Below are 144179 nucleotides of genomic sequence, written 5' to 3'. Positions count from 1 at the left end.
GGGCAAATTTAAAAAGTCCATCTGCCAGAACATGCTGCCTTTTGATTTTACATTAAAGTTCGTACACCTCTGCGCAGATGACAGCTGTGGCTGGAGGCTTGTTTTGTTGTCCAGTCCTCCCATTCTTGTTTAAATTTGACCTGTAAATGAACTCTTTGCAAATTGTTCACAGAGACCTCAAGTTCAGAGAGGACCATTCACTTTGACTAATGGATAAATGGAAGGGTGGTAGTATGAAACGAAGCCACAGGTTCAAACCCCACTTACTACCATTGTGTCCCTGAGCAAGACACTTAACCCTGAGTTGCTCCATGATGTCTGTCCCTGTAACTACTGATTGTAAGTTGCGTCTGATCAACGCTGTAAAAGTAAACTGATTTGAAAATGGTGGTCAAAGGTCAAGGTCTCTGTTGTCAGGGGGAACAGTGAGGTACTAGTAATTCTAGTAATGGGGCAGTGGTGGCCTAGCGGTTAAGGAAGCGGCCCCGTAATCAGAAGGTTGCCGGTTCGAATCCCGATCCGCCAAGGTACCACTGAGGTGCCACTGAGCAAAGCACCGTCCCCACACACTGCTCCCCGGGCGCCGGTCATGGCTGCCCACTGCTCACTCAGGGTGATGGGTTAAATGCAGAGGACAAATTTCACTGTGTGCACCGTGTGCTGTGCTGCAGTGTATCACATGTGAAAATCACTTCACTTAATTCTAATTTTACTTCATCTTAATTTAATTTGTTTATTTATAAAACACCATATAATACTTCATCAGTTATGCTGAACAGGCAATATATTTCTCAAATAATAAAGAAAAACTTAAATATGTGAAAGTATTTTACAGAAAACTGTGTACAATTTGTAAAATAATAAAAAATAAGACTAAAAATAAGTGGGACCCTGCAGGGATTTAATAAAAAAATGAATCTGCACCAAATTATTGTACAGTCCTCATGCAGTCTTTCCACCCCAGACAATGAAAAAGTTAAAAGAAATCAGTATTCAAGTCCATGGTGAGTGTAAAGTTATGTTCTCATCCATGTCATTCCTGTTACCTGTGATGTCACATAAACAAAGCTGCTTATTTTATCCATTTTGTAAATCAGCTACCAGCTTTTTCAGGCTAATATATTTACAGGTTTATATTTGAGCTGCATGTAGAAACACACTCAAACACATGGGGATTACGAAACTCCTCACATATTCACCTGGCCTCAATTCAGAAACGCTACCTCAAATTACTTTATGAGAATTTTTTTAAGGTGTCTATTGAACAGATGCCCCATGATGCTTTGCTGCACTTGAACTTTAAATATGACCCAATTTTCCTCCTGTTTTTCACTTTAACTAGATGATCCTGTCTGGTTTGATGTTTATGTTTTCAAAGGATATGAATCATCTGAACAAGCAATAAAATCAGGCAGAGTACACTGGCACCTCCCAGCTAATTTTCTGATTACAATAGTCTGCAAAAGACATTGCAAACAACATTTCTGCCTCATGTCCGCGCCTCATCATATCGTATTGTCACATAATAAGGTTTTATAAAAGCTTATTGAATAAAACAATTGAAAAACGTGATGCTCATTGGACATTGCACCATACCTGGACTCCTTTAGAATGTAGGTCCTATTAGAAATGCACGCCAGAGGATTTTTCCTTTACAAATTGGTTTGGGACGCAACAATCTGCTGACTTCATCTATCACCGGGTTACGGAGATTGAATATGGATGCTCTGTATGATCTCATTTATCCCCCTGCCTTATGGATGGATGTATGTTCTGAGGAAATGAGCTTTTGTGGAGTAAATGAGAGAAAGAGTGGGAAGAGAGAGAAATATGAGCGAGGGAGGCAGCGGCAAATGTGACAATTTGTTCGGAGAGAAATGATATTCTGTCTTGGTTTATCTCCAAGATTTCCATTGCCATTCCACACCTCTGCTCAGCCCCTCTCCTAGAATTACCCTGCAGGGACTGCTACTAAAATACTGGCCTTCAGAGCTGCTTTGCTGCTAATGGGATATACTCTTCATCTTTAACATCAAGCTCTGCAGCTATGCAGAACATGGTGATACACGACTCATTGTCTTTTGATGGCTACAGTCCCCTCACCTTCAATAAGTCTACAGGTCCTCATTGCTCCATAAAGTTATTTTCTATAACAGGACACATGTGCACAACTACTCACTGGACAGAGGATTTGTACTCACAATACAGGACAGGATACAGCAACAATTGGCCATGCAATGACTCGGAAGCAGACTAGGTACAAGAGGACTACATTTAAATCAGGTGCTCACAGTTAGGGCAATTAGAGAGACAAGGATGCGAATGCGAAACTTCGGTCTGGAACGCCAGACAAGGGCACCCATCCGGAGCCAGCATTGACAGTTTTTAAAACCTGTTTTACTTTAACACTATTGGTGCTTAAGGTGTGATAGGTTAAATGCAGATGACACATTTCATAGTGTGCACCATGTGCTGTGATATGCTGTGTATCACAATGACAAAAAAATGTACAACGACACTTTCTCTCTTCACTTTCATAGCACACTGGACCAAAAAAATTTCACAATGAGGTCAATCTTATACCAATCTTAAACTTTAGCAGCTGTTCAGTGCAACATTTACTTTAGCACATCATGCCATGTTGTAAATCTCTATAATACTTCTGTCTAATACTCCAAAAACAAAATGCAGATCTTGCATGCACAATTTTTAAGGTAGTCATTTAAAAATAGAAAAAGAAACAAACAAGCATTTCTTAATGTGAGAAATGTAAGAGCAAAAGGTAAAAATGAATACCATACTCCCCTCTACTGTTCCACTGCACACATTATGCACCGTTATCCATGTCTGACTTCTTGCTAACCCACACCAGCTTCTTCCGTGTCCTTGTCTCCACATGCTATTTTTAAACTGTCCAGCTACATGACCTTGAACTTTGAAAGAACTGGATTCTGGGTTTTTTTCCTCGCCTCAAAGCCCTGAGATACTGCTGGCTTCACAATGATTATTGAGAAGAGTCATGGTCTCACTGTGTATGGCCAGAGAATCTGAATCAAGTAATGCACAATGAATATGCTTTGTTCCTTACAATTACGGTTATGATATGCACGTGTATGTGTGTGTGTGTGTGTGTGTGTGTGTGTGTGTATGAGAAATAAAGAAAGGCGGAAGGACAGCTGTTAGAAACACACCAAAAAATGCAAATGCATTGGCCTTTAAAAACATCCATCAAACTGATGCCCCCAACATTGTGATGGCTTTATTCCACTGTAGGCCAGTACATCACTCTGACACCTCCGAGATCAGATCCAGGACACGCGGAGCAGGAAAGGCAGCTGTCAGCCGTGAGCAGGTGATCCTTTTGTTTTAATCTCTGCCGGAGTGGAGAGCGACGGTCCCCTCAATGTCGTCTGCAGACATGACAAAGTACTGCAGAGAGACATGATGTGTTGTGTGTAATGAGGAATTGTGGGTCAGGCTGTCTCATCGCCCGCTCTGTTACTGATGGCAAGCCACAGTTTGCTGTCAGCATCCGGCAACAACACACACACACAAATACACTTACACACAATCCCTAGCCTCACTATATGCAGTATGCAGTACATCAGTGTGACTCAGAGCCAGAGTGACAGCAGGGAAATGGCGACAGGGGCATGATGTCATTAATATTTTCAATATTCATTATGCCAATTTGTCACTCCACTGTACAATGAATAAAGGGCAAATAATTGTAATGATAATAGCATGCTGAAGTATAAATGAAGCAGTCGTTAGTCTTCACATTTAATGAGCACACGCAAATGCAGACCAGCAATCTGCTGCTACACATCTGTTTTAATTGTGGTCTTTCAGTAGGTAAATGTCAACGCCGTTTGCCAGCGCGGTCAGATCTGTTTACTGTGTTGATTATGCAGAATATGCAGCAGAAGACAAAAAGAAAACTGACTTTTGTCGGTATGCATTTTGTTTTGTCTCAAGGACAACTTGCCACGACTGATAAATGGACAGTGGCGCCAGACACGAGTAAATATAAATGACACAGTTTTATTTTCTCTTGTCCACAAAGTGGTCACACATAACACAGAGTAAGGACCGTGAAACATCATACCAGTCGTACGGTCAACAACACATCCCACATCCATCAACAGTAAAAACAAAAAAATGATGTAGGGCCTGTCCAGGAGTGAGAAATTACACATGTACATGAAAATGGACTGTCATAGGGACATAAATATGACATGAATATGTAAATTTTATATTGTGACTGCAGAGTGTACGGATTATGCTGCTGGGTAGTTTCTGCTCTCAGTTATCTCAGTTTATCGTGGCCAGTCTGAGGCAAACCTGTCTAATATTCACACGGTCTAATCAGCACCTTGCTATGCCACACTGTGAGGTGGGATGGATTATCTTGGCAAAGGAGAAGTGCTCACTAACACAAATTTAGACAGACTTGTGAACAATGTTTGAGACTAACGGGTCTTTTGTCTATGTAGAAAAGGTTTCAGATCTTTGAGTTCAGCTCATGACAAATGGGAGCAAGTGTTGCATTTATGTTTTTGTTCAGTGTATGTCTGAAAACACAGAAATACACTCACAATGAATGTTGAGAACCTGAATGTTGTAAAATGTTTGCCAGAAATAGTACAGAACGACCTCTACTGCAGCAGCAATCCCTGTCTAATGTACATTCACAGTCAGACATTATTTTTGGTGTACAATGTCATATAAGCACTTGTCCAGTGTGTGAGGCTATGCATCTGCTCCTATTATTGACATGATGATTAGAGAACCATCAAAAGTTTGTTTTTACTGCTGCTATGGCAGAGCAAGGAAAGAGTCCAAACCTTTCTGTCAGGATTGCCTGCAGCTGGGCTCCACACCGGAACTCAATCCTGACGCCCCATAAATGCCGGAAGTTTCCGCCCGTTAGGGGTCGCTGGCATTTTCGTGAACTCGCTGCACGAACTTGACCTAGTTTTGTGTCATGTGTTTTGAGTTCTGGCAATCGCCACACGCCTACGGGTTAGTTTTAGTTTGTCTGTATTTAAGTTAAATCGTTTTCGGCCACCGCGCCCGTCTTTATTTGTGTTTATTGTTTATTTAATAATAAAACCCCCTTCCCAGTATGTCAGACCTCTGCGCTTCCTTCCCTCGTAAGTCCGTAGTCGTGACAGAATGCCAGCGACCCCCCCAAAAGCGCAGAGGTGGAAAGCAGAGGAGAAGAAACGCCGCGAAGGACGCAGCCCGGCGCGGCGAACGCGGACGGCAGGGGAGAGACGCGCCGCCCGTTCTGGTGGAGCGTTTTCTCCCCGAGAAGCCGTGGTACGCGGCGCCGCGTGATGACGTCACCCCCGGGAAACTCCGCGAAACCCGGAAGCGACAACGTCGGCGGGTGAGTGGGCGGAGCGAGGACGTTGGCGTCGGCAGCAGCGAGGAAGTGATGTGGGCAGCGAGCGCAGAAGATGCGACCCCCACGATCTTCGCCATGTCGAGCCAAGAACTCTGCGCTCTGCTGGCCAGGCTCCCCGTGGACTGGGACGACACGGACGACGACGAGAGCACGGGAGACGAGAGTTGGGCTCCGCCCATCGCGCCAGTCTGCGATCGTCGCAAGGTCCGTGGGGACCCACGTCACTTCCAGGGGGGTGAGAAGCGGCAACAACAACGGCGGCGTTCCTCCAGCGAGGAGGTGGGCAGCCTCCAGCCCGAATGGCCAGCGTACTGCCCATGGGAGCTTATCGCGCCATGGGTCCAGGATGTCCGCAGGGTGGACGACCCTTGGAGTCACCGGTGGGAGGACACGGATGACGAAAGCGATGATGACGTGGATTTTCGGTGGGCGGTCGGTGCCGGGATGGCTCCGCCCAGCGTGCGCGTCCGAGATCATCGCGGCGTCCGTGATGACCCATGTGACTTCCGGGGGTACGAGGTTGACACGGACGACGACCAGGATGACGCCGTTTGGGCAGTCGGTGCCGGGATGGCTCCGCCCATCGCGCCCATCCAGGATCGTCACGAGGTCCGTGGAGACCCACGTCCCTCCCAGCAGTGTGAGGAAAGCTGGTGGAAGAGGGCGACGGGAGGTCGCCAGCCAGCAACTGCGCTGCCGGGACTGCCTCGCAGGGAATCCTCCATTCCTGCTCCAGTCGCCGACCCGCCTTCCCTCTGCCCGGACTTTCCCCAGCGAAATGGCAGCGCAGCACCAGCGTCTACACCTGCTGGAGAAGACGTCCACCCCCCTCCACACCACACACCTACCACCATCTCCAGCGACGTGCCCAGCCCCGTGTGGGACAGCCCAATTGTCCCGGGACCCTTCAGTGGGGCAGCAGACACAGACGAGATCACTACCATCCTCAAGTGTCTGACTGGATCAGCATGGGGCTGGAGCACAACCCTCTGGCAGCAGGGAGAGACAGACAGGAGTTTTCGGGACTTCCAACAGAGACTGAGGGCGGAGTTTGATCGGCCTGAGCCAGGGATCGAACTCTGCCCCCCCACCACATCCAGTGCCAGTCAGGATCCGGGGCAAGAAGACCCAGCACTGGTGGGCGACGAGAAGGTCGCTCCTCCCGAGATCCTGGCTGTGCCCCCTGAGGAGGTCCCGGAGAGCCCAGAGAGGGAGCCAGACGACCCTCTCTTCTGTCTGTCTCTGTCTGTGTGTGTCTGTGTGGCATATGTGTCCGTATGTCGCCCCCACTTCCCCTCTTTGTGTCCACCAGATGGCGACCCAGCCGCGGAGCCGAACCCCAGGGAGGAGGTTCCTGACCCGAATGTGCTGGTCCAAGGCGAGGTGGACAAGCCCCAAGGTACCCCTAAGTCCAGCCGGGGGGGGTGCTCCCCCAAAGAATTTTTTGGGGGGGTGCAGTTCGGGTTGGGGACTCCTCCTGAGGGGAGGGGAGGTGGGGAAGCGATGGAGCTGGGTCCTCCGGTAGCCAGTGAGGAGGGCGGGCCAGGCATGGGCCTGCGTCTGCCTCCAGAGGGGTGGAGCGCCATAGAGCCCCCGGGTAGGCATGAGGACCCAGCTGGGACAGGCAGGAAGAGGGCCTGCTTGTCCCAACGGACGCAGAAGGGGCTAGCCGGATGGTCTGGCAATGCCCCCCCCTTGGCACCAGGGCCGTGCAGCGAGAGGGGCTGCATAGTCCCAGAAGGCACCAGCCTGGGGTGCCTGGAACGGTCGCCGGAGGCTCTGGGACAATCTCCCTGCGCGGTGCAGGGGGTGACACAAGACGTGTCAGAGGGGACATGTGGAGACAGGGCTCACACGTACCCAGATGGATCGGCCCTGATTATTGTGTGCAGGTACGGGAGTCCGGGGCCGCCATGCGGGACCACGCCGGGGAGCCAGGCCGAGGGTCCGGGGCCGCCATGCGGGACCACGCCGGGGAGCCAGGCCGAGGGTCCGGGGCCGCCATGCGGGACCACGCCGGGGAGCCAGGCCGAGGGTCCGGGGCCGCCATGCGGGACCACGCCGGGGAGCCAGGCCGAGGGTCCGGGGCCGCCAAGCGGGACCACGCCGGGGAGCCAGGCCGAGGGTCCGGGGCCGCCAAGCGGGACCACGCCGGGGAGCCAGGCCGAGGGTCCGGGGCCGCCAAGCGGGACCACGCCGGGGAGCCAGCCCGAGGGTCCGGGGCCGCCACGCCTGACCACGCCGGGGAGCCAGCCCGAGGCACCGGGGCCGCCACGCCTGACCACGCCGGGGAGCCAGCCCGAGGGACCGGGGCCGCCACGCCTGACCACGCCGGGGAGCCAGCCCGAGGGACCGGGTCCTCCAAGGGGAGGATACAGCAGGGCAGGAGCCCTGTGGTTGCCGCCGTCCGCCCCGCCGCCTCCACTGATGGTACTGTTGGGGCTCCGAGGACGTAGCCCTTGGAGGGGGGGCTCTGTCAGGATTGCCTGCAGCTGGGCTCCACACCGGAACTCAATCCTGACGCCCCATAAATGCCGGAAGTTTCCGCCCGTTCGGGGTCGCTGGCATTTTCGTGAACTCGCTGCACGAACTTGACCTAGTTTTGTGTCATGTGTTTTGAGTTCTGGCAATCTCCACACGCCTACGGGTTAGTTTTAGTTTGTCTGTATTTAAGTTAAATCGTTTTCGGCCACCGCGCCCGTCTTTATTTGTGTTTATTGTTTATTTAATAATAAAAACCCCTTCCCAGTATGTCAGACCTCTGCGCTTCCTTCCCTCGTAAGTCCGTAGTCGTGACACTTTCCCATATAAAGCCAACAGCATTCAATGACCATTGTTTTCATGAACTCTTTGCTCATTCCAGCTTTTTACATGCAAAACAATACAAATTATTTAAGTGCAAACATGTTATTATCAAGCATTTCTCTTGTAAAATATGTAAAATAAATATTTATAAAAGTATAGAGATTAAAAAGTTAGAGGTGTACTAGCCATTGGTGTACATCATTGCAAACAGAAACACATTTTACAAGACTAGCATGTTTTTGTTGTTGTCTGTATTGGTGGATAAACTCAAAATTAAATATGGAATATTGCAACCTTTAAATAAAATGTAATTGGGGGTTAGTGAAGCATGAAGGTAATCTGTTTGCCATCTCCCTTTAAGAGTGCTGTGAGGGAGAACAGAAATGGCAATGCCGTGGTTGCCTTTGGGTTTCTAATAGAATAGATTCAGCAACTCTCATATCTGCTGATAAGATAATTGATAAACCATTCATCTCTGTCTTGTTTTCTGTGTTTCAGTATAATATGTTTCTCTCGTTATGCCATGCATCTTCCGTATTTATCCTAATTAATCCATTGTGTTGACATGAACAGTATGAAACAATGCTGATTTTTGGGGCGAGCAGCATTATTTCGGGTGAATTCCAAATGTTCCAATTACTCCTGTTTCCTGTTTGAAGTGATTAGGTTTGTCAAAATTTTGCAACAATTGAATACCACACATACAAGGAATTCAGCCCCACAAAACAGATGACAACCTTTAAAAAAATGAGGACTCTTATTTTATATATTGCAAGCAATGGATGACAGAGGAGATGTGAGGAGATGTTGGTTCCTCTGCTACTGCTGTTCATTTTTCAGTGTGCTGCGGAAAAAGCGTTCCTGGTGTGTAATGTTGTGTGTGGATTAATGAGGCGCAAGTGTTATACTCAGATGGCTTTAATAATGGACAAACTTAAATCAAGGCGTCAGGGCCAAAAAAGTAAAAGCACAACTGTTGTCACAATGCAAAACAGAGGTAGGTCCTGGCACAGATTAGTTCCTCCAGTGACCAGAGTACAACACAGAAACTAGGACTAAGACTGCGGCAAAGACAAAATTAGTCCCCTCACTCACTTTTTATAACTGCTTAGTCCTGCTCTGGATCAGGGCAGGGACTCAAATACCTGATGTCATTTTAAAGTTGCCTAATTCATGCCTTTAACATTCATGCCTTTGGATGGTGGGAGGAAACTGGAGAACCCAGAGGAAACACACAAGCACTCCACACACACAAGTCGGGACTAAAACTGACAACCTTGGATGTGTGCAGTCATGCCTCTTTTTTAAAGCCTCAGATGAATCCTGTAGGTGGCCAGTTGCTGGGATCCTGGTGTCAGTCGCTCTCCAGCTGAAAAGTGGTCAAAACTGCTCATCATCAGCCTGAGTGTGTCTAATCAGGACTGTCCACATCACTGATTTTCCTGCTGAATTTCACAGCGCAATGCAATCAGCTGGTTAATCAAATTCAACATTAGCGCCATGGCAATGGAAACAGGAAAAACTTTGTGTTTTGTCACTATAAGACCACAAGTATATCTATATTGTTAAAAATAAAATAAATAACATAAGTTTGAATGGACAGTTGAACTCCCAGTCCTTTATAATAGTGATGGTAAAAGCGCATTATGCCATGAGAACCCAAATTATTGGGAATAATTACTTGTTTGTGAGGGTCATCATAAAAAAGGTTTAAAATTGATATGTTCCAGAGTGATGGACATATCAGGCTACGAAGGGAAGAACAGGCTAGAAGGCAATGTTTTGCACCCATTCTGCATTTTCCCTTCTTTTCAAGCCCAGGGAGGCAGTGTTAGTATCTGGGTGTCATGATCATGGGCTGAGTGAGGAATGAAGCGCAGGCAAAGGACATAGTGGTACAAGAAAAAGGGCATTTATCCAAAAACAGGGGAAACAAAGGAAAATTGAAAATAACCCAAAGGCATGTGGTGATTGCCACGAAACCGAAAACCACGTAAAGGCAAGGACAGGTCAACGTCGCCACATCCTACAGTGGCGTCTCTTCTGTATATAACAGGGCCTAATCGTTCCCACTCAACGAGCTTCGGATGAGAACGATTAGGCCCTATTAACTCAGCCATGTGCACGGCAGATGTGTGAGCCCAGACCCTGGGCATCACACTGGGATTGCTTCAGTTCTTCCTTCGGACCAGGTCTAGGTTCAGCAAAACATTTAGAGGCAACATAATAAAGTCACCCGAGTACCTGAATATACAGAATGACCATACAAATTTAATTAATTACCATTATATTACCATTTATGTCTATGCTTTATACATGTTGCAAGCCATTTGTTGAACAGCTTCTATCTGTTCTTCATGTACTTGAATAGATGCAGCAAGTTGCAGTGAACAATGTGTTTATTAATTACCTGACATGGCCATTGTTCACGATTGCATAAAAACCCATAAAAAATGCTCCAAGCATTTTCACCAAGCAGACATTGGTTATAGATAGATCCTAAAATCTTCCAGCAACTTCACTGTACTCTGGCCCATGAACACATCCTTTATTCTGCCCTTGAAGAATGACACATCACACTCGCTTTACCACCCTACCCCCTTCTACCACACGCAAGTGTGCAGTGTGCCTCCCCCTCACCCTCACTGAAGCAGTCAGGCTTGCTCAGCCGGTGGCTTTTAGTCACGCACTGTCTGTCAGGTGTCTTGGTTCCTCTGAGAGGCGTTGCAGCCCAGCCCCTCCGACTGTCAGCACCGTCCACCAGAGGAATGTGTCATCAGAACAGAGCAGGCAGCGCCTCACACAGCCAATGTGCTACGCTTGTACTGTTTTGGGGATTGAACCACACGAGTGGGAGGCTATGAGCAGCAAAATGGAAAGATTTGTGGTTTAGACACCTTCAGGGATTCAGCAGAGCGTGGTCACGAGTGGTCACTGTGCAAAACTTAAATAACTTTCACAGTGCCATCTAATCAAGTTTATAGGTCACCTGCCCATCAATGAGCTCAATCATGTGCACCACTTTCACAGTCCAGATTATTTTCGATCTAATGAGTACAGACTCCAAATGCATTCATGACAGTCTCACAACAGAAGCTGCTAGGATGGATGACAAAAACAATGACAATGTTCAATAATCGGTCAATGTAAGTTAAAAGCCCATGATGAAATCTCTTTCTTGACCAACAAATATAATGAATGCTTGAAAAACCCTGTCATGTTACACCATTGCTCTATCAAATATATATTCCTAATATTAAAATGTGTGGGAAAATGTGGATATAACACACATTTTTCCACCTTCTATGTTGATTCCATTGCAGTTTACTTGCCCCAAAACAGCATAAACAGCTGTATTTTCACACTGCAACCCATTGAATTTTATATTATGTATGCTTAAGTTCTTGATTTAAAAAGGACTGATATAGAATTTTGAATATATTTATCATCATTATTTTATTGATATTTTCCTCAGATTTGTGATTTGTTGTTTTTAATTTTGGGTGGTGGAGTGGTTACCTCTTGGATTGGAATCTTGGTCCTGGCTTCGTGTGTATGGAGTTTGCCTGCTCTGTCCATGTCGCTGTGGGTTCCCACCATGCAAAGGCATGCATGCTAAGTGAATTGGCCACAGGAAACAGTATGTGCGCCCTTTGGTGGGCTGTGCCTTGTCCAGGGTGGCTATCTGCCCTGCGCCCAATTTTCCATGATGGGCTTTGGCACCATTGATCCTACTGTGCATTAAGAGATAATTGAAAGTGAGTGAGGGTTGTAAGGAGCATTTTTTTTCACTGTTTTAGGCTCTACGTCACAGTCATGAATGCTTCAGGTTGGGTTACACTTTTCATCCTTCAATTTCCAAACAACGATCAGGTTTGTGATTAAGCCTAAATCCTCATATGACTCATACCACTTCATATGTCTAAATATATTTTTATATATATAATTTTTATATATTCTGTTTTTATATATATAATATAATACATATTTTTTACTTTTCTGCAATGCTAAAAAACCTGAAGCATGTTTGACTTATTTGGTAGGGAATGTGTGGAAGGCCTAACCATGTATAAGAGATGTAGCCACACTTTTATTCCTGCTCCAATTCATTATTATTAAGCTAACACCATCCATTGCCCTGAATGACAGAACATCCAGTCAGCGTTTAATTAAGAATTTGCCAACCACATATTTAGCAGCACTCCAGCCTGACATTTTGCATGCATCATGTGCATTAAAGCATTAAGCTTCTGAGTTTGACAGAAATGGTGAACAAATATTTACCTGAAGGCTGACATACAGGTTTCAGTACTGCAGGTGAGGCAGTGGAGGACCTATACAGAAACTACATTAAAAGTAAATTTATCATACAGCTCCTCTGGGGCTAAGGTGCCAGAAGGCTATTGGAAACAGTGATTTGTAAGTTAATGGGGTCTAAATGTTTAATTAAATGTTCATCGAACATTTCAAAGGAACACGGCCACAATATTAACTTACACTCATAGGAAATTTGTTAGATTCACTCATAGGAATACCGGCATCGTGTTTTTCAAACAATGAAAAGAGTGACCAAAAATTTTAACTTTACACAACACAAGTTAACTTTACACAACACAACATAAAAAGTGGAACCTTATAATGCCTTAAAACAGTTCAGCCAAAATATATCTATATAGTATATTGGGATGCCTGCCTTTACACACATATGAACTTTAGGGAATTGCTTTTCATGACACTGCACACAGCTCTAACATCATAGCTATAAACAAAAAGTCTGCAGAAGGAAAGTCTGAATTGGATTAAATTTAACTACATTTAAAGCCCCAATTTTCAGTCCACTTAACACACAAGCATCAAAGGGATGTTGATTGCTTATCAGACTGCATGAAAGTGCATCATGTTTGCTTCTTTCCTTGTGTAAGACCTGTAAATGAGGGATAAAACTAGAGGAGCCTGTAGCAGCACAGAGATGCTGAATCCAGGTTGACGGGACAGAAGCGTAACGGCAGATTCCAAAAACATGTGCAGCACATTTGCAGCACACTGATCATGATTTAAAAGCAAATCTGTTCTGGAATAAAGTCTTGTCACATTTAGAAGACCTCCCTTGTTCCAAATATTTAAGATAGGCTGCAAAAATAAGCAAATGGCAAATTTGTGCTAATCACTGTGTTAACATTGTATTGTGTATAAAACAAATTATAATTATTATATACTTGTCATTTAGTCATTAATGTTTTTACTAATAAAAAAGGTTAAAAAAAGGTCATTTGCCCATCCTAAAGTGCTTTATTTATTATGTTTTTAGGACAATCAAGGGTTTAATTTTTCTGCACGTTATGTGGCCTTATCATCTAGTCTCAAAATGATAGAAAATTATTATCACAACAGGGAGTCTAAATTTACTTTAATCCAAAATAGATGTCTCATTTAATTCTACATTTGAAAGCATCACGTTTTATCCGTGCATGCCATTGATTTCCCTTTATTTACCTCACCGGTGGTGATTCATGGTCCAACTGCACATAATAGGTTTGCTGGAATGAGTCAGAACTCATCCTAGCAATGCAAACTGCTGGTGTGATGCCACTGGGAGGGTGGTATCACCGTGACTCACTTACCCAACCTTTAAACATTTCACCTGAAAAACATCTTCTCGCTGTTTGACCCTTGATCCCGGGAGATGACGGCAGTGACTCATGCATCAGGCTCAGTTAGACACCCCATGCACCGGATATGTTTGCATACAGAACTCTGGAAGCCGTCGTGTTGGACTTTGAAAAATGCTGTGTGTGTTTGCCAGGCATTGAATTGCCTGGCACATGTCATGAACGTCTAGAACAGTGGTTCCCAACCTTTTTTCCCTGATGCCCCCCTGCCTTTGTCCAAGATAAGCCAGGAGACATTTATATTTACATTTTACATTTACAGCATTTATCAGACGCCCTTATCCAGCGTGACTTACAATCAGTAGTTACAGGGACAGTCCCCCCCTGGAGCAACTTAGGGTTAAGTGTCTTGCTCAGGGACACAATGGTAGTAAGTGGGATTTGAACCTGGGTCTTCTGGTTCATAGGCGAGTGTGTTAGGCTACCAGGAGACCCCCCCAACCCCCCTAAAACCAACTACTTCCTGCATACACACCAAAAGAATAAAGCGATTAATTACAAAAAATAAACAGCAGTTGCATGTTATGGTTGTTATTCTCCATGTTTTAATCTGTGAAGGTTCTCAGTCATCCAGGTCATGGTGATCTTAAAAGAGGTTATTTCATTGGCAACTGGACTTGTTATAACACGTATAATAACAAGTCCAGTTGCCAGTTAAATAACCTCTTTTGAGTTCTCCTTGTTTTACACTGCAGGGGATATAGAGTCTATATCAGAGCTGTAGGTAGAGCCGATCGGGCCCGAGTCTGACAGAATTTGGCCTGACCCAACTCAGCTATTATGCAGTGTGGTGCATTTAAATAAATGACAGTCACACAGTAAGTGCTTTTACTGGGCCATTTCCACACAGCCATGATCCCGTGAACTCTTGCAATGTTCAGCTTTTTAAAAGCCTGGCTACGAGTGATAGACAAAGCGGAAAAAGAAAATGTGTGGGTTTAAAATATAATCACCCGACACTTGTCTCCATTTCAAGTCCTCAGCATCTCTCTCAAGTTAATTAAAACGCATCACCTGACGACGGTGGCTGAGAATTGCAAATCATATTAACATTTCATTAAAAAACTTACATTTTGTAAAACTACTTTACATCATCTGAAACACTTTTACCAATTACAAAACAAATTTACAAGCAGCAAATCGTACGGAGAGGATAGGTACTATAGACCAGAGGGGTTTTTTTTTGCCCACCGCTTATTAACCACGCGAGCTGGACACGACCAGACCCCACCCTGACTAAACTGAACTGAGTAAGAAACTGACCTGAACTAGGCCAAGATTTGCAGCTCTAGTCTAAATGGGCATTCAGGAGAATGCAGAGTTTGGGTGAGTTATTGGGATTTTATACAGTTCATGTTTACTAATATTATTTTGGTAACATCATGGCAGACACAATTCTGCGTGGGTTCCCAGGTCGGGAACCACTGGTCTAGAACTGTGTTGGAGATTAGCACATGGTGAGTTTGTGCTACCCTCCCATTATTCCACAAAAACATGAAATATGTTTGGCATATATTCTTTTTTTTATTACTAGTTACCTCATTTTCAATGCTGCCATCACATTACAGCCAATGCTAGTAAATATAATATACTTTAGCATAATGTTCTATCTATCAGCTTTTATCAGTTTGTCAGGACACACATAAGACAATTAAATAAATAGCTGTAACTTTTGTGCAATAAGTCTGCTCCCTTTGTTATCTGTTGAACAGATGAATGCACAGACGAGATGGATGTTTTCCAGGAGCAGTCTCAGGGGGAGGACTGTCATATCTGACTGGCTATAAGTATTCGACTCTCACTACTTTTTAAGAGCTTTCGCAAAGACGCTGAGCATCTCAAAATTGAACAGTGCAGTGCCTGTGGGAAATGAGAATGTCATTTATCTTCCGCCACTTCTACTGCTTCATGTGTGTGATAGTATTTAGCAGTAAGGTAGCAGGTATTGATTGCAGTGTGCCATTTAGTGTAGAGTTTAGCATGGGTGGCATTTGCTATGTTAGCACATTTGGACAGTAATGTATTGCTTGGCTGTAATCACTTTCGCGTTGGGATTGTTGGGGAATTTAGAATTTGGGGCTCATATCAGTTGCTTTATCAATACAAAATGCACAGGTTAAACAATAGATAGAGTTGTACATTGTCAAAAAATGCTTATTACATAACTTTACTAATGTATCTAGTGGCTCACGTTAAATGGTATTAAAGAAACTGCAAGAAGCGGTCTGGATGAATACAAAGAAAAATCTAATTCAAATTAGAAATATTATTATGAATGGTAGCATAAGCAACATTGAAGCACTGTTATTTTACATGATTAACCCGCCATTGTTTTAAGCACTCTTTTTGGTGGCAAAATTAATTTGGACATGTCGGCAGGCAGCCAGCAAGCAAAGATTATTCCTGAAGCAATAAAGCCGATCTGTTCAATGCAAACTAGATTACAAGACCCGGAAAAATACCGCACCATAGTTTATCACTGCAAACATTGTACAGATCACAGCAATTGATTTTAATTCCATGTCGCTTGGAGAGGCTCAAGTAGAGCAAGGCAGACATCGATATCAGCAAGGGGAAGTAATTAAAATGGGTAATCCCTGATGAGATGGTGTAATGATGCTGGTCCACCACCTGTGTCGAGGCCTGACTTGAGTGCTCTATATTTAGATTTAGATTTCTTCACACCACTGTGCTGCCGCCTTTGTTCTGCAGCAAGTATGGAACAAGTTATGTGTTACCTTCCTGTGATGTCTTGATGATTAAGCATAACACAAAAGTGTCATTAAGTGCATAGTTTTATTAATTTTAAGGCAAGTAATAGCGTCCTGCTCCTGCGCCACATACCTGTGGCCATTCCTTCCTTTTTACAAAACCTGCTTATCCAGGTCAGGGTTATTGGAGCCTTTCTCAGCAAGGCTCAAATAAGAATTTCTGGACAGGGGTATGGCCATACCAGGGTAAATTTAGCATGGCCAATTGACCTAAAATACATGCATTTGGACTGCTGGGTGCTCCAATCTCCTCAGCAGTAGTGAGCAGCAATGCCACCATGTTTCTCTCAAAATTGTCTGGTGATGATAAGAACCTAATGTGTGCCAAATGAATGACATTAAACATTGTATTGATTTTGTTGTCTTTTGTACTAGGTTTTCACATTCACAAATTACCAAAATATAATGTTTTATAATTATTTATCATAATTGTTCAGAGTGCATTTTAACCAACTGATGCTGTTTACTGTAAGCACCAATATTTCAAGGTCTCATACATGTCATATATAAAAGACGCACCATCATTTTCACGAGTGGACATTTTATCAGAATTCATATGGTGAAGTTTTGTGAAGATGTTCTGTGCAGTGTCACAGTAGTTCAGCATTAATTCTAAATGAGAAATATTTCAGGAGATGACTAAAAAAGATGGCTTAAGGCAATTCAGACTAGATCTCATTACATTTTTATTTATTTGACTCAATCTCAGGTACAGAAATGACCAGAACTTTAAACTGCTTTCTATTACTTATTATCTGTTGTGATATGAAAACCAAACAGTAGTTGAATTTGAAGCATTTGACTTACTCTGTAAACAGTGGGTACAACAAGTATTCAGATCCCCTTAAAATTTTCACTGTGTTACATTGTAGCCATTTGCTAAAATTATGTTTTCCTCATTAATGTACACACAGCACCCCATATTGACAGAAAAACAGAATTGTTGAATTTTTTTTCAGATTTATTAACAAACAAAAACAGAAATATCACACGTATTCAGACCCTTTGCTCAATAGTTACTACAAGTGCCCTGTATCTAATAAAGGCATGAGTATTTTGGGGAATGTTTTTCACACCTGGAATTGTGGATCCTCTGCCATTCCTGCTTGCAGATCCTCTCCAGTTCTGACAGGTTGGATGGTAAATGTTGGTGGACAGCCATTTTTAGGTCTCTCCAGAAATGCTTTAAATGGTTTAAGTCAGGACTTTGGCTGGACCATTCCAGAAAAGTCACAGAGTTGTTGTGAAGCCATTATTTTAGTTCTGTGCTTAGGGTCATTGTCTTGTTGGAAAGTGAAAGTGAAAGTCATTGTGATAAACAGCACAGCACACACGAAATGTGTCCTCTGCTTTTAACCCATCACCCTTGGTGAGCAGTGGGCAACCATGACAGGCGCCCGGGTAGCAGTGTGTGGGGACAGCGCTTTGCTCAGTGGCACCTCAGTGGCACCTTGGCAGATCTGAATTTGAACCGGCAACATTCTGATTTCTGGGGCAGCCACCACTGCCCCAGAAGGTGAGTACTCTGGAGAAGGTTTTAGTCCGGATATCCCTGTGCTTGGCCGCATTCATCTTTACCTCAATTGCTACATAACACAGACCGCATCTCTTGAGCTCAGCCTCAGTGACCTTTTGGTTCTTCTTTACGTCTCTCACCAAGGCTCCTCTCCCCCGATAGCTCAGTTTGGCCAGACGGGCAGCTCTAAGAAGGGTTCTGGTCATCTCAAATATGCTCTTAGGAACCTTAAGTGCAGTAGAATTTTTGTAACCTTGGCCAGATCTGTGCATTGCCACTCTCTGAGCTCTTCAGGCAGCTACTTTAACCTCATAATTTTCATTTGCTCTGACGTGCATTGTGAGCAGTAAGGTCTTATATAGACAGGTGTGTAGCTTTCCTAATCAAGTGCAATCAGTGTAATATATATAAAAAGAGTGAAAAATTTAAGGGGGTCTTTCCATACCCACTGTATATTCTGTACACTTCAGCTCAGAACATTTGCTACAGTGTAACTGCACTACTTAAATAGGCATTGTTAACAAAAGTATTGTGTAACATTGTGTAAATCTTCTGTATCCAACATTGCCACTTACAGAATTGAAACAATTGAACTGAATAAAAATCAGGCTTATTTTTTATTAATGCAAACATACATTTTAGATTAGTTTTTCATTTCATGTGTGTTATTGCAAAGTTTATAACTTTAATGTCTACACTCTATATGTAATGTATGATGCATAATTGGCAAACACATGCTCTGCTGAACACATTGCCGCAATGTCACCTTAATAAAGCAGTCATTTCTCACCCTCTTGGCACTGGTGAATTATGACTTAATAACTTCTTTGTACCTATAATATATAACGGCATACATTATCAAACTCTCATAAGGAAACTGGACTTACCTTGAGCACAGATGGCTGACAAATCTTTCATTATCTCTCCTGACAAAAATAAAAAATGAATAGAAGCCCAACACAATTACAGAGAAACCAATTAGTGCCACGCTGTCAACATTATGGAACGGAGGGCTGTAATTATGGTGATGAAATCTGTGATGACTTTGATAGGAGCAGCCTGAATGTAACACCACAGTCCCTCCTGACTCTTACACATACATAGTGTGTGTTGCTGCTAAGCAACATGCCAAGTTGCTACTACTGAAACAAACAAAATGGATGTATGAAGATGTATTTTCGTAATAAGACTCTTTCAGGATACTGGCCAACTGCTTATCCAGAAACTCACAGGACCATCTGTTTTAGACACATTTACACTTTCAGACAGAAGTTCAGATTTGTCCACCACTCAGTAAGATCAAAGAGAAAAATACTTTTCCACACTTTTTTAACATGCTTTTGTTCAATTTTTGCCAATGGTTAAATTTGCCTCTTGCTAAACATGGTTAAGATAGCTTAACGGATGTTTTTATGCCTGTAGTGACCACCTAAGAACAGCTAAACCAGTAAGGGAAGCCACTACATGCTAATTTTAAATATTGCCTAAGATACTACAAAAGTAAAAATGTTTTCTAATATTCAGATTTTCAACAGTAATTGTCTAACTGTGATCATAATAAATTGACACAGGGACTAATTCATGCTTTACTACATGCTTTATTCTAAGATGCAAGTGGAAAGAGGAATTGTTTCTAGGAAGATCTTTTGGATTGTCTAAAGAATTTTTGATACTCCTCGAGAGCGCTTTCTCTCTCAACTCATAAATGATTCTGACATCCCGCATCCTCCAGTCACTGATCCATCCACCCAGACCCTTAACTGGGCTTTGGATGTGTCCCGGTCATCTGCCCAGATTACCCTGCCTTTCCAGTACATACGTGCCACCTTTTCCGGTTGTGTCTCTGTGTCAGTCTGCTGGCCTTTGTACTTTTTGCTACACCTGTCAGAATTTGGCTTTTTTATGAACTTTGGGTACTGTATTTGAGTACTGCTCTGTAATAAATGTATGAGTATGAGGACAGTGTGTTGTTCATGTTAGGACACTCACCAATACTGTAGACATACAGTATATGGGTGTTTAAAGCTGGGCCTTTAGCACCATCACGAAACAGACACAGATCCAATTGCAGATAAAAGATTTATTTAATTTAAACAAAACCAGAGGGAGGCAAACAGGGGAATTTCTGAAACAGACAACCACTAGCCTATATAGACAGCGAACACGATGTCTAACATGACAAGATGAGAGTACAACAAAGACAAGCCATTAAGCTCTTTAAAAAAACCTGAGGTAGAGTTGTCTCATTGTCAAGAACAGACAATGAGTTGTGAAACAGGAAGCCAGACATACGACAATTAACATATTTGCACAATAATTTTACCCTCTGTACAATATACGATCAATAATTCCAAAAATCCCATAATTTATGATCATTTAATATAGATCTTTTATAAGGAGATATGAAGCACTGATAACATACAATCTACATATCCCATAATGCAGTGCTTCAGTTGCCTTGCGGAAAACATGTTATGAAAGTTGTCACGTACCTGTCTAGGGGTTAGGAGACGCGACAACAAACGAGGGGAATGGGTACAGTGGGAAGACACAGATACCAAGCCCAAGTGAAATATTGTGCTTTTATTTACAGTGAGCAGTGAACAACCACCCAACAAACCAAACCAAAGTGCTATATACAACAACACAATTCACAGGACAACACACCATGAAAGGAGAGACAAAACAACTACACAACAAAGCCACAACTAACCACACTAATCACTAACACACAACAACTCTTATCCAACTCTAACACAATCCAAACTCCAACTCCAAAACTCTCCTCTCGCTTCCTCCTACTCCAGCTCCACAACAATGAGCCTTGAATGGTGGCTGGAATGGTCCTTATGTCCTGTGCGTTGATTGGCTGCCAGTTGACGAGGGAATTGGTGGGTGGAGCTGTAATCCAAATCTCCTCCCCCCAGCAGCCAGCCTAAAAGAGAACACGCACAAAACAAAGCACCCACCCCAAGCCATTCTACGGCCTAAAGGACATAACAAAGTAACAATGATGAGTGGTTAAAGCAAGTTGCAGTTATGGAAGATGCATGCACAACATTGCAATCAGACTTACAGAAATAAATGAGAGAAAGACCAGTTTTTAGGTAGCAGCACTGTTCTGCTTAGAGGTGGTTTTTACACTATAATATGCACAGTCTTAGATATGTGTTATTGAAGCAGATTGTTTGAGCAACGTTTTAAAGCAAATTGTGTGCCAATTAAAGTTGTTTAACTCATGTTTAACTCTGGCAATGAAATTTGTTTAACTCATGGCTAGTGCAACAAAATAAATAATGAATTTTGAAGGCATTATGAAGGCTTATCAGTGGTCACCTAAAGTGGTCTAAATAAATAAATTCTGATATCAAGAAATTGTTCCACAATTTGATATATTTCTATTTATTTATAACCAATTGTTGTTTTTATAATCGATATTCATTTAGTGCATGGCAATTACATTACTGACTGCCTGGTGCTGTGTCTTTTAGACAAATAATGGCTTTTTTTAGTGACTTGATTTAAATATCCTTAACAGTAACAGTAATATCCTCACTTGCTGCAGGTTTTATTGCAGTTTCAACAGTTGATGATAATGAATAATGAAAAATAAAAAAGGATTAAATCTGCCTTCTTTGTAAGATAGGTAAATAGACCTATGGTACTGTTTTAAAATGCCAGTCATAATCAAAAAATGTATGACAAAGAAATGTTCTTCTTGTTGCAGTCAAGACACAATTTGCTGTTCATTTATTATACATTTGTCTGACTGATGTCAAGAGAAAAATCGCTGAGCTGGCGTGTGATAGAAAGCAGAAATGTTATATTTTGAAGATAACAAGTGTGATTAAATGACATAGCCTGCAGCTAAAAATTCTTTCATTTCTCCCTTCACAGACCATTTCCATGGCCCATGCTCCATGGCCCATGCACCATTTCCTAATTGTATTCAGACCCCAAATTAAATTGCTTCCGGATAGAATAACAAAATAAGGTCTTTTTATGATACCACGATAGATAAACATGAACACTTTCATAACTATATATATATATATATATATATATGTGTGTGTGTGTGTGTGTGTGTGTGTGTGTGTGTGTGTGTGTGTGTGTGTGTATATATATATATGTGTGTGTGTGTGTGTATACGTATATATATATATATATATATGTATACGTGTGTGTGTGTGTGTGTGTGTGTGTATATATATATATATATACACACACACACAATTAACTTGAATACTCAATGTTTTGTTTTGATACTGAAATGCCCTGAATTGTTTGTCTGTCTTTATCATTATTTTAGACACAGAAGATGGTTTTCTCACACATTCTCTCTAGTTGCCTCATGGTTTTGTTAGACCATTGACAGCCGAAGGGCCCTTTCTGTCACCATCATCAGAGAAGATGGAGCGTCACTCTGTCATCAAAGCCTCCCATGGCATCAGAGATATCACACTCTAGTCTGACAACTGAATCTGTGAAAAAAAGACTGTCTGCTGGGATTTAATGTTGATTCACTGGCCAGCCAGATCTCCTGAGACCATTTACATTAAATTCATTAAGGAGGTTCTGTTTATTCGCTCTTCGTCATCATCCATTTACTATTGAAAAATTACTGCATATATTATGGTAATGAAAAAAACATGTGAATAAATTACATTTATGTCTTCAATAGTCAGTGGCAAAATATCCTTTTACATATACAATCACAGCCTCCCGTCTGTGGCTGTCCAACCAAAGCATGAGTGCTCCGTGTAACATCCTTCAACAGGTCCACCAAATCTTGCATCCAAAAATGAGATTACGAAGGAAAATTCTGTTGTATGTGGGGACATTTAAATTCATGGGACTATGTAAGACGTAGCACACAGAGCGTGTCTTCAGGATGTACAGAGATAGGACAGCTGTGTCTTTGATTAGAGAAACTAACTACCCACTCATTATTTTAAAGTGTGTATTATTTCCTGAAATGCTGTTAATGATTTACAGCCCTCTGTTTGATGGATTTTTTATTTGCCAGGTAGCCAGATCTTACACATTGCACCTTCAAGACCTGTTAATTTCATAGCTCATGATGAAGAAATTACAATAAAGCATACACTTCATCATAATAATCCATAATTTCCTGAATAATCATTATGCTTACAAAAGTGTCTTTTATCCTTCAGTTACACTGCTCACGCTGGGAGATCATTTTGCACAGCAAAAGTGGAGGATTAAAACATAGCTTGCCACACTCATTTGCCCCCATTTCTCAGCATGAAAGCCCAAATCAGTGTTTGTTGTCCTGCGGTCTTATGGTGGTGCATAACATCTATTTATCTAAAAATGTATCGCCGCAGTGTTGCTACTTTGGATTTTGGGGTTTGATGGGGAGCTTGCATCTCATTTATTCAGATGACGATGATCATACTGTGAGTGTCTGCCTGTTGACAAGACATGAGTGAAAGACACTAACTGAAGCCTGAAACTCAGAATCAGCTGTATACAGCCTTTAATATTCTGGGAGGAAGTCGTTTTCAATTTTACTTCACATTGGTCGGAGCCTTATGACGAACAAAAATGACAGAGAATCATTCAAAGCAGAATCATTGTAAGGATTAATATTCCAAGATGTAGTGCATCTTGTACATCAGTCCACCCTTTAATGGCAGGCCAGATTTATTTGCCTCATTTTGCTATGAGCCAGTAGGTTGAAAAGACCCGAACCAGAACCAATTTAGCACCAATTCACCAAACCCAGAGAAAACTCTGGTTCTTAAACCAGGTATCCATGCGATGGAATATTTCACATTTAATTTCCTGGGTTTATATTCACTTTTGCATCTTCATGAATTCATCATTTTTACAAAGAAAGGTTTGTTATAATTACTTACAGTCATGTTTATTGAGTGCTGCAGTGCTGTGCTCTTGGGACAGACAGGGGAAAATTAGTTTTCCAATGCTTCTATTGCTGATTGAACAAAGCCCTCTGAATGGAACGGAGAAAGGTTAATAATCATTGTTCTTCGTTGCTATAAAGCGAATTTTGCAAATCTAGCTTGACAGTAGCCAGCTGTCCTGGGTGGATCATGTTGTGTGGATCCCATGGGATGTGTGCATTTGTGCAAAGGTTAATGTCTTGGTTTTTGTGTAAATTGTTTAATTAGCTCACCAATCATTTTCACCTCAGGAAGAGTGAATCAACAATTAAAGCCATCAGAATCCTCTGTGTTCTACACTCTGTAACTACGTCACAGACAAGTTTCCATTGCAACCCAGTCATTCAGGATAAGCAGGATACAAAATTAAGTATAAGCACATATATATTTATGTGTGTATGTATCAATATTTTTTTTTGTTTAAGATTAGGTTTGTCAGATGTGACCCTTGGAAAGCCACCAGTATTGTAGCTATTGTGGGACATTATACAGTATGTGATAAGTTGTCTTTTCTGAGGACAATGCAGCTTTGTGCTACTTACCATATACGAATGATCAGGTACTCGAGGATGAAGACTATCACAGGGATATGAGGTATTTTAAGGGCGAGACAGTCATGCATTCAGCCCAAACAAGAACAAATTCATTTTTCCTGATATTGGACCATCTCTCTGAAAAGCCTAATGGGAAAGCATAAAGGATGGCATGCTGATGAGCCAATCCACTTTATTAGCCTGGAGCCAATAGCCTTTATTATCCTGTTCATCTCGCCCAGCCCTTCTGCCACTCAGTTATCCAGTGCATTCACAATGTTCTATTATAAATAAACCCAGAAAGATAGAAAAAAAGGCTTAATGTAATTCAATTTCATGTGTTGTAGCAAGAACTGAAAGTTTCATTTCCCACTACAAGTTGTAATATTTTGTGTGTTTATTTGCAGACAATAATCATGTTAATTTACTGTGTCATAAAGACTTAACAGTAGCACCAAGAATAGCAGTGCTGAATTCTCTGAGCAGAGAGGGATTGTTCTCCAGGAGACGATTGTCCTCGACTTTGCCCCAGTGCACAATGATCCGATTCATCCCCCTGCCCCATTATACCAGGCAAACAATCCTACTTCAGTCTGCCAGCAATGGACAGTCTGCTTCCCCTTTGGCTCTATGGGCGATTCATGGCTAATTGACCTCAATGGCCACGTGTTTGTTAGAACAGTTTGGGGAAAAGGTGGAGATAAAGCTGCACCACATGGGGAGATCAGTCTTTTCGAGGAGCCCTGCTGTCATTTGTCAGGGCAAGGGTGGGCGGATGGGTGGGTTCTCAATGCGTTTGTGCACCGACGGGTTTGGTCTCTGGGGTAACAGAGTGGAGAGAAGTGCCATTGCCCAATACTCTACCGTCACAGCGGGATGCCCTTGACAACCTTCCTTGATGCTTGGATATAAGAGAGGATGCTAAATTAGCTGTCTGTCTGCTCTACCATGATCCCTGTGAGGGAGGCTCTGTAGAAACTCAAATGTCCCTCATTTTCTCCACTTCTCTGCTTTTGCATGGCATTATCACCCTAACAACGACACGACTCAGTCCCATTACACAACTGCTAAGCACGTTTTTAGCTAGCTGAGAAAAATTCACAGACAACATGCACTAAAGCAATGCTCAGATGTCCACGGCATAATATGATCGTGATATAAAGCATAAACACTCAGTGGAATCTGTTTCAGTGGGTGAAGAGGAGGCTCTAAAAATCAGCATGGTGCCACTTACACACAGCTAATGTCTGACCCTGCAATAATGCGTGTTATGCTGGAGCATTAGCGCTTTGTGCATTTATGAAACTAGTGTAATTTGTGGTGAGGTGACATTTAAGTTGACCTTGTTAGTTTGCATATTGTTCATCTAATGATATGTGCAAAACCCATTTAAAAGGAAACTGATAGGTTTCTCAATAATGGGTCTTTTTCAGACAGCCACTGGCAACAAACTCATAGTCATTACTTTTATTGACTGCAGTCTATTCAAGGTTGTTATGTTTAGGGCATAAATTGCTCTTTTGGGTCCGAAATGGGTTAGAGACAGTTGATTTGGTTCATCCATTTTCTTCTATAATGAGTCGATATTGCAGGAAACCATTACCAATTAAACACATAATCCCCCACCCAGAAGCACACATGGCTAGAGTGGGTTTTTAAATGGCTCTACACTAATCAAGAGTTAATGCTTGCAGAGGCCCGTAGATATGATATAAAAGCACTGATTCCCGGCCTGCGGGGTACTTTCATACAGTTCTCTGAGGATTATTATCTCATCAGCCTCACCGCGGAAGGAATTTTAAATAAAACAAGTTTAAAGTTTGATTTGATTGGATCTGGACTGGTGTTGCCGTCGCTACCCACACACTTAAAGGTTAAGCAGCAATGTAATCTTTTTTTTTTTTTTTTTTGCATAAACAAAGATTTGGCTGTTCATCCTAAATTTCACATTGTGCTCATCCATGGTGAGATCTGGCGACAGAAGCATACAGTTTACATAATTCATACTCACCTTCACTGTGGGAGACACCACCACCATTAAGTTTCAGAATGTCCTCAGATTTATTTTTTTTTCACTTCCGTCTGTCATATTTATGATGTTTAATCCTCAGAATCATAAAAATTGCAAATACTTCTCTTTTTTCAAGCTCTTTTCTTTCCTCTATCCTTTACCATGCAATCCACCATGGATGGTAAATCCTGCCTGGGGAGTTTCCTGGTTCGGCGTGATCACATGACATGGCTGACCTCCATGGACGGTCCTACTTGGCCCTCTGCTGACCCCATCTGATAGTCACCTGCTGGCACTCTAACACACTACATCATTATACAGAAGTGGACTGCAATTACCTTCATATCCCATAATTGTCTGTAATCTAGGAGTACAGGTTCCTCTTGGTGAGTCTAGGTTCCTCTTAATGTTTTCTTCCTGTTTGATGGAATTTTTTCTTTTGCCTCTGGCTTGGAAGTAAAGTGATTGTCACTTGTGATACACAGCAGCACAGCACGCGGCGCGAAGTGAAATTTGTCCTCTGCATTTAACCCATGACAGGCGCCCGGGGAGCAGTGTTGGGACAGAGCTTTGCTCAGTGGCACCTCAGTGGCACCTTGTCGGATTGGGGATTCGAACCGGGGCCATTTCCTTAACCGCTACCACTGCCCCTTGCTCACCTGGGGCTTTGAGCACTGTTCTGTTTTTTAGCCGCTTTGTGACAATGTACATTGTAAAAAGCACCATTTAATTAAGGATTGATTGATTGTGTGATTGATGTGTGTATATATACTGCATTTGTGCATTGTGGTTTCTTTTGCCTGTGCTCTGTTTTGTTGCTCTGTTCTTCCATGCATTTCTCCATTTGCTCATTTGTCATCATTACTCTTGAAATCTGCCTTCTTTTTTTCCCCCTCCTATTCGCTCCGTCACTCTCATCCCTCCTATTCATTTTCCTATCCTGTCAAGATTTGTTCCTTCTTTCTTTTCTCTTCCTTCTCCTTCTCTTGCCCTTTTCGAGGGTCTTCGTTCTTATGCACAGCTGCTAATTTTATTTTGGCTGTACATTTAAACGTTCATTGTTTTTATATTCATCTTTTTTTAAATTTATCATTCATCAAGATTTCCTGCACTCTCCAGACTGTTCAGACTCAGAGCTTTAATTTTAACTGTTAAAATTATTCATATTTGTGCTGAGACATTTTTATGCCGCAGTCAAATCTTGCACTGGTATTGCACTGAAATGCTAAGATACAGTAATCAGAATCATCGACAATTTACTGTGAACACTTGACTATGACACAGGAAAGCTTATAAGTGTTGTTGGTTAACACAACCAAATATCAACGCAAGACATTGCAAGGCAGCTAGTATAATTTACTAATCCAACATCGAGAAGATCGTCTTAGAATCTGTTTTTGCAGACATGTGTGCCCTTTATTCCGGCCCACTCTCTTTCCTAGTCACCCTCTCTTTTTCAGGAAACAGCTGGTGAGGCTGAGGGAAGTCTCAGTCAGCACTAGGACGTTCTAGTGATGTGTGCTCTTCTCACTGTTCTTCCCCCTCTCTATTAAGCCTGAACAGAGAGGCAGCATTAGCTCATGAAGTTTGATGACAACAACAGCCTGATGAGCCTGTCAGTCTGATCCAAGATTGTGACAATTCTGCAGTCTGGCTGTGGTTCTGTGGTGTAGAAAGGAGATCCTGAAGCCGAATGATCTAAAGAACTCTTTGGCAATGCAGCTATGCAGCCTTGTGTAGGTCTCACATAGGAATTCTTCAATGCAGTGACGCATCAACTGGGACAAATCCTGGAGCGTTTGTAAAGAAAATACATAATAAAACCCTAATAAGAGGACGAAATGCATGAATATTAGGCATGGGATGGATGGACTTTTCATCTATTGACAAGTGTGACAATTGAAATATCACCATAAACACATTTTACTAATGCTAATGTTACTGTTTGTTTATAATATTTTGCATTCTCAATTGTACAATATTCATGGTACATTTTAGTTTAGATTTATCCTACTTATTTGTTATTGTTTGTAGTTTATGTTCACCAAGCATTCGGATTACTTATTCGGATGATGTCTTGTACAGTGATAATAAAAGCATATTTTTGTATATTGCCCTCTTGTGGTGTTGTAAAGCTTTAGTTCAAGGCAATTGTCTCTTCTCAAAGCTCATCCTGGAATGGCGACTATCTAATTTTATCAAAACATAACTCGGCCTTTCAGCTTCTCAGAACATGAAATGTTATGCATAAAGAGCATATACATTTTTCCCACTTATTAGACGGTTATACAAAGTGACTTACAATCAGTAGTTACAGGGACAGTCCCACTGGAGACACTCAGGGTTAAATGGCTTTTTCAGGGACACAATGGTAATAAGTGGGGTTTGAACCTATGACTTTGTGGTCTTCTGGTTTCGTAGGCCAGTGTCTAACCTACTAGGCTATTATCACCCTGCGAGTCTATGCCTATGTACGATTTTACTAGTTTCAACCCACTGCCTGCTAAAACTGCCGATGAGTTAAGAACCCATAAGCACTTTTCAGAAATGCTTTGTCTCTTCTTTGTGATTCGATGAGCCTAGACCAATACATTATGTAGGATTTGTAGAATTTATTAGAGCAAATGCAAAATGTCTAGACAGAAAAATGAATAAATCTCAAGCGACCCCATGATTGTTGCTTAATACTAATTTTAAGGCGCTTGTCACTACATCTTAAGTGTTAAACATAATGGAGCCTTATGGAGTGTGGCATGCATCACTGTGTCCACCTTGGATAATGTTGCTACCCTTGTGAATTTTTATGTGTGCATTGCATTTACTGTGATATCATTCACAGGATCTAATGTACCAGAGAGCTGCTGTAGATGGAAAGGTTGACAGTGTGCCTCCCACGCCATGACAATTAATGTTCAGGAACATTAATGTTCCTTATACCCAACTGCGGCACCTGTGTTGTTACTACGCTGCTGTATCATCTGATAACAGGGGTGATGCTGTACTGTTGCATGATTTGTGAAAAGGGATGGAATTACATAAACCTCCTCAGTAGCCAGAGTCAGGGCTCTTCTGTGGCATGAACTGCATAAAACATGCATAAACATATAAACACACACACACACACACACACACACACACACACACACACAGAGCACTGCCGCAGCCACGGCATGATTCTCTAAATGAATGTGTCTGGTTGATTATTTGGCATGACAGGCTGTTGTCACCTCTGTCTGACTTTTATCAGCTTCTGTAGATTAAACAGCAGTCACTCGGCTGACAGCGTTTCGGCTCCTCTCTGGCCAGGATGCGATTTGTTTCCTTATGTACTCTCTGCCTATTGCCAGTCCTCCAGCAGCAGTCCAGTTATCCCTGCAAACTGTTTTTCCTACCGAAAAATGAGAGGGGGGAATGACGTTTTGTCCTTCCGTCACACACAAAAAGACTTTATTGTGTATGCATAGAAAATGGCCGGTGGCTGCGATAGGCCACCAAGGGAGATGGAGACAGGCAGATCTGATTAAGCTGTCAGGGAACCAGCAGGCAAAGCCCATCTTTGCGCCTTTTAACGAATGCTGTAAATGTCTTCCGGTGTAGCATAATTTTACGCAAGGTTAGATGATGAAACGTTGTGTAACATAAATCATACAATTTAAATTTTTATGTCTGATTTCTTGTATGATTCATACTCTTTCTGTATATAGCTTCATTTATTAATACATTTACTTTACATTTACATAATTAAAAAATTAAAACCAGCATTTTTACTAAGATAGATCACCTTCTAACTAGAAAATTAAGCGTTAACGTTAACTGCAAACTCTAACACACTGACTTTGGTTTATTTATTGATGACTGGACCGGTAATATTCATTGTGTTTATATATTTATTTTTATGTTTATTTACGTTTATAAAACATAACCTGGGACAAAAACTGTGTTCTGTGAAGTGTTGTAGAGTTGGAACAGTGCTGTGGCATTTTCTTAAATATTTGTTTCTCTACTGACAGAGAGATTGCGCCCTGGTAAGATCCCAATCTTATGCTGTTCACTTGTCGGTACCTTATTCACACGTTTGGGTTTCAAGTTCCTCACATTGCCTTCAAAGGTCCAATCGCCAGGGATAGGCACCCTAGCCGGTGTAACCAGTGTCAGTGGCGGCTTGTTGTGTGTCCCTGTCTGCAGATCCGTCCTCCAACAGGCAAGTTGAGGATGCCCGTGCTTCTGTGCTTCTCTGTGTGTGTTACTCAAGTGAGCTGTTCTGTGAGTCTGTCTGCATCATGCAGGTTCCTTGGCTTTACGTGGGCTCGTGCACCAGACAAGGCACTAAGCTTGAGGAGGCGGAAGAGGCCAGCAGCCCTGACTCTCATCACCTTACAGAGGCACATAGTTCAGCGCAAGGCGTGGTGGCTTATTTCTTCAATACCTGTAAACACGCAATACGACCTCTGGTGTCCATCGTTCCCTTCCATCCTTGACCTCCATGACTATATTTTCTCAAAAAAACATTTTTTTGCATATACTAGATCTGTTCAGCGTGTGTGTGTGTGTGTGCCATTTCAGTGTGACTAAATTTGTGCATTTATGCTGCTTTTTAACCAAAGCCATGGCTGGCTATTTTGAATAATGGGGTAATCTGAGTACTTGGCCAATGCCAACTTCTTAATTCAAGTTGGTGTCGGCAGCAATTTACTTTGCTACAGCAAATTGTAATGATGATGACCGTAGAGTCTTAAGCAGAGTTGGTACTTAAAGTTACTGTCAGGCTGATTTGTTGGTCCCCCTTTCACCTTGCTAGTAAAGAGATTGCCTCTGCACCAAATTCACCGTCAGTGAAAACAACCCTGATGTTGCAAAAGTGGAAGTGCTATTTCAGACCCATCGTTCCATGATACATATCTTTCTGTGGACATAATGGCCATCTGGAACGTACTGAGATTGTATGCGCGTGGACATTATGGAGCATGTCCATAATGTAGCTGTGCCATTTATGCAGTCGTACCTGAAACGCACGTTCACACACACACACACACACACACACACACACACACACACACACACACACACACACACACACACACACACACACACACAGGATCAGCGATGTGGCATTGGGATGCCAGTCACTGATGGAAATATGAATGCCTGAGAAGGAGAATACCTGAAGTCGATTACTTCTGCTGCAGCCGGGGAGGTGCTGATGCGTACGTTTGTCAGCGGTTCGGTCCGGTATGGCTGATAAGCAAACAGCAGCAGTCCCATCTGATTAGAGCCCACCTGCCTCCAGACAGGAATCCTACAGGCAGCCCATCTGCTTGCAGCGCCATGCACAGGTGTGCCACCTGAGTGGGGCATTATGCCCGCCGGCGCCAAAGAGCCGTGCCATCCAGAGCCCACCTGATTTATGCTTTGCCTAATGGAAACCAGCACTGTCTCCAGGAAGCATTTACACTCTGATGCCACCTCCAGCTCATTTCCAATCGAGACGCGAGGAGGGGAGGCGCACCCCATGTGCGCGACTCCGGGCTTGGTGTAATGAAGACAGAGACGGGTGTCTGGGAGTCAGGACAATCCATGCATGAATTTATTACAGGAGATCAAGGAGAGTTTGGTTTGTTGTGTTTCAGCATATTTGAAGTCTTTCTTAGACTTTGCACTGATTTAGAATGCACACCAATATTTTCTCTCTGTGGGGTACAGCCAGTTTGGAGCAGGACACACAGACATAGAAGCCCTAGCTTGCTCTGGTCAACGCTTCTTGTCTCCAAACATCAACAAAAAATCTGTCAGGTTGTAGTAGACCCGTGGGTTAGACACTCGACTTTGAACAAGAAGACCACAGAGTCACAGCTTCAACCCCCACTTTCTACCATTGTTTCCCTGAGCAAAACATTTAACCCTGAGTGCCTCCAGGGGGGGACTGTCCCTGTAACTACTGATTGTAATTCACTCTGGATAAGGGCGTCTGGTAAATGCTGTGAATGTAAATGTAGTCAAAAACAGCTAACCAGAAAATCTATTTAAAAACTGAAGGTAAAATGTTAACTGTAAACTCACTGATTTATTTATTGATGACTGGATCAGTAATCTTGATTGTGTTTATATATTCACCATAATGCATACCCTGGGACAGAAACTGTGTTCTGTGTGTTGTAGAGTTGTAGAGTTGGAACAGTGCTGTAGCATTTTCTTAAATATGTTGTTTTTGTTTATTGACAGAAAGATGGCGCTCCGTTTTCACTCTGCTGTGAAGCAAGGATAATTAGCAAAGCTACAAGTGATGTAAGATTTTGGTAAATGTTCTCTTAGAACATCTTTGCAAATGTTAGATCTGTTCAGTGTGTGTCAGTATCTATGCTACTTTTTTAACTAAAGCTCTGCCACACAGAATTGGAGGGTTGGCACCACATTTCTTTGCTTATATTAACCACTCGACTTGAATGTGCATTAAACATGAGACTGTGACCCAAAGGACAGACCATCACTGTGTTGATCTTCTGAAATTTAATTGGGGTCAGTATGGGCTAGTCATTTCAAGTGGTGTGATGTCTGATCATATCACTGTGGGATATGTTGTGGATTTTGACAGGAGTTGAATGAGCTTCACATATGTCTCTCGAGCCAATGTCAAGGGGCAACCGCCTTGATGAAAATGCATCTTTTTCGATCTCTGTAATGGCTTTGATCCCACAATCTTAAGTAATCCACAGATGTACCCATATGTCCTGAGTAAGATAATGCACAATGAAAAGCACTGCATTTACACCAGGTTTGCTCAAGGGCACTTCAGATTTCTCAAGCTTGCTGACAATTTACTCTTTCAGTTTTTTGTCATGCGCATTTAGTGAACTTGGTGGCAAGAACATTCTCATTATACTCCTGACTACCTCAAGAGCCAATAAGGTGTCTTGCCTGAGACAACGAAGTCATTCTTCTACAAGATTCTAACCTACTGTAGGTCATGTTTGAGGTACAGCATGAGTCCTTGCATTCAATAGTAAACTCGCCTGTCAAATCTTTCCCAAATTTTGGGGTAAATTGTTGAGAATCAGATGTTAGGCTTATTGATTTCATGAGTTGTCCAATTCATTCTGTCTAACAGACCATATATGGCCATGTATGCCATGGCAAACACTTGCAGGTAAGGAAGCGGACTCATAATCTTAAGGTTGTGGGTTTGAATCCAGAACCTGCAAGGTGCCACAGAGCAAAGTACCGTCCCCACACACTGGTCCCCGGGTGCCTTACGTGGCTGCCCACTGCTCACCAAGGTTGATGGGTAAAAGCAGTGAACACATTTTGTTGTGCGCACTGTGCTGCAGTGTTTCACAATGAGTATCCTATCACCTTATTTAACAAATTGAATTATGCACCATCAACAGTCTCTTCATGGGTTTCAGACTCTAGCCTTAGAGTGACATGTCATGTATAGCTGTCTGCTTTCCACAAACAAATAGAGATCAGTGAAGACAAGTGGGAAGCTAAAGTTCTCACTAGCGCTTTTATTGTCAAATCTAAAGGTGATAAAAAGCATGATCCTCATAGGAGGTCAGCTTCTAGCTTCATTTTAAAAAGCTGTCAGATGCTTTTAACCGGCGGAGACAGTAATCGAGCTCTCAGACTGAACCTACTGAAATATAAATCAAGAACTGACAGACAGGGAGTGTGTGTTCTGACAGCGGTACAAAGTATGACGCTGTGGTAAGTGTGGTGATACACACAAACTTTTAAGTGTAAGAGGAGGTTGTGTTCAAAGACCTGTTTAGTGAGCATCATGTGCACAGCAGCAGCATCTCCATCTCCAACCTCCGAACCTTTCTTTCATTTAGACAAGCCTGTTCAGGTGTCAGTCCTCTTTCACTCACAATCACTGACATTGACAGAAATTACAGGATGGTGAAGAGTCAGTGGGTCAGTGGGCTGAAGCAAATTGCACAGTTTTTTACCACCTCCTTGCATGTATGCAGTGATGCAGTGGGCTCAAAACGTGGAGTAGGTGGAGTTTAATGAAGCATTATACACTACAAACACTACAAAAACCATTGTGTCCCTGAGTAAGACACTTAACTTTGAGTCTCCAGGGGGACTGTCCCTCTAACTACTGATTGTATGTCGCCCCTGGTAAGAATATCTGATAAATGCCATAAATGTAAATGTAAATGTAGTTACTACTTTCAAATAGTAATAGTTATAGCATTTTAAAAGTAACTAGTTACCAGGAAAAGTCATTTCCTCCTTTCCTCCTTCAATTTTTTATTTCCTCACCTAGATTTGAGCTGCTATGAGATTCCATGATTTTGGCCACAAGCTTTTGATGAAGCGTGAGACGACGCGAGGAGCTTAATCACAGTCAAATTGCTTGTTAACCCCCTGTTTCGTGACGTTGTCCGTATACGTCCTGCTTCCTCGCCATGCCCAGCCAGTAATGCTAATGGTGTTGTAATGATGAAAACAGTAGTTGGTTAGATTACCCATGTTTTTTTCAGTAACCGGTAACACTGTTATTGTAACTCTGTTATTCTCATCACTGGTGAATAGACAATAACATTAGGAGCAAATATTTCTGGACGGTTGCAATGCACTGTACTCAAGAAAAGTAATAGGCTGAGGGTCATTTGTAACAAGGCGCCACATTAGGGATGTCACATTCTGTTATCTCCATCTACTTAACTGTTGTTTTCTTCTTTTCTCTGTGTCAGGTTGGGCCTGAGGCTCAGAGACGAGCCAGCTACGCCCGAGCTTCTTGCTACGTCCTGGAACATGTTGCTATTACCGCTACATCCCTCAGGAATTAATTGCTGTCACTAAAGAGGACGGTCCTCTTTTTTTTAAAGTCCTCTGTCTAATTATTTTATTTATTTATCTATTTATATTTCTGATTGTCATTGTGATACACAGCACATCACACACAATGAAATGTGTCCTCTGCTTTTAACCATCACCCTTGGTGAGCAGTGGGCAGCCATGACAGGCGCCCGGGGAGCAGTGTGTCGGGGCGGTGCTTTGCTCAGTGGCACCTTTGCGTATCGAGATTTGAACTGGCAGCCTTCTGATTACGGGGCCACTTCCTAAACCGCTAGGCCACCACTGCCTTGATGACCATTTGATGACATAGTTGCCTTTTGCCTGGGGCAGTGGTGGCCTAGCGGGTAAGGAAGCGGACCCATAATTGGAAGGTTCGAATCCCGAGACGCCAAGGTGCCTTTGAGGTGCCACTGGGCAAAGTAGCGTCCCCACACCCTGCTCCCCGGGCATCTTTCATGGCTGCCTACTGCTCACTAAGTGTGACTGGTTGATTGCAGAGGACAAGTTTCTTTGTGTGCACCATGTGCTGTGCTTCACAATGACAATCACTTCACTTTTAACATTAAATACAAAGGTATAAATACAATTTTAAAACACAATATATAATTTTAAAAACACAATGTACAAATAAGCGCACATGGTGGAGAGTGCAAAAACCATGTAGTGCAACAGAGGTAAGTTTAAAAGTGAGAAAGTGACAAGTGAGGTAGTAGGCAGACCTAAGCTGCACAGAGTGACTGGTGCAAGGTCAGTTTGTGTGTGTGTGTGTTAGGGTTCAGAAAGTTTGTGGAGCAGAAGAAGAGGGGAGTGAGGGGAGTGGTGTTTCCTTGGTGTTTCCAAGATGGCGGCGCGTGCACACGCAGCGGCTTCTCTCTCTCCCAACCTAACAATCAGGATTATAGTTGTACAGGTTAATCTAGGTTTATCAAGAGGTGTCCAAACTGTCCCTGGTACAGAGCTGAACCCTGCCCTAGTGGTTAGTGCTAAACCCAAAAGTTGGGGGCTTGGGTCCTGGTGTGGACTTCTGCCAACATAAGGCATGATTGTCATTGTGAAATACCGCACAGCACATGGTTCAAACAATGAAATGTGTCCTCTGCTTTTAACATATCACCCTTAGTGAGCAGTGGGCAGCCATGAAAGGTGCCCAGGGAGCAGATACTTATGGCTCAGTTTCCTTACCCACTGGACCAACCACTGCTCCAACAAAATTGCCCATAGATGTGGGTGTGTCAGTGAATGGTGCGAGATCCCTGCGGTAGGCTAGTGCCCTACCCAGGGTAGGTTCATTAAAAGATAATAACCCATGTAAAAAGCTCTCTGATTGGTGGTCACGGACGCAGTTTGCCTCCATTGCCTCCATTGCCTACTTCAAGAAGATTTATTTTCCATGCAAAGATTTTTATGTGTTAGCCTGATGTCACTGTGTTCAGTTACTCCCTTTAGAATGTTGTTATGAATTATAGTGTAGCAAACAAGAGAGGGGTTATTAAGGGGTGGTACGCAGCCCACCATGTGCTCGCCAGAGGTAGCCTGAAGAGATGAGATCCTCAGACCACTTGCTGGTCTGAGAGACCATATGCTGGCGCGGTTGGCCCTGGGTTCCTCCTAATGCAAGACGATGCTAGACTTCACGTGGCTGGAGTGGGTCAGCATGAAGGCATTGATGCTACAGGCTGACCGGACCGTTCCCCAGACCTGAATCCAATTGAGCACATCTGTCTCACTCCATCAACCAACACCATGCTGCACCACAGACTGTCCGGGTGTTGGTGGATGCTTTTGCCTTTTTTCTTTATTCCAGGTCTGGGAGAAGATCCCTCAGGACACCATCCGCCACCCCACCAGGAGCATGTTCTGGCATTGTAGGGAGGTCATACAGCCACATGGAGGCCACACACACTACTGAGCAAATCATTTTGATTTGTTGCAAAGACGTTACATCAAAGGATCAGCCTGTAGTGTGTTTTTTTACTTTAATTTTGAGAGTGAGTCTAAATCCAGACCTCCATGGGTTAATAAAATTGATTTCCATTGATAATTTTTTTTGTGGTTTTGTTGTCAGCACATTCAACTTTGTAAAGTGTTTAATTCATTCAGATCTAGGATGTCTTATTTTTGTGTTCCCTTTATTTTTTAGCAGTGTATTTCAAGCCACCTACACAGTCACACATTCATTACTGAGTGGGCCTGGTGTTATTAACTGGTGTTCTGAACATCAGACCTTTCATCTGGAGGTGCGGGGTCTGAGACATGGAATTGAAATAGACTCCAAACACAAGGGCCACCTCGACTGAGAAAGGGCAACCAGTGTTAGGTTCTGCCACGCCAGCCCGGCACTGGTGATCCATGACCCCACAGGCAGAGTAGCAGGATGTCAGGGCCGGGGCTGAACTGACCTACCCTGCTCTACTCTAAAAAAACACTTTCTTATGATTATTTATCTGCCCCAAGGACACAGTGTAGGCAAGCCTTTACATCTTCTGAGGTGCTGAGGAGCAACGGCCAAAAACATAAATGTTTTCTCATGAATGTAAACCTTGTGTTTTCATATTCAGTGTGTTTTCCCTTGCATGAAGTGCTGTTGCTATGACACTAGCTCTAACAGCAATATTTGAAAATGAGTGAACATGTAAATGTAATGTGATCCATTTCCTATATGTATTGTTTATTTTACATAAATATTACTGTTTATATGAAAACCCGTTAAACATTCATAAATAAAGGTTTTTGTTTGAAATAACAAAACACAGAATCTCTACATTCCTTCATTTTTGTTTGGTCTACTTCCATACTGAGTGTTTCTTGAGCTTTGCCACTCTGAATGAGAAAAGGGCTGGGCACATCCATTGCCGGAAAACCCATGTGATGGTCTGGAAAAAATGTTTTTTTGAGTTACCTATAGCTGAAAATTGGTTTCACAATTACAAACCTTTTGCAAGGCAAAATAGGAAGTTAACATGAAAAAACACTGTGCATCTACATACAGGCAAATAAATGCACTAAAAGAGGATTATTTTAGTCATATGCCATGTAAGATATGGTAGATCATGTTATCACTAATCTATATTGCTGGTTTTATGTGTAAAGCAATAGAATAACGAAGGATTGTTCACCAACCTGCCTGTCCGAAATACATTCTGCTCACCATTTTATCAGTCTGGGTTTGTGTATGTTTGTATGCCTGCATGCATCATTGTGCATTGAAACCATGAGTCTAGGTCTTGTGACAGACTATGGCAGTTAAAGACATCATGTGTTGATTATTGGCTGAGCGAATAATGGAGACATTCAGGGGACCTTTGCACTGCACACTTTATTCCATGTGAACTCTATTCACCAGCCACAGACACAGCCTCTGGTTAAGGATGTTTTGATCAAGAACCACAGGCAATGTCTAGTGTACTTCTTCAGGTTACAGCAATTTAGTACCAGCTTATCATCATGTAGGTTTGGAAAATGAAACTGCCCTGAAACAGGGCACCTCACAAAATATCTAATGGAATGAAGGCAGCTGCATCATGTAAAATCTTTGCAAATCTGGCTAAACCATTTTGTGAACAAAAGTGAAAAATCTGACGGACGACAATGGAAAATTATGGAAATTCTGTATTATTAAAACTTTTTCTAACTTTGTGAAAACTTATTTTATTCAAACCAACTTATTTATTCAAACCAATGTTTTTATGAATGATTGTTTAACTATTGATTCCATTGATCTTTCTTTTCTTTACTTGTACAGAAATGTGCACCACAGACAGCATGCTGTGGACATCCTCCCGGCAGTCACTCTTACCAAAACATGTCTTACTCTGTATCTATAGACTGTGGGAGGAAAGCGGAAACCCCTCAGGAAAGGAGGCGTTCCATGAAGACAGCATGATGACTCCACCCAGAGATGAGTGAAAACAACCACGAAAACTGTTTTTATTCCATGTCCTCAATCAAAAAATTAAGATATGTCATTTTACAAAGTTTTAGAATTGTTCTAAACTTTAGTTTCTAGGTTATAAAAGTTAGCTAAATTACACATGCCACATCTCACAGACATTGATGCTTGGGGTTAAAACTAAATTCTGGCTGTCACATAACTGATTATGATTTGTTATAATTAACACTTCTATATTCAGATGTATTGTTTTTTTTAAAGTTCCTTCCTGAATTAACGTCTCATTACAGTGGCTTGTAGGAATGTAATTGTCACTGATTAGCATATGCACTGTTTCTATTTTCTGTCGAGAGAAAGGAGTACTTTGCAGGAGCATGATGATGATGCCACAGCTGGGTTTGGAATCTGTTCTGGAAAATTTTCTGCTTATTGCCTCATTATGTCATTGTGAGCAAAATTAGAGCCTTAAAACTTCTTTCCACTGGTCTGCATATATGCATTCAGCATCAGTACTGCAATATGCCACATTTTCATTTTGATTCCTTAATAATTTATACAGTTATTTGAATAAGTTATGTTTTCTTGAGAATGTGGAGTTGTAAAGTTGACATAGCCCAGGTATCCTTTCTTGAGAATGTGGAAATTAATCATGACACCAAAATAAAGTTTCTCATCCATTGTTTTATTTTCCATTAAATAAAAAAACCCTTTGCCCTGCAGTAGCCTGGTGCCCCGTCCTGCACCCAGTGTCATGGGATGCACTCTGATAAATGCACTTTTTATTTACGATTATCCTATAAAAAGAAAGCATTACCAGCATTATTGTCCTAAAATAATGAAAAATGCTAACAGTGGTATACATTTCTTGTTCCGGCCATTACACATTCAGCCATTAAAAGTAAAACACATTTACCCAGCCACTTAACTGTGTGGGTCTTTTGTTCATGGTCTTCCTGCACCTTCTTCCCACTCCTTTCCCAGATCTGGATAGTCATTTATTTAGCATGCTGAGCACCAGGGCCCTGCTAACACATTTGTTCTTCAAGGTCAGTTTTTTAAATATTTACACTTTGCATTCTGGCTGGGTTCAGTCATTTTTTTTAAATTATGCCATCAGTATAGACTTGGTTTTACTACACTTTGCACTCAATAGCAGATACAGGAAATGCAATCAAAATAATGTCCTCTCTCCTAAACAATCAACAGTTTTGCCATCATGCATAATGGGAATTTAAGGAAAAAACACGAACTGTTGTAGTAATAGATTGTGTAAAAAATTCATTATTAACAGAACTCGCTCTCTGATATGCAGTATCAGATATTTGGGTGCTATAGCACCATGAATAAAATTAGTTTTTGTACTAATAGTTTTTGTACTAATTTGTATATACTAAAGATCAGAAATAAGACTGTTCCTACATGCATGGACTAACCCTAACCCTAACCCATAGACCACTGCAAACCAATGACATGTTTCAAAAGCTGCAGTTCCAGAGATGTTAAGACCCAGCCATTTAGAATCCTTCTGGCCATTGTCAGAGTCTCTAAAGTTGCATTCTGTTTTTTCTGCGTCCAACATATCAACTTCAGCAACAAAATATTCACTTTCTGCCTAAAATGTCCCACCCTCCACAAAGTGTCACTGTAACAAGATGATCACCATTATACACTGGTGCTGAGTAAATAATGTTACTTTACATATTACCAAAAGTTTGTCTAAATGTTTGTTTAATTCACCATCCTCAACTGCTCATTTGTGTTAATTGCAGCTGCCCTCACACCATTCACTTACACACTCAAACTTTCCTTTAATATAGAGTCGTCATGGATTGTAAAAGCTAATAAAAAAAAAACGTAGCTAATTTGTGACATGAAGTGAAGTCATACACTGCAGCACAGCACATGGTACAAAATGAAACATGTGCTCTGCATTTAACCCATAACCCTTAGTAAGCACTGGGCAGCCATGAAAGGTCCCCAGGGACCAGAGTGTGGAGATTACACTTGGCACCTCAGTGACACATTGGCAGAGTTTAACCTGCAACCTTCTGATGACGAGTCCACTTTCTTACCTGCTAGGCCACCACTGTCCCTGGCCCCATTATTAACCATGACTTTTTAAACCAGTGGTTGCCAAAGATAAATAAATAAACTAATGTAAACGTATTATTCTATCAAAATAAACGAATATCGGTCTAGAAGCAGGATTTGGTTCCGGACCCGAATCTCATTCCTATCCATAATCCCAGTGACTTTTCTTTCATCTGCATGATAATGTCTATATTATGAATAGGTTACAGTGTTAACAATCAGACCCTCGCACGGTCCACAAAGAAGAAAACTCTCAAACAAGGTCCGGGCCCGTGTGACGCGCTCTGATTGGACGAACGCGCTGCCAATGCAAATGAGCGGGGCGTGTCCAGGCGGGCGCGCGCCCGCCGAAGTGTGTTTTTCACGCAGTCGCGCCTGTTCCGTGGCGCTGCGTGCATCAGCGTAGTAAACGGCGGCGCGCCCCGGCGCCGCGACTGGTGGCCGCGGACGTCTTTAGAGAAGATTAAAACTCTCTCTCCCCCCCCCCGCCACACACACACGCACACACACACACACACACACACACACCTCTCCGCGCCGCAATTCGGAGTTCGCGTCATCCCGGGATCCGACGACGGCCGGAGGACGACACGACAGCGAGGTACGCGCACGGCACGAAGTTTTCTGCTTCTTTTGTTGAAGCGCTGCCTCGCCGGGAAGATACGCTTCAGACGCGAGAACAGTGCTGCGTTGTTAAGTGACTTCATCTGTTCTACGAAAAATAGAAAGCAAAAAAAAAAAAAAAAACCCGCAGAGGCGAGAGGCCGTGCGTTTTAATTTTTTTTAATTTTTTAAAATCGGAATAACCGGACCGTGCAGGAATGAGCACACCGCACGCGTTGCGTCTTCCCTGCGACAAAACAACCCGCCTTGCTGTTCAGATGTGGTGCGAGGGGGGCATTTAAGTTGCGTTTTCTGCGCTGGCTGCAGTTTCGCGTGGAATTATGAGGCGATACGGCAGGCGGTGCTGGGAGCGACACGCGTCCCTTGTTGTCTGGCCGCGCTGGCTGCTCGGATTGAATCAGTTTGTCTGGTGGAAAAAAAAAAATACATTGTGACCGTGACACCGTACAGGCGAGACGATTCCCCCCCGATTTTGGTTGACGTCTCTCGATCTTAGCCAGCTTCTGCATGAAAGTTGAAATCGATCATCTAGTTTAGTTAATAATATAATAGTAACGATATAATAATAGTAACGATAATAACAATCACCCCTCTTGCTAATTTCTTGCTTTTTTTCCCACGCCCCTTGTGACAGAAAATAACCAGTTTTGTTTTGCAGTCTTTTTTTTTTTTTTTTAATCACATGACAATCAAGCGCATCCCATCTGCCCTCGCTGCCTTCTCGGGGCATGTGAAATTGATTAAGATGATTTCTTTACCCATCAGTGTTAATAATAGCCCCATATTAGGGTTTTATTGCCTTGTAAACAGCACTTGATTGAACTCCAGCCATGCCTTGACTGTCTGCTTTGTGGAACTGACACTGAGCGCTGTAGTGAAATACAGCGTAGTGCAGTGAAATAAAAGATGTGAAAGGGACCTCCCCATCGTCCTGTAAAATGAAGAGACGTTGCTATAAACGTATTTGATAGCGTTCTTGGAGACAATCAGTTTGATTGGAGGCTTTCCCTGCCTATTGGATACCATGTCAGAGCCAGTTCAAGTTGTTTGGAAGTTCCTAATGTTCTGCTTTTGAACGTGACTATGACCTTGTTTTATAGCTTTTTTTATTATTTATTCATTCATCCCGCCACTGTCTGTGTCTGTGAACTCTTTTGTGTTAATGGTCTCTTGTGCAAAGTGCTATCAAACGGTTCATTTCTGTGCTGCAGGGCTCCAGGTTCAATCTAGCCCGACATACCTGCTTCCTCCCCGGAACGGGTAATGGCGCGTTTAGCCGGGCCTGTAATTTTATTTCCAATTTCCCGTGCTGTAGTTTTGTCATCAGTGGTGTGGTGGTGGTGCAGGGTTGCAGATGACTGTGTCTTTCCTAATGGTTCTCAGGGTAATGAGAGCTGAAATAGCCTCGAGTGGCACATATACCCCATCATTCAGCGAGAGGAGACCCTGTGCTACTACTTCTGTTTTTCTTCTGTTGCATTGGTTTGGTGCCTCTGATTATTTTCGATGGTTTTTCGAGTTGTATACAGTTGGGTGCAGCCATGATGCATTCGCCATCATCCATTGCAGCATCTTTTGCAGAGTGCTTTGTGTGCCAGGGCCGACGTCTCTGATTGGAATTCGTTTGTGCAGTCACACATGGCTCTCCCCGCTTATTTCATTATGTCCGTGGCTGCAACCCGTGACTGTGCAGCCAGTCCAGATCCAGCACCTGGAAAGGGAGGTTAATAAGGAGGAGCATGCTGGTGTCTCCTCCTGCCTGGATGCCCATATCCAGCAAAGGTCCCGTACCCTGGGGAGTGAATTATTACCTGTCAGAGCCACAGCATCCCCATCATCCATAAAGCTCCTCTGACACGTCACAGCCCCTTCAGGGCAGGTGTTGTGACCAGCAGCCCGGGGCCCTCCCTCTGTGGGTGATAAATACATATTAACATGCTCAACGTGGAACTTTTATAAAAGCTTGTCTGTCGGTTCTCAGGTGTTAGGGTGCTATTTCTGCCATTTTCAGAACATTATGGAGAACATTGTTGTTTTTAATATATTGTGGTTTAATATATTTTCTATTAAAAGTGATGCTTTGTTCTTGTTGAAAATTTGAGCATTGTTTGTCTCTAAAATGTGTCACATTACAATACAGTAATGAAACGTAACCAATTAAAAAAATCGATGAAAGTGAACCGTAATTTCAGCCCCAGAACACACTTGGATCTCTTGGATTTTTTTCGTTGGTATTGTTCCATCAAAGGATTTAGATTAGATTAGATTCAACTTTATTGTCATTACACATATACAAGTACAGGGCAACGAAATGCAGTTTAGGTCTAACCAGAAGTGCAATAAGCAGCAAGTGCAGGATAAAGGTCAAATAAGTTATGTGTATACATAAGGTGATATGTTACGTATTCACGTAAGGTGTTACGTAAGGTGATATTTACGTATTCACTACAGTGTTTTTAGAAATTCCTCAACAGTCTGCAAGCAGCCTTAGCAATTCAGTCATGCTGAACACTGTCGTGCTGATGATCTCTGTAGACTGTAGGCTTCTTTTCTCTCACACGGCATATTAGTGCCTATCAAAAGTGTGCACCAGGTGAACATTTCTGAAGTAAAAGTGATTAGTTGTCACCCAGTGCACACATTAAAATGTGGTCTGTGCATTTAACCCGTCCACCGAGGCGCCCGGGGAGCAGCGTGTGGGGACGGTGCTTTGCTCAGTGGCACCTTGGCGGATCGGGATTCGAACCGGCAACCGATCCGACTACGGGTCTGTTTCCTTACCCGCTGGGCCAACCACTGCCGCCTCTCACACTATTCTCTCCATGCTTGGAAGAATTACATGGGTGACCCTAGGCTCTTGACGGTCAAATAAAGCATGTTGGCAGAAACTGAGAAAGACAGAGAAAACTGAACTGTGGAAGAACAAAGGGCCCCAGCCTTCGTTTTCATTTTGCCCCTTGTCAGACTGGCTGTCTTCCAGTGGCTCCGTGTGCTGTTTAGCTGAAACTTTAACCCCTTGTCAAACATCAGCTGTGGCTGTTTGACCAAACCACTGCCGCCACAGATGTGGAACAATTGCTAACATGCTGTTTTGGGCTGGAAAGTGGACATGGACTCTCTCCAGCTGCTACTAATGATGAGTAGCATTTCAGCATGATGGGTCCGATATCCTTTTTTGCCCTTTTGACCCAGCAGCAGCGAGCCAATTTCCTCAGTTATTGTTAAGTGGAGATATGGTACAGTAGCCTGCATTAATATAGCCGCTTCAAGACATATGGCATATGTTGCTTCCCATTAAGTGAAGTGGTTGTCATTGAGACCAAACCATTAGGGGTGCAACAGTATATCGCGCTTACGGGACGCGCTTACGGGACGCGGAATTTAGGTTTTGCTATTCATTTTGAAAATGGTCCAGAAAATTGTCCAGTGATTGGACATTAACTCACAGGGAGGGTTGTCACCCATTGGCACTGACAATTTAACAGTTGCCTGTTTAACAATAGCGGCAAAACCCCGTCCTGCGAGTTAATGTCCAATCACTGTTGAGCCTCCACCCACTTAGCCCCTCTCACACTGTGATAACTGGAGCTGAGCTTGAAGTGAAACCTGCACACCAATAAAAAGAAGGAAACAAACAGGCATGGTCAGTGCTAGCGGAGGAGCTGCGGGACAAAAGTTCGAAGAAGCACATTTGAGCGACTCCAAAAGGTAACCTGCGGTGGTGGAGATGGCTGTCTTTAGGATTGTCAGATTTTGTCGGTCATACGCCTTCCGAGAGGCCGAACGCCCCCTGGATCTGTGTGTCACGTGTGCCATAAATTAAACCTTACTATGCCCTATATGTTCAGACAGTAAGAAACAATACAGTGTTCTTTACTGTTAATATTCTGTTTAAAAGTGAAAGAAAAATACAAGCGGAGCTCATTACAAGCCGTGCATCCCTGTGTGGCATATAACTCAACTAGAGTAAATCACACAAGTGCAGACTGATAGCTCAGCCCCACCACATAACACAGTGTCATGATGGCTGGACATGGCGAGGAAGGGGGACGCATACGCACGCTGTCAGGTGATTTAATACAATAACACATCACCAAACAACGTCCCGACGGCGAACAGACACAAACAGGGCAGCTTTATACAGGCAGACAGAAGAAAACAATCAGGAAACGTAATAACACAGGACCTACATGAAACTCCGCAACCGGAGTAGCCCCTTGTGAACTGGATCCCAGTGCATTTCACAAACAACAGCAAAATGATAACTGTTTATTGAAAATGCTTTTGAACAGACCTATTGTGGCACATAAAACAAAAGAAAAAGGCAGAAAATGACATGTATAGAAAACCGTGGCCCAAAAACCAAGGTACAGACTGGGAACATGGGAAATCTGTATCGTTGTACCCCTACTTCCCATATAGTTTGGTTGTGGGCTTCTGCTTCTTATTATTATATATGAAGTGATATCTTGAAAATGAAGTGCCTGTATTGAAAACAGCTTGTGCCAATAAGCATGTTATATTGTTATTGGTTATTTGTTTTTATTAAAAGGCCAAATCAGCTTTTACTAATTGATTAATATTCAGTCAATATGTATTTTAAAGGACATCAATCAAGCTATTTTCATGCCAAATAACACATACTTAGATATCTGATTGCAGTAGATAGAGACAAACATCAAGGGGAAAGGTCACAAGGAAATTATTTAATTTACTAACCATTTCATTCTGGTTCATTGCTGAAACTTTAATATTTTTTCAAATTTATTTCAAATCCCTCAACTTATCACACGCACAAGCCCAGCAGAGTTCCAACCCAAATGTTTACACACACGTGTAAACACACACACACACAGACGCCCACACACATATACATAAAGCTTTATTAGTGTGACAGGAAGATTGGACTTTCTCTCCCAAGGGCGGGCCTTGCAGAGACTGTTAAGGGAGGCGAGTGGAGGGAAATAAATCGCATTTGCATGAAACCACCAGCTTTGTGAAGAAAAGCTGGTCATGGTGGAATGTCGTTATTTTGTTTTTTTTTTTACTTTTTATTTTTCCCCCTTGGCTCTCACCACAGTGGATTACGGAGTGATGACTTAGTGCATTTCATACCAATTCAGCCGTCACCTGCATCACCAGCTCCGAGCTGCGGTGTACAAGAAGGCTTTTGTAACCCTCGCATTGGTATTCCAGCATTAGGGGCTGAACCTGCCGTCTGTAGGCAAGTGTTTCCAAAGGCGCCACAACTGCCACGTTCACCGCCGTCCATTTAGGAATGCAAAATGGTGCCCAAAGGATCCCCTGCCCCAGCCCCCCGCTTAAATTGCTGTTGGCCATACTTTCGCGTTATTGATCTCTCGCAGTCCGGGTGGGTTTAAAGGTTCCATGGTCTGTGCTCCAAATGATCTCTTAATCACTTTATAATGGAACGAGTCTTCCTTCCACATTGATTAGCCGTTTGCGCTGAAGTTGTCCCAAAACGTCAACTTTCTAATCTCGTTCAAACTCTCTGGGCTCTTTCCAGATTATTATTTGTGAGCAGACATGGAAGTGGAGGACTTATCTTCAGCCCTTTTTGAGATAAAGCATTTTCTCAGTAAACCATTTATCTGGATTTTTTTAGACCGGTGCTTGCATCAACATGGTTTATTTATCGGTTTTATTTTTGGGAATATTTATGGAGGTTTTTTCATAAGTGATAAGTTGCATCATGATCTGGAGATCTTGTCTCTGCCGTAGCTCCGAGTCTTTTCTACGTCAGAATACACTGCACTGTTCTTCTTGGAAATTGCACTTGTAAGTGTACAAAGTGATCCATTGAGCATAGCAGTACTTACTAAGACAAAGAGGAAGAAGAGCACATGTAGACCTCGTGGCCTCAAAATACTTAATCAGATGATTATTTGCGATATATATCATGCACACATTTGCCATGGGCGTGTGCCTGCAGTTTTTAATGCTAAGAATAACGATTAAAGTGCCTTAGTACATTTTTAAATGAATGGTTTTGGCCTTAAAATGTGAAATGAAGCAGGAAATTAAAAAGTGAAGATAAGATTCCCCGCCTCCCCCTCTTTTCGCTTAAATCTGCTGCTTCATAGACTTATGCTTCTTCATAACCAGTTAAAATTCCAACGCTGCATACTCCACACATGGGCGATGGTCTAAATAAATAAATAAGTACATGGCCTTACACCGGATTTAGATTTTTGTTAAATGATATCAAACGCACATCAAGCGCCGCGGCAATTCGTCACGATTCTACTGGTAAATCCATGGCACTTTCAGCTCGCCGTAAATAGCAGTTTTGTTTGACCTTGATTCGGAAAATCTTGGCAGGGCTTGGCGCGTGCATGTATGCGATCTGTGGAGGAAAATGACTCATCTCCAAACCTTGGGCACGACTCAAACCTGACAAAAGGCTCCACATCTGATTCTGCAGGAGAGTGCGTGGGGGAACGGCCCGCGGGGGCGGGGTTTAGGGTCGGCCCCAGGAACGGACCCATCGCTCCGCTGCTGCGATTTCTTCAAACTCCAAACACGCTTACCAGAACTGGGGCTATATTTAGACTCGTCTGCGAGTGAGAGTGGGGCAGGGGGTTAGACGGGGCTTGGGGGGCTGGTATCTGCCCTTGGCGCCCGTCCAGAGAGAACCCCCCCCCCCCACACACACACACACCACCACACCCCAGCCTTCACACGTCTCACGTTAACCATGTGATGACTGATTGGTGTTTTGTGCTGTCAAACTTGTGTGTGGGAGTGAGAGTGTGTGCTGTCATTTGCACAGTCAGAAACAAACATCAGGCCAAGGCACACACACTCACACACACACACACACACACACACCAACACACACGGCGTCTTTGGTTTAGTGCATCCGAGGCGGCTTCATTTGATCCTCCTTTATTGCTTTCCCACATTATCTCTCCAGCTCAACAATCTTTCCCCTCCGGAGCAATCATCGCCGACTGACTGTATGAAAAACAAGTCCAGGTAAACAAATCTCAGAAGCACAGAGGCCGATATTACTTTTAATGCCTCCTCCCGGCCGCAGGGGCTCAGAACTCCCCGGTGGACGTAATCCAGGTAGACACGAATGACCCTGGGGCGAAAATGGCCGTGGGGGTCACACTCCGGATGTTGTACCTGGTTCGTGCTCGACCAGCACGCTCCCTTTCATTTTCTTCTTTGCTCCTTTCTTTTGTTTAGCTTAATTCGAGCTGCGGATGAGTCTCACAGAGCATCTTCTTTAGTAATAAAGACTGATCAGCCTGAACTATGGAATGGGAGGAGATGACAGGAAGAAAAAAGGGTGGGTGGTAGTAGCCTAGTGGGTAACACACTCGCCTATGAACCAGAAGACCCGGGTTCGAATCCCACTAACTACCATTGTGTCCCTGAGCAAGACACTTAACCCTGAAACTGTCCCTGTAACTACTGAGTGTAAGTCGCTCTGGATAAGGGCGTCTGATAAATGCTGTAAATGCCCAGCAAAAAAATAATTTAATTCTGAATGCAGGGTCAGGGAACTCACTATGTAGGAGCGCCCTGTTCCTCCATTTGGAAAATTAAATAAAACGAAAGACTTTGTTGCAAAGATGCACCTTTTGGTTGAAAAAAAAAACTGTTCATTCAGATGACCTTTTCATTGTGATCTCTTTAATTAACCATCGCTCTTAATGTCTTGTGTCCATTTTGTGCCATTCTGGTGGGACGTATAGCAGGATTCTGTTAACTAGGCTTCTGTCTATTATGCATTCAGTTTTTATCCAGATTAGCATTATAATATCCTTTACAGGAAGGGGATCTGCTAATCAGATTCTCTCTGTGTAACGGCTGGTTATTATAGCGGTGAATGCGCCGTCAGTTGAACTAACTGCCTGATTTCATCCATAAATCTCTGATATTGCAGATCGGCCGACAGTGGCAGAGGGAACGAACCCGTCAAATTGTGTCTCTTTCCCTGGCGCTGGTGATATTGTAATGTCTTAACAGGGTAATTTCCTGTGCAATTATTCCATGTTAATAGCATCCCTCCGGACAGGCAGCCATGATGCCATTGGGTGACGCCACCTTGCAAAACGAGGTTTTAAATGAGAGAAGATGTGAGGTTTACAAGCATAAAACTTGTTTGAAGAGTCATGAAATGACAATGACTGGAAAAGGAGTGACATTTTTAGACCGATGTAGCACAAGGCCCAGGCAGCCATCCTATAAAACCAGGCAAGAGTCAAACTGTTCGACAGAGAACAGACTGATGCCACAAAGACACATTTTTGTCCTCCTCTCTGCAGACTCCATCAAGGTCACAGGGTTCAAAAGTTAAGCAGAAAGAGCGTATGTGACCTGAATTGAGAATAAATTGGTTCTCGCTGCAGGTTTCGGGGAGTGTCTGAAGTGGGATAATTAGTTTTTTGAAGGTACACAGAGGAAAAGAGATGGGAGTGGATGCCTGAGAGATGCAGAAAATGAAGAACGTCTCTGCCTAGACATGTCTTGTCTAGGCATTGCCTGACCTTACCTTATGTGTTTTTAACAGAAAATGGGAGCTAATTACGTGTTCTGGGCGTTTCTATGCATGTATGGGGAGCAGCAGAGAGAAAACTCCATTCAGAACTCCATCTGCTGTCTGGCTTGGACACCATAGAGCAGAAGTATTATAGCCATTTACAAACAAGAGCAATGTGGCATTTTGCTTTGAAATGGATTTCATTTTTGTGTGCCCTTGTGTGCCCTTGTGCCCTTAACTTACACAGTGGAATTCAGTGATCCAGTAAATAGGGTCTTATTTTGCAGTCTAATACAGCTTTACACATTTTTCAATTTCAAATGGTGTCATCAGCATAATAAAAATACACAGATTGTTTATAAATGACAGATTATATTAGTTTTAGTTATGATGGAGGTTGGAAAGTGTGGACAGGTGTCTTTTATACAAATATTGAGTTGCCATTAATACAGGTAACACGTGAAGGGTAGAAGAGCTCCTTAAAGAAGTAACAGCTCTGTGAGAGCTTGATGTACGTGCTAAATTCTTATTTTCTGCACCATTATACAAATAAACTCTTTAAAAATAATATATGATTTTCCTGGCCTTTTTTTTTACATTCTGTCTCTTACAGTTGAAGTGTACCTATGATGAAAAGTTCAGACCCCGCTCATCTTTTTAAGTGGGTCAACTTGCCCACTTGGTGGCTTCCAAATACTTTTTGCCCCACTGTATAGGCCTATTATAGGCCTGAGTGAGAGAAGAACAAAATGAACAAGCAGAAAGTCATATCACGTTAATTGTATTCCTCACCCCCCCAGTCCCTGCTCACTTATCTGTTGGATCCCATAGCATGAGTGAAAGTGACTAGATGTGTAAGATAGTATGTATGAGAGATGCCCATGACTTGATGACTGTTTAGCTCAATAATCAGGATAATTCCAAAACCTGACTGGATGCAACTTCTGGGTCTTAAAAAGAGGACATGTCCGGGGAAAATAGACACCCTTAATATGACTTGTCTTTTTTGTGCTGGCCATTATTTACCGGTGTAAAGGTGACTGTGTTGTCGTGCATGGGAAATACTGCCACCAGCAGGAGTTGTAATACAGTTGTGAGTTTACATGAGTATTTGGGTAATTTAGGCGAAAAATATACAATAGGATGGGAAATATGCAGCTTTGTGGAAACATTTGGTAAATTGCTGATTTTGCTGTATTTGATGATGCAGTGATTTGATGTTATGTAATATCTGAATGTCTGACACTGTACAGTCGTGGCCAAATTTTTTGAGAACTACACAAATACTGGTTTTCACAAAGTTTGCTGCTTCCGTTTTTTATTATGGCAATTACATATACTTCTGAATATTATAAGTGATCAAATGAATTGCAAAGTCCCTCTTTGCCATGAAAATGAACTTAATCCCAAAGAAAAAATTTCCACCATATTTCAGCCCTGCCACATAATGACCTGCTGAGATCATTTCAGTGATCCTCTCATTAACAGGTTTAAGTGTTGACAAGCACAAGGCTGGAAGTCAATCTGTCATGGGCGATTCTAAACAAAATTCTGTAATATTTGAACCTTTACTTTTACTTGTCCTAGTATTTAAGATGGGTACTCAGATAATGTGGAACATCATTCCATGTATTTAATGAAACTGAATGTTTTGCAGACATTTGAAACATGGTTACCTCTCATGGTATAAAATTTTTACAAATTCAAGGCAAATTATAATCATAACCCAGCCATTCAAAGTTTAGTTTATATATGTTATATTGAATAGAATTGAATATTCATACAATGCACCACATTTGAACTTTTAGTACTGGCTATTATATGTTAAAAATAACAGCACTTGTGTAGCTTTTAGACCCGTGACATTGTTGTCCTGTGCATCACACCATCTTGGTCATTTTAGTTGCATAAATTGGTATTGCATAAAGTGTTGCACAGTTTTGACACTTGTTATACATTGAAATATTTGGTGCAAGAGTTTTGTCTGAATGCTTCACAGAATTGTATTGTGGAAGTTCATTTTAACAAGTGAGACTATTTTTCTGTTTCCTATGCATCACATGCCAAGTTTTCAAACTGCTTGTTTGCCTTTTGTCATAACTTTATATTGAACTACACAGTAGTAAGGCTAGTTCTTGTGTTACCAGTACTAACTTGTGATGTCCCATACATCACATTGAGAATCGTCCTCATGCTGATTGAGTTAGAATAGCAGACTGGATGCTTTAAAAGGAGGGTGATGCTTGAAATCATTGTTCTTCCTCTGTGTACCATGGTTACTTGCAAGAACAATATTGCATTGCATAAAAAGGGCTTGTCAGGCAAGGATATTGCTGCTAATAAGATTGCACCTAAATCCACCTTAATCATCAAGAACTTTAAGGAGAGAGGTTCAAATGTTGTGAAGAAGGCTTCGGGTTCTCAAGAAAGTCAAGCAAGTGCCAGAACTGTCTCGTAAAGATGATTTAGCTGCAGGATCAAATGGCAGTGGCAGTTGTGAGTGCATCTTCATGTACAGTGAAGCGAAGACTTTTGGAGGATGGCCTGGTGTCAAGAAGGGCAACAAAGAAGCCACTTCTCTCAAAGAAAAACATCAAGGACAACTGATATTCTGCAAATGGTACAGGGATTGGACTGCTGAGGACTGGGGTAAAGTCATTTTCTCTGATGAAGCCCCTTTCCATTTGTTTGGGGCATCTGGGAAAATGATTGTTTCGAGGAGAAAAGTTGAGCGCTACCATCAGTCCTGTCTCATGCCAACAGTAAAGCATCCTGAGACCATTCATGTGTGTGGCTGCTTCTCATCCAAGGGAGAGGGCTCATTCACAATTTTGAATAAGAACACAGCCATTAATAAGTGATTGTGAAGTGATTGTCACTTGTGATACACAGCAGCACAGCACACGGTGCACACAGTGAAATTTGTCCTCTGCATTTAACCCATCACCCTGAGTGAGCAGTGGGCAGCCATGGCAGGTGCCCGGGGAGCAGTGTATGGGGACGGTGCTTTGCTCAGTGGCACCTCAGTGGCACCTTGGTGGCTGCTTCCTTAACCGCCCCTATAGGCCACCACTTCCCCTATAGGCCACCACTGCCCCTATAAAAATGGGACCAAAACATCCTCCGACAGCAACTTCTCCCAACCATCCAAGAACAGTTTGGTGAAGAACAATGCCTCTTCCGGCATGATGGAGCACCATGCCACAAAGGCAAAGTTGAAATTTTGGGTCCATGGCCAGTAAACTCCCGGGACCTTAATCCAATATAGAACTTGTGGTGGACAAACAAAAACCTACAAATTCTGACAAAGTCCAAGCACTAATTATGAAGGAATGAGTTGCCATCAGTCAGGATTGGCCAAAAGGTGCTAGGGCGCATTGCAGAGGTCTTGAAAAAAACGGCCAATGCTGCAAATATTGACTCTTTGCATAAACTTGATGTAATTGTCAATAAAAGTCTTGAAACTTATAAAATGCTTGTAATTATACTTCAATACACCACAAACGAAAACATCTAAAAACAATGAAGCAGCAAACTTTGTGAAAACCAGTATTATGTGTAATTCTCAAAAGTTTTGGCCATGACTGTACTAACAAGGTCAGTGCCCACATCGAACAGATTAACAATTAATATCTACTGTATACTATCAGATTTTTGTGTTATCATGAATCATCTTCTTGAAGTTATTAAAGACCAGGGGGGCCGAGGTCCGTCGCAGCATTGCAGGACAGTGGGCGCTGAGTGGGCGGATGGGCTTGGTTATCTAGTACCCTTAAAGCTCCCCTCTGATCCTGTTCCCCTGAGCTTGAGCCTGGATGATGAGTGGTCCTTCAGCCTCGGGATCTGTGATTAATCAAAGAGCAGGAGCCCCAGCCTCGTACCAGGAATCTCCTCCTCCCCTTCCTCTGGTCATCCTTGGACATGTCGCAGGCCCATCACCAGAGTTTCCTTACGTTCACTAGATCATATTTCCCTCCTGGCTAGAATAACTATTCCGAACTTTATGTTCGCTTGGCTCTGAAATAATGCACTTAAAGTACAGCGGCCACTCTTAACTGGATGCTGTTTGCTCGAGCGGGCAGGCGCGGTCATAAATAAAGCATGTGCCGGGTTTTGCAGTGTGGTTTGCCGGCGAACATGTTGTTAAGAAGTGGAGGTGAGCTTTAGTCATGATGTAATGCAGTCGTCTCACTGGTGGGGGAATCGCCGCTCTCTTTAATGCTTCCTTCCTTCCTGGGGCAGTGGTGGCCTAGCGGTTAAGGAAGCGGCCCCGTAATCAGAAGGTTGCCGGTTCGAATCCCGATCCGCCAAGGTGCCACTGAGGTGCCACCGAGCAAAGCACCGTCCCCGGGCGCCTGTCATGGCTGCCCACTGCTCACTCAGGGTGATGGGTTAAATGCAGAGGACAAATTTCACTGTGTGTGCTGTGCTGCTGTGTATCACATGTGACAATCATCTCACTTTAATTAAAACAATTTTAATCCTTTGTCTAATCGGAGCAGATTAAGCCAGAGCTCTTAACACAAAGTTGCGTCTGTTTTTTTTTCCTAGGGCTTCCAGCTGTTTTCACTTGTTCCCCCTTTATAATGTGTTCCCTGTCCTCGGACGGAGGCTTTGCTAAAATGCTTTGCAAATTTGTAACGTGATCCTTCTTTACTTTCTTTTAAGAGCAACAAGATAAACTTTGAAAGACTTGCCTCGATTGTGGAACCCCGCCTATGCATGTGCGATTTGTTAGCCCGGCTTTAAATGACGTGAATCCTTTGCCGGCCCCTCCAGGCGTTCCTCCGATCCAGGCAAAATAACGGAAGAAAAACGGCCCTTTTCAGGTCTGCCAATCAAATGACTGCTAGATGCCAAACAGGTGGTTTATTGATCTGTTGTCCTCATTAAGTGCCCCGGGAAATGGCTCTCTTCAGTGGAGATATGAACCATTTGGTAATAATTGAAACCCTCTGATATTTTGGCACCATTAAGATAATATCACAGCAAGTGGAATTTGGCTTCCTCTGAGCACACATAACTGTTTAATTGGACGCCATTTTATTTTTCTACAGAGGGCGCGGGAATTCACAACTGGACCCTCAAACTTTGCCTAAAACTGCAGGCATGTGGTATTATTGACTGAAACAAAGGTACAGAACCAAATTGGGCTAAAACCCAATAAAAGCCTGGCTGGCCGCCCGTGGCTATCACAGCGGCTTAGCAGAGAGCGTTATTGATACTCCAGGGCTTTTTTTTTTGTGTGTGTTATTTTCTCTTTGCGCTGGACGCTATTTTTAGTGTCGAGCTTGTAATTTAAGGAGCGTGAGTGAGGATGGAGGAATTCTCCAGCACTGAGCGCTGAGCTCGGTCGCCCCACGGACCTGGGCCTCCTTAACCTCACCTGAACCGGTGGCGAGCATGTGGTGGCCAGCTGGTCGCTGGGCCAGTCCAAGGTCTGCCTCCGAAGGCCCCTTAGACAAATGTTAACTCCGCTCCCGCCGACTGTGGCCGCGGCAGCGGCCTTCTGCTCGGCCGCGTGCTCGCCGATGGCAGGCTGTGTTCCCGGCGCTCCCTCAGGATGAACTCGTCCGATATTGCATTGGCTGGGACACTTCATCCGAGCCAGCAGAGCACTGGAAATCAATTACCATCCTGTTAGTACTGGATTTTTCATCAGCATAAGTGTTACTGCATATTATTCTTTGTCTCATTGCTTATGGATACGGCGTTCGTATGTGTAGGTGGTTTTAGAAGTTTTATTATAAAAATCTTGTGATATAACCACACATATTGATTGGATGCAAACTTTTTTTAAAAGTCTATATATTTGCATGCTATTCCTTATTCCAATTCCATGAATCCATGATCATAATCAGGAATAATCTTATGTTGCCATAATCAGACTGCTTGTACTGAAAGTTGCTGGTTTCCTAGTGATATTTTTAGCGACCAGTTCTGGTGTCCAGGCTCACCTAGTACCAGCAACCTCGCTTGTACCCCATCTTGAAAGGCAGTTATGAAGAAGCTTTAATATGATTTGAGCTCACCATAGGCTGTGCTTATCAGCCTCATGCCGTCAGTTGGCGTGGAGAGGCCTGATTTGGATTGAACAGATTGAAAGAACAGCTTGTCTTCTGAGATGCTCAGAGATTTGGGCGGCTCTGTGCTGGGATTTGTAAAGATTTTGTTTGAAATTGCTTTGTTATGTGTGATAACTGCACAGTTCGTGTGTTACCTTTGGGCTGCATTTTTTTTCCCAAGCTACATCAGTGTTCTGTTGTATTGGAAATGTTACATTTTTAAAGGCATCTTACCTTCACAAGAAAACATTTCGTTGACTGGGGCGGCCCATCCACATTTCAAAATTGCCTACCTGCACTGTAGTCAGAATGATTCATGTTTGTACAGAGTAGATCCCCTGGAGATCAAGCAGTTTTCAAGTTCGCAAAGGAAAGTATTCAAAAGCCAATGCCCTAATGCCTGTGCACCCTAAATCCAGTTAATTTATACTTTCATTAGTACAGCAATCAAATAGTTGCACAGGTAAGTATAGATAACGACCTGGATATGATGACCAGGAATGTTTGAGAACCAAATTTAGACCATATAGCATTTCTCTGGACATAATTGGCTGCCATTGTAGGGTTGAGTATGAGCCCTTGAGTGCCATTTTAATGAGCCTGTCCTGTTTGGTGATGCAGACTGCAGGTGTGGTACCCCAGAGGCAGGGGTTCAAGAGACATTTGTAACCATGTAATTGCTCAAAAGATTCAAACCGATGACCGTTTATGTTAATTTTACGAGATTGCTTTGTAATGCCTTGTCCACTGATTATGTTAGGATTAAAAATGTTTAACACTCATCAGTGTTTCCTATTATTTACAGGAATGCATTGATCCTGTTGAATGAAGCCACCTACTCTGTCTGTATCTTACATCTGCCTGCCGGCTGACTAGCCTTCCACAGCCACAAGGGACAAAGCTCTGGTGAGGACTTTGTGATGGCTTCACTTTTTCCAATTTCTCTTCATGTATGAATAATTTTGTCCTGATTTTCTATTTGCATTCTTGACATTTTAATCACTTAATATCCTTATGATCATCACTATATACAAGCCCAGTGCATGATTCAGGAACTACACTTAATTCAGGCAGCTACACAGACCCACTGACAGTCCTGTATGCTTCAACAGATGAACTTCTCCTTATTTGTTCTACGCTGTTTTCTTTGAAAGGTGTTCATGGTCACGGACATTAGATTGTCCACGCTTCATGTTCATAGGGACACCTTGACGAATCCCCTGGGTCTCATCTTACCAAGTGTTTAGTAGATTCCGGTCCGTTTTGACAGCCCTTGGCGACCGGCACAGCCAGAATGTGGGACTCAAAAAGGACAAGACTAAGGTGCAACTGTCAGAGTGCATCTCTGGGGGTCGAAACAGATGGTTGGCCAGATGCAGTTTTTCTTGTGACTTTGGAGACATCACGGATCGGTTCAACGTCAGTGTCCTCAAACACATTTCCATCTGAAAAAAATAAAATGCTCTTCTCCTCCTCCTCTCCGTTTTAGGCTCAGCATGTGATGGACTGAGTGACATTATTACATTTACCCCAGTAAGTGACTTATCACCAGGCTAATTGCGATGAATATGCAAGCCGGGGACAATTCTTGAGCCTCATGTGCAAATAGCGACAAAGGGAATGAGTGTCATTGGCCTGGCGCTCTACAATGCTGTAATCTGATTGTGAACCATGGTGGCGAAACAAAGAGGGAAGAGATGGGTGTCAGGCATATAATTGGGGTGAGCAGATCCCTGGGGTAGATACAGTGAAGCATTATTAAGTCTGTTGAACTGGGATGTGCTAGGCCACCTCGCTTTTCCGACATTCACACCCGCCTCAGCCTCCTTCTCTGCCAGTGCTTTGTTGAAACAGCGAGAGTGCCATGTTGGAGAGGAGAGGAAAAACATTTGCACAGCGTCAGTGTCTCATGAGGGCCTCGTCTGAAAGTGAGAGAACCGTGTCATTAAAACCATCCGGTGTTACTGTACAATTCTTTGCCATTTTTTATGCGTATTTGTCAAGACGTTTCTGGGTTGCAGTGTTTGTCTTTGGATTATTATTCTTACCTGTGGCTGACAAATGACTGATGCAAAGGTGAATTTACGCTTAAAAGTGTAATTTGCAGTATAATTCTGCAGAAAAACTGCTGTGCATCGTTCCTTCTGTACCATCTAGCTGTGCCTGTGTTACAGTATTAAGCTGTTGAATAATCCATTTCACTATGCCATTTCACTTGATGGTGTGATGGGTAGTTTGCCCCATCACAAAGTGAAAAAGGGTTGCCATAACTCAGAGGTAATAAAATAGCCAGAATGGCATGTGGCCTCACTGTTAAAATGCAGGGAGTTCAAGTTATATGGCAAGATACATTGTTATTATGATGTTCTGTTTATCGGGTAAATCAAATAATTTTTCAGTTAAGGACATGGACGTGCATTGAGAACAACATCACTGTTCCACCTAATTACAACAGTAAATCACTTTCAATCACTCTGGACTCTTTGCACAAAATCACTTTGCACAAAATCTTTACGCTTTTTTCACTTTGCACAATCTCTGCTCTTTTTACATTTTTTTTATCTTATACATTGTCTTTCACTCATTTGCTCACCTTCACCCTACCTGTTACACATATTTTATGTTAAAGACGTAAAAGTGTAATATTTGGTTATGTTTGCAATATTTGCATATTGGTCTTCATTGTATACTTGCAACATTTGCAATACTGTGGTCTGTAGCAGTCGCAAAAAGCATTTCACTGCATATCATACCATGTATGACTATGTATGTGGCAAATAAAATTTGAATTTGAATTTGAATATGTGGGCAGTGGTGGCCTAAGAACTTGGATCTGTAATCTGAAGGTTGCCGGCTCAAATCCCGAACCGCCAAGGTGCCACAGAGGACACATTTTCTTGTGTGTGCTGTGCTGTGTTTCACAATGTCAATTACTTTACTTTCACTTTTTTTCACTTTCAAAAATGTAGACTTAAGAGTTTTTCATCAGGCTAACTTAACTTTTCTTGTCACATTTGTTTTAATACACAGCAAAAAAAAAAGATAAAATTCTGATCGGAGGCTAGTCTGTATCACTAAAAATAATTTTATAAATGTGATTTTTGTTTTTCACAGGAACAGGCAGTAAGTGTATTTCAGCCACACTCACTTTTATTGTGTTGTAAAGTTGCCAGGTCATCATTTTTCATCTGAATTAATGTCAGCAGGCTGCATTACCTTCCTTCACTCCTCTGTTTGCCCGAAGCTGTGCACAGGCGCTGGTCCGAGTTCCCCCCACTGGCCAGACTCATCTGTGCATCAGGACAATTTAGCAATCAAAAAAGGGGGATTATAAAACCCTCCGAGAAGAATAGGTCATTATTGCATTGTGCGGTTCACTGTACCCTGACAATGAGTGTTAATTTAGGAGCAATAATAAATATCATGGTCATAATTATGCCCTGATGCCATTAACCTTCATGGATGGTTGTTTTTCAACTGGCAGGCAAAGATGTACTAAAGACACGGCTCTCTGAGGCCTTTACTTTTTTTTCTCGTGTTCCTGTGAGCTGCACAACAAAAGAAACTCGCGACAGGAGGAGGTCACAGGCAGAATTAGAAGCCTCCCTTGGTCCTCCTCCACAAATTGGTTTCTGAGGAAGGAGGAGAGAGAGGCTGACTCCGTGTGTTCTTTGCTGCCTGAGTCGTCTGCTAATCCCCAGCCCTGGCCAGGGGGGGAAATGTATGTGTGCGCGACGCAAAAAACCCAAGACCTCCTGCCTTTTACTGATTCCTGCGAGGCTTGCTAATCCTGAGAATGGTCATGGTAGTGAGACGGGGAGGCGGGGAAAGAAAGCCTCCCTCTTAGCGGGGGAACTTCAAAGTGACAGGAAGGAGGCTAAAATAGAGGGGAGCTAAGGTCCTTTGCAATTGCAAAGTCGGTGGGTCACCCCAATCTTTTACCTGCAGATGTCCATGGAGATGTGGAAAGGTTTGTGGCCTGCAGGAGCAGGGCCATCGACTTTTTACTGCATTTGGCAGATGGTGAGAGGAGACTCGCTGTCTGGCAGTGGATTAGATTAGACCCCTTGTTTGCATTCTAAACCCCACCTCAGAGCGAGCATGTGGAGGCATTTTTGCTTAAATGCGGCACTGACAACACAAAAATGCACAATATGTGAAGGTCTGGGATCAGGGAATCGCCCTAGAAGGTCTTGTCTTGAGGCCTTAATTTTTTTACATTTACATTTACATTTACAGCATTTATCAGACGCCCTTATCCAGAGCGACTTACAATCAGTATTACAGGGACAGTCTCCCTGGAGCAATTTAGGGTTAAGTGTCTTGCTCAGGGACACAATGGTAGTAAGTGGGATTCGAACCCGGGTCTTCTGGTTCATAGGCGAGTGTGTTACCCACTAGGCTACTACCACTCCTATTTTTTTGCTACAAGCCCTCTGTTATTCTGTGGAAATTTCCATTATTTGAGACATGTGTCCATAGCAATAACTGATCCCTGTACTAGTGAACAATTCTGAAGGTTAATCTGTTAGTACAGTATAAGAGACTCTAATGGAGAAGTTACAGGATGAAATGTGAGCCAATTATCACTTCCTACTCAGCGATTAAGGAAATGCAGTGAGACACTGGAGTTGTCCTGTGAATACAATCTGTAAACCCATACTTTGTGTCCACCAATGTCGAGTAGGCAGCTTCTCTTGCGGTCAACATTTAAGCAAATACTGGATTTCACCATAACATACTCTCCTGAGTCTGAGATGAGAAATGGTTTGTGGGATAAACTGGCCATTTAAACTACAATCTTGGCAAGAAAGACTACAGTAGACTGCATTACATGCTATAGGGGGTGTGGAAGCTAGAGGAAGATCATACAAAAATAAATATTTCCCAACTCGACAGACATTTTGAAATACTAGTAAAATAAGTTACAAATACTTGGTATGCTATTCCTCAGCCAACAAGAAATAAAAAAATAAAAAAAAAAACAAACAAAAAAAAAAAACGTACACACACACACACACACATATATATATATATATATATATATATATATATATATATACACACACACACACACAATTTTTTTTCTTGTTGGCTGAAAACAGTTCTTCCAGCCAAGTTCTGTATTGAACTTGGAGGGCGGCTAATGCAAACCCTTGATTACAGCTGAGGAATGATTACAATAAAGGAGCGTTTTTACCCCTGATGTGATGAAACCGGGGCTTTCATTTGTTTAAGGCGAGCGGAGTGCCCACACAACCTGGCAATTATCTTAAGTGGACTCCCCAGGTGCTGGATTATTCCCCCTTTTTCTCCTCAGTGACAAAAAGGCTCTTACTGAGACAGTTGACAGAAAGTGTGACAGGCCCCATACTTGTGGTTTCACCACAATATCATGCTTTTAACAAATTATGTTGGATTTGTGTAACATTCTGATTTCTCAAAAAGCAACAATTACGTTTTATTATAATGTACATTCTTCTCCAAAATTCAAGCTGCTTAGTGAAGAAACCTGTCTTGCATGGAGTTTTCACCGGTCAGTCTGTATTGAAATGCATTTTATTGAAATGCATGTTCCAAAGAATTTTCATCTCATTCTAGAAAAGCTCACCATTGTGGATACGGAGAGGAAAAGCAGTGCTTAAGGTTTCACTTATTTGATTTGACCACTTAAGAGGCCAATGTTGTTTGAGTTTGGTTTTGCAATTAGCTGGGAGATCAGGAATGTTCAGAAGCTCTTTTTCTCTCAGGTGTTGACCTGAAGACTGGGTTGACCACTCGTCCATTTGGGGGAAATTAGGAATCTTTTCATCGTTGTTACCCCAGTGGAACCCAGAACTGATTTCAGCATAATAATTTCCTTAGTTGACCCATTGAGGATCAATAATAAAAGGATCTGTTTTTAAATCCTCAATGCAAGTGGCTCCCTTGAGAAGCTTATCAGTGAATAGTGTTCTGTTAAGAAGAGGTTGCAGTCTTAGCTCTGCTGAAAAGAACATCACCTGGAACAGTAAAACCAGCTGCTGTAGAGAATATTCCTTCCTTTATGTAGAATGAATGTGAAAAAGTGAAAGTGAAGTGATTATGAAAGTGAAGTCATTATGATACACTGCAGCACAGCACACTGTGCACACAACAAAATGTGTCCTCTGCTTTTAATCCATCACCCTTGGTGAGCAGTGGGCAGCCATTACAGACAGCTGGGGAGCAGTGTGTGGGGACGGTGCTTTGCTCAGTGGCACCTTGGCGGCTCGGGATTGATTACGGGGCCACTTCCTAAACCGCTAGGCCACCAATGCCCCTCACCACTGTGAGGAAGACCAACTCATCTGATGCTCTCCTCCATAATACGGGTCCTGCATTCAGTTTCATTTTTTCAAAGGTAGCCATGATTTCCTCCGATGAAGTAGATGATTGTTTGGGGGGAAAACTGAATTATTAAACTGTATCCAGATAGACAATTTAGTCAAGTCATAGAGAAATGCTTTATAGTTTTATGTTTCATTAAGAATTGTGTGCTTGTATTTAAACAGCCTTTTTAAAGCAAATTCATAAATGCTAATGTGGCCAAGAAAAAAACGGTTTACAGAGCGTAGGTGCATGGGTGTTCTTCTTCTTCTTGTTTCTTTTGTTCCATGTTGTACTTTCTCTCCCAAAGGTGTGGACTTTTTCAAACAATATAATAAGCTTGTAGTCAATGTCCACCATGTTATAAAAAATAAACAGGAGTTTCTAGTTGTCTGCTGCCCTTATCCGGACATTCATTCCATAGTTAATATGTTATCTAAATCCGAAAATGACTTTGATTTTTGCTTCTTGACTTAGTTTTCAAAGCCATAAAGGAATTTTTGTTGATTGCACTGTGTCTCTTTAACTTTCTCACTCGAGTTAATTTGCATGCAGAGATTCCCATGGGACCGCTTCATGGGCATTGCTGTATTAATTTCTTTTTATTGCAGTCGAGAGCAAACTATGTTTGAATTGAATTCTGACCGCCCTGTGATGATGTGAAAAAATAAACTCATCTTCTACCTTATGGGGTTCATTAAGCAGGAGCCCTTAATAAAAAACTTGTCCCTGAAATTACAGAGCCAGCACACCTAATGATCACCAGCTCCATTCATATGCCTCTGAATTAGCATTTCTGGACTGGCGATGCGACTCAAGGACATGGACGACTTCCAGAAGGGCATCGGTTCCTTCACCATTTCTTCTCTGGGTTTTGATCAGCGTTGGATTTACAGAATCAATGTACCTGCCAGCATGGCAGCGTTTTGTATGTAATGAGAGGTCACATGCTGAGGCCACCCCTGGTGCAGCCCTTGTTCTTGCTGATGAACGACTGCTCTCCTAAAGTTGACGCAGAGAGATATGGCCACCAAATTGCTTGCCCTGGAGAACCCCTCGATCTCCCTGAGCTTGGGAAAATTGACTGGCTAGTGCTAGGGGTTTGGTGCACAAGTGTGGGTGACTGTTGTCGTCTTCATTTGTCTTCATTGAGGGCTCTCGTCCCACACTCACAATCCCATTTTGAGCCGACCATGTTCATTTCAGCCACTGTTACCTGCCCACTGCTCTCACATGCTGTCGTCACCTCAGCTAGGTTTGTGTGTGTGTGTGTGTGTGTGTGTGTATCTTTTCCCTCATTGTAATGGACTCCCCTGTCGATGGATGGCTATTGTTAAGATTTTTCTACGCTGCTAATTGGTTTCTTTCATTATTAATCTCTTTTTGGTTTAAATGTGTTCTTTAATTGTTCTTTTTGCTATAACCTAGAGTAAATCAGGAAGTGTAAATCTTCAGAAGAATAAAAGGAAAACCGGGTGGTGTTGTGACAATGATTTTAATAATTTAACAGGCTTTATGTCTGGTGCTGCTGTGAAGGGTGTTAAGTTTGAGTTTGGGTTCAAGCTGCTAAAACATTTTTGTGTGTCATGTATTTACCCTTGTTGGAAAAATTGTTGGATATTGTTTTTTTCTTCATTGAATATGCCTTAAGCATACTATTTGTGCTGTTACTCCAAGGGTAAGTATTTCTGTAATCCGTATCATTTTGCAAACAGTAGTGCCAATGCATTTAAAAACCCAGTGCTCCTTCTCTGTTGGTTCTGTCTTAAGTCTGATTCTGTTTTTGGTTCAGCGGTATCAAGTACTGTTAACTTGTACTGAAAAACATGGATTTTCACTTATTTAGATCCAGTCCCAATTTAGAACTGGTACCCTTCTGTACAAGTGTCATCATGTTACCTTTGCTAATACCTTCCAAGCCTGCCTCCATAACTTTTGCAGCATAATTTGGAGTAATGTCTGTCATTGGCACGCTCCCCGCCCAGATGTGTCTTATCTTGTTTACCATTGTTAGTGTGCCAGGATGTTCTGTAACCTACTTGCTGCCAGCTTGACGGTTGACTTGTTGATGATTCTCAAGAAGTTCCATCTTATCAGAGTTCATGCCTACTCCTACATGCATTGCCGGCTGCGGAGGCTTACATCAGTCTAAGCTTGTAATGATCATGGATAGACGATGAAGCTGATGGATAGATGCGTGTAAGTGGGATTGACGGGAAATTGCTTTCAGCAGCGCTCGCCAACTTCTTTGGCCAAAAGTGGAACAGCTCACATCTAAAGACCACTGTCTGTGTTTCCATGGTGACTATAGGTGCTGTTCCCAAAGCGGAGTGCTCCAATTCTATTATACTCTAATTGCCCTGTCAAACATGTTGGTGTGGAGGTGCCCATTGTCGGCCATTCTGCAACCTTTTCGGGACATGTGTGCTATCGTTTTTTTTTCTGCTGTCATAAAGAGCGTCTTTAAAGAGAGTGCACAGGCATTATGTTCTATTATGATGGACCAGTTCTATTGTCTTAGTTTGTGATAAAATGCTAGAAAAGGGTTGTTGGTAAAACAAAACTAAGAGTAGGCCTGATCCAGATAAAGTCTGATTAATCTACTTGAGGAAAAGGATCTTGGAAAAATATTTTTCCCTTTTAATGGACATGGTTTTCAGTGTAAAGGTCATAGCTTGATTTGTGAAGGCCATAGCATCATTTTATATAATTTTTATTCTCGTTGACATCAAAATGGCATTCTGCTCTGTGTATCGGGACATGATCTGGTTGGTCACCTCCCATGAGATTATAAATATTCCATTGTAACTTAAGTGCATCAATCTACATAATTTTGTATTGCTTTGCAGTGGACCCAGCTTAGTTTTCCATATTTATTCAGTCAGTTATTTTCTTTCATTTGTGTCTGTTATGCAGATATCTTAGACAGGGTTGTCTGTTCCCCAGGCCTGTTTTATGATTCCTCAAGGATTTTGTTTCCTTATTTATAAATCTTTTATGAAACTTTTTTTACGCCATGTTTTTGGGGCTATTTGAAAACCACCTTGAATTATTTGTCTGTGGGATCAGCACCAGCACATTTTATGTGGTCTCCTGAGATGGCTAACACCATTTGGTCTTTGGCTTTCATATTCTTCCATTATGCATTATTGTGGCAGAAAATAGCTGCGCGAGTTTAGTATCAGTCCCATGGGTGCACTGGTGTGTGGGTGATGCTTGTGGCCTGAGCAGGCGAGCTCCACCGGCTTAAGAATAAATTCTTCTAAAGAAATTAGGCAGAACGAAATGCATTTTTCGTGCCTAGAGGCACCTGCCTGCAGGCGGGAACAGCCTCTTCCGAGGGCCGTGTGAATTTATATCATTACTCTTTCTCCCTCTCCCTTCCTCTCTCTCTTTCTCTCTCCGGTGTTCTTTTCCGGCTGCCTTTGTTCCATTGCCCACTGCCCTTGACACCTTGCCATGGTGCACACACAGACTGAAGGTGAAGAAGGAGTAATCGATAGCGTTCATTTAACTTCCAGTGCAGGCTGTTCACACGTCTGCCCGAAACTGCTTCCTATCCCTGTGTATGGCTGAAGGGGAGGTAGCAAAGTGTCACCTGTAGTGTTTGCTGCACCCTGCAAATGAATGTGAAAGAGCCTGTTCTGCCAGGGAGTCGTGAAAGCACACACCTTTTGTTTTCCATTTAGATCCCATAATATTCTGATAGCATTATTTGGTTATGGCCTTTATGGTCTCTCGGCCATCACAATGTCAAATAACCTAATACATTCATCAATACAATAAAGAGTTCAAGATACAATGATGATCTTATTTACAGACATGAGAATAGACTAAAGCAGTTTTGTATATGTGGCTGTCATAGCAGTCAGGCAAAAAAAAAAAAAAGATTGTGGCAGTGGTAATAGCATCAGTTGTTTATGAGGGTGATTTCATGAAGGGGATTGTCTGGCTCTAGTGCACAGACTTCTGCATTTTCTGCCAGAGAAGGTCTCCAAAAACATTGTTTCCGGGGTGGGAGTAACATGGAGGCAGGCTCCACCTGAACCTTGAGGTTCACAGATTCTGCAGGTTTATGGTTAACCAGTGGTAGGTCGATGTCTCTGGTGCTGGTTTGGGCCTGGGGGCAATTTTATCCTGCAGTCTCTTCAAGTGTTGAGCTAAAAAAACTGATGATGTAGAAGAGCTGGATTTCTTGGAAAGTTCTCGATTGTTGACATGAAAGTCTATCAGCTCTGAAGCCAAGTTCAACATGTCTGTCCCTTCTCACCCAACTCACTTTTTCCCTCTCTTTCCCTCTCTTTCCCTTCCATCCAGCTTTCATCCAGAGTATTCTGATAGGCTCTAGCCCCCTCTTTCAAATGGTAATCTGGCGTGAGCATGTCATAATGTGCTTGAAATCACCGTTTGGTTAAAACATTTTCATCAAAGTGCTGGTCTTACCGGGAATGACAAATGAGTTTTTCCGGCTAAATTTCAAAGTCCTGAGCACAGCCTTTGACCTTTCACTCGGCCATAGCAAAAATAAAGATGGCTGCCGTCTCTAACCAGAATAAATGATCTGAGGCAGTAAACATGGGGCTACTTTAGGCGCCTAAACAGATGGAAATCTATTTTTGCCCACTCATTAAGCTAAAGATTTGGCTAATTTCCACAGCTCTTGGATCTTGGGAACATTGCTAAGAGTAAACAGTCAGCCCAAAGGTTTGGGAACGCAGGCTTGCATGCTACCGCGTTGTGTTGCCTTGGTGCCCTATGAACTGCCAGAAATGAAGAGTAATGATTGGAAGGGAATGTGTTGTCAGCGTCTCGCCTGCAGGCTGCTGCTGTTTTGTTTCACTTTACTTTAGTTTGGAGTGGCATTGGCTACACCTGCCACACAAACACACAGTGGTTAAGGAAGCGGCCCCATAATCAGAAGGTTGCTGGTTCGAATCCCGAGACGCCAAGGTGCCACTGAGGTGCCACTTAGCAAAGCGCCGTCCCCACACACTGCTCCCCGGGTGCCTGTCATGGCTGCCCACTGCTCACTAAGGGCGATGGGTTAAATGCAGAGGACACATTTCACTGTGTGCACCGTGTGCTGTGCTGCTGTGTAAGACAATCACTTCACTTTATTAAAAACCTCAGCAGTCAACTGAAGTAATGGAAGAACGTTGGCTTACCTCTCTATCATCTCCTAACAAAAGCTTTTAAACTTTTTTCAACTACTAAATTAGCTTTTAATTATTAATGCCCTGGATTAAAGGAGCAACTGTTTGGGGTTCCTTTTTCCACTCAGGGACCCTCTGGGATAATGGATTTGGGTTTTTCCTGTGGGCTGTTGTAGCTAATGTGGAGGATGATTTGTGCTGCATATGTTCCTGAACTTGTATTTTTCTCCCATGGTGGCTGGGGCGCAGTGGTGGGTGTCAGTGGCACTGTATTTCAGCACCGTAACGCCAGTCCCCCGTGGCACAAGACTGTGATCAAAAACTCGGCTCTGACTAGACGATGCTTTACTCCTCTCCCTCTCTGGCTCTCTGGCTTTACTCTTTTTTTATATTCAACATTCATTATGGAGGCATTAATAAGTAATGTGGGATCAATGCAGAAGAACTGGGCCAGGGCGGCTGCTCAGGGACTGTATAATGGACCCATTTGAATACTGGGCTTTGTTTTAGGGAGCCCTTCGAAAAAAATGCTCTTCCATAACCGCTCTGCACTTGAATGACATGTGATGCAAATTGGTCATTATTTATGGATAGTTTATGATTGGATTCTTCTTCTTCACGTCCACGGCGCCAGGAACCTCAGCTCCCGGTGGCGTTGTGATTATCATACGTTCAGTATTTTGTATAGGTGAACACTTTGGCAGGTTCCCAGGTGACATCGGAGCCGACAGCGCCACTCGGGGCCCTGCCAACAGGCCACTCCACTTGCTCTCTCTCCTCACCTTGGCATCTGTCTCTTTCTGGCCTCTGAAGTTCTAATTGACTTTTCAACACGACGTGCCGTAATTGGGTTTTAATCACCATTTTACATTCTGTTTTGATATTCAAATCAGCCATGTCGTCGCAGGGAAAGCTTTTCAAAGGGCTGTTGCCATGCAGCGTCAGCAGCGTGTGACTACGTGTTCTACATTTACGGCAATTCATGAGTGAGCACAGGAAGCATGGAAATGAGAAATATCAAATTATAAATATCAATTATAACGTTGTACTCAGTATCAGTTAATCTGTAAAGTCTGTCAACAGTAAAATGCATGATGCATGATTATAGTTTTAACAAATTAAATTAAACACTTTGTGATTCGAAAGGCACATGGGGTGGGAAGGACTATAGGCATATTGTACAATTTGTAGCTCTTGTGGAAGGGAAGAGCCATTTACATCTTGGCTGTGCTACATGGAGGTCACACAGATTTGTGGTGGGGGCTTTTCGCTTCAATAATTCAGGGTCAGCTTTGCCACCTTTTTGCCTGCACGAGAAACATTCCCACGCTCTTCAGTGCCCACGGAGTCAAGTTGGCGATAAAGAAAGCTTTAGCAAATCATCGCACCACAGAACAGTTGGGTTCATTATAAAGGACCAGTTGCAAATGCACTTTATCCCTAGAGACGGCCCACCTTTAACACTGCACCAAAGGCATCTCTGTATCTCCAGCATCTCCTCAGATTATAATCAGCAGGCCAGGAGTCTTGGATTATGATTCATGAGCCTTCCTCCTGGCAGCTCGGGGATGGAGTGCAGTGTTTAGCAGACATTTGTAGGCTTTTTTTTTGTAGAAAAACTGTTTTTTGCATGTCCATGCATAGCTCAAAACAAATTCTGACACTGAGATGAAACACGGGATGGCAGCCAGCTTGTAAACTATTCAGTTCCCTGGAGTTCAGACAGTTTTTCATGCGTTCACTCTGCTTTAAAAAAAAACTCCCTCTGGCTTTTTTGGTTTAAAAATGTGAATGCATTTCTCTTCTTCTGAGTTTGCCACTTGGTGGTGGAAAGCGAGCATGTTAGCAGCTGGGGGAAGAGAGACTGCTCCCTTAGTAATTGCTGTGACAGAGCCCTTTGGTGCTAACAGTGCCTCTCCTGCTCTTCCTGGGCTCAGACATCCTGTGCTGAATTTCCCGTCTTAATACAGCTGAGAAGAGGCGAGGCAGGGGCTTCTCTCCCGTTCCTCTTCTTCATTGCAGCTTCCATCATCACTTTGTTGTTCAGTGACTACCCTTCATTATTACTGTGGAGACCGCAGATGACTTCTCAAGGGCATACAAGCCAAATTCGGCCCAATCCTTATTTGCACTTCCATACAGCTCATCCGTCTCCCTGGCACGGATTTGCCCATGCTTCGTGATGAAAGCTGTCCAGAGGTATTGTGTCACCAGGCAAAGGGAGGTTTGGCACTGTTGCTCAGTTGCTTTGCAGTTCTGTTGTTAACATGCCCGTGCTGGTTGTGCTGCAGGGAGGTTCGCCATTGCCGACGGCACCGGTGCAGTGAAAACGCGTTCGGCCTCGTATGTCAGCTCTCAGTGCTTCCCGCCATTAATGATATTTCCTTTATCCCCGGCTCTGCCCTTTTGAAGGAATGAAGACAGGCCGATAATGAGGCCTGCCATTTAAAAGGCCAGCATACATCCGTCTACATTCAGATTGCTGGTTTTCATAACAAATGTTTTTTTCCACTGTGTACTTTAATATGGCTATCAAGACGAACTTGTTAATTGTTTTGATTAATTTATGTAGTGCTTTAAAATACATGAGCACATGTTTTTTACTTCTCGTTGAGGGTCTGACCTATGACCCACAGTCAGTGACAAGTAAAGATGGACAGTGAAGGACTTTTAGGGCTGATTCAAATGGAGGCTTTTTTCCCCTGGTGGAAATTCAGCTGCGACCAGATGAAAATATTTAAACGCTTGTATCATGTGACACACTGCCAGAGTCCGCAGAGAGTTTTATGTAAAAGAAATCTACCAAGCTTCAGTCTTAAAAGTTATTTATTTTAATCTATGTAAATTAATTTAAATTGTGTAGTTGATTTTTACTTTGTTTTAACCGTTTTCTAGAGTTAAGCTTCCATTCCCTGTGTTCTGGTGTAATACACTGAGGTGCCCGTGCATGATAGAGTGGTTGATTGAAATTATTTATTTATTTTGGAGAAAATTGAGGGTCTTTGGTTGTGCTAAAGAAAAAAAAACCCAAGAATAGGGAAAATTATTTTTTCATTGTCAGTTCCCCTTATTTGCTGCCTTTTTAAAATGATATCAATCGTGTTTCCGCACAATTGAACAGATTGTAATCGTATTTTGGCAAAAAAACAGCCTGCCTGAAATGAAGTCGTACATCACAGAGTGCACAGCACAACAGAAGAGGGGAGCTCGTGCAGGGGGACAAAGGGAAAGAGCGATTGAATCACTGAAGGGTGGGTAAAGAAGTGCCCACATCAATCAGCTGGCTGGCTACCTTACACGTCTGCCTTTCTTCTTTAGGATGTGACATTTTAACGGAGAACAAGGGTGCTTTTCAGGCGTAATTAACACTATGGTTGGAGCAAGCAGCTTCATTTCATCTTGCATTAGGAACCCCAATATTACTCTCAGTGCTAACTCTGGCACATCCTGAATAGAACCAGAAGAGCCACAGCCATGGCACTGCAGTCCATTGTGTGTGTTTGGACCCCAAATGTGTTTGGCAGTGGCCTCACATGTGCCCCATTGTGGTGAGCCTCTGTGAAAACTGTTCGTTTGGCAGCATGGGGAAGCGGCCGTATCCATGGAGACTGTGTTCCTAATGGCCAGTGTCAGAACCCCTGGGGACGGGAGAGCGGGCCTTACAGAATGTGTCCAGCAGGGTCCAGTTGTCTAGAGGCTCGGCAGAGGGTCACATTGATTCTGGAAATGAGAAAAGAATTCTGAGAAGCAGCGTCACGGGGGAAATGTTTGAGGGTGCTTGCATTAGAGTGATCCTGAATGGATTTTCAGCATCATAAAACTTAGACGTTTAAGGCATACAGATGCATGAGGGTCTTTAAATAAAACAGCTGGCTGCCTTGTGGTAGCCTAATGGCATACAGACAGTGTCACTTTAAGTGACAATTCATTTAAAGACATTTTAAATGTCAATTAAAGTTGAATTGCGCCAGAGAGTTACCATTAAATGCTAACAGAAACATAATCACTCACATTTTTTTCCCAACTTGTGTTAGAGCTGGGCCATTGTTAAACTGTCTCTCCATTTTGACTGTCATTGCTTTCGTTACCTTTTAATAGTCTAATAATTTATGGTCCCGCTTTCATTTGCGTGATCATACAGCTATGTTTTGAGCTACAATTAACCATAAGGTAAGAATTGGCATAATTCAGTATTGAATTATGCCAATAATTCCAGATGTGTGATGTCCATTTCATTTAACTCAGCTAAACTGAGGTTGAGTAGGCCTGTCTCACCCCTGATGCCCACTTAGGACAGAATTAGAATGGTGACAGGTACAGATTTGGGGTCATGACACGTAGTGTCCTGAGACATGTTAATGAATGGGGAATGCCAGCCCTCTCAAATGAACCCAGATTAAAGAACCTTGGTGGATTGCTGTGAACAAATAAGCCAGATCTGTGTGAATATGTAAGATGTCCTCTGCCTCCTTGGGGTTTTTTTTTGGGTGTCTTATCATCAAAGCAGCTGGGCTACAAAGATGACAGAATCACCCGGTGCAAATTCACAGCAGAACAATGGGCAGGGAAATGAGCTACTCTGGGGGTGGGCATTGGCATCACCTTCAGTGAAAGATGGATATCACAAATAGTCACAAAGAAAGTAGGACACCTCTCAGAAGAATGCTGGGCTGGTGCAAGGGTGTGGCCCACTGTATTAAATGAGGGGCACAGACTCCAAGTCACTGTGATCTTATGCATGTGATCTTATATAATCGTATGCGGTCCAGATGAGAGGTGAAAGCCTTCTGACAGCCATTTTATGGTTAATGGTTAAAACAACTAAAATACACCAAAAGACATGCAAAACATGCCCAAAACATTCTCATGATTGTTTAACTGGCGTGACTACTTAACACATTTATCCTTGTGACACCTTAGGACCGTGTCCGCTACCATACCATACATGCCGATTGATTATCTGCTGATTTATTCAGCCAATTCATTGCCAACATCATATACAGTGCCCCACCCTCTCAAAGCCAGCTGAATAGTGGAATTGTATATTATTCCCACCCACGTGTTGTTGAGCCTGAATTCCACCTCCACACCTTGTTCTGTTCCTGCAGCCTGTACCTATAAACCACAGTGGAAATTGATCACCTTGTTGTTGGAATGGTGGTCCTAAATATAGCATGTGTGTGTGGACAGTTCTCTGATCATTCTCATTGGCCCATCTGCCAGACACACTCTGGGGGCCGAGCTGTCTGAGAGAGCATACACACTCGCTCCCGCGGCTGGAGTTTTCATTAAATTAATTCATCCTCCTTTTTTCCCTCCCCTTCTGTTCTCCGTGAGATTGGGCAAGGTTAATGAGCAGATTCGATCAGTTAGATTCCCTGCCCACCCCCACAGAGCCCCCATGCGGTTTTACTTCAAGGTAGCGTCCGCTGCAGGCATGCCATCGACCCCCCCCCCATTACATCTCCTGGTATTTTGTTGTGTGTCGCTGTACCCGCAGTTCATTTTCAGGGTGTTGTAACGCGGGGAGTCGCTGGGCAGGGCAGGTTGTTTTCTTCCTGTAGTACTTGGCATTGATTTATTGCATTGGTGGAGCACCACGGGGTTCCACTTCCACATGAGCCAATCAAATGGGGATGATGAAGCTGTTCAATTTTGAGGGCCAGGCTCAAGACCCAACCTGTTGTTGTAACGCCGCCGATAATGTTCCTGATTTACTCTGTGAAAGTGCTCAAGCACATGCTGAGACTTGCACAATTATGGGATGCCAGTGCATTGCAATGCACCCACCCACATCATTAGAATGGATCGTGGGAATGCTGCATGATGTGCTGAAGATCTGCTAAATGCAGCGTTTTCTTCCTTCCATTTCTGTCCAGATTGTGACAGTGAGTATATTTATCACGTTAGCATCTTTTCATTGTGTTAGTAATGTATTGCTCATTTCTTAAAAAAAAAAGACTGGAGAATCATTTGTATTCAGATTGAACTTTCAGCTTTATTGGAACGATCTGGTAGAAGCTGACTTATTCTGATAAACAGAGAACATCAGTCATGCGATTGATGTTCAGTCCGATCCAAGGTAGTGACTATTTGCTAGACAAGCTTTGGCAGAATACGTTTGATCGGAAAAAGTTCACGGAATCAAATGGCTCTAGCAGAAGACATTAGACTCTTTGAGTAAACAGGTCGATCAGTGGAATGAGTTGGAATTAATTTTGCTGGTAATTAATTGAAATCCGATTTTCTCCATGATATAAATAAAATAATTATTCACACTCGCCTGAGAGGATGCACGTCTAGTCATGCTTTTTGCATTAAGATGAGTTAAATTCACACATTTTAGTTTTGTTGAATTTTTACTCGCCAAAGTAGAAGAGGTAAGTCACAGAGAAACAATGGTCATACAGGTTACCAAATCAAGCAAACCTGCCTCCTCGCCAAGCTTGTGTGGGGGCGAAAAAGGGGCGGAGTGAAAAGCACAGGCTTGCTTATAGGCCCTGGCCTGCATTATGATGAATGGAGCCATCATATTGTCAGATGATGAATTGTAGGCTGCAGCAATGCCTCTCCTTTATGTAAAAGAGACGCTTGGAGACGTGGCGCTTTCATAAATCAGACCAAGCCACTCTAATTTCATTACAATGGCAGATGGAGGAGCTGCCGCACCGTTTGAGCCGACACTGACCAAGCCTGCAGTTTCATTTCTCTTTTTTTTTTTTTTTTGTCAGTCATGAGTGAGTGCGTTTCAAGATACAAGGCGTCTCCTCATACCTTAAAATGCCTCCCCGTGGTGGCCGGGAAACAGTTTTGCTCTGAACATTGATATTGTGTTGAAATAAATACATGTATTGATTTTTTTTTCTTCCAGAACAGACTCTTTGCAATGATTTAATCTCCTTCTATTTTCTCATACTCTGAGGGATAAGTTAATTTTCCTCTTCTGGGAAATTACGTGAAACGCTGTTTGTTTGCACGAGTCCCCAGCATCCACAGGGCCATGAGGCAGGTGGAATAACAATGAATGGCACTAGGGTTTAAAACACATTATCATGTCATCCTACGGTGCAAATCCCATTGCAGCGCCTCAACTTACTTAGTGGATTGCAAACCTCTGGCTCGTGTTAGGTGCAGATCCCTCACTTAATGCAGGTCCAGTGTCCTGCAGCTGCTGGAGCATGTGTCTCCCTGTTGAGCCAATGGGATCAGATCTCTGATGTCACTGCAACATTCTCACGCATAATACATTCCATAATTAGCTGAACACTGTCTGAAACTGTCAGTTCTTTAGATTTTAGATCCTAGCACATGGCACCACAAACTCCCAGTCTACAGATACGTTGTCAAATATCATGAAACATATAAGAGAAAACTAGTGTCCCATAGGATTTCATTCAAACAGCATTCTCATGGGAAGATCCTGGGAAGAATAACGTCTGTGGTGGAGATGGGGAGTTGGCTGCATACCCATAGCAGCCAATACAAGGGCTGTATTGGGCAGGGGAAGGGAGTGGGAGGAGGTAATGAATGATCCCTCCCCTCTCTTTCTCCCTCCCTGGGTGAGATCAGCGTGGCACGGTGTGATCACGGTGGGAGGTGGTGAGCGCTCCAGCTGTTTTGGCAGATAAGCCTCCGCGGCGGCCCGCCCGGGTTCCTGCGGCTCGTCAGCAGAACAGAGCTCTCTCTGTCACCGCTATTCAGACAGCACCGGCAGCTTTTTTTTTTTTTTTTTTTTTAACCTCCCCTTCTTTCTCTTTTCAAAGCGACAGACTCGTTGTCAGCTCCAAGAACGAAAAAAAACACGTCTTCTGCGAATCGCGACATTGACAGTGATGATAATTGAAGTAATGAACACCAAAAAAGCGACGGCTTCCCTGACATCCCCTAACAGTGATGTGATCAGGAAGGACTGGTCACGGTTTCCATACAGCGTTTACCTGTAAAACATGGACGCCTGTAATGGCTTTTACATAGGAGCAGCTCCACAGTGTGTGCAGTTCTGGGAGAATCGCACATCTGGTCTGGAGCGACGACCTCACTTCCTGTCTGAACTGGGAAAATGTGCAGTGATATTGCCTAAGGGGGGTCAAAAAAAAAAAAGAAAAGAGAAAACGGCCTAACTTATGTCCTGCTCTCACACTTAACAAGCAGCGTGAGAAGAGGGTGAGATGACACATGTGTTGGATTTTCAACCTCTGTTTCTACCATCGCGAACACACCGCCCCGAGCAAGCAGGACTAATAGAAACAATCCTGCTGAGTAATGGGAAAGAAAAGAGGGTTGGGGGGGGTGCTGAATGCACAGGACGGTAGCCGGTGCCGCCGTTACGTTTCTATACCTAGTGCTGGGAACTGATCGCTTGATGAGGTCAATATCCAGCCGACCCGCTCGTTGTGTGTAAGATTGAAAAGGAAATTGTTTTCCTGTGCTGGGAGTCACGGTGTGCGTGCCGCCCGGTGCCCATTTTCCCAGCTGGGGGTTTCTTTTGGCAGCGAGCCGTCCAGCTGACCTGTCAGTGTTAGTCAGTCCGTGGGGATGTGAAGTGTCCCACAACAGGGTGGTTTCGCCTTTCCTTTCTGGTTCAAAAAAAAAAAAAAGGCCTCTGGTTCCAGATCCTTCTAATCACTTTATACAAACATTGAATGCATTCCAAAAAAATAAACCGGATTCGCTCATCCGAGGATTACCAAAGCGGAGTGTGTTTCTCACATTGCTTTGGAAGAGCTGAGGCCAGCAGGTGCCCTCAGCCTCCGGGTCGCCTCGGAGTGGCCTGAAGTGTGCCCTTGTCCTGATTGCCGTTGGCTTGGAGGCCGCTGTGTTTTTCCTCCAGCGGTGGAGATGGAAGGAGACAGGAGCCTCTTGGCCGGGACATCAGACAGGCCGGCCCTGGCGGCCCGAAACCAGAGCCCATTAGCGGACCGGAGTGGCTTGTAGTTTGGCTGCCTGGCAGCGCATGACCCGCCATTTTTTTCCGGCCGCGTTGCCAGGCCATGACAGGGCTGTGGGCTGCCTCACTCAGTACTCCCATTCATTTCACTTCAGTGTTTGGATAACCCGGTCGCGTTAACGAGAACCTTTCCTGCATAGGAGCAACTACAGTACCAGTTGCTGTTTATTTAAATGCGGTGGTCAACTTTTTCCAGCACTTTGTTGTCAGAATCGGCCAAAAGTTCTGGGAAACGAATGCTGTGATCCTGTCTGTTTACTTTAAATTCCGTCTGTGTTTGTTTCCTCATCGATATAAAATTTCACGCAAGCAAAACATACAAGAAAGAAAGCAGAAAGAGTCAGCTTTCACAACCACCGCTGGTAGATTTATTGCAGCCCAGGCTGTATTGATATTTTTTCACACTTGATCTCTGGGTTACCTCTGCTGCTCATTTTTCACCTGCGAGCACTCACTGGAACATAAGACGCTTATAATGGATTTCGGCTGGGATGTCCTGAGACCGAAGAAGCCTTTGTGGGTGTGCCGGGGAGACGTCTGGCCAAATGCCCCCACTTTTCAAAGCCCTTTGACTTATATACAGGCCTATATACAGCAATCAGCCACAACATTAAAACCATTTATATGCACGGTTTGTCATGTCAAAGATCATTTCAAAGCTCTTACATCTCACCTTAGTCTCTCCGCTGCCATTCAGCAGAGTTGACGCTCAAGTGGCGAATAAGCTCCGCTGCCTGGGTTCACCCCCACCGGTGACCTCTGACCCCAAACGTGCTGTGGTACAGGAGTCAACAAACGTGAGAGGCCAGCCGCGATAGAAAAAATGTGAGAAAGCTGGCCACGCCCCCAATAACTTGCCAGCACAGCTCAACTGGCCTCGCCGTTTGTGTCCTGACTCGCAGTCGGCGTTTATTTCCACCGCTTCCTGTTTTCCTTTTCTGACGAAATAAACTTCCAGGCTCAACACTCGTAGCCTCATGCCTGGACTCTCAAATTCTTCAGTACATGAAAATGAAGAAAGTCACGGATTTGACTGAATTAAATGTTTCACAGTAAGTTTCATTTGTTATGTCTCCAACATGAAAGTTGGTGATGGTGATGGTGATGGTGATGGTCAGTGTTCCTTTTTGCAAGATTTGGATTTGATCTTAACACCAGGCTGTGTTGTTGTTTCAGAATAAGATATTTTTTTGAGGTGAGAGGTTCCCTTTCGGGCCTCATTTAATTGAATCCAGTAAAGAGGACAGGATTTTAATTGTGCTTTATGCGCCGTTTTTTTCCCCCTCTTTTTTTAAGCAGCTGCTTTTGTGATGAGAGAACAGACTTTTTTTACTTTTTTAAAACGAGTCAGTTGGGGGGGAAAGTGAAAATCTTTCAGTGCTAACGAACTGTTCAGCAAACAGGGTTTTAATAAAACGAGTTCATGAGCCGAGGAGCAGCCGCCATACCCTGGGTTCCTCCATTTGAGATGTTTGGCCTAAGGGGAGCTGACTTTTTGACCTTTTTTCCTCTGAAGTCCCTGTAATAAAATGTGATTTTTATTTTTTAAAATAAAATGCTTGCTTCCTTATTTTCTTCAGTGCCATGAATGCAAACAAACCCATGTTTCTCTCCACTGAATGCTGAAGGACATTGTGTTCTTCATTATCACTGCTGAAGTGCAAAATACCTCATGCAATAACCCATTGTTCACGCGTGTAGAGTGAGTGAGGTCAGCGACAAGGTGTCTGTGACGGTGCGTCATTTCTTCGTGCTTTGCCTGTCATCTTTGTTTGTGATGCACGTCATAGGAAAAAGAAAGAAGCTGTAGGCGTGGATTGTTTTTTAACAGCAGCATGTGAGGAGGAGCGTGTTGCTGGATTGGTTGTGAGAGAGTTGAGGAAGGGTTCGGGGAGGGGGGGTGTAACGAAGGTGGTCTGCCTGGATTCGAGCTCATCTGTGGACGTATATGAACAAACAAAGTTGCCACACCAGACAACCATATGACTGCATAACATCTCAAGCTGGGCAAGCCAGGGACTGCATGCTGCCTGCTGCCAGTTCTCAAATTTGGGGGATTTCAGGGGCTCTAGAATTTCCTCTTTCTCTCTGAGGCGTGTTTACCGAAGGCTGCTGAGATGGGAGACTCCGCCAAAACAGAGCGGCAGAGAAGGGGACGGATTAGCACCCGACTGCAGGAAAAGTGTTGTTGACTAAGAGACCACATCTCATTATCTTCACATCTATGCACGGGCACGCATGGCGCGGGGCTTAGATGGGAGAAGAGATCCCCTCAGTATAGGGGTCCCAGATACAAATGTACCACCTCTATTCCTAGATTACCTGCCTGCTTCTCTCTTCGTGGCTGTCACCGGAGATAACGTGAGCTGGCTGGACCCGCCATCTCCCAACGCCTCGGCATCTGCTATGTGGCTTAGAGGCCTTCCAGCTCTCCGTCCAGATTTCTGCGAGGGCCATTCTGGAAGGATGTTTGGTATTTACACAGGTGATGGTGGGCGTCTAGTCAGGGAAGACGTCAAGGAGGTGATAAATATCCTCAGCGCCAGGCTGTGAGAGTCTCTGGGGTTACTGCTCTCTCGCTGTCTCTTTCTCCGCTTTAGATTGTTTTTGCAGTGGAAGGTCTGACGTCTGCAGTGCTCAGATTGAGAGATGTCGTAAAACAAGCGAGGGAGCTGATTCAGAGACCGAAGCGGTTTATGTTGTGTTTGTGACTATCCGTTGTGTTTGGTGTGGTAAAAATGTATTGAGATTAAAAATGAAGTGCAGTGCTCTTATTGGAACCGAGTCACATGACATGGCCAAAAATGGTTGCTCTGAATGCGAGCTTGTGTCTTGCAACCTATTGAATTTTTGCAAATACACAGCAGCTGTAATGCTCACATATAGTGAAAGTGAAGTGATTGTCACACACAGTGCACACAACGAAATGTGTCCTCTGCTTTTAACCATCACCCTTGGTGAGCAGTGGGCAGCCATGACAGGCACACGTGGAGCAGTGTGTGGGGACGGTGCTTTTCTCAGTGGCACCTTGGTGGCACCTTGGCAGCTCGGGATTCGAACTGGCAACCTTCTGATTACGGGGCCGCTTCCTTAACCGTTAGGCAACCACTGCACCAAAAATGTAAACTCAAAAGTTTATGTAAAAAATGGTAATCAAAAAATTTAATATTTAATGAATTTAGTGCTAAAATGTGCACAAGATTCATATTTCGAATCATCAAATTTCTTTGGCCTCTGTTCTGAGAGTACTTATTCATGTACACTTGAGCATTTAATTGATGTTGTTTTCTGGCTGCTTGGATTTTTTTCTGTTGCAAGGTGATTACATGTTGCCCATCTAGCAAGTTGTTGCCCCTGCCCCACTCTTTAAAATGCTCTTTTCACATGCAGACTGTGCAATGTTAATAATTCATTTTGCTCTCCTATTGCCTAACCTGGATGCAATAAACCAGAATGAAATGGTGGCCATGTCGGCGGTCATATTTTTAGAACAGAAGGGAATAGGGGCCTGTGCCGTATATTTAATGTGTTTTTTTAATAAAGGCCAGAGCTCCTGTGTTGTCAATCATCGCCACATGCTACCTTCAGAGTGATTTATGGTCAGCAAGGCTAGAAGATTATGTTCTGCAGCCCTGAACCATGGTGTGTCCACAGACCCACATGGAGAAAATGAAATCCGACTTTTCACTTTATTCTGACATTTTCAAAATTCAGCCAACGGAATACTTACAGATTTTAAGGCAATTAAATGAGGGTTTTTTTAAGCCTGTCACCTCTGTGATATTCTCAGTATGTTACTTATTAATTCTAAACAATTGAAAAAGGTAATCTGTAGGTATCCCCACTCATTATTCTTGGTAATTAAGTATTGCAGCCTGCAGTAGCCTCACTGTGAGCACCGATATAGGATACCTCCATGCTGCCAGACACAAATTGCAACTTCGCTGTGGCAACGCAGGGAGAACACCAAGGAAGGAGAAGGCAGGCAGAGATGTGGGAGGGCTGGAGCTTCAGAGCTGGGGCCTTTGCTGAAAGGCCACTTGTCAACTGGCAGAGGGAGGTAGTGGTGGGGGAACCGAAACAATGGGGCTTCTCCGGCGTGCCTGGGAAAAGGACGAGTCAGGGTCGCTTTCAATTAGCTCAGCGTGCCTTCAGCGGAGCTGGCCGCAGGGCCGGCGGGGGGCCAGCAAGAGCAGGTGCAAAGTTGAGCGAGGAACGACAGAGAGCGAGGCTTTTCTGCAGGAGGAGAGAGGCTCTTTAGCATGCCCGGGGATGCCATGTCCATTCTGTACCAAGAAAAAGATGCAGCCAAGCTTCTGAAGGCATGTGGGATGCTGTGGGAAACGCATTTGAAATCAGTTGAATTACCACATTATGGTTGCAACATTGTTTGAATATTTTAAGCACCTAGTTCTTTTAATCTAGTTCTACACTCTAGCACTACAGCTCTTGTAGTGTTAACACGTTTTCAGATTCAGACTTTGATGAAAGATGGAATACAGTGATCAGTTTGGATATTTGAATTATCATGATTACCCACCCCATCATGCAGGGAAATATTGACATCATTGCAGTGGCCACATAACATGGTCAGTTCATTTCTGTGGTTCATTTCTATTGTTGTTATGGAATGTCACTTTGGAACAGGTGTCTAATCAAACTGGGAAAATATGTGATTTGCCTGTCTTTTTTTGACTGAAATATCCTTTCAAAATGTTTGGAGCCCTCGGAGCATTACACACAGTTTCACATTCACATAACATTTAAAAAGTGCCCGATTTTTTTGTTTACTGACCACTAGGCTACTACCCACATAAAGGAACTTGTTGCATTTTTTAGAATTTTTGTATGCAAAACCGCCACTGAATGGAATATGCATTCAGTCTATGTCATCCAGAACTCCAGGAAATCTGCAAATATTTATAATCTGTCTTTCTGTTGCAGGTGAATGAAAAAATAAACTTTTGTTAGAAAGGATGCCTTGGCATTTATTGATGAATCAACCATCAATCTTTATTTATATGGTGCTTTTTACAATGTACATTGTCACAAAGCACCTAACAATAGAACAGTTCTCAAAGCCCCAGATGAGCAAGCCAGAGGCATCAGTGGCAATGAAAAACCTCCCTCTAATAGGAAGAAAACCTTCAGAGGAACCTAGACTCAGCAAGGGGATCCTGTCCTCCTCTGATCAGCACTGGATTACAATACAATTAATCCAGAACATTATAGCATATGTAGATTATTGCAGTCCACTTGTGTATAATGATGTAGCATCCTGGTAGTGTGTTAAGAGTCCCAGCAGGTGACTTTCAGATGGGGTCCGCAGTGGGCCAAGTAGGACAGTCCATGGAGATTGGCCGTGTCACGTGATCACTCCAAACCAGGAAACTCCCCAGGCAGGATATGCAATTCACAGTGGAGTGGATGGTGAAGGCTAGAGAAAAGAGAAGAGGGAGTTAGTGATGAATTAGCAACAAATGACAGTAACTGACCAGAGAACTTGACGTTTCCGGCGGCACCAACTATGACAGCGTTATTAATGGTGAGGGAGTGTTGTTAAAGGTTAGACTGAATAAGAACATTTAGACTCCCATACATTTACATTTATAGCATTTATCAGACGCCCTTATCCAGAGCAACTTACAATCAGTAGTTACAGGGACAGTCCCCCCTGGAGCAATAAAGTGTCTTGCTCATGGGCCCAATGGTACTAAGTGGGATTTGAACGTGGGTCTTCTGGTTCATAGGTGAGTGTGTTATCCACTAGCCTACTACCACCCTACCACACTCCTTGGAAGATTGTTCCAAAGATTTGGGGCTCTATTATCAAATGCTTTACTTTCAGCCATGACTATGCGTGCACAGGGGACAGTAGACCGTCGCAGTCACTGGGCCAGCTGTGGTTGCCTAGCGGGGCAGTGGTGGCCTAGTGGGTAAGGAAGCAGACACGTAATCAGAGGACACATTATGTTGTGTGCACGGTGTGTTTCACAATGACAATCACTACACTTTCACTTTTCACTTCTTTAGCAGGTATCTAAGATAAACTTAAGCAAGGCCATGCAAAGCTTTATAGGTGATAAGCAGAATCTTGAAGTCAATTGGGGCAGTGGTGGCCTAGCGGTTAAGGAAGGTTGCTGGTTCGATTCACGATCCGCCAAGGTGCTACTGAGGTGCCACTGAGCAAAGCACCATCCCCACACACTGCTCCCCGGGCGCCTGTCATGGCTGCCCGCTGCTCACCAAGGATGATTCTTAGAGACCATATAAGTTTTTCATATGAATGACTGGAAATGGACAAAATTAGGAATATCTTTTTTTGTGATTCAAAATAAGTTTTTGCACATTTAAAACGCCAGGGACAAATTAGATCTCTAATTGTCTGTCCAGTTGAGCACTCAGTTGACAACTTGTCCAGTTGTCCAAGTTGAGTGGAGCATGTCAACTGTTTTTTGTTAGATGTGTTCACTTCTTTGAATAATTTTTTCAAGCTGGATATACATCACACAGTGTGTACTAAAAAGTCGGCTTTTCCCTTTTTTTCATTCGTTCTATCCGCTAGTGTGAGACGTTTAGTACTGTCCACTTCCAAATGCTTCTTTGTGCTAAGACTCCTTTTTTTCGAGACTGTGTCTTTTAGTTTTAATGGCCTTGAGGCTGCATTATTGAAGATGCTGTAGTCTGAATGATAAGAGAAACATCTCCCCTTAGTTTGCTAGAGAGAAATTTTGGCTATTCCTCACTGGAGCTCTGTAATAGCCATGCAATGGATACGTAATAAGCTGCCCTTGGGATGGGACTGACTCTGAAGATAGCATCAGGTACTTCAGATAAAGAGACACTTTGCGTAAGTAATTCCCAGAAAGAAGACTCAATCGAAATTCTTGAGAGAGACCATCTCTCAGAAGTGGTATAAGTGCCATTGCAGAATTTCAAATACCCTAATACAAGACCTCATGGCGTGTGCCACTGGCGGTGGTGGCGGACTGTTCAATTGTAAATAAGTGCTTTTGTTCTTATCCCCATCCACATTATAGATTTCGTTAATGGATAATGGATGTGGAGTCAAATAAAGCAAAAGTTCTTTTATTGAGCTAATGAGTTCCCACTTTGATTAGCAGTTCGAAAATCACATTACCTTCTTTGTCACTAGGCTTCTTTTGGTTCCCCAATAATTGAAAAGGGCTAAAATGGTACAGCACATCTAAAAGTACAACACATCTTCTGCTTTTTCTTCTACTGAGTCAGTGTTATTCAAATATCATGCCTGGATTATGAGATGTAAAATTGACACATCCGTTAAACATTAATTTAGGGTTTTTGGTAATAGCATATTTAGTTGTTGCTATAATTTTTAATCAATTGAGGTTGGATGTTTTGGGTGTTTATCTAATTGCAGCATGATATAAGTTATAAACCAATGATTCCACTCCTGAAGCCTTAGCTGGGATTATTTTGAACTGAAACCATTATGGAGATTCTCATTAATTTTTTTGTGATGAATCATTTATGCCCTAACGATTCAGTAAATCTTCCCTCATTTCAGAGGATGCTTGGCTAAATAATGGCAGGCACACAACTGAGTCAGTATGCTGCCTTGGTGTACAGAACGCCATGCTGTTCTCTCGCTGCCTTACGCATAGGATGGGGTAAGGAAAGTTGAGGAGATCAGTGAGTTTAGATTGAGTTGAGTGATTTTCTGAGGCTCTGTCTCTAAGCCTCAGTGCCCAGCTGGGCCTTTTTTTGAAGTATGTGAGATTCAAGGGGGGGGGTGTGGGGTTTCCTCCAGAGGACAAATGAGATGGATCGATAATTCCCTTTCACTATAGATGCTCACTGGCCATTTGATAAGCAGTGACATTAAGATCATTAGATTTTAAACTTTCTTCATGAATGTTGTTGTGCATTAGTATATTTTAGTATTTACTATATATACATTTTTGTCTACTTTTACTGTGGATAAATTAACTTAACTTCCCCCATGTATTCTACGTGTTTTCCACATGTCAAGGCATGCCTTGTCTGTCCAGTCGGTATGCCAAGCAGACGGAGAGATGAGTGTGGTGCACAGAAGTGTGACATTATGAAATAAGGCTGTTTTTAATGAAAACAGAACACTGCACAACAGCCAGAAATTTAGAGGAATAAGTAGCACTGACTTTCTTTGTGTTGTGTCGCGCCTCTGCACCTGCTAGACATTGCATGTGGGCTGTTGATGATGAGCTCTGATGATGAGGGTTGACGTTGCCCTAGGCCTACTGGAAGATTGTCCACGGTCAAGTGGGGCATGGTTCATCCTAGGAGTAGTGGGCGGCTGCCAACCCTTGTATGTTTTAGAGGGACAGGTTAGCCAGCCTAATTACAGAAGTCTTGGGGGTTATGTTAGGGAAAGATGTGTTCTTCCCTTACAGCACCGCCCTGGGTCCTCGTCTTGGTGGTTTTCCATGATATTGGTATCACAGTAAATAATTGTCACTATGATAAATGATTTTCGCTTTTCTCTAAACTTGAGTTTTAGTTTGCCCTCGTCCTCGTATTGCCCCACCACTCACACCCTTTCTCCCCTGACCTAGACCAATGGGAGGGTAACACTTTGAATCTGTGGAATGCCTCTAATGTTTAATTGCTCCTTAACCCTGTTCAATGTCACTCCTTAACATATTTGATTGGTGCATTCACATTAGTCTAAAGTGCAGGGCCGATGTCTAAATGAATTACAATGAGGTTTTTTTTCTGCCACTTGTTTCCTTTGGTCCTTCAGGGATTGTAACCAATGAATAAAAGTCTTTGACTGTTTTTGCACAAACACATAGAAACTGCTCAGTGTTTTTTTCCTTCTTTAAACCTCTAGTGCAGAGCTGCCCTGTTTTGATGTTGTGTGTAGAGCTCAACTTAATAGAGAAAGCATTATCTAGTGTTTCTCTCAGAGTAGAGTACATTAGGCTCTGTGACGTGATGATTCAGTCCATTTCATTTTCCTCCCCAAAAGATGGCAATTAATCCAATTAGTAATCAATCAGTGCAGCGGGCTTGGCTTTCTCTTCTCCTAATGGCCGCTATGACAGCGGACCCCTGCATTATTAATAATTCCATTTCAGGAGCCGAAGGGCCGCGAGTGGGAACATCCGGGGGCCATTGATCACTGCAGTGGAGCGGCTAGCACATCGCCTACAGGGCCTTTTACAAGAAATTACCAGTTAGATGGAGTGGGGAGGGTGTGTTAGCAAGCAACCAGACAATTGACTGCCCACACCGAGAGAGGGGGCAGGATAGATGGATTGGAGGGACCATGCGATGGATGCAAATGGAGGCAGTTAAAGAGAGCCGCAAAGAGAAGAGAGGAGGGTTGCAGGGTGCCAAAAGAGTGCTCGATCACTCAGGCACTTATACAAATCTGTGTGGCCCTTTAATCAATTAAACAAGAATTAGGAAATGGACATCATGGGACCCACTAACTAGGACAAAAGCCCCATCTTTCTGATAGATTCTTTGTGCTGCAGATTTCCCTTCTCCCTTTTGGATGTTGGGGCTCCAGGCTCCAACCCTTTAGAACCCTTTAGGGCCACTAAAAACATTTAGAATACCGTTGACTGGTATGTTAAAAACTCCACTTTATGTCTGCATGACCTAATTTCATTGTTTTTGAATGTTGCACCCAGTGCTGAGAAGTCCTACATGACGCTCCACAGGAGTACAGTGAAAACATTGTGCCTGTGGCATATTAAGATGACCTTAATTTCCGAATGACTCCAAAACAGAAGATGAGGATCTCACTGAATGAGAAACATTTTGTTGTTTCCCAAGTGCGTCAGGAACCAGCAGAATTCAATTCCTTCCCAATTCCTGAGCCCCTGGTGAAATTGAATTCACTTCAGCTTTGTCCTTTAAAAAATGTTTGCTGCAGAGCTGGCTGTGCTGAAAGCACAGGTGAAAAAGTCTTTTGTGGGAGAGAAAGGGTTGCTGGGAAGGTGGGTGTAATTTAGTCCTGATGGCCTGTTAGTGACATCACTCTCTGCCTAGCTTTCCCATGACCGCAAAACCGGTGTCTCTTGGCCTTGACCGCTGAAGGCCCACTCGTCCACAGACTCGCGAAAGCAGCCCTCGGCACTGCAACAGCTGCTGCAGGCATCTCGGTTTCCAGGCCGCTTCTCCTGTCCCTGTGCTCTGCTCTGACTGGACCTTCTCAGCTGATTGGCTGAAGATCCAAAGTCATGACCCCTTGCCGGCAGGGGATGAGGTGAGTGGGAGTGTTTGCAGATGCCTCGACCAGATGCCGTTAGTCACTGGTCCTTCGTGAAGAAACTGCTTGCCTTGCATAAACAGCCTTGGAAATGTTCATCTGTCGCTGCTCCCCGAAGAAAAGAGTCTGGTGCTTCTTGAGAAAGACAGGAGCAGCGACAACTTGCCCAGTGACAAATACAGTTCTAGAAATTTTCCGTTCCGACAGACTTGACTGTTGGAGGGTAATGAGTTCGCGTATGTATCTGTACCGCCCCCGTTGAACCGCTAACATCTGGCCGCGTTTCCAGTTGCGCTGCTTGAGTTTGCCCTGTGTGTTTTGACAGGAAAATAACGGGCAGGGTTACGCTGCGAGGACGTTTGCCCACACCGCTCCTTTCCCCACCTCGCTGCGCCCTACGTGTCTTTTGTCAGTCATGGGTCGGCAGCCAGATCAAGAATCCTGCTGTGGCTGCCCTTGTTATGCAGGGTTATTAAACCTACATGTATTTGCAATGCAGCTGGATTGTCTTGCATGTTTAAAAGCCTTTTTTTTTTTCAACAGGGCCTTGGCGACGGAGTGCAGGATTCTGGTCAAGATTGTGGGGCTCGAGCCCCCCGCCTTCCCTTCCCACTCCTCATCTGCTGCTGCGCACTCAGCAACACCGCCACCGCAGGCCCCATTCTTGCAGCAGCGAGTGTTGGAGGGTCAGAGCGCGGCGTCCTCTGACACAGACCGTGAGTTCCACGTCTCTGTCACTGTTGCCAAATAGTTTAGAGACCTCTGCAGCTGTAACCATAAAATGGTTTCCGTCAGTCTATTTGGCTCGCACAGTAATGAATGCAACCTCGAAACTCGAAACAAGTTCAATGAAAGAACGTTTTCAGCTCCAAGACTTTTTTTCCGGTTGTGTGGGGATGTATTCCAGGAATCAATGGCCTTCACAGCCTAACTTAGCTACTGCTAGTGAATATCTGACTGCTCTGACTGATGGTGTGGGTCAAAACAAAATGCAACTGATCCCAGCATCGGTGCAACTCTGTGGGCATAAAATAAAAATGACTTATATCAGTGACCTTTTTCAAGTGTCGCCTGACTACTTTATAATTACAAATGACTGCGTTTGTGTCCAAAATGTCAGAGGATAGAAATGGCATTCACCATCATTTCTTTCCCCCTGTCCTCCTTCCAAAAGGCCATTGACAGCTGTTCTTTACCCCTCAGTGCTCCACGCTGGTCCACTGCTAGACAAAGGTGCACACCATATTAAGGTTTTGGGTAATGACCATATCTGGGAAGGAGCAAAGGTGTTCAGTTGAATCGATCAGCAGAGTGTCATGTCCATGAGGGACCACCATGGGAATACAAAAATCTGTGAAAGAGCATTGCTTAAATGGGCAGATAAGCATGAAATATCATCCAACTGTTCACTGAAAGGCCGATTGTCACTCCGAATGGCATGCGTCTGAGAGAGGCATATTCTTCTAGACCTCCGTCAGTATCCTACTCCTGAAAGAATGCAGCCTCCATTCTTCCCCCACTTCTCTATTTAATGCTTAATGGAATGTGTGAAATTCTCTTTGTTGTTCTGAAGCATCTGTAATATCCTACTCTGCATTTCGGGCATTCAGAGAAAAAAAAAGATGGTTTCAGCTGAGCTTTGCAGGTTGACCCCTGCCCACTGATCACTGGCCAAAGGGCACTTGAGTTCAGCACTTGTTGTAGGTGGGGAGGAATGTAAAAGTGTGTCTCAGGACCAACTGCCTTCAGCCCACCATTATTTCCTGAGGCTGCCCAGTGTTTTCTTTTTCCTTTCTTGTCCCGCCTCAATATCTCCCCATCCCCAAATGTTAAACGAGGGCATCGCCACACTTCAGTGTGCTGTGACAAATTGGCACGGGGAAGTGCCAGATGGTGGCTGGGAGGGGACTGGTTGTCACAGAGCTACGGCGTTGACATGAATTGATCTTCCAGAGTCACACACGCTCTGCTTGTGTAATCCGGTCTGCTCCTCCTCCCTCCATGCCCATTACAATCAATGATGTGAGCCTTTGCCACACACACACAGTCACAGATGTTGGCTTGTAGCCCCAGAGCCCCGGAAAAGGAGAGGAAATGTCATGAGAGTCTTTCAGAAGGTATTGCACAGACCATAGGCTGGCTTTTCTGAGGACCAGGGGGGGGCTTTACTGTTAGACGAGCAACTCCTTCATTGAAAGGAGAGGAAGAGAATCTGATAACCCAGCTGCATAACAGAGAGCTGCAGCGTACAGGAGACACATTTCCAGAATGTAAAGATTGTTGCGATATGAAGGACCGGATTTAGTGTAACATTGGGAAGAATTTTTCAGCAGGGAGAATATTTAATGGTTTCTTTAAATCTAATTGTTTGATCAAAATGTTGTGAGCCATTTTTTCTGTCATTGGTTTTTAACTTTTACTCCGTTGTCCATTTACTCCAAATGTCTATGGAGTATTATATGGAGTATTTAAAGAATTAAAGGAATTTTAGTTATTGTGCCAGGTTAGAGAGGGGACATGCTGATTGAGACCAGGGTGCAACACAGATCCCTTTGTTTCATCACCTGACAGCTTTGTTAAACTTCCCATGACATGAAAATGTCACTTTGTGAGATCATTTTACATTAATACGAGTTCCCCTAGCCTGTCCTGCTGTGGCTAGAAATGGTCGATAGGGTTAAAGAGTGCTTTGGCCATTCTGTTTCGCCGCTCAGACTCTTTGTCCCCTTATGTCGTCATAAGGTGAAAGAGAATTCCAGAGAATTTCAGAGAATCCGCCCCTAAAAAAGTAACTCCACCGACTGCCATGGCTTGAAAACATATGAAGCATTGCAGTTGATCTGTGACTGGATGTAACGAAATTATGTATATGACGACATTTCCACGAATGCCGGCTCATTACTATAGGCCCGCCTCTCTCCTCCTTATTAGCATTTATTGAGGAGGGAATGTTCTGAAAGTGGCTATAATTCTGCACCAAGGCTGAATTTTGGAAAGAGACATCAGATACAGTATTAGGGGACGACTAAGGCCTATATAAAAGAAAAAAAAATAGGACCTAGCAGAAGTATGAGAATATGAAAAAACAGGTTGTGGCCAGGTTGATTTACGGCTACAGATAATGTTTGTTTTATTTGGTGATTAAAAAGATTTTGGTGGAAACTGTTTCACTGAGGCTGTGAATGTCTTTAAAGCACATTTTGATGGTCACATTGTTCAGAATTGAACAAGTCTGTCTGAAACAGTTCTCTGAATTATGAACTTTGTGGAAGTGGGCCATGCTAATGATCAGAAAACTGAATTTAAAGTTTTTAATGTGCAGCTCCTTTTACATTTTGAATATTTTTGTGAATGGAAAGAGAAAGGTTATTAAACTCCTCCAGGATACATGAAATAGAACATTTAAGCTTGAAAACAGTGGAGAAAGATAGAAAAGATCTCATTTATCAATGCTGTGATTAAACAAATAGAGGATGGCGGACGCTGATGAGCCCTGCTGAGTGCTGTGGGTGTCGGTGATCATTGTGGGCTTTGGCTGGCGTACAGCGGATGGAGAGATTTCCCACGGCAGATTTATATGCAGAGAAAGAGGCTGTGTTAAGCTTCGGATTGATCCACAGATGTGAGGAACCCAGTGGGACACTCCAAAGCCTCCCTGAGATCTCAGCCTGAGACTCATCAGACTCTGCTGGAGGACATGCCACGGCAATTCAAATTTCTTCTGCCCAGGGATGTTAGGATGTGCTAGAGGAACCCCGTCTTCCTGGGCAATTGCCTTTCAGTATGATGCATTTAAAGAAATTAAAATGAATAAATGATTGAAACATTTTTGAGTCCATTTTCCTCTTAGATGGAATGATTCCGTCACAAGCTCTCAGCTCATTTGAGAACCAATTGAAGATTTTTGGACCATTTTTGGAAGATTTTTGGACCAACATCAACGTATGAGATCATATTTTTTAAGTGAAAGTGAAGTGATTGTCATTGTGATACACTGCAGCACAGCACAGAAATGTGTCCTCTGCTTTTAACCATCACCCTTGGTGAGCAGTGGGCAGCCATGACAGGCGCCCGGGGAGCAGTGTGTGGGGACAGTGCTTTTTTCTCAGTGCTTTTTTCTCTTTTGCTCGGGATTCGAACCGGCAACCTTCTGATTAAGGGCCGCTTCCTGAACCGCTAGGCCACCGCTGTTTTGCAGTTAATTTCTAAAAAAATAATTATGTTTATCAATTCAGTAGCGGAAACTATCACCAAGGAAACTATTCTGGCATCCTTTATATTGTTCTTTTTTAAATATTCCAAAAAAGCTGTCTGTGAAGTTGTGTGTCCTCACGCAGGTGTGTCTTCACGAGGCAGTCAGGTTCTTAGCAGAGATTCAGTACTATCAGCCAGATCTGGACAGCATAGGCAGCTGCCCCTCTGCTGAGAAAAAAATCCTTTCATTCTGAAGATATAGAAAAAGAGCTTTCCTTAAAGTGTGTTTGTAAGAAAGTCTCCAAGATGGCTTTTTTCAAGCAGCTCTTTTAAACGCTTCTGAAGAAAAGCTGCAACTGATAGGCATCAGTCCTGCTGTAATGCAGCACAGAATGGTTGGAAAACTGAAAAATAAGAACCTTGCTATCAACACAGGAGTGGGTTATTTACGGCAAGATACCTCCATCTCCAGACTCTCCATGCAGTCGCACTGAATACTGGCTGAATACCAGTGTTAGGGGAGGCCTGCTGTCACAACCGAGATTAATGCCTTCTGGGTATTCCAGCACGTAGGGTCCTGCTCCACCTCCCAAGGTGATTTGATGCTTGCTGCCCAACCTTTGCTAGTGCTAAATGTTCCAGAAACTGAGACGGATGTCTTCCGCTCTGGACACATAGGCCTAGGTGGCCCTCAAAGATAGCAAATGGCTGAAAGAGTTGTAAAAGTGACACATATGCCATATCAGCCTGTAGCAGATAGATATTGCAAACATATGGACAGGACTGATAGAACTGCTTCAATTACGGATGTCTGAAGAGTTGAATTACAAAGCCTAAAAATACATTCACACCACATCTTATTTGTATAATGCATGGAAAAGATTTCATTTCAGTCAAATTAACAACTAAGGAGATATACATAAGCACACACAAGTTCTGGTGTCGAAGTGCAACATGGGTTCTTAAGACAGCCTAGATATCATATCTGTAGATGTCCTACAGCAGGATTTCATATAGACATATAAATCAGAATAACTTGTAATTTCATTTTATTAATAATAATGTTTGGTTTTGTAAGGCTCAGTTGATCGCTCCTTTCACATCTTGTGTTCATATACATGAGAAGAAAAGTGCAGTAGAGTGTCACATTGAATGCCTTGTTATATGTGAAATTATGAATGAGTCTGGTGTGCCCTTTTGGTTGCACTACTTCCTCACATTTCTATGAGAAGAGTTGAATACTCACTGACACTCGCACTCTATCTATGATTGCTTAATCCGAGCTTGGTCACTGCTTGCAGAGCCCATCCCAGCAAATTGGTCACAGGGCAGTGAGTCATCCATGGTGCAAGTAGAATATCACTGATTTAAATATATAAGCGTCAGTGATTTGTAGACACCAGTTTATCTACAACGTGTCTATTAATAACATTCTTTAGTAATTCTTTACAAACAGAGTGTGTGTGTGCGCACACACACACACACACACACACACACACACACACACACACACACACACACACACACACACATATATATATATATATATATATATATATATATATATATATATATATATATAACCTTTTCATCAAAGGAGAGAGATAGAGATAGAGAGCGGGGATTTTATTGCCTTCACAATGCTTTCAGGAGCAACAAAAGCCACATCGTTGGGGAGAACAGAGTGTTCAAGACAAGCCTCTTTATTACTGAGGAGACTGATGGTGCTTCATCTCTGCATGCAGCAGACAGTATGGCAGTGGCATATGGCAGAAAAGATTTGACACTCAGACAAGGCATGATGAGCACTATGTAGGAGACAAGGATTAAAGAGGGATTCCTGCTCAGAAGAAGCAGAATATAAAAAAAAAACACCTACTGCCTCAGTGCCTCCTCATTGAAGATCATCTTAAAAGTGTTTGGCTATAATTGAAGCCAAGTCATCCAAGCAAATGTTTTAATAGACAGCCTATTTGGCAACGAAGAAGGAAATGAAGTAGCCTTGTTTTAGATCAGTTGTTAAATTGATATGCTGTGCACAGTTAAAATTCTATAATTAAGTGGCAGAACATTAAACTATTTTTTATTTATCTGTAATTCAAGCTCAGACGGGTTATGCTTTGCATTTCTTATTTGGTTGTACTGTAAATGCTTTTTGCCAGAGCTTCATACAGTATGTAGATTATTTTAAAATGTCTTATCCCATATCCTCTTACAGCCATGGGGTTGGTGTATCCGACCTATGATGGGTTATTATGGATTCTTTTTGGTGATTTATTGGTGATTATTGCACATACAGTACATTATCAATAATATATAATTAACTTACTGCTGTCTTGGCAACCTAGGAGATGTTATTCTTTTAAAAAGGTATTTAATCTGCGGTCTATTTTTCCTCTCAATGTATCTTTGAACTGAGTAAACTTAAATTACACTTAATAATGTCTTTATTTAGAGTAGCCTACTGTTTTATACTTATTCCTTTTCTGTTTAAACATCCGCTGCCATCTTGTGTGACCCCATTAACTCGCCCTTGCCGCTTTTAAATACATAGCTTTGTGTTGATTAGAGCAGCAGATAGATGCCGTGACATCAGTAAAAGAGCAGCCCGGTCCAACCACTGGATTTAGCTGCGGAAGCAGCCCACACTTTTAATGACTTTCTCTGTGCATCTCTCTAAAGGTATTAAAACCAATGGTATCAACGAAGAACCCCGGAATGCCCATCCATGCTAATCCAATAGAGGCATCTAATTCAAGCCTGAACATAGAATCTTATCCGTCGTCCCCCACACCCATTTCATTATTGATCTGTTGTTTGTTTGGGTCTGCATATTGTTACATCCATGCATCCCATGAGTGTTTCACAAATGCCGTAGAAGCCCAAACATTTTTGTTAAGACACGTGCATCATTGTCAGGAACGGTGTTGCATTTTTCAGCATTGCACAAACCAGAAATGCCACTTCAGTAACACACCAAACTGCACACATAGGAGACACTACATTTGAAATCTCTGCTGCAGGAGAACATTCGTGCTACTAAATTGCGAAGAGGGCTGGAAATAATGGCTTATCATTTTGGGCAAATTAAACTGCCAAATGCGTGTTTGTAGTAATTCTCACTTTTCCTTTATGTGATACTCTGGCTGCGGTTGGTTGTTTAAAATAGAAACGTTTGCAAATGGAGGCTGGTTGCTGTAATGTGCAAGTGTGATTGCAGGGCAACTTGAGACCTGACCAGACAGAATCCTGGATTATTGATTTTAGCAGGAGTCCAGACGACTGTGTTTAGCCAGGTTCCATGTTTCTACAGGACTGCATTCACGTGGGGGTGTATATCTAACACACACACGTCAGGCCCACCGTAAAAGGCTCCTCATTCCCTCCTGCACAAAGACTAATGAGAATCTCAAATCTGACAAGTCGAGTGCATTTATCACACACTCACACTTGATGACACACACCGCTGGCTGGACTTTATAGATGGGGCTGTTTGTGTCCTCAGCTTTCTGTTATAAGTGCGGATTTAAGTATTGAGAGGGGTGCGAGACCATTTTGGGTTTGTCTGTGTGTGTGTGGGTGTTCAAAAGTCTTTCCCCATTAGGTTGGGTTTCCTTTGTGTGCAGCTGCACATTTTTGGTTTTTGCCCATGATCAAATGCAGACAAGTGTCGTTCTAAATTTCCACTTGGCCATTTGAGACTTTCTGAAAGATTTAATATACCACATTCTGGACTATAGAGTGCACCTTTATATACCTACAAATGTTTTAAATAAAAAAGAAATTGTACATAAATAAGCCACATTGGTCCTGCCACACACACAGGTGTCCCCATTGAAACATGAGATATTAATGGAGCAAGATGTCACTGGAAAGATTTTTTAAACTTTTATTAAATAAATGCCAGGAATATCCACAACTACATACACTTTGTCAGAACAGTGCTTTTAACAGTACCACCGTTGTCTTCTTCAGCATCGGAATTGAACAGCCTGAACAAATGCAGTTACTTCGTCACACACTTTCTCTGCAAAAATACAGGAAAATTGATCATTGACCACCATCACCATCGTCCTCCTGTGCACTCAAGCTTCCATGCAGCAGCTCTATTTTCTTTTTGGACTGATCGTTTTTAACTTGAAAGTCGCATCATATGCATTTCTTTGTGCCTTTTCAATGATGAGGGTCATTGTGCACGAAGCACAAAATGGCTTATATGTAGAATTAAGTGTAAGTGAGTTTGCTGAGTAATTTTATTGGTCTGCTATAACAAGGTTAAATATGTTGGAGGCAGGAAGCTAGTTAGCCTATAAAAAATCATCAATTAAAAAAAAATCATCATTGTTGTAAAAATTGCATTTTTTTGTGTGAAAAATTATGTGAAAAAATTAGTGGCTTATATCCATAACTGTTGATGTGGGGAAAAAATTGCATTAGCACCACCAATTGCTCAATGAGAAAGGAGGGACCCCAGAATGGAAGACACCAACACTAATTAGAGTAGCAGCATTGGAAGCCTTGATCAGTGTTGGGATTTAGTTGAGATAAGAGCTTATCTTGCCAAAAGTCGGTGAGATATCTGTTATCTTTTTCAGAGATCCTGGCCTCGGTTTAACAAATCAATGTGCCTCAGACAGCTGCCTTGCTGCCCCCCCCCATCAACACGGAGGTGTGCAGATGGAGGGCTTAGCGCCCCCTGCTGCCTCCTCTCTCGGTGCCGTTTGTTATAGAGCTTTGATCTTAGGTGAGCTCTGTCTCTATTGAGATGCCAGTTGTCATGGTTTTGAATTTTGAACAGCGGCTTTAAAGTGCACATGCAGCTCCTGTCTTTTTAATTGGATAGGCTCACCGCTACTTGGGCAGATTTAATAACATTTATTCCATTTAGAATTTGGCCTTATCCGGAGCATCTTACAGTCAGTAGTTACAGAGACAGTCCCACTGGAGACACTCAGGGTTAAGTGTCTTGCTCAGGGACACAATTGTAGTAAGTGGGGTTTGAACCTGTGACTTTGTGGTCTTCTGGTTCATAGGTGAGTGTCTTAGCCACTAGGCTACTACTACCCACAATAATAATAAAATACGTCACGTTTGTGAGTGATCAAACTGCCTACTTTATTGATGTATGTGTGTACAGATGTGGATATGAGTTACAAATTAAAAGAACAATGAAAATTGTTCTGTTTATTTTATATTCATTGTCCATATTTGGCTCAGAACTTGATTGGGTGAGTGATGGCAAGGTTATTCCATTTGAATGCATTGCATTTATCTCAGTATTACAAGTATAAATCAATAATTGTGACTTTTTCTTTACTGATATGCTTTAATGTGTCTAGATATGTGTGTGGGTGTGTGTGGATTTATTTATCAACAATTTTCCTGTGCTGCTATTTCTGATTATCGTGTTTAATGTTTAATCACACCAGTAGTTATATAATTTGGTCAAATGATGTGACACGCAGACACAATTTAGCTGCAAGCAGAGTAAAGGGAACGTTTAGTCATTACAATCATTTTTGGACAAGAAATAACTGAGATTAATGGAGCAGGTAGCAGATCCAGGTCATGTAAAATGCTTCATTGATGTCATCAGTGTGAGACAGCCTTGGGGTGGGAGAGGGCCAAGGGGCATATCTAAGGGTGACTGACACCTTAATGAATGCATGTCACCATGCCTCACTCCTTTCTCTCTGTTTCACAGAGAAGCCTGTGTGAAAAATATGAGATATGAGTGTTTTCTCATCATGCAGCCCTATTGGACACAATGACGAAGCATTTCATCTCAGAGGCTGAGCAGAGGGAGCAAGCAGGCACGATGATTCCATCCACCCCCACACCCATGCTTTGCATGGCTTTCCTTTCACATTGACGTATATTTCCTTTCATCAGGCCAGACTGCCCAGATTGGAAAATCATTCACTTAAAAAATGAGGGCACTCACCGTATTTGGCATCTGCCTCAGAATAGGGCTTGTGTCCCTTTCCCCTTTTGGCATTTTCTGGTTTTAGGGAATATGACACAGATTGATTGGCTGTGTAACACTGATCTGATTGTATTCACTACCTGGGAAAGCTGAAAATGGAAGGCTGGGCGTTATGCTCTATCTTTCCTAATCAGTGCAAGCGTCCTGTATTTAAGATGCCCTAGTGTCCTTGGCTTGTTCCAGAATGTCTTGGCACACTTTTCAGAATGTAGGTGGAGTTTTGTATTGTCTTGCAGCTCGACCTTTTCTTTAGTGACTTCTGTTGTGTCGTATTTGCCCTTTCAAAATGAGTGTGTTGGTGAGCATACAGATATGTTTGAGGCAATGCATATGTGCTTATAGGTCCTCCTGCACCTGTGCATGTGTCTTCATGATCCATATGCCATAGTACATAGTAGTAGTGTTATCTACTCTGGGAAAATTATCTATGAACTAATTACTCACTCACTCACTTATTATCCATTGCACTCATATATTATCATGTCATGTGTGGTAAAATAATGACTTAGATAAGTTTGACAAAATGACCCAGTGAAAGCTATCAGTCATACCTGGGCTCCTCCCATTTTAAAACTTTCTCTAATGGCTGTCAGAATCAATACTCTCCAACAAGAAGGGAGAGGTGGGGAGTTTCTTCCCTCCAATATAACGGTAACCAAAAAGCAAGCTAAAATCTGTAAAAACCAGGCCCTATACATTTTATCTTTTCAAAGGCATTTTTAAAGCAATGCCAATTGGTGTCAGTTGGTGTCAGTTCACTAAACCTGTCATGTTCCTAAATGTGTCCCTCTACATGTAGACATACAAAGAGCTTGAATGTTCTGCCTCAATCACCTCCAAAAAAAATACAGTAATACAATATTTACAATACAGTAATACATGCATGTCAAAGATGGAAATCTTTTCTATACAAAAGAATTACAGACCAAAAAGTAAGAACTGCAAGTCATTAGCATTTGTTTTTTGATTGAGTGCGAAGATTGATTTGGATGAACACAAACTTCTCTCTCTCATTTAAAAATTTCATAATGATCTCTCTGGTGAGACAATTATTTTCAGAATGTTCAACCCTCCATTATTATTCTTTATACAAGGCTTCTGAAGCCCTGTTCACCCTCAGGTCACTTGTGTCCTGTGTTCCCACTGATACATAATTGACTGGCCTGTGTTCATAATGGGTCTGGATCACAACAATGCATGAGAGATAGACATAGTTACAATTTTTGTATATAGCGTAAATAATAGCAAGGGGGAAAAAATGGTCTCTGTGAAGACAAATGTGGAAGCAGCAAAACCAATTTGTGCCTTGGGAGGTTCTGCTTTTCAAGCTCTCAAAAGATCAAAGAGCCTTCTGGCAAATACAGACATCTTGAATTGCTGCTTGTAACTTCCACTGCAGACACAAAGTGAGAGGCACAGCCTGAACGTCACCACTTCTTGATCTTAGTAGCTACTCGCCTCTCCTGTCTGACACACCTACAGGGCGTTTAAACGTGTTCTCAAATAGTGATGTTAGAATTTTTGGTCCCACAGCCGTGAGGAAGAATTAAATGCTCTGCGTGAGCTGAGTTATCAATGAAGCTGTGATTATTCGGCGGAAGCAGAAGAGCAGCTAATCGTTCATATATTACAACGGTGTTTCTTCCGTGTGTGTCATCAACGGCAATATTCTTCACCGCTCTACCAGCGACGCCTGTGGGAATACTGTTTACTGGGAACGTAATAAAGGAGCTCTGATCATAATGTTATTTCTAACGCTTTTTCGAGACGGTTGTGTGCTGTAGTACTCCGCAGCGCTGAGACTAAATCAGCCGGGAGATCAGGGGCCCACTGGTGCATTCCACTGAAACACATCGCCTGTCCAGAGACATATGAGACACGAAAACACATCATTCCAAAACCCACACTGCTGAAAGACACTGCATTTTCCAAGATTTTGTTGATGGGTTTGTTTATTTCTGTGTGTGTGTGTGTGTTTCGTGGTGGGATGGGGCTTTAGTTCTGCTGTCTCTGAAGCTTGGCAGGGCTAGTGCAGCACGCAGCCTAATCATGGAAGCACGAAAAGGGAATCTGTGGAGGAACACAATAAAGCAAAGGGGGGGCTGAACTCCATGTGCCGACTACCCTAAGCTGGTTTCACCACCCGGGGCCTACTGTGAAGGAGGCAGCCCAGCTCCTCAACCTCCCATTGATACTCCCCATTGGGTATTCATGGGGGTCCAGACAAGTGATCCAGGTGGGCTGTGAGTTTTTTTTTTTTTTGATCCTGTAAATAAAGACACACTGTAGTATAAGGAACAATCAACAGCCAGATGAGAGCTGACAGATGAGCTTCTTCCTTTCCCCCACCCGTGCTGGCTTCATTCTCACACTCTTTTTCTGTCTGCCTGTGCGGCACGTCTCATCTACCCAGCAGGAGTTCCTTGGATATCATTTTCATCTGGCTGCACTTGCTTTTCCCCAGGGGGGAACTGCGAATTCTTGGAAAATAATGATGGGCCGCGGATATTACATTCTATTAAATGAGGCACTTGAGATATCTTCAGTGCTTCTGCATCTTGTTGCCACAGAAAAGATTGTTGAACTGAGAGTATAATATGGATTACTTTGTCTTGTTGCAGCATTGTAAGATGCATTTGCCGATAGCACACGTACGGCTTGATGCATACAATTACAGTACATCAATTTCACAAACAGTTCATTTTTTACAGTGTTTGTTTGTCTGTCTGAGACCTTCCCAATTCATATATGTGTTCAATACAACAATTTATAATGACTTTGTACACATTGTGCAGACACAAGATGTATTATGGGGTCTGTGAATGGTGTCTGCCAGCCCCCCAAAATACAAATGTTAGCTATTGATCTGTCATAGGAGGTCAAATGCTTCCTATCTGCAATTTTGAAAGCTCCTCAGCCGATGTGTTTATACTTGGTGGCGGATATTGTTTCTGTCTGTCTGGGAGATCACAGCGCTCCTCGGCTCTCTCTCCTTAATGTGAGTCTTCACTTGGGTGGTTGCTCTGCTGGCTGCTTATCACAGTGCTGTTGCTGTCTGACTGAGATCAGGCTAAGCAGTGCCATGCAGGTTCTCGACAAGCCACACTGCAGCACTTTGATAAAGGGCCTTTAACCATCCGCAACCACAGCCCCACGCAGACTTTTTCCTTGATGTGAGCTAACCGAACTCACATCTACCCACGTAGATGCATCATCTCTGAGAGGAGCCATATGCTGTGCATGATTACTAGAGTTGGGTCTACTGGTCTGAAATGTTGGAATAGATGGGGGGCAAACTAGGCTCCTGTTTTCAGTGGATACATTGCAGACACATGAGTGTTTGGGCTTTTGTCATTGTAATTATTATTCCTAAATTGTTACTGATAATAAATTGCATCATAATTTGAAAGAAATAGTGCACATTGGTTCAGCTAAGGTGCTGAGACTGAAGGGAGAAAGAAATGTGTTTGGGGGGTGTGGGCATTGATGATTTCCAAATGAAATGCATGCCCTCTCCCAGGAGCCACGGACATAAATAAAAGCTTGCAAATTAAGGGAAGGACATTAGTGTAACAGTGATGTCATGGCTGTATTCTTTTTTTTCTTCAGTAAATGCACAGGCATTGCCTGGATACTCTGTGGGTTTAATATTGATCTGTTCCAATGTCTGCAGTCTACTATAGATCTTTTTCTGAAGTCTGTCCAACATCATCATAAGATGCTTTTAGAGACAGAAAAACAGCTTAAACGAGTCCCATGCTTCTTTCTTCTGCGTATTCCACTGACCTGCCTCTGGTTGTGTCTCATGTTGTTTCTAGTGTAACACTATAGTGAAGATACCATTACACAATGGCAGAGTTATGGGCTTATATTGCCCATTTTGTAACCGACAATAAAAGAATTCCATAGTCCTGACTAACTTCAATTTCTTTCCACAAATACGATGGCAGTGCCATGCTAGCAATAGAAACTGTAGTGTCTTTGCCAAAGTAATAAAGATATAAAGAGGTAAAACCTGTCTTTCAGAAACAACCTTTCTGGAAAGACCTAGTTGAAATACAGTTTTAGAATGCTGCATGACTTCATATGGACTTCATATTTTTTGTGAAGAAGAAATTCCCTGATGAAAGACTGCAAGTGCCTGATGTAGACTGGCAGACAACGCCCTTTCTCATGGAACGACCCTGTCAGTTTGTCTGAACTGTGTTGACATGAAGAATATCCTTATTCCCAGTGGGCAGAGTAGACTGGCATTGATAGGGAAGAGGTCATGACTCTAATGACAGACCCACCCCGCTTGTGCCACTGCTTGACAGCAGTGCCAATGAGAGGAAGATATGCTATGATACTGACACCATCAATTTCCATGCTAACCCCAAATGAGTTGAAGATGACTTATTGCCACATTTGATGTTTTACCTTTTTCTAACAGAAAAATGCATAATCAATCTTTGGGTTTCCAGCATACAAATGGACCCGGTCAGTGAGGTCCCAATGAATCTGTTTTGATGCTGACATTTTATATATTATGAAATTATGAAATAATGTGACATTTGTATTCACCATGAAACACTGAGTCGGTGTGATGAAACTGTTCATCAGATGTAGAAACTTTGTCTTGGCTGCTTGTGTTGGACCCTCTCCCACTTTTGGGTGTTGGTAAGAGCCCATATGACCAACAGTGAGGTGGAAGAGGCACAAATCATAATAACTGTTGCCCTCATAACCATGTCCATTCTTGTCCATTCTTATCCTGCCTTTAGATTAGATAACACAAGACAATCTGAAAGCCCATATCGTATTCTAAAACAATAAGGCCCGCCTCTAATTGGCCGTGGTCCAGATACTCCTGTATGTTTGAAAGTGTGCGTGCTGCAGTCAGACAGAGATAAGGTGAGTAGCCTGAACCTGTTTAGAGGATTAGAGCTTTAATTAGACCTGAGCCTGACAAGTACAGCTTTTTAAAAGCACGAACCCAACATTATTGTGCCAGAGGATGTTGGCCAACATGACTGTACCAACATGTTTTGCACATTATTAGCATTTTTAACATTGTTTTTAAGTCAACATTGCATATATGCACATTAATTTAAAAAGAAAAATGTAACCTGTAAAATAGCATTTTTAAATGCGATACCTAATACAAATTTGGGGCACCAAACTTTTGTGGGAAGAACAAGCAGTGTAATGCTATACATTTACAGCATTTATCAGACGCCCTTATCCAGAGCGACTTACAATCAGTAGTTACAGGGACAGTCTCCCTGGAGCAATTTTAGGGTTAAGTGTCTTGCTCAGGGACACAATGGTAGTAAGTAGGATTCGAACCCGGGTCTTCTGGTTCATAGGCGAGTGTGTTACCCACTAGGCTACTACCACCCCTTTTGTGCTAGTGCAACCTGTCCAAAAAGTAATTCTAGAGCTCTGTAGCTAAAATTGCCCAAAAGTGGGATTGTAGGGATGTATGTTATGATTGAAAACTGGATCCAGCTTGTTTATTGTCTCTTGCGTGGGTGATGGGTGTTCTTATAGTATAGTCACTGAAAAAAGGGGTTTTTTAAAGGGGTTTTTAAGTTAACTTAAATGAACCTTATGAAGGCCAAACAAAATGCATCACATTTAAAAGAAAATTTGAGTGTTTGATCATGTGGGATTCAAATTCAAACAGAAATAATTTGTCGCTTAAAAAAAATCAATCTGAAAGAATTTAATATTTTAGCGTATAGATCTCTATATAGTCACAAATGCATATGAGCAGCTAAGTACTAGTTCAGCTACCTGAGCATGAACTTTTCCTCTCCGATAACAGTTTTACTGTTTCTACAAAAAGTCTGTTTTAAGTGTCGCCGTGCTGTTCTCCAAATAATCGTCCAATTGTCTCATTTCCATGGCCGATGGGCAGTCTGTGACTCTGCTATAGATCTGTTTACCGATGTGTTTTTGCTGGGGAAGAAGGTTTGGATAAGGGGCATTGTCATCTGTGTCGAAGCAGTGTCTGTGGATAAGCTGCAGCCTTGTGAGGCAAATCATGAGACCATTTTCAGATATTGGCAGGCGCACCACAAACTGGCCAGGGCTAATGCAGCCAGCGCCAACAATATGGCCTTTTGTACTGAGGGGTACATGCCTTGTTTTTGTTTTTCCCTGGATCACTTATAGAGCCAATTATGGGCTTGTTTTCTGCCCTCAATTGAAGGACAGGAGTATCACACGTGGTTTTCAACGTTAAACAAGAGTCCTGATTTCCCAGAGAGATTACTGATTCTTCAGTTTTTTTCTATTTCCTTTTCATATTTATAGGGATGATTCACATTGACCAAAGCACATGTTCAGACACTCCAAATTGCATGAAAATCCTTTAAGACGGGTTACTCAGCATGTATTGTTCCTGCTAATGGCTTTTTCCTTATATAGTCAGAATCAGCTAATCTTACTACAGTGCATTTATTCCAGAAAATGCCCAGTAGATGTAAAATGAAAATGAGTGCTCTAATTTTACTATCAGTGTCGGTCAGGTAAGTTGAGGTGTAGGTGCTGTAGATGCTGTAGTCACTGGCCTAACAAGCTATCTACTACTTCCAGGCCTCTTTCATTCACAGCTGGAGGTAAAGCACAAATGGAGGGAGGACAGCTTTTCTGGTCCCTGCTCCTGCTCAGTGCCACGGCTATTTGATAGTCCCTGCTGGAGCCCTGGGTGGGTAATGGTCCGTAGAGAGCAGTGGCTAATGTGCCTAATCGGGTTTAAAATGAGTCCAGGGACACGAGGCCTCATTATGTAGGGCATTGTATATGTGGAGGGGTGGTTTGGGACCCTGTAGGTGGAATGGGCTTTTTGTTGTTGTTGTTTCTGGGGCTGTAAGCTAATGGGAGTCCCAATGCGGACATGGTTGAAGGTGTTCATTGCACCCTGGCCATCACAAGTGATCCTCTAAGCCAGTGGCATTCGACCCATGAAGCTGCTTTTATCTCAATGGAACAAAGCCACTTTTTTCTCTTTGCCCTTCGCCTGGCAGAGATGATCTATTGCTGACACGTACATAAAATTCTACATTGAATTTAAAATTCCTTTTAATATACATAATAAAGTTTTTTTTTTAATGGAACTGTGCACTCATGTCAGCAATGATTGGAAAGTGCTGCTCAAGTTGTTAAATGTAGTTATGTCTAAGTGGAAATTAAATAGTTATGAAATTTAATGGCCTCGACAGTCCATCATAAAGTTAGTGATTATATCATAAAAACCCTTGGCACAACAGTTCAAAAAACCCAAAGTGGAACAAACATGATGGGTGGGGGGCTATTTATTTTTTTAAATGCAAATGAGTCATATAATTAATCAAGAACGCCACTCCTTAACAAGAGGCTCATATGTCTAATTCCACATGGCAGTCCTGTTCATTAAAAAAAAAATCCCTCAGTACCAACACCACCAAAAAACCCTCCTTAAATGCCTAAAGAGATGAGGATAAGCAGTGGCTTATTTACCATCGACAGCTGTCAGTTCTCTGCATTCCTTCCTCTTCCCTCTGCGTCTGTGTAAATTCTGATTGATTAAATGTGAGGAATCGGAGAGCCCTGCTTTCGCCTCAGCAGGAGAAACCTGATTATACTGGGCAGCGTGAGTACACAGAGGAGGCCAGTGGTCGTAGGACTTGGCGAGCTGGAATGGAGCGTGGCAGTTGCTCCTGGTCAGTTTTGGGTTTCACTTCATGTTGCTGTCAATCATCAGCTGGTCCTGTAGAGACAAATGAGATCTTCATTGGTATTGGTCATATGTAGACTGTCATATGTCATGTGCTGCTCCAAGCACAGTAGAAACCACTCAGAAGTGAAAGTGGGAAGGAGGACACCAGCCATACACACATAACAGACCAACTGGCTGCAGCAATGTGAATTAATTTCACACTGTAATTGAGAGGCTAATCAAGGGCAGATCCAAAAAGTTCATTTTGATGACGTTTTAGTCCAGATTCTATATTTCAAGTAACATTATGTAAAAAAAAAGAAAAACCCCGAATAGCTCAACAGTTGTTGCCACCTTTAAGACCAGTTATACTTTATGCTTGTAAATGGTGGCCCTGCACTGTACTTACAGATGTGTTTAAAAATCACTGTTGTCACAGTCTTCTGACCAAAGGCAGCCTGTCATTCCTTTTTAACAGTGCCAGATCTTTAGTGTGACCATGGCACAGCATGTGTGCTCCTACGCCTGACTGGCCAATAACAATGCAACATGAAATGCAAATATCAGAAAGGTCAGGTGATGGAATATGGTATGCAGGGAGCAGTAAAGAGGAAACACTTCAAGAGTTTGTTACATTTACAGCATTTATCAGACACCATTAACCACAGAGACTTACAATCAGTAGTTATGGGGACCCCCAGGGTTAGGTGTCTTGTTCAGGGACACAATGGTAGTAAGTGGGATTTGAACCTGTGACTTTGTGGCCACCTGGTGCATAAGTCACTTGGGTACTCTGCGAACTTAAACAGCAAGATTGCCGGAGTGTCGTCATCATACTGTCAACATACCGTCATACACGTTTAGTGGATCCATGTTTCACAGTGTGGTTTGTAACGATCTTGTTAGATTGCTGAAATCACAGTCTACAGAAGGCTTTAGAGGCTGGAGGGCACCTGTCTGGCTTTTTTGGGGTTTACCCTCATTTAACACACCTGACTCAACTTCTCAGTGAATTACAACCCAAGTTCCGAGCAAAATCAGATGTGAAGGAACAGCGAAAGAACCAGGATATGCAGGGCTCATGCTGTCCAGGCTCATGGAGGTGAATGATCACCACTGATGGACGTGGTGTCTTCGAGGATAAACTCCTGTGGGAGACTTTGGTCTGACATCTTAGACAGTGTCACCACCTTCACCATCACAACACTTAATGATGGAATACCTTTTGGAAGAAGAGAACGGCGTTTTCTGGCACACATTTCACCTTCCCTTTTCCTTTAATTTGTCGCATGTCTATATATCATATAATATTTTTTTTTTCCAGTGTCCCATTAGTTGCTTTTCAGATCTGAACACATTCCAGCTAATCAATAGCACTCACTGCCTGATTTTCTGCCTGGGTGAAAACCAGGGCCAAATTTGGTTCAAGAACCAGATTCCAGTAGCAATAGAGCAGCCATCTGCCAGTGCTGAAATTGGCCATTAAATGGGTACTACAAGTGAGCCCAATGCATGTACTTTAAGCAGGGCACATGCTGAATATAACAGTACACAGTTCAGATCCCAGCGATCTGTTTGCTGTAAAGAAGTGTTTGTGTGTGTGTGTGTGTGTGTGTGTGTGTGTGTGTGTGTGTGTGTGTCTGTGTCGTGCGAAGCAGAGCTGTCGTCATGTCTCACACTCTGTCTGGCTCTGGCAATCTTGCAACATCTGCAGCAAACAATCAATTAAGACTCTTGAGTTGTTCACAAAAGAGCTCCGAGCTGGTGATGCGCCGCATCTGGTGGTCTTGCATAAGCTCTTCTGTAAACCACATCTCAGTTGTTTATTACAGCCCAGCCCAGATGCCACCTCAGTTTGTTTGTTAAACCAGAACTGTGGAATGAATATCTTACATTTCCGCATACCTTGGCAACAGATATGCTAGAGAATCCTGTTTTCCTAGATCTGTTGTGAACATGATCAGAGTTTGAAACCAAGACAAACAGTGTAACTCCTTGTAAAAAACACACACCTGACTCCAGTGAAAAATACATCTTTATATAATGGTGATTAAACAAATTTAAAGCATTTTGACATGTGTTGCGCTGCATGTCTCTCTCTGGTAAAAGCCAGCACACAGTTGGAGACTAATCCATCAGGCATAGCAGTCCCCATATATCCCCCTGACAGGACACGCAGGAGGCAGTAATTCATGAGGTAAATAGGAGCAGACACCCCTCTTTTCAATTTATGGCTCTGCGATCATCGCTTGACCCCACCACTAAACGTGGCCGTTGCTGCTGAATGCGAATGAGCGTATCTACGTATTAATATTGATGCCAGTTCATTTTCTGTTTCTCATGCCATTTTTATATGAATGCATCATTAAAATACAGGGAGATTCAGAGGTTTCCTCTAAAATAAGTAAATTAACAGTCCATTGGCTGTAAGCTATGTTGAGGAGGAATAAAAATCAGGATTTGAAGCCTTTCCATGCCTTTCTTGGTGTCACAGAGGGAGAACCATGTGTCCCTCTGGGGCTGCTGTTAATTGGGTGAATTCACCTGTGAAAAACTCTGGACCGGGTGCAAACGAGCCAAGTGTCTTTGCCAACGGCCTTATATATAGCTAGAGAGCACCCAGTGCCTATCTGTCTACGTGAGGAACAACCTGTGAGCGGTTTTCTTTCGAGCAACATTTCCTCCACCATCATCAAAACATGAAAAAGAGAGAGTAATGAGGAAGAATGGTGTCAAAAAGAGAGTGGAGAATATTTTCTTAGAGGCTCTTCTGGTGGCTTAAAGTTCATTTGTGTTGTCGATGTTGAAGACAGACACGTCGAGGAGTACCATTGGATATCGTGGGAGCAGCATAACCAATAGTTCAAGCTATACAAGATGGTGAAAATGTTCAAGCTTTGCTTTAGCACACACTACTAAATAAATACCTCCTCTGTTGTCACCATGTTACTTTTGGCTGGTCAGAAACACTGGACTTGAAAAAGGAAGCATAAACCAGACCTTTCTGAAAGCCTTTATACTGTGTTCATGGCACCCTCGCTGTGTCTATGTGTGCCCCCTCTTTTCAAGTGACCGCAGGTCATCATTAAGTTGGTTTTAGCTTCAGCTGTTTTGACTGTAAAACTTGTGGCTCATAGTGTTTTGAAGAGAGGGCACTTTAAATTGCATGAGCCTCGACCGATTCAGGATAACAGTGCTCTTCTCGTAAAGCAATAACTCTTTGATCTTTTTGATCAATGAAGCATTGAGTTCAGATCAAAACAACTTTTTTATAAAAAAAAAAAAAGAGCATTTATTCTCCTTGTGGGCAGCAGCATCTCCACATTCATGTTTGTGCCCATCAAACATATTCAGGGAACATAAAAACCGCAGCTGGAAGTGATGTCATGTTTACAGGAAGCATACTCCTTTTTCTGGATATCAGATTTAATAGGCTCTGTCTCCCCCTCTGTCTCAGGTGGTGGTCAATCTGCTGTCGGTCATGCTGTCTGACTGAGAAGCTGGAAAACTGTGCTGAAATGAGGCTCTTGCTGGGGGGCCAGCCCCTCCTGGCCCTGGCTACGGCCTTCACCGCCTGCCTGATACAGCTGTCCAGCGGGGCCATGCCCTTCCCCCAGGACCTGGAGCCAATCGGCGTTGTTGGGAGAGAGTGTAAGTATGGCCGCTGGCACTGCAACGAAGAGAGCTCAAGTAGAAACAGATGCTGTGTGGCACCATGAAATTGCTGGGCACCTGTACCAAGTGTGTTACATGTCAACCAAATAAGACATTTTGGGACAAATGTACCACACGGCAATGCAAGAAGTTAGTAGTAATATAGCAATATGCAAATGTCCTGTTCACATGCTCTCAGTCATGATATATAAATAAAGAAATAGTTTCATACAGTTGATGTTCATATTCTATTGTACTGAATATAGAAGAAATTGTTAATTTCCCGAGTAACATTTTTTTATTATGACTTCATTTTGGCTGCCAGCAAAAAAAAACATTTTAATAAAAATGGTGCTGAAAGTTTATTCTTACAGCTAATCAGCAGTTTCTCTACTGCAGAGGAGGGAATTTAGTATTTTACCTCTGTACGTTTTTTATTTAAGAGGTGAGCGGAGCAACGCCTGGCCGTCTAATGGATGTATCCCATGCCCCGTTGTCAGAAATAGCCAAGCTAATAGTCTTCTATAAGGACTCCGTATGAGACATAATGAGGGCCATTTGTCAGCCATTTCTTCAGGTGACTCAGCGTCAGGGCACCTCACTGCTCCACAGGATGTCCATTACGTATGGTAATGGGCTGACCTGGCCAGGAAATGCTCTCCTTCTTCTTCTTCTTTTTTAATTGGAGGAACTGGGTTATACATTTTTTCGGCCCTTCAGTTAAAGCTAGGAGGTAGAGCAGTTGGATAATTAAGGAACTTGTGAGGATGGACGGCACTTTCTCCTCCTGCTTCTCTTCCAGCAGCCGCAAGGACGATCCCAGCAGGTCAGTCTCTGCAGGGTTGGTTTGTTAAAGCGCTTCAGATGCTCCTCCCTGCAGTCATGGCGATGGATGGAGGCCTCCTGTGTGGCTGGCAGGAGAAGATAGCAGCCTGTCTGGATACTGAGATATGTTAAAATCAGTCAGCGGCTCACAGTGGCAGCAAAAAGGGCCCGGGGCTCTCTGCTCACTCGTCTGGCCTACAGGTTGAGGAACCCCCCTGATCTGGCCCATGCATCAAACAGACTCTCCTCATTTCATTTTTCCCCGCCCCTTCTCATGTTACATAATTAGTGCAGGGTCCCGTGGTGGTGCGGCAGTGAGAAGTCATGGGATGCACCGCCTGATGCTTTAATAAAGTGCTCCCAATGACCTGAGAGGATGAGGACAAAACTCTGGGTATATACTGTCCTCATGAAAACATATTTATTTAGCTCTGTGTTTAAACCAGGAGCCCCTGGGAGTGAGAAGTGTAGATCCCATTAAATTAGGCTTATTTGAAGGTTAACCTTCACAGAGTAAGTGACTATGTGTATGCATTTGCACTGATGAAACCTTTTTCTTGTGAGACAGTACTGAACTCACAAATAACAAATCTCTAACAAATGATCTTTTGACCTCCCCGCATCCCCGGTAAGTTTCTCTGCTAACTCACCAAGTGTGAACATGCACTAGCCCTGCAAACGGCATGTGTACAGTCCCGTCCAGTCAATACCTGCCTAAAGAGCACTTGAGTAAATGAATTCATCGCTCACAGAAATGACGGGATGGTGATGTATTGCGCTGCAGCCATGCTGCCAATTTTGAAGAGCGGACACTGGGCCCCAGGATTACATCAGCCTTGATGTATATTTCTGATGGCGCATCCTCACTAATTGGGTTTTGTGAACAAGATGGATTGGATTGTAAGAGGAGACCTTTTTTTTTTTCTTTGCAGCCTCCTACCAATACCCAAGCTTCCAGGGGCTCATGGAGGACAACGACACAGCAAGGCTAGGTCTGGATTTCCAGAGAATGCTCCGCATCAATCATATCCTCTACATTGCTGCCAGGTTTGTCATCAATTGTTACATTCAGGTCTTTAGAGATCTGTTGTGTGATCTTGTGTGAGCACTTGTGATCACTTGTGTGATCCAGTCCATTCACTGTTGCTGCAGCCAGTCCATTCACTTTTTATTACGTGGTGGAATAAAGACTAAAAGTTGCAGCAATCAGCTGTAGGAAAATGAATACTGTGAAGGTCCTATATATAAGAAAAATATTGTGGGAATTAACACCAATAACACACAAATTGACACACATGGAAATGGGAGTGGCTGAAAACTGTAGTGCAGCCAGTCAACAAGGGTGCAAGACCTTTTGAAATGATAGATGTCCATATCTGCACTGTCAACATTTCTGGCACTCTCACACAAATAGGGGCAATTAACTTGATTAATTTGTTTAATTAGATCATTTTAATTAGTCTAGTGAGGGTAATAAGGAATTGGTGGCAATGTTACCCAGACTTCAGCTTTTTTACGCCCCGAAGAGGCTTTTGTTTGACTCTTGGAATACTCTTCCTTGGAACCATGCCTCTGACTGAACTCCTCAAAGGTATATTGAAACGAGGCGTATTAAATAGTAAATGCAATAAGCCTTCGACTATGAAATATAACCCTCATGGGCAGTACGGTGTCTGTCTGCAGAACTCATTGGGTCTGATGGTTTGAAGAAATGTGACTCTCTGCTACATTAAAGATGCATGCTGTTATTAAGCTGATAAAAGGGCTCTTTGAAGGCTGGTTTTGCTGGTGTTTTTTTCCGCTTTGTGATCACTCCAGCCCTCCCTTCGGCTGGAAGTTGATAGCAGCTTTTATTTTCAAGGCACACCGCATATAACACCTTCCTTATTAACCATATTAAATGCCTTAATTGCCACTGATTAAGTACGGAAACAGAGTGGGATGTCACTCACGTTTTGGTCATTAGAGCTGTGGGCACAGCCGTAAAGTCACAGACCAATAGAGAAGGAGGAATGGTATGACATTTCAGGTGCAGTTTCAGCCCTGTCATGTAGTTTGTCAGTTTACTCATACAAATACTTTTCCTTTAATGTGTTTGACCTACCAAAACTAACCATGCATAATTTTTTGCACAATACATTGACAAACTTGTACAAACTATTTCTGAAACATTTTCCTTTGTTTGGTCGAGCGTCTACACAGGTAAATTGCACTGACTACTGCTCTTGACTCTTTTGATACATCGCCACCATTGCACTGCCGCAGAGATTTGTATTACTTGTTTGCTGATAAGTTTAGTGTCTTCTTAGGTTGCATCTTTCAGACAGAAGGATTGTTTAGGCTTTGCCAAGTTTGTGATTAACGTGACCCATGCCACTGAACTCACACTGCACAGCGATATCCCCCTGTTGAGTCAGCACGGCTGCACGAGGCGTGCAGTTTGATTCTGTTTCCACATATCTGGGATAGGGAACAGCAGAATGTTCCATACTGACAAGGCAGGACCTATTAAGCATTCTCTAGAACTCTTCTTGTTATCGATTAATTAAAGATCATTAAAGAGCTGCCTTACATGATAAGCGTAGGACTTGATTTGCTAGTTCAAGGTCAAGGGTTCTTGGCATTTATTTAAATTAATAAATGTTTGTGTATTTGAAGCAGTGTGCCTCTCCCATTTTGTTAAAGATCGTGTTATTGATGAAAAAATTACACACCAACAAAAAGTTGCTTTCTCATCGAAGATTCGGATATCTACCAAGTGGTTCTTTCTTGGTTTTTCTACATCTTTGGCCTTCAACAAGAAAACATTGCTTGGTCCTCTTTGAAAATAGGTTCATTGACAAAAAATCCATCATGAATATCAGCTGTTTAATCACAGCAATGGTCAATACAGTAATTTCAGGAAATAATACATCAGGAGGTGGGGAGCAGGGTACATAAAATGATACAGATTTATCACTTACATTTAGATGACATTTATGGCATTTATCAGACGCCCTTATCCAGAGCGACTTACAATCAGTAGTTACAGGGACAGTCTCCCTGGAGCAACTTAGGGTTAAGTGTCTAGCTCACTGACACAATGGTAGTAAATGGGATTTGAACCTGGGTCTTCTGGTTCATAGGCGAGTGTGTTACCCACTAAGCTACTACCACCCATTAAAATCACTTATACTCATCAACAATTAGTTAATGGAGTTGATTGCAACACGTTTGTCACCTTTTGAGTATAAGAAGATGAATGAATTCACATCTGTGCTTTGCTGTGTTTGTGTTACATGATTAAAACATCAATCCGAATCTTTCTTATATTTTTATAATGGTGAACAATGTTATGCTCAATTTGAAGGAACTAAAAACAAATGGATTGTCTCATCTGAGTGAATAATGCATACAAGTCTACAATCTGTGGCCCTAGATATTCCAAGAGACGGGAAACATATTGAGCTGTGGTCTTGACAGGCTTTTGTTTGGTTTTTGAAGTGTCCACATCCTTTACGGCAATGTTGAGAGTGAATAATGTCTCTGTCAGATCTTTAATTTTATCGCACCGCCATTCATAGCAGCTGACTGCTGGCATCCCCCCAGTGTTGATTTCAGATTTGGTTGGTCAGATCTTGTCAGCCCATTGTTGTTTTGTTCATTTCGTGTTCGACAGCAAGCGGTGCAGAAGAAATTCATCTTGTCTCTGTCCAGGCAGATATTGAGGCAGATTTTTATTTGACAACCTTCTTGCAAATTCTCTCTCTCTCTCTCTCTCTCTCTCTCTCTTTCTCTGCCCTTGCCTCCCTGTCTAGCCCATAATTGCTTGGAGGTCACAATCAGTCCGTAATTACATTATTACTCAGGTGACTGTGCCAATTCAATGGCTATAAAGACCCCTCAAGGTTATTGATTGTAATACATGTTTAAATGCATGCAGGGCTGGAGGAGGAGGAATTTGTCTTGACCCTGGTGATGAGTGCTGTCTGATTGGCCTAATCAATCTCATTTAAGATGAAGCAGCAGACAAGGGGGAACTCGGTTCATGCCGTAAACTTTCAAACAGACAGGGCACGGTTCAAATGAGGAGGAGTGCTCTCTCTAAGCCCCGCCTATTTGTTTGTCTGTTGCAGGGATCACGTGTTTGCCATCAATCTCAGCTCATCGACCAGTCAGATTGTCATGCAACAGGTGAGTACAAACATACAGATGTGATGAGATTGTTCAAGTGGTGTCTTATCCAGACATTCCTGATGTCATGAACATGATGTCATACAATAATTCGGCCTCGGGATCATGAACTTTGCTTCTGTATAATTAAAAAAAACATTCATCCATTAGTGTTTAAACCTGGTTGTCCAGTATCACAGGTATTTTTTCCATTCCATCCCAGGTTGAATCCCTATACACACGTCAGGGCCAATTCACCATGGTAGTCTCCCCATTTGAGATAACCTTCAATATATATATATATATTCGGAGTGGACACCACTGGTGTTCACCTGGTTCACCAGTCACTTTGGTTGTGTTTTGTACATGGAGACTGAAACGTCAGAGATTTACCTTTGTTTAAAGCTCATTTGTATTTATTACAAGAATTAGCATGCTAATTGGGATTTTTTTAGGCTAGCAATTTCTCCATTAAGGCAGGAATCATCCAATTAGGGAGATGTTATATTCTAGTGGTTTAAGGCATAATGCATTGGACTAAATGAATAACATTTGACTTTTAAAAGCACACAAGGGGGTGGTGCTGTAAAATAGGCATGCATCTGCCCGTCCTGAAGCTATTTCAATTTTATATGCCTTCAGTCGTTCTATCTTAATAGCATCACTCCACCCTACTGATACACACAATTGGAATTAAATGGATGGGGTAGTGCGTTTAGCAGCTCCATCAAAAGCCTAGCTGTATGACACAATGGCCCAGGAGATCTAAGGCATGCTGTAGTCCGCGGCTCTTTGTAAGACAAGCTGCGTCTCTCCTCTTTTATCCTTTGTTCTTTCAGCAGCTGTGTCAGATACGTCTTAACAGCGCCACAGACAAGCTACTGATTAGCCTGTTGGAGATGAGAAAAAGGGATGTTTTTTTGTTGTTGTTGGCTGGGGAGGCAGGAGTGAGAAGAGAGTTTGCTCCTCCCCCTGCTCTTCACCTCTCCTATTCCATTGCTGATGAGCGTGCCGCTTCCTGTAGGGTAGACAGGAAGGGTCAGTAAATCACCCTCTTGCACGCCGGGACTCCTCTAATGCAGCCACCAACCAGCCTCTGTCGCCACCACCGGCAAGCGCTGCTATATCTGGACACTCAGGAGCTGCAGCTTGTTAACTAGCTGATGGATCTCACCCTGCCGCCGCCAGCCACCGCCGCCGCCGCCACGCCACCCTGCTGTCTGAGATCCAGGAGAGGCTGATTGTCCCTGGAGATAATGGGAAAGTGGAGGGCGATGGTTGAGGGGGGTGGGGGATGTATGCGAGTGTGCCACCCACAGCCCAGCAGCCTAAATCTGCGGAATGGCTGCGATGGTGACGCATCAGTGCTGTCTCTTTTTCACAGTTATAGGCCCGCCTGGTCACTGCTCTTTGAGGGATGAGGGATTAGTTTGTTTTCAAATGGGTTTTAAATGAGTTCATCATCAACATGGCTAAAATTAAATTGCTGACTGTGTTATTTGTGCATGTGTGTGTGTGATTGGCAGAAACTGACGTGGAAGACAAAGGACGTGGAGAAATGCACAGTGAGGGGCAAAAACAGCGTGAGTAGAGCTTCCTACCTCGACCTGTGCTGCTTTTTGGTAGGAGGTGGGAAGAGGGCAGCCACTGTGTGTATCAGCTTTCGCTGTGCAGGTGTGTTTACAGGCGGATATGGGCATCTGTTTCGACAACACAAGACAGAGTGCCTATGAGCACATAAAACTATCGGGATCAGCAAAAGGGATTATGGTAATAGCAACTGTGCATGCATGAGAGACAGAGAGTGGGGAAAGACTCTAAGATCCAGCCTCATCGGGTCCGATGATAGTGAATTAGTCATCTGCCACTTTCCCTAAAAGCCTTGGGCTCTTTTTCTTTGACAGGATGAGTGCTACAACTACATCAAAGTGCTTGTGCCACGGAATGACGAAACTCTTTTTGCTTGTGGCACAAATGCCTTCAACCCAACCTGCAGAAATTACAAGGTACAGTAAGCGGTTAACACAAACCTTAACACTGCTACCTTCTAATCCACTCCTTATATGACAGATTACAGTCCAATAATCCATAACATTATTTACCAGTTACAGGGTAACCAGGTCACACAGTAGTTTTAATATGCTAAAATGGCCACAGATAAGGCGCAACACGGTTTCAAAATGACTCAAAGCAAAATGTGTTTTCTAGGTTCTGAGAAATAAAGAAGAATACAAAAGGTTATGCAAAAACAGCAAAAGGACATGCTAACTAGTAAGAACTAAATTGGATGTAGCCAGACAACATTATGTAAGGTGTGGTAAGGCACTAGAGCTAAACTGCGTTTGTCTAAATTATACATTTAGATTATGACTTATTTCTGAATGTTTTAATTAGATTTTTTTTTTTACACAAACAATTATGACAAATTCGTTGGACCATATTATGGGATTTTTTTACTAATCATACTGGCTAAAGTAATCTGAAGCCAAACCATTCAGAAACCAGCGACCAGTCTCCAACAAGTACTGGCGACCAGCATATGTATGTTTTTTTTTGGTTTGGGAGATTATTAGCCCCTAGGATAATAATTTAATTTTAATGGGTTTTTTTCTATTACTATATATGTTATGTTCTTTAAATATTGGCTCATGGTTAGGATATTCAGTATAAACTGTTTTGCTGAAATGATTTGTGCTGTAGTGAAAGTTTACTCAATCCCTGTAGTATCATCTCCTCACACTGAGAACCAATTCAGCCCCAGAGCATGGATTCATCTATAATTCATGGTAGTGTGTGTACAAAAGGCGTCATCATTGCTGCTATAGAAGGCTCCAGCTTGGCTCAGGTGTTGATACAGAAACAAGTGTAGCTAAAAGAAACCAGCTATCTGTTTACTGAACACAGATTCCTATTGATCCTGGTCAGAGCAGGACTGCAATGAGATCAGTGTCAATAACACTATAAATATCTGACCAGCAATTCAGTGCATGGTACCATTTGTTGTACTGTAGCAATCTGGCAAAACACAGGCCCTGTCCAAATATTTGTGGTATGACTTACAGTTGGCCAAAAGAAACGGTGTGTGTCTACATGCACCACCTCTATTAAAAATAGAGGGAGGCTGTGTTGAAAAGAAGGCGTTAAAGGGCTGTTCTTGGTTACGTCAATCTGTGGGTCATGATGAGGAATGTTTAGAATAAGGAGAGAACGTCTGTGAATGTAAAAAGAAGAGGGAAAGTCAACAAGGAACTGTCAATTCATGAATGAACGCAGGGGTCTCGTCTTTTTCGCAGTAGACATCTCTGAGGACAAGCAGATGTATGCCTTTTTCTCTTACAAAATGTACCCCCCCCCCTCTGATAAAGCGGACCCAGGGAGGAAATGAGAAACACATCAAGTACAAATAATACAAACACAAGATGCATTCCCCATGGAAGGCAGGTACAATAAACTAAACACAGTCTTTTGAATGGTAACATGAGGTGGCAGGCTTAAAAAAAATACTTACTGTTAGATTATTCACAATGCCAGGCTTGGAGTTCGCAGCACATTTTTGTAAAGTAAATTGTCCCACACTATCAGCCGGTAGTGTGATGACTCCTACTGGGGGGGCGCTGCTGCTATTTGGGGGTCACATTTTTGTGCAGTCTAACAGACAGTTAACCTGTTGTTGTGCTGAGAAATCCTATGACAGGAAACATACACTTCTTGCTTCTTCCAGATGTCCACACTAATGCAGGATGGAGAAGAAGTGATTGGACAAGCACGCTGCCCCTTTGAGTCTCGCCAGTCCAATGTTGGTCTCTTTGCTGGTGAGTTGATAGCAAGAGAGAAACACAATACCTGCCGGTATCTTGCCAGTATTTCTGTGACATTTGCACAAAGTTCAGCTGCTCTTATTGGGATGCCGTTTTACATGAAAGGTCAGGCGCTGCTTGGACTATAATGAAAATGCTCAAGGATCAGGGACTGAGATTTGTCGGATTTGTGTAGAAATAGTTGGGGTAAGAATCGTTCTGACTGGTTGCATTTCTAGGTGGCGATTTCTATTCGGCCACTATGACAGACTTTCTGGCCAGCGATGCAGTGATCTACCGCAGCCTGGGAGACAGCGTTCCAGTTCTGCGTACTGTGAAGTATGACTCAAAATGGCTGAGAGGTAAGCAAGATGACACAGGGCATATGGAGGGGTGACAAATTCTGAACTTAGCAGTTGAAAAACCCATTTGTGGACACACTTATGGGAGATTTTGTACCAATCTTTTCCCAGACCTCTTCCCCCTCTAATCCCATCTTCACTTTACTTTTACCTGCTTTTTCATTGCATTTACTAAGGTGCACCCAGACTTTTTCTATACAACATAGTGGTCAAAAAGAGCATGGAATATAAAGCTACACAGCTACGCAACATATGCCCACGGTGTACCAGCAGTATATGCATCATTAGGGGAAGGCTAAGAATTAGAAAAGGCTACTATATAAGAATTAATAGTGGCACATGCTTACTATGACACTTGTCCCCTTTTCATTGTTTTGTCACCAATCTGGCATCAGCTTTGACAATAAAATACTGTTGTAGAAATCAGAGTTTGCTTTTGAATAAGTACTAAATTTGCCATTTTGTGCTTCTAGAACCCCATTTTCTCCATGCAATCGAGTATGGAAACTATGTGTACTTTTTCTTCAGTGAGATCTCTGTGGAGTACACTACTCTTGGAAAGGTAGGCAAGGTTAAAACTTACCTCGAGGTTCATGTCTAGACTACAACCCATCCATTCTTTAACTCAATAGCGGGCTATCTCTAATCAAACATTCCATATGCCCTGTGGCAGGTGGTGTTCTCCAGAGTGGCTCGGGTCTGTAAGAATGACAACGGCGGCTCTCCAAGGGTGCTTGAGCGCTACTGGACTTCTTTCCTTAAGGCCAGACTCAATTGCTCAGTACCAGGAGACTCCTTCTTCTACTTTGATGTGCTCCAGTCATTGACCAATGTTATGCAGATCAACCAGAGGCCAGCAGTGCTTGGTGTATTCACTACCCAGGCAAACAGGTCAGGACAACCTTGCGATGGAGCTGAACTGAGGAAATTGATTCCTCTAGGAGAACTTATTCCATCAGGAGTGAAATTTAAAGGACAATGTTGCATCATATTGCTGAAATAGCTCTTGATTAAACTAAATAAGTGGAATAAATAATGAAAAAGACTTGAATGATTGCCCATACTGGCAGCGGACAAGGGGAGAGGGTATTCGTCTTTAAACATTGTGCAGTCTAATTACATTATGCAAGCAAGGCCACGCTCTCTATTACACAGTGCATCTTTTTTCATTATGATTAGTTATGAGTAAACAAGAATGAGAAACAGCCTTTCACTCTGCAAGGCCTTCAATGGGAAATGAAATTGGATCTGGGTTTATGCTCACCAACTGCCTTTTTATGTCCTCTTCAGCATTACAGGCTCTGCAGTGTGTGCATTCTACATGGACGATATTGAGAGGGCATTTAACGGCAAGTTCAAAGAGCAAAGGAACAGCGAGTCGGCATGGACACCCGTCCCTGAAGAGCAGACCCCCAAGCCCAGGTGAGAAGAGAGGAGACGCAGTGATTCTCAGTTAATTTATTCTCCTTGCATCTTGAGTTCACTCAGGGGCCTGTCAACTGAATTTCAGTTGATTATGAGAGCAGAGAGAGAGCAGAGCTCTGATTTAATGGTGGCAGATAGACTTTAGTTAATAGAAACTGTACATGGATGAGTGGTGGGAGCCAGTGGGTCTCCCTACAGTGGATTTCTCCAGAGTATGCAGGGATGGATGGTGCTGACTTTGCTTTTCCCTTTATTTCTTTTCCTCTCTCTCAGGCCGGGCTCATGTGCCGGTGACGGCCCCGCTGCAGGGTACAAGTCCTCCACCACTTTCCCTGATGAGACCCTGACCTTCATCAAGTCCTACCCGCTGATGGACGAAGCCGTGCCCTCGGTTAACGACCGCCCCTGCTTCACCCGCACCACCAGCCGGTACAGTATCTCCCCCACAGCCTGTGCCAATCAACCCCCCTTTCACCAGCTGTTCTGCCTGCTGAGCCCCCCAGCATGCACCACAGCATCTCTTGACAGCACAGGAGGGACGTTTTGGTGTGTGTTTATGCTCTCTCTCCTTCGTCTCCACATCTGCTCCCGTCCCCTTCCATAGATAGACAGATAACCCAAAACCTGCAAAGGGTAACGTCCTCGAATGCTTTCAGACTCTGATTTTTTTTACTTTACAGGTTTAAGCTGACCCAAATTGCTGTGGACACCTCTGCTGGACCGCACAAAAACTACACAGTGCTTTTCCTTGGGTCAGAGGATGGCCGGGTTTTAAAAATCCTGGCTAGCACCCACCCCAATGCCTCATTCAGCAGCCAGCTCCTCGAGGACATTGATGTTTACAACCCGACCAAGTGAGTGGCATTCAGCCATAGCTAATTTAATTCTGGTAAACAAAACTGGATATTTGTGCTTCTAAGCATAATTTTCCATTAAATTACACAGCGCTGTGCAGCAGTATGAAATATACTGTTCATATCCGCTCTCTACAGACCGTAGCGGTTCATATCAGATGATATGAAATTGTTTTTTCAAAGGTGTAACGTCCGTGGCGAGGACAGACGAGTCCTTGCACTGGAGCTGGACAAAGACCATCACTCTCTGTTCGTGGCCTTCACCAGCTGTGTTATCCGCGTACCTCTGAGCCGCTGTGCAAAGTATGGAGGCTGTAAAAAGTGAGTGAGGACCTGTCCTCAATATTTTATGTACAACCTATTTACAGGGTATTGAGCATATGGACTTTCTTTTATTCTGTAAATCAACCCAACGAACACTTTTTAAACTGTAAATCCTTAGGACACCTTTGACCTTACACAAGTGGACTGCTTTCAAAACTAGCGTGAGGTGCTGGGTTCCACTAGCCACTTGATGAGATGTAATGCACAATGACACTGACTATTCAGTTCTCCTCTATTTGAAGGACATCATTCTTCCAAATGATAACTCCTCATCTAGTGTTGTGATGTTGCTGAGTAAGACACAATTTTCATCTTTGTGTAACTGCTCTGTCAAATGATTAAACAAGATTTGTCCACATATGGAAAATTCTGTAACTGAAATGGACATTCTGGTGATGCGTCCAACCTTCATGCATACTTATTACTACACATTAACAAAACATGCCTGAGTAAGCCATCAGATTTAATCTTAGGTTTTTTATTTGCAGTCTTTGGCTATGAATTGCTCTACTTTACCAGCAGTGATAAGATAATATGATTTGGGACGTATATATGTCCCATAGCATGACTAGCTCTCGCCTTCATGGTTTGGAGGAGCACCAGCACTACTTTCACTTAAATTGAACACATGTGATTGGCTCAGGGCCACTTTTCAGTTTTGACTCTGTTGAGCTCAATTTAATGTAGTCTATGAAGACTTTGCACGTCCAATGTTTGCAACAGTGTCAGTATTTGTTCCTAATAAGATGATCTTCCATCTTTACACATATTTCCATAAAAACATAAAACAAAATTTCCTAATATTTTCCTCTTTTTTTCTCCTTTGTACCTCCCTCCTTCTGTTCTGTCACCATTTCATCTTTTTATCCTTAGATAATTTTTATAAAATTTAACTCATGTTCCAGTGGAAACTCAATCTAATCATTGCTCCATACAGTACAGCAGGACCAGGGCTCAGAATGGCCCCTGGTGGTGTTTTGTAACCTAGAGAAATGGGTGGTAATTGAGAGTATAGAAAAATCTCACTGATACCAAACCAGTGGCTTACAGTGGATCTAAAAATTGTGTACACCGTTTTTTGTGTAAACAATTCAATCACAATACACAATACACACAAAAAAAAATGAAAAACAAATAAATCGATTAAGAAAAATACACAAACAATCTTGTGAGCTGTGTATTTTTCACTTTTTTCACCTCTTTTATTCTGTGTTGCCCAAGTTGAATACCACTTGGATAGCGCTCCACTTTGAAAAACAGCACAGCTTCTATGTTTGCTATTGAAAGACAGCAACCAGCCAGCTTTCTTCTTTTCTAGGCAGTGTTACATCTGTAGGAGAATACTGGTGATAGATCACTGTGGGGAAAGCGGGTGGGGGGCAGAGAGGGAAAGATGGAAAGAGAGAGAGAGAGAGTGTGTAAAGTTCTTAAGCACATCTGTTGAGAGTTTACATGGCTGTCTCCTTTTCTGCTATCTCCAGAAGCTGCCTGTCCTCCCGCGACCCCTACTGCATCTGGCTGAGGACGGGGATCTGCGCCACGGTGGCGCCTGGAAGCAAGTGAGTTCCTCGCTGCCGCTGAGCGCGGTTCAATACAGGCAGCGATGACTGCTATCAAACCAGCCGACCTCCATATATACAGCACTGTGCTGTGATGGATGCTTCAAGACAGTCATAAATAACACTGTACTTTCAAAAAAGTTACTTGCTGCATTCAAATGTTATCGTTTGTATGCATAGTAAAGTGTGTAGTAAAGCAAAAGAAAGCTTCTGAAGGAACAAAGTGTATAAAGCCTTGTTGGGGAAAAGGACGCTGCACCAGTTATTAGTCTTTTTAGAATCCTGCGTTGACACATGGCTCTATAATCACCATACAAGAGAACAATGGGCCTGACAGCAGTTTAAAGAGTAAGTATACTAATGATTTTGGCTCAAATCAGGGGGACACAATAAGCTACAAATGATCACATACAAAACCCTCATTTAATTAAACACTAGCAAGGAAGGTCACATCTTTGTTTTAAGACCTTGTTAAGAATTCAATGCAAATACAAAGAGAGAATAACTCTAAATTCCAATAGCTCTAATTCCAAAGCTCATGCCTTATGTCTGGCTGCTTTATTTGCACAAGACAAAGACATGTCTCAAAGTTTGTCACAGTTAGTGATGATTTGATCTAGGGCAGTGGTGGCCTAGCGGTTAAGGAAGCAGCCCCATAATCAGAAGGTTCAAATCCCGATCTGCCACTGAGGTGCCACTGAGCAAAGCACCGTCCCCACACACTGCTCCCCGGGCGCCTGTCATGGCTGCCCACTGCTCACTCAGAGTGATGGGTTAAATGCAGAGGACAAATTTCACTGTGTGCACCGTGTGCTGTGCTGCTGTGTAATGTGACAATCACTACACTTTTTAAGACAGGGTTCTTCAACTTATGGTCCTCAAGATACTAGTTGGGTATGAAGTTGATGTGACTTTAATCATTAATTACCATGGAGAAATTAAAACATGGTAGGGATTTGGAAGCCAAAACCGACCAAACGCTATCACGTGATTTGAGAACAATGAATTTGGGGTTCATTTTTTAATGCACGCCACCTCCTGTGTTGTCTTGTTATTCGCCTTCAGCATGGGTGCATCAGAATAGTATTTTCAAGATATAACACTACATCTTTAAGATGTATGTTTGCCAAAAGTGGTGTCAGGGGAAAAGGGAACTGGAGAACCCAGAAAACCCAGATTGTGACACTTTGTTTAAATTCATTAGTTTGGTGTTATTTTATGCAATAAAGGGCTGAATTCAGTATTTATACAGTGATTTTAGAGGAAATGTCAAGGTATCAAGATACCACTCGGCAGCTTGGCACACTCTTTACCCAACCTCACTCCTTATTTCCCCCTTTTCCTGCTTTGATACATGGAATCAGGAGTGATGATTAGCTTCATGGTTCTCTGTTGGGATTTTTTTTTTAGCACATTTTCTTTTTATTTTACACTACCATGCATGCAGCTTTAAATACAGCCCAGCCATTTAGTGGGGACATTATAGACATCTGCTGTAGACCTTCCTGTGACCATTGTGATGATGTTCAGACTTTAGGAGTTGGGTATCCAAACAGCTGTATCGATTGCTGCATAGCAGTTGTGATGAATTACCACGTACCCTTCACTTGACCACCCATGTGTTGGAAAATGCTTCTGCCGTCTCCTACAGTGCCTGATTGAATTGCTGGAGTGGTGGGCAGGATGTTGATTTAGAGACGCACCGATGCACAGATCCTTGATTTTCATGTCGCTCTTTTTTCCCATTCCTTCTTTTTCACAAATCCTGTCAGCACTATGAATCAGTCGAGTGGACTAGACTGGTGAAGTGGACAAATAATTAGAACCGGTTTCCATCGCTACCCATGAGAAGGGAAATAGAGTGAAAAATCCAGAACATGTGCGGAAGGGCCGGCTGATACAGAGACCTTATAAAGGCCATAATGGGGTGCAGGACTGCACAGCTGAGGCCGAGCCATCACCCCGCCAAGGTGGTACGGCTGGTCGCCCGGGGGATGTACATATGAACCACTTCCACTTCTCGCCTTTCTCTTCTCTGTGTCACTGAGCTGGAGGTGGCTGGCCGATGGGGCTCTTGTTCTGTGTGAGATGGAATATTGCGAGAGTGGGTTGGTAGAGAATGAGCAGTGTGTGTGTGTCAGATACCACACACACACTGCCAACATTGTCACTACCAAGTGCTTGATAAGGTCTAGCTATTCTCTTTCAACCAGCTGTCAGAGTGGATGAGGAAAAAAGGCTTTCTGGGATGCTCAATGTCTTTCTTTAACTTTTTTTTTTTTAACTTAAAGTTCTACATTTTTTTATTTGAAGTTCTACATTATCTAGTTCTGCAACTTTTCTTAGCAACATAATGAAAGCACATTTCGCTGTCTTGATTGTTGTTGTTTTTTTTATAAATATAATTATTATCATATGCTAATTAAATATAATTTAAATCTTTTGACCACAACACCAAATTCTTACTTTCCTGGCTATTCAAGCAAATTAGGTAATTGCTATCTGCTTCAAAGTGACTTACTGTTTTGCATATTTACTACAGCATAATGTCAGTATTTTTGTTATTTGTAATGATCTGAAAATAACCCAACACATTTATTCATAATGCAAAATGCTGCAAAGCCTTAAAGGACATTATTTTTCTGTGTCCATCTAAAAGGAGCTAGAGTGAAAATGGTGTACTTTGAGGAGCAGAAATGGCCAAGTCGAGAGCTCCTATGTAATAAGCAGAACTATGCTTGTGGCCCACATGAGTCTACGGCTTTTTCTCTGCTCCAGTTAATGGAAATGGCCAGTCTCAATCATTTCAAAGAAAAACGGCTGAATGGCAAAGAAATTGGCTACACTGGACTGTTAAAACAGAATAAGCTACATTTGAGTCAGGAGTGAATGAATTAAGTGCATGTCTGCCCCTTTTTTCTTGCATTGTGAGGTGCTTTTATGTCTCCTTACATTTTTGAAAAGTGTTATACTTCATTGCCATGCTTGCTGTGTATATTGAAGTATATTGTGTATATAATAACACTAAACATAAAAGCATTATGTAACATTTTATGTAAATATTTTTAATATTTGTAATATTCTGGAGTAATGACAGATTTAATGAATCAATAATGAATAATGAAGACTTTATTGAGCATTACATGGCATCATGACAATAACTGGTTCATTTTCTTTTATATTTAAGTTTCCAATGAAGTGACAAGTAATTTATTATGAAAATGTCTTACATTTGTCTAGATGAAAGCATAATGTGTGTAAATGGTGTCAAATGTGATATTTTGTTAAGCGATATTAAGAAGGGTTTTAATTATGCTTATACTTATTCGATCCAATATGGTAACATGATGGATTTTAATCAGATAATCAGTGGTTATATTACACACTACACATGTAATTCCCCCCTGACAATTTAGTTAACTATGAAGACAATTATTTCGGCTCTGCAGGTTCAGATCCTGCCATCCTGAGCAGTGAAATTCACTCACAGTTTTACTGAATTATTTATGTTTGTTGGGTCTGTAGCATGCAGTAATGGTGACTTTAGTTCAGGACACTTTTCCTCTACCTTGCATTACAGGTGTATTAAATTTCACTACAATTCACTTGCCTTTGACCTTTTTTTGCTGCTCTGTGCCACATGCTTATGTTCACTGGAATCTGTACATTTGGAAACAGGGCTGCTGTAGTCTGTTTGATGCCAGAGACTCACTTTTCATTCCATAAAGAATCACAAACCCACTTCAGAGGAGAGCAACCATGGATAGACAAAACAAATCTAGACCTTTGTGTTTTGGTTTTATTTCTGGCAGTAGTCAACAGGATTTTTGAAGGCTTGTCAGCATATCATCTTAAAGTGCAGGAGGTTAGGAGACATACAGAAGTGACAGAATTTTTTGTTTATTCTGTTGTGTTTTCCGTTTCAGGCTGGGGTTTGAACAGGATGTTGAGAGTGGATACCCACAGTACCCAGTCAGCTGCCATGGTGAGTTCACAAATCGGCATTCATTATTAAATATATTGCTAAACATTCAGATCTAATGAACTGCATATTTGTGCTCAAATAACTTAACTGATAATGAGATGCATTAATTAATTAATTCATCAGTTAATGAATTGACTGACTTTCAGTATGTGAAATCAGTAGATATATTCTGTAGACGTCCTGGGAAAGTTATTTGCTTTAACTTGCCACTTGAACTGCTTAGAAAAGGAACTTATCTACAGAAACAATAAGAGGATATGGGTAATGTTAAAAGGCATGAAATGACTACTTACAGAGGTACAGATCGCAGTTACATCCTGAGCAAATGAACCTGCATTAATCGGGAAGGTTGAGAGTGGACAAAATAATAAATGCTAACATAGAAAGAACACAATAAGTAAAATACTGTAACATATAACACCATCATCATATCCCTGCAAAGCTGAGAAAATGATTTAATATGCAGCCGTTCCCTGCATATTACATTTCACATTTTCATAAGCCTGAGATGTGGGATGAATAACAAAAAAGAACTAGCTTACAGTGAGTTCAGCTCCTAAAGTGGGCACGCTCTATTTCTCTGGAATGATTTAGTATCTAACTGATTAACATGTAGCTTCATGGCCAGAACAGGCTCACCTTAAACCCAGTGTCATTCATCAAAAGTATTTTTCACAAATATTCAAATATGCTATTCATAACATTTAGTAAGATATGGGCAAATTGACATTGATTCACAGCTATTGCATCCTTTTGGTCTCACCCTTTGTTTCTGCTTCCCCATGTGTAGATGTTCTGGCTACCACACGGAAACAGAACACTGCTGTGGACTCAGCTTATGGTTAGTAAATTATTTCTTCTTCTGTTCAGTTTCATCTTTATTTACTGCCGTCCCTTTTAATGCAACAGGGCCAAAACAGTTGTGGTGACATTTTCCAGTGAATCTGTTTCAGTCCTGTAGCATTATCTTTTTTTCATCTATAGACACATATTGCTGTTGTATTTCAGGATTTCATTGCCAAGCTCATGAGGTAAATTGCATGAACAGTATTTTATGTATTTTACTATATTGCTCTTACAGGAAGGAAATCTTTCCCGCATTCATATTGTAGCGGGTAATTCAATATTCTCCACTCTTGCCTTAAAAATTTCCTTGTTTGTATGCTGCTGCAGATGCTGAATATCAGCACCAGCTATAAATATGAAGACGAAGATGTGAAAACTATTTTGGTTCAATTTTGTGAGCTGTTCTTCACATGTTATGAAATATTATATTTCTTTCTGCATCTGTGTGTATAAATACACATACAGATTGATTATTGAAGTGTAGCTGCAGATCTCGATTTAAGGCTACTATTGTACAATACTGTTTATCACTTGATGCGTCTCATGGAAAAATAGAATCAAATGATGCACAGTGTGTGTATCCAGACATTAGCCACAATATATGCATATTGACTTTTGTGACACAGTGGTCCAGCGGCGTAAAAGTGGTTTGCATTTTCAACCCTCCTGCCTTCAAAGCACCGTGCAAAATTTTTAAGACTCCTTCTCCACATATACTTTGTAAATAAATATGCACAGCATTCGTTACTCAGCTGTGAAAAAGCAATTGGAGTAGCTTGTGAGATTCAATTATTCTTCACACCACCTTTAGCAGTAATGCCCATAACAAAATGCTTCCTCTTGTTATTGATCTCTTTAAGCTCCGAGAGGAACCTCTGGTCCTTTTCTCCATGTAGAATAGTGTTCATTTAATATTAGAGGCTGTCTGAGCATTAAATTGCTGAGTTCTGGTTCTCCCTGCCGGGGTTTACGACTCATCCATGCAAAGTCAGTTTCAATGGACTGTAGTCCGTGTTTTATTAATCTTTATTAATTCATTCACTCTGCTACATCACCCGGCTCTGTCTCAGCTTCAGCCTTTCATCATTCCTTGGCGAAAAGTCTTCAAAGGCCTGTTGTTGCTGAGTCAATAAATGCACACAAGCACGCTTGACCACTGGTGTAATATTCTTTTACTGTTGAACACAGCATTTTTGTCAGACCCAATAATTCCCCCCTTGCCTCTTCAGTAGAACTGTGTTCCACTCATGAGGATCGTCCAAGATCTTCTTAGTCAGCAGTGGTTTTGTGCCTGGAGTCCCAGATTTTTGTTTATCTGCTGAACACTTGGGAACATTGACCCTGGTCGTGGCAACGGAGGCCTGTGGATTTTGGAATGTTGTTTGAAGGGTTTTTGCTACTCCTCTGAGAGAGCTTAGCCAAACCACTACCCTCCGAGTGTGGTTCTGATGGTGGTTCACCATGAGACCCGGAACCTTGGAGATGGTGTTCCAGCCTATCCCAGTCTGATTGTTAACAGTAGCAGTGGATTTTATTGCTTCAGAAAATGATATATACAAGTAAAAGGAACTGTACAGACATCACAGCCTAGCCCACATGAGCAGGGCCTTGTAGCAGAAGGAATCCCTTAAACCAATCTGAACTGAAATGGACATCTTTGCTGTAGTTGTTCTGTGTGCTTATTGTAAGATGTGAATTTTAATGTGATCTGATTCATCTAGTACACAAACAGCAGGATTCTAGTTTTTTTTTTTTGTGACCCCTCTTCTCACAAATGTGCAAATGTGATGTGTCTGAGCTAAATGCAGCCAAATAGTGGTCAGCCTCATCACTGTGTGTAAATATCTGCCTTGCATTGTTCAATTTTTGCCTCATTCGCACATTTCACACTGCCAGTACAGAAGGTCAGGCACGTTCAGCCATTGTCCAGCCCAGCAGCACCACCGCTTTCTGTCAGACCGGTGGCATTCCGGGCACCAGGCGTAATTCCTCTCGCCCCGATGGCTCCCCGGGTCACTCAGGTTTAATGACTCATTGGCTTATGCAGCACATGAGTGTAATGTCTCCATTTTTCAGATCGGCAGGAGCGGCCACAGTACGCTGCAGCGATTATCTCCTCAAACTGCAAACATCCGGCACACTGTGGAGCCCAATCTCATTTCAATTTAAAAGAGGAGGAGCGCACTGCTTTATTTCTAGCCAACATTACCGCCGAGATGTGGCGCGCAAGTACGAACATGGCCGCCACTGGGCTGGAGCCACGCCATTCATTTCTGCACGACCATCTCCATCTCAGCTGACGGAGAGCAAGGCGTATCTGCGGGCGACTTGGCGTCGCACCTGCCAGCGTTTTTCATGTCTCTGCTGTGTTGTCTGGGGGGAGAGTTTCAGCTCAGTGGGACGTGGGACTTGATGAGCATCCCCAGTGATTAATTCACTCTCACGGCTCCATACCTCCTCGCAGCACAAAGCTGTTTTAACTCTCTCTCTTTTCGTCATCTTCTTCACAGTAAGACAAAGCCATGCGATGTCTTCAAACCGTAGAGCAATTATTTCCTCTCTTAAGGAAATAAAACACACCCACATGTGAACCAACTGCATTAATAGTCACAGTGCGCAGTTCCAAATGCAGACAGCATGAAGATCTCAACTCATCTTGCATCTCCCATCCCCCCACGCAAAAATGAAATTTTCTCCCTTTTTTCCACCAATGGGGCTTGAAGGAGCGATTCATATTTATAAATGGAGCTAATAACATAGGCCTGGAGCAAAGTGTCCAGTGTGCCAGCTATGAGCTCCCGTTGTGGGTGGCTTTCATTTGCCTGGCACAGATGGTGTTGACAAGACTCCAGAACTTCTCAACTCCAAAAAAAAAGAAGAAAATGAAGAAAGAGCTTTCAGCTTTGTGTTGTCTGGAGCTTTTGTAACACAGTGTCCATTTCAAGTGGATAAGGCACGAGGACGAACGTAGTGGAGTGTGGAATCTATGAGAGTCAATCAGCCAGGGGAGAAAGTGTCAAGTTCAATTGCTGTTCTTTAACTGTGTCTCTCATGCTTATCAATTGTTCACCAAACCTGAGATGCACCACTTCAGCCTACCCTTTAAAACTCAGCACATTACTCAGCTGATGGCTGGGTGGATCAGAGCAGATGGCAGAAAGCATTTGATATAGGCTTCGCCAGTTGGCCAGGTGTTTAACAAATTGGGGATTTCTCCAGAACGTGCCAGAAAGCATGAAGCGGGATGATGAAAATGTATTATTTACCACAGCGCCAGGACACAACTGAGAAGCATGGATACATTCACCAATAACTTCACCAATTCAAAATAACAACAACTCATTTTGCCAGTTAGGACTACATTCATGGCACTAAATGTTTTACAATGAAAGTTGTGCAGGGGGTACACATTGGACAACAAGTCAAATATGCAAAAGGCCTTAATGAGATGAGTCTGAAAAGAAAAAATACAAAATGAAAAATTTGAAATAATTTAAATAATAATAGTTAAACCCAAATTTGATGTTGCACTAGGTACTCAGGTGCTCAAAGTTGTATTGCTTCCTTAATCAGTGTAACTGTTTTCAGCTCTATTAAGATAATTAATAAGAGTTTTCTAATAATCAATGAACCTTTTAAAGTGGCAGACTTACATTAGGGAACTAATTGTCCCTGATAATGGACCTCTCTACATCCATGCAGATATTCCATGCTTTAACAGCCATTTTCAGCTACCATAGTCATTTACAACATTAACAATGTCTGTACAGGATTTTGAATCAATCTGATGTTGTTTTAATGGACAAAATGAAGGCCTTTCTTAATGACCATAAATTCCTGAACAGTAGTGTAGCTGCTACTGCAATTGGATGAGAAAGTAGAACAGAGGGTCTACAGTGTGTATTTAATGTGATGCTGTAGGGCATGACCCTTGTTCTAAGACTCCACACAGCCATTGATAATTCACTGTACTTCTCCACTTGTTTCCTACTGTTATCTGTGTGTGCATTTATTTCCCTGAGCTTTGTTTACTGCTTTGAAATCAAAAGGTTTGGCACTATTAAACAATTTGATACTGTTAAAGACCTGAGGAATAGTCTGAATATTGAAAACACCGTTAAACGTGGGACCTTCATTTTCCTCAAACTCTTTGGTTTCTGTCGGCTAACAGCAAGGTCAATATTAATCATGATTCATCCTATAAAACGCATGAATTCTGAAACATTCATGAAGAAATGCTGCCCCTACGTGTCTACATCTACTAAAACTGATTAAATTGTGACTTCAAGTGACAGCAGCCTTACAGTAATGAGGAAAATGTAGCCATTATTTAACAGAGTATCTCCATTACTTCGTAACCCCTCAGTGTGAATCTACCTTCTTAAGCTGTGCTGCGCTGTTCTTCATACGATGGATTTTACTGACTGGTCACTCTTGCCCCTTCCAATACAACCACAGGAAAGACCTCACCCACAAGTGCCAGCACTACCAATCAGGTGGCAGTCCTTCCAAAGGTCCCAGGTGACACCCAGAAAGGTACAGGTCCCGAGGGGCGCCCTCCTGTGGGGAACCAGGGCTCCCCTGATTCAGAGGCCGTCAGTGTGGAGGGTAAGGAGGCGGGTAGAGGAGGTGGGGCCTTAATGTCTGTCTCTAGATTCCTAGTCAATCTTCTCCCTCTATTTATTTTGTAGTGGATCGCACTGTGGAGCCCAGAGCTGTACTGCCCACATTTCACACACTGACCTAAAGCTAAGGCTTGTGCCCTTTATTTACCTCTCTCTTTACTGTATCTTCACGAGGAGAGGCTTTTCACATTGATATTACTTCATCGAAACTTTACTGTGACCGTTCATCCTGATTCTTTCCCTGATAAAACCCTCAAACACGCTTCCCAGATGTTTATCCCATGTGTTCTGTCCCTAAATGACCACTTGAGGACTTTAAATATTCGCTTTCCTTGAGTATTTTCTGCTTTCCTCCACTTGTCTGTTGAGAGCCCATAAATCTTGGGCTGGTTTGGCTGTAACTCGCCAAGCAGAACTCTCCATGACCATGATGAGCCAGTCCGTTTCAAATTCGAAAAGTCCAAACACCCAAATAAATATCAGCAGGGCCGACAGGTCACATGGGGGAACATGTGACTGCGACTTCAGCCACGTAGTTTGTTTTGGTCAAATGTGGCTTTCAGAATCAAGCCACTCAGCTCCTGAAGTGGACCTCCTGCATGCCGAGGACAGGAAAACCCATCAGATGGCAAAAAAAACAAATCCAAAAGCAACCACAGCAGAATCCTCCTCGACTGAGGGCCATTAGCGTGTATTATTTATCACGCACTGCATGTCAGAACTAGACCTGTGAACTTACTGATTTCCAAATGAAAGCCTTTTCAAACCGTGTGGTTGTTTATGCAGTTTTTGTGCTTTTGGAACCGGGGGACAAATTAATGCACACAAATACTTGGTTGCATAAACGTAGCCAGACCCACTCAGGTAGACAATGGGCTGCGATGTGCAATTTTTATAAATGCACAGTCAAGGTCAGGCAATACATTTCCATTAGGACTTTTCATCCACTTGAGTGTAGTGCCAATGAGTTAAAAACCTACACATTTTATACAGCAGGTGTTGCAAAAGGATAAAACGCATTTCGGATTTTTGCCTTAGTTACAGTAACAGTACATGATTCCCTGCCCCCCAGGGTATTTTCTACAAACCCCCCTCTCAGGTCATTTACAAATTCAAGTTGGGTGGTGAGGAGGTCACATGAGCAGAGGTAGATGACTCAATAACAGAGGCAAGTCAGCTGGGTCCTAAAACTCATTAAAGGACTGCATTAAAGGGCCATGAAATGAACTCTGGTTGAACTTTTCCTATTGCATTTCTGCAGGGACTTGCTGTATTGCCGTGGTTATTAATACCTCAGCAGAAGAAGAAAGTGCCGTCTTCCTATTGCGATATTGCATCACTAAAGGGTCATTCTGCATAGCAGCAGCTCTGAAGGATTAAATCACCTTTACACTCGCATATTAGTTTCACACGTAAGACCGGGCTCATCATTATTGGATGACATCTGATGATTGGTTGGCTTGGGATCAGTGCCTTTTTTTAAAGTATATACGTCCCAGCATATTTACAAATTACATCATGTTTTAATCCCCTTTTTCCCCTGCACCAGTTGAGAACCCCACCCTGCTGGCATCTCTCTCACACAGCACCACAGAGGCCTGCCCACATTCACACAGTACAGAGTTCCTCCCTCTGCTGAGTTTGGGCTCCCAGTGCTGTGATCCACATCCCCAGCTCTCCCTCCCACTCCTCCCAGTCTCTCTCCCCTCCTCTCTGCTGCTTGTGATGCCTTTGGGCTCAGGGGACTCTCTGTTTTAAGCTGCCTGCGTTAGTTTGGACTAATACTCCTGCCTCCTTTTGTTTAAACTCTCCCTTACCCCGTTTTCCACGACATGTTTTTCCCCCCTCTTTTTTTTCTACTTTTTTTTTCAATGGGCCTAATGAGTGTTCTGCACGCACGCAGAGTTTCCTCATAGATGTCTTGAAACCGGGTTCCTAGGGTGCCAGACTTTTTCTGCTGGAACCGGAACCCGGTTTACTGCGGGGGGGGGGGTGATGAATTCTTGCATGATATTGCCAGTGGTGTAACAAATGGATTCATTTAAACAGGTCGTGCATCTGGACTTCCTTTGCGTCAAAAACCTTTGAATTTCTTTGTTAACTCAAGTTTTATATGTGTGTGTGTATTTGTGTGTGTGTTTGCAACAACCAATGCATTGATTGTATGTCTGAAAAGCAAAGCTAAAGCAGTGATAGTGCAAATTTTATGAATACGTGAAAAACATGGAACTTACTTCAAAACACACACTTTTGTTTAGTTAATGAGACAACCGGCAATATCCTCTTCTCAATTAAAACACCATGAAACGTGTATTTGGGCTGGAACCACATCACAGCATGTGACTACTGTACCCTTTTAATGGGCACAGCGCGAACTGAATTCAATTGACGATGCACTGATGTGGAAAGAAATATGTAGATTGGGTTTAAAAAGAATACATGATTAAATTCATTTGCTCCATTCACACATTCAGACACAGTCAATTATTTAGCGCTGCTGGTTATTACAGCGACCGTGGTTATTTGAGTTGTCAAATTATTTTCTCGGGATTGACATTTTAAGGTGAAGCAGCTCACTCTCATGAGTAATGAGTGCGGGCGCGGGCGCGTGCACGTCGGGGAGGGATGAGGTGGGCTACGCACCAGCGTGCCGCTCAGAGGATTCGGGACACCGCTCGCCAAGCGCTGGAGTTAATTTGTTGTTATTTTTTCCCCACAGCTCAAAATAAATTCCAGGCATTAGTTGGGAGTTTAGTTTGCCTCCAGCGCCTCCAGCTATTGTGACTCACAGCTGCCATGCAATTGAATGAAGTACCGCTTAATGGAAGCCGCGCCGTATACTCGTTTCAAGACAGAGGAAAGGCAACTAATTATCAAGAAGGGTCTTCATGAACCAATTCCCCCTAAAATATTACTTCAGGATGGATGCAGCTTTATCTGTTGAAACTTTTCACTTTTTTTCACTGTGAGGTTTCTATTTATTACTATTTAAGTAGTTTAACAGATAATAAATAAATTCTTTAGTGTAATATATGCACAGAATTGAAAGGAAGAGTAAATATAAAAATGTGACAGTATTTATGTCGCGTTATGAGCTGTTTAGTTTCATCTTATCTGAATATTTTTCCCTTGGAGAAAGGGAAAAACAAACCGAGAAATAAATTGGTTTTAATGCCCTGTCATTAGCACCTTCAGACCTGTGCGAGGTTTATGTGAAGAATAATTCCTTGTTTCTCTAGCATCAGGGAATGTAAGTAGACAGTTTCACTCACTGAGGTGTCGGTTTATGTTCCTTGTCCCCAATTCTGTCACTCAGTTTCCTGTCCATCGTCATGCAGTGCGCCAGTTGAACTGTGAGACATTTCCATGCAAAGACACACACAGTAAAAATATCTTTTTCTTTTTGGTGCTGTGTAAACAGGAAAATAAAAATTTCACACTATCACAAGTAGTTTTAGGGAGAAAATGTGTTCACAACTTATCCTCTTTCCCAGACTTCTGTGCATTACCCTCTAATTAGTCAGGCATGGAGGCAGACTCCATTTTTTTTTCTGCAGCCTTTCCCGGGTTATATAACATAGAGTGGCGTCTATTTTTAACGTCACGGCTCCGCTATCAGCCATTCAGCTTGGAAGACGGAGTTGCTAAAGCATTGCAGAGAAACTGCGGAGCTCGGCAGCATCACAGCCTCTGAGCGGCAGGTTTCGAGCTTGGCCCGCTGACAGTCTGTCAGTCAGCACAAACAATCTGCTGCACACCACACATCTCCTTCCCTCACCACGAGTGAGCCATCCCCGCTGCTTCCGTCGCGATTTTCTATTTCTTTTTTATAGCCTTCTTCGCTCCGCTCGTCTCCCCCTCACAGACCATCTGTTTGTTTACCTTTTGGCGGACCCCTATGTGTCCAAATATGTTTGTCCCCGTTATACTCACACATTCTGACTATATTAAGAAATGCTGTGGACCGTGCTTAAACAGCACGTCATGGAGTTATGACAAACTTTTTATTTTTATTTATTTTTTAATGTATAAAGTCTTAATGTATAAAATTATTACCCATCTGGACATTGTAGTTTTTTTTAATCAGATATGGCCACGAATGAACCTTTTAATTATCATATCAGGCAACATGTTGCCGACTCTTTAATTGCATCAAACAGGCCAGTCTCTCGCTTTGTAAACAGGAAGACTCTTTGTTTGCTCCAGTCAGTTTCTGTGTGAGCGAGGCACCATATGTCACCATATGTCATCCATATGAGGCCGTTAAGCCATTTAAGAAGAGCCCCAAACATATTTTGACAGACAGCGCCAGCGTGGGGACAGTGGAGATTTGTGGGCCTCCTGTGCGCTCACCACAGTGGCGCTTTGACTCATCCCATGTGTGAGACTTCACTGAGCCCCCAGGGCCTGTGGCTGCGGTGTGGGAGCCGTGGCTGCCCTGTGGAGCTGGCCGATGAGTCAGCCCTCTCTGGGCATCCTGACATGGGGGGAGGGTCACAAACAGCCCCCTTCTATTATTCATGAGAGGCCCACGTGACAAGTTATCAGGTCTGTCCCGCTGCCTCCAGGAGTGAAAACGTATGGTACTTAAGGGCCAGAAAATGTACAGGCCGTGCCGGTGGTAGGCCGTTGCCTGGTAAGCACTTTAATTTGCTCATTAGTTCTTCCACCCATTTGCAAATTAGCACCAGACGTAAGTTATACATGACATCAGCATGATCTCCTCTGGTCCACTGTCATTATGTATTGTAATGAGAGTCTGGTGAAAACTGAGACACCTTGCTGTGCATGTGAGTCACATTATACAATGTCAAAATGAACATTGTGCATTCTGTTTAATTAGTACTGTACATAGTTGTTTGTTTCTTTTTTTAGATTTAAGCCATCATGTAAACGCTATCTGGATCCTATTCCTGTGTAATATACACTGCAGTCATGTCTTTATTGAGGGTTTGAATAACCAACAAACAGCCTCAGTCAAGGCCATTTACATTATTAGCCTGTGGGTTGTAAATGTGCACTGCAGCAAAAGCCATACAGCACTGAACAGTAGGTGTTCTCTCAGTGTGGCCTGAAAGTGTCCAGCCAACAGCCCGTAAGCAGGTTAATGTGCTCAGCTTTAGAAAGTACAAAAGAACAACTTCAGGAGCAACACAGTGTTACGCCGTGGTCTCATTTCCATTACAGCACAGAATGGATTGTAGAAAGATGGAAAGCCTTTTATTGCATGCAAATACACTGCTCCCACTGGTGCAGTGAAGTGCTGTGGGAGCACCTCTTTCTAGCAACGTGACCCACATAAACCTCTCTGTCAAATTGCTAGACATTTGTTGTTAAATTTAGAGAAAAGGGAGATGAGTTTAGTGTTAATTTTGCACTTCCCCAGGTTACTTATATAAACAACTAAAGGGAAAAATATGAATATAATGCAATAGAAGTGAGTAGCATCCTACTCGGAAAGTTCATAATGAGCCAGGCGCTCTGCAGCTAATGTGTTTATATTGATGCCTGGAGATAGATTATTCCTGTGTTTTGCTCATAGACTTATTATGGATTCATAATTGTCTCAGCTTGAAGCCGTATTGAACCAAAAAAGAACCTATATTTTGCCTTCTCTCTCTCTCTCTCTTCTTTGCTCTACCACTTCTTCTTTCTCAGCCCACAGTGTTCCACCTACACAGTGTTCAGTTTGTTCTTCATACCTGTTCCCAATGGGTAAATATACCCACAGGCTAGGCTGCCCACCGGTTATAATATGATTCTATGCCGTAGTCAAGAATGTCCATAGTCCCTTTCCACGTTTATAGGAATATATATCACTCCTACCCTTACTTGGAGCTTCTTTGCAGTTTAATTCATATATTTAATCAATTTAAATAATTGATGGATTTTTCAGAAGAAAAGTTATTTTTCTTGCATATTATTTTTGTTTTAATCAGTAAAGCTCTATAAAGGTTAATTTATGTTTTTTTTGTCTTTCCTTAGGCATCAACATAAATTAACGTATATTCTAGTCACATTTTTATAGATTGTATAACTAACCCTGAGCTTGCAGGATCATTGCTTCAAAACTTCAAGAAGGAGAAAAAGTCCCATCTGGAATACTTTCAATTTACCCACCTTCACTCACTAATCTGTTTCACAAAGATTGTCACATGGAAGGGTAGAGAGAGACCCGAGACTACAGATGGCAGGAACACTTGCAAATTAGCTCTGATTGCGAGAGGTGCCAAGTATCATTTCTCCCCTCAGTCTTTGGATACCATTAGGCAAATAAGGTCCCAAACCTGCAAAATTTGCATGGCTTAAAAATGTGTAGGTATTGGAGAGATTGGGGCAAATTTGGCATTGTTCTTTGTTCTTTGCTAGATTGTTTGCGCTGTGCCATGGGTTGTGTCACCTCTGGATGGACACTAGATATACATTAGTGTTAATGTTAACTTGTAAACTATGGAATCAATTAGATGTTTACTACTGACTTGGGAGCTCTTATTGTCCATCACACTTAGCAAGGCAGATGCTTAGCACTTGGGAAATGGATTTATTAAGATGAGGAGTTAATTGACCACTTATGACAGCTCAGCCATTTCAACAGCCTGTATTGTTTGTGCATGGTTCCGCACATCAGCACCAAACTATTTGCCGAATTCCGAGTAGCGCCTACATCAAGCTTTGCCTACAAGTGAAGTAAAGTGACTGAACTTAAATGTCCTTAATAACACTCTTCTCTCTTGTCATTTTTTTATTATCCAGGTGTCCGACGGCTTCCTGAGGTGGACAAATCCAACCACAGCGTGCATTACACCCTGCTCATTGCTTGTGTTCTGGTGGCGTTTGTTTTGGGTGCTTTTCTCTCCGCCTTTCTGGTCTCCTGTTACTGTAACCACAATGTTAACAAGAAGAAGAGACTGGCGAAAGACCCAGAGGGACCCATCCCTCATGCTCTGTCCCTTCGCAGTCTTGCCAAGCTGAATGGATTGCTGGAGAGTCAAAGCAAAGAGGAAAAACTTGATGTTTCTACTCCTAAGCTGTACAACTCATATTTTCCTAATGGAAAAGAGCATTCTTCCAGAAGACATGTACAGCATGGGGTTATGGGTGACCTCATCCATCCCCATCACCATCATACCTCAGAGTTGTCTGGTCTGCCAACTCCTGATTCAACACCTGAGCTGCCTATCAAAAGCATGAAGGCCTTCAAGAACCAATGGGAGAAGAATCAGAACTGCAACAATGCTAAGGATCCTAAACCTCAAAGCATGGCCGGAAACCGGCCCAGTTCTGGGATGCACCAGCAGGTCTTCCCATTCTCTCATGGTTTGGCAAATGGGCAGTCTCTGACTAACGCCATGCACATGGAGGAGCGAAAGATCCACAACCCAGAACGTATGATTTCCCATCCCAACTATTGCTATCCTCAGAAGGTTGTGGATGTCACGTCACTTGATGAACTGCTGAAGCACATTCATGAAATCAATGTGGCCACAGGCAAGAGCCCCACAGTCCTCACTTCCTCCATTTCTGCTAATGCCGGCCAAATGGCTTTTGCCAACCGAATACAGCCTCACATCCCTGAAACGGAGTCTGCTCCATACTACAGCTCCTCTACCCTACCCAGGGACAGCTTGATGCGCCGTATGGATGTTCCTCCTGACATGCCACCACCACAGTCTACACTGGAGCGGCTATCACGCCATCCTTCCCAAAGGCAGTCACTGATCACTGTCCCCAAGATGCCCAATGGAGGAATGGTCCCACGTCAACATAGCTTCAACCACCGCAGTAGTCACCAGCCTCCACCAATGTTGTCCAGGATGAATTCTACAGGGAGCAGTAGTGAAGTTTGCCATCCTCTCATCGCCAATGGATATCTGACACGCCAGCATAGCTACAGCGAGCAGCCTGACATCCACCGAGGGGCAATTGTCCGCAGGACAGCGTCCCTCAAGCCCGATGTCCCACCCAAACCTCTCTTCATCCCTGCCACCTCACCAGTAAATAAGCAGGGAAAGTTCAACTACTGAAGGATGTAAGGACCTAATCTTATACCATACTAGACTGTTAACCAGCATCTACAGAACTTTGATGACTGGAAAAAACATTGATCAAAAAAAAAAATGCAAAACTCTATGCGACGGACGTTGTTGCTACTCTTGAACTGTACTTTTCCTTCTCTGTCCATTGAGTATTTTGTACCATATTGGTATTGCTTGGCTATTTGCTTATAGAAGGTGAAGAACTGGGAAAAAGAACCAGACTGAGATTACCTTGACTTAGGCTGCCACTGTCTTCAGTGTGGCTTTAAAAATCAGGCCTGCACATGATGTCTGGACTGGATAGGCCTGGCCCTCCTTGGCAACATTCACACTGCAGGTGAAAGTGGCTCAAATCTGTGTATATGTTAAAACATATTTTTGTTTTCATCCCAAATCAGTGAGAACAAATCATATGGAATATGATCTTTAACATTTTAATTTGGGCCATGTGTGTCCCTAAATCACATACAGGTCTAATTTTTGTAATGCATCCTCAGTAAAGACAGTAAAAATGACTGTCACATTTTGGAGTCATGTGGCAAAAGCATACGTCAAAAAAAAAACTGTACACTACCAGTCAAAAGTTTGGATTCACCTACTCTGCGGCGGTTATGTAGTTGGAGAGTTTTGAAGAAATTCTTGCATTTTGAAGAGTCCAATGCGACAATACAAAACATATTTATTTATTTTTTTTTGTAGCAGGAGAAAGTTTTTTTTTCATTATTGTGATCATCAAAGGTCAGTTAATGAAATGCTGATTAACATGAGTGAATGATAAGAAAGTATTCAGCATAAATCTTCAGGATTGTTGGAAAACCATCCCCATTGTCTAACTTAAGAAGTCAAGAGTGTAAAATGCTGCAACCACAGCAGATTTGGAGAGACTCTATTTTTTTTGCTTGTTTGCTAATTATTTATTACATAACCTGTAATATTGTCCTGTGTAATCAGATTTGTTCTTTAATGTAAAAATGCAAGACACATAAATGAGTAGGTACATCCAAACCTTTGACCCAAAAGCAGCTTTTGATAACCTGAAATTGTGGTTCAAATCTGTTTTATTGAAGCAGTTCACATCATGCTCCCACCACATTTGGCTCCAACTGCACATGCATATACATCTCTATAGAGAAGCAGCAGACAGCCATTGCTGCACAAAGAGCTCTAATTCAAATTTTGGCTTTTTTTTACCTTGTGCTTGTTATCAACTGTTAACAAATTCACTGGTTTCTATTGAAAGTCCAGCTGAAGTCAGTGGCTTCCACGTTTACTTCCTGCATGTAACATCTTTGTTGTAATAATTTTTTTTTTATTTTTTGGCAAATGCAGGACCATGACCAATGCAAACTGGAATCTGATCCGCATTTAAAGATAATAGCCAAAAATAAACCTGTACAGAGCACCAAAGCTTGCAGTGTGAAAGTAGCCCACATTGCTTTCGCTTACATTTTTCTTTTAAATACTGCTGTTTCCAATAATAACATGTATATATGCATGTGTGTGTGTGTATATATGTGTGTTCATATCTACATAGTATATGTATACATATACACACATTAACCTGTGGTTTTAAACTTGGCATAGCCACAAATTCTTTCTTTGCCTTATTTTGAAAGTAGATAGTAGTAGTTATACTCTTAACCTTTCTTACATGTTGCCCATCCACAGAGGTCCCCAAAGGAAATGTACAAGCAATAATTGCCAATGTGTCTCTTTTAATGAAATTAAGGGACACAATGTGACAACAGTAGGATTAAAGCATCAGGTAGATCCTTGAAGCAAAGGTGTAAAATTCTAATTCTGCAAAACAGCTGTTCTGCACTCCCATATCTAATTCTATTATATTAATATCTCCAAGAAAATGTATGCTTGATGTAAGTGTTTTTAAGATGAGGGCTCTGCGAGTTTGTAATGTAAAAAATAAAAAAAATGAAAAAAAAAATCAGTTGAGATGATGCCCTCAGACATACTATTATCTTATTCCATCGTAGTGTGGGACTGCATCATAATTATCTCTGTTGTGACTGGTTGTAAATATAGGAAAAATAATTAGCAAAATTTAATTGTTTGTGTAAATTGTGCCTTATTTAATATTGTATGTGCTTTGGGAGAGGGAGATGAACAAAATGTAAAGATACTACATTGAGTGTTTTCGTTTTCTTTGATGTCAGTATATATCATATCGATCATAGGTTTATATTTCTATCTAAACCTTTTTGATATCCCCAGACTGTATGAACTCGTTGCTTAAGACTATAGAATCTTCTGCTGCACTTCAGTGATTTCTTTTCTGTAACCTTTGCACATGTCCAGATTGTGTAACTATACCCATTTAGATGCCAGGTTGGGTGATGTTTTTTATACACAAACACAGTTTCTCACATTTATTCAACATAAAGACCAGATGTGCTTAGATAGCCGTCAGTCTTTTTCATTTCACTTTACAGGCATAAATCAATGGTATTTTTTTACACTTGGCGGGGATAGTGTTGGATTTCGTTTTTCAGCACTTGTTGAGCCTGAACCTGTTCTGTCATTAGAGAGACGGCCTAATCTCTTCATAGATGCTTCACTTGATGCTCTTCTAATGTAATGCTTCACTCTGGCACTTTTAAACTGCTTCTTCTCAAGTGTTCAGCACAGTGTTTACTTTTGCAAACGTTCTCAAGACTGTCCTGAAATGTAAAGCTGGTGTGTACTCTCCAAGGTTCGGATTGAAGTCTAAACTTGAACTCACTTCAAGCTGACTGCCATTGACTTAACCACAACTCTAGGCTTTTAACTGGCCAGTGCAACCATTCTGTTTAAATGCAAAAGAAATGAGTAAAACCCACCATTGTCACTTTACTATGACAGTTAGAGTAATGGGTCGGCTTTCTGTTGGTGACTTGGTGAAATAGAGATTATGAAGGAAAGGGAATGGTCTTTGTCCACTTTAATTGCTATAACCTTTGAGGTTCTTGTTATTGCACATTGTAAATAAAGAAAATGTCTTTTGGAGCTCTTCTCTAGCATGTTATTATTTTTTCCTATCATGAGCAAATCCCCGGTACAGTTGATGATTTAGTCTGTTAGATTCAAGCATTTTGTAATTCGATGTAATACATTTCACACCCAGTATGCCACCTATTGGCCTATGATACACAACAAAACCCTTTACTTAAATTTTGCTATAAAAAGTGCTGTACATCTCCAAATATCCATCAATAGGAATAGAAGGTCCAGTCAAAACATAATCAAAATGAATTCAGGCCGCTCTTTTGAAAATAGAAGATTTATAAGAATTAGGTGATTAGGTGAACACATCCAAGAAATTATTACAGATTGCTGAGAGAATACATGTGTACATAAAGTGCAATTGTGATATGTGCAACAGTTCAGTTGTTTAGGAGGGTGACGACGAGGGGAAAATAAACTGTTCCTGTGTTGGCTGGTCCTTATCTACAGGACTCTGTATCGTCTGCCAGAATGCAGCAGATCAAAAGGTCTGTGTCCAGGCTGTGAGGGATCTGTGATGATCTTCCCCGCCCTTTTTCCTGCTTCTTGAGAGGAACCGGTGCTGGATGGAGGGCAGGGGGCTCCACTGATCTTTTCTGCTGTTCATACAGTCCGTTGCAGTCTGTTTCTGTCTTGTTTAGTGCCTGCAAAAAGGAGTTTAACAGTTAAGTTCTTGGAGGTGCAGTCTTATGTATAAAATATTAGAAGAGGAATCCCAGTTATACAGGTTTTCTTTTTCCATAATTCTCAACGTTTTATTCTCTCCATCGTTCATGCACATGTTATTTATTACTGAAGGGAGGCCATAGCTGTTTAGTTCTTGCCATAATGAGCTTAATATATATAATTATAATTTTCCAGAACTGGAAAAACATTTCTTTGTGCACACTGGAATCACTTTGGGGTTTTAATACTTTTCAGGACTAGCTTGCCAAGATATCAACCCCAAAACCTTGAGGTTTTGTGCAAATGGTACATGCTTTGCTTTTAAAGCCAGTGATGAGCTCTACTGTGATATAGGGCCTGACATGACCATCTAACAAATTTAACTTCTATTTAAATGTAAGTGTAAATGTATTGTGTAGTTTATCAGAGTATCAGAAAACATTGTTGATGGGGTATTGATAGTTTTTTACATAACTTGCCATCAGTTGCCTCAAAAACTGTAGTTGTAGTATGGACTGTCCTCTACATATGAGATAGGAGAACACTAACTGTACATGGTTTGTATAAGTGTGTTATACAATGCCCAAAGATTTGTTGGGTTAAATTCAGGATTAGTCCTACTTTTTACCATAAAACAGATCATGGATAAAGAGGTCCGTTCCGTCTTGATTGACAGGGAATACATTTCCCAATTACTTTGTTTGCGCTAGCATCTCCCATAATCCTTTATACCAGGCCTTGGGCTTCATGCATCTGCTCCCTAAATAGCTTTATATTCTGCCAGCGACTTCTCCGCCACCTGATCCCAGCTCAAATCTCGCTCTGCCGAAATCAGGGGACCTACCTCAAAATGACTTTCCATTTTTGTCACCTCCGAAGTAGC

At 42.6% G+C, this 144179-nt stretch overlaps 1 protein-coding gene across 4 annotated transcripts; it reads left to right on the top strand.

The window, feature by feature from the left end:
• Positions 1–41781: 41781 nt before the first annotated feature.
• Positions 41782–142633, top strand: sema6cb (semaphorin 6Cb). Of its 4 annotated transcripts, none has more exons than XM_028979077.1 (21): positions 41782–42031; positions 57440–57540; positions 87869–88041; positions 108647–108840; positions 110601–110715; positions 113784–113841; positions 115347–115403; positions 115725–115826; positions 117542–117632; positions 117857–117979; positions 118453–118541; positions 118653–118870; positions 119270–119401; positions 119678–119833; positions 120085–120258; positions 120442–120579; positions 122064–122141; positions 126068–126126; positions 126917–126967; positions 131431–131508; positions 138351–142633. In XM_028979077.1, the coding sequence occupies exons 4-21, from the start codon at positions 108708–108710 to the stop codon at positions 139619–139621; spliced, it is 3123 nt and encodes a 1040-aa protein (XP_028834910.1). In that variant the 5' UTR covers positions 41782–42031; positions 57440–57540; positions 87869–88041; positions 108647–108707; the 3' UTR covers positions 139622–142633. The 4 variants fall into 4 exon arrangements, with proteins under 4 accessions (XP_028834910.1, XP_028834908.1, XP_028834911.1 ...); XM_028979075.1 differs by having other exon boundaries at positions 131431–131580; XM_028979078.1 differs by lacking the exon at positions 131431–131508.
• The last annotated feature ends 1546 nt before the right edge of the window (positions 142634–144179 follow it).

The sequence above is a fragment of the Denticeps clupeoides genome, chromosome 5 (assembly GCF_900700375.1).
Source record: "Denticeps clupeoides chromosome 5, fDenClu1.1, whole genome shotgun sequence".
Taxonomy (NCBI): Eukaryota; Metazoa; Chordata; class Actinopteri; order Clupeiformes; family Denticipitidae; genus Denticeps; species Denticeps clupeoides.
The sequence above is the reverse complement of the archived record's forward strand: the minus strand, read 5'-3'. Positions and strand labels throughout refer to the sequence as shown.

What these genes read in the sequence shown, in the direction of transcription:
- sema6cb (XM_028979075.1), top strand. Translation starts at nt 108,708, where the DNA reads ATGAGGCTCTTGCTGGGGGGCCAGCCCCTCCTGGCCCTGGCTACGGCC. An exon ending in AGTACACTACTCTTGGAAAG is followed by an intron (nt 118,542 to 118,652) that starts GTAGGCAAGGTT and finishes GCCCTGTGGCAG; the next exon opens with GTGGTGTTCTCCAGAGTGGC. An exon ending in TGCTGTGGACTCAGCTTATG is followed by an intron (nt 126,968 to 131,430) that starts GTTAGTAAATTA and finishes ATACAACCACAG; the next exon opens with GAAAGACCTCACCCACAAGT.